The sequence below is a fragment of the Nesoenas mayeri genome (genome assembly GCF_963082525.1).
Source record: "Nesoenas mayeri genome assembly, chromosome: 6".
Taxonomy (NCBI): domain Eukaryota; kingdom Metazoa; phylum Chordata; class Aves; order Columbiformes; family Columbidae; genus Nesoenas; species Nesoenas mayeri.
This window is the reverse complement of record NC_137545.1, coordinates 13967869-14112047: the sequence shown is the minus strand read 5'-3', so window position 1 is coordinate 14112047 and position 144179 is coordinate 13967869. Positions and strand designations below refer to the sequence as shown.

Here is a 144179-nt window from a genome sequence, read left to right as displayed (position 1 = left end):
TTTATTAGGCTGGGTTATAGATGTCTTTGTATGAGTTTGTGTGAACTAGGCAACTTATGAGTTACTGATTGTAGGTAATTCTGCACAGCTTAGTCCTTGGACAGCCCCAAGAGATAACCTACTATTGCTATGCTATTCAGTCTTTCATGGACAAAGTATAAATATATCATTACATTCCCCACCTGAAAAGATTCCAGCTAGAAAACATTTCAATTAAGACAACTTGTTTTGCCAGCATGATGTCACCTCAGAATCCTTGGTTTTCAAAATGTTACAGCCTAAGGTTTTAGATATAGAGAAACCGGGACGAATTCTCCCTGAACTGGGATTGTTTTAGGCTTAGAAAAACAACCCTAAATGATAAATCCATCTATAGATGGAATGAGCATAGGAAGATCATCAGTAACACATAAGTAGTATATTAAGCTTTACCATAGTTATCACCTCTGTGGCTGACATAAGGATGAGGTTGAGAAAACAGGGACCTCCCTGGGATTTCTGTGATAAGCTGGTACCCATACTTTGTCCTCACAGCCTTGCAGGGTCCATGACATGGAGGTTTGCCTTTTAGAGCAATGGTAAGGCTGCTCCAACAGTGCATCTTGTCCTAATCCAAGTGATTAGGACAAGAAACTCTGCTCAACTCCACTTTTGATTTTCCTTTTGTTTCTGTTCTTCTGAAGTTGCGTACAGAAACTGTGTCATTGCTGCGTGGTCATCATCTTACCATGTGAGTCATGGGCACCTCCTCAGCCTGTCTGGAAAGGAGCCAGTATTTCTGCTTTTTCTTCTGTTCTCAAGTCTCTGACATGCTCTTACAATAAATGCCATGTTCATGAGTTGTTATCAAGTCAATCTACTCAGATGCCATGTCAGCATAGTTTCACAGACTCCAGAAAAGTGACTTCTCATTGTCTGGCATGAAAGCACTGTCAATGGAATTACATGGATTTTAAAACAGAATCAGCCTCCAAGAGGAAGCAGTTACAGAAAGCTGTGGGGGCATGAAAATGGATAAAAGTAATAGGAGTTAAATTCACCACATGCCACTTACATGAGTATAATCTGTAACAATCTACTTAAAAAAAAAAAATCAACAAATATAATGAAAAAAGTTACCCTATTCATGCAATTAATCATCAATCCAGAGAGATTGCTTCTTCCCAGGCAAGGGTGTTGGAGCAAAACTACTGAAATCATTCAGCAAACAATTAGATGATCCTATGGGGAATGATGCACTACAAAGGTAATGAGCCATCTAGTCCTTACTTTCATAACAAAATTCTCCTGCTGTTCCTACAGTAAGACTCTGGGGAATGCAATATCCAGCAGGCACACCAAGACTCAAAATATACTCTACAAAAAGCCAGTCAGCCTTTTGATACCACAGGTCCCTAATGTATAAAATACACCATCTGTATTTAGAAACCACACGCTTCACTATGGGCATTATTTAAAGTTCTGTTTGACATTTTAGATACTTAAGTATATACAAAATGCCTCTCTTTACACTGCTGCTCTTCTGAGCTGAAGAAAAGCTGTGATTGAGCTAAAAAAAGAGGAAAAAAAAAGCTTCAGATGGCCAAATAGACCCAATAGCTTAGCCAGCAGCTGGCTGGGAGATGTCTGTGCTTCACCATGGGCACGCTCATCCCTGGCAGAAGGGGCCTGGGAAAGAAGAAAGCATTAGCCTCAAACTCAGGACCCTTGGTGAGAATCTTACCTGACCTGCCTAACAGCTTTGCTATCCTGAATTTGGGAAGTGCTAGAGCCTGGCCAGGTGAAACAACAGAAAGGGGTTAGGTGCCTCCAGGTGATGCTCAAGGAGGGCACAGCCACAGAAGGACAGTTCAGTCTGTTAATACATTCGCTTATTGCTGCTTTGCTTGTTCTTTCCTCAGACAATGCAAATAACAGGTATTAAGACACTTTCTACTAAGTCTGAACGTAAGTTATTTATTCCACCACGGAATTTGTTTTCTGTGTACAGCAGAGGCAAGCCCATATGGTAAATGATTTGTTGTAATAGATGGGAATTTGAAAAACATACCTTCAAAACTTGGGATCTGTTACAAACAGGCATTAGTACCTAAGGGATAAGAAGCACCACAAATGTTAGTGAAGCACATCGAATATGTTACGTAGGGAATAAATCAAAACCTATTGACAGGAATGAATTTTGGATCTGTCTTTGCCTGCGTGGCAACTATGATTAGTTAATCATCACTAAAAGTTTCACAGCTTCAGGATATGGCTTCAGTACTTTGCCTTATTAGTTAGACAATTTTTTTGAGGAAAAGTACGATACTGCATCATTTTTTAAATGACAGTATAGCTACTACAGAAGTCTGCATATATACTCATATTTTAAGTAAATGCAGAGAGGAGTTTGTAAAGATATATTAAGTCACATATATAAAGATAATGCGAGCAAATGAGAGAGTAAAAAGGTCATTTGTAGTTGCTGCTTCATTTAATTTTATGTAAAATAATGATATCTTTTCTGTATCATCTGTCACAAAAGAAAAAAGCAAATAAGTTTATTTCTGAACTAAACATTTTTGATGAGCAAAACAAACATCTGCATTTCACTGATGTTGTGTATAGCTCAGCAGGCTTTGGTTCAGTCTAAACAGAAACAACATTTATTTACTTTCCTGCAGTCAATATCTTGCTGTTGTAATTGTAGCACTGCTAAAGTCATCCTAGTTATGGTAGCAGAAAGCTTGTTCTATGTCTCCAAGTCATTTCAGCATACCATGGATCTGTATTTTTCTCATAATGGTACTGATGCACCTCAGTACCTTTTGCACGGAGGCCATTGACTTGCTTAGAAATTAGCTGTACTAACACTGGTCTGCTGTGTGTGGAAAGGAAGGCAGAAGACTGACTGTCCCTAAGGGAGAAAGAAGAATTCCCAAAGAGGGAAGAACTCCACAGTTCCTGTTACAGATGTTAAAATGTATAATAGCACAACTCACCTGCACTGATTGGATTTTGTATTCTTCAAACGTCTGAGACATGCTCAGCTCTAGTGGAAAGTGGAATTTGGATTTCAGCAGTTTAATAGTCTGACCCAGATTAATTTGTGTGTGTGCATAACCCACTGCCATCAGTTAGCGCACATGGGGACACGAAAATTTATGTAAGACAAAATTGCAAGATTCAAACCTGACATTTGGTTATTTTGCAGCTGTCAATACAAAGTAGGCATTTTGTAGAAGCAGAAATTTTCTTAAAATGAATAAAAACAACCTAGCTTTATCCTAAAAAGATTCATTTATTATTTAGGCATTGCTTTAAAAATGTCTCATGTTTGACACATGATTAGCCGCTGCAAGAAACAAGTTCTCTTACATAAAGATTATTATATGCTATTTGTATTTTTTTATTTTTTAATCTTTAGTTGACAGGAGGCTTCCTGAAAAAATAAGTGGTTTACTACTGTAAGCCAACAGGGAGCCATAGCTCTCATTCACATTATTGTCAAATGCAGTGGAGAAGAAACCCCTCTACAAAGTGACTTCTTTATAGAGAGTTGTGCCAGACTCCTGATTGCAGTACACAGGCTCGCACAGTTATTTATTTTGACCTGCCAAAATTAGATTTGAAATGGCATGGAAGAGCGGCTCAAGGAAATGAAAGTATAATTGTTCTGTCAATTATATTTCTGACTTGGGCAATCACACGCATGTTGTGAAAAGCAAGTTCTTCAGTCCGTTTCATTATTTTTCTGTTTTGTTTTCTTCCCAGGAAGGAATAATGATGTCTCATTTGCATAATCCACTATAAGCAAGAAAACCACATTTTTAATAGGAAACAGTAAATTCTGAATTAGTTCACTTCATGAACACCCACCAGTGGTTGCTACAGGATCAGAGGGAGAAGGTCTTGAGGACTATTTGGCAGAACACTGCATATGAAACGTTTAACCGTCATTCTCCATAGAATTCTACATCTATGACAGTGACATAATGCTCTCAGGATAACCCGACACTTAACATTTTATTTCATAAAAATGATCCATGTATTTTCAATGAATAATGAGGGAAGAGCAAATCTCAAAAAAGAAAAAATTTGAGCACTTATTGAAACATTATTTTGGGTGCTGTTTTCCTCCACTGAAAGTTAGGGTCAAGTAAAGCAATAGCAAACTTTCTTTGAAACAGAATCCCTTCTTTTTTCCAACATTTCCCGTTCCCAGGGAAATGCTGTTTAAAAAAATCTAATTTGATCAACTTGAACTCTTCAAAACAGAAACAACTTGGAAATCTTTTTTCAGCTGTCTCTAACCCCATGCAAATCAGAAGACACAATCAAAATAGTCAACAGCAACTCTCCTATAGAAGAAAAGTACTTTGGTGATGGCTGAACAGCCTGGAATTAGCAGCAGCTAAGGAAAAGCCATGAGCACAATGGAGTTTCATCCTTTCTTGACTTTTCACACAAGAAATACTTCTCTATCAGAGAAATATCTTTTTAAGCAGCAGAAGCCCAGACCCATGAAGATGTATCATCAAGAGGCTGAGTTAAATTATATCAGCAGCACAGAGTGCCACAGTTTATAACATGGGCTTGAACCCATTCCAGTAGATCAGGGAATGAACACTTTACTCCTAGTCATTTCAAGCCTACCATGGCACTGAAAAGTTGGTGGCATTGACACTGGAAGCTGTGCAGAGCTTTGCCTGAATTTCGCCATAAACACAAACATTTGCTCATATTGCCTTTTTATAGTCTAGCCTGCTTATGTTTTCTTACATTAGTTCACATTATTTTTTGCCACTGAAATCAACAAATGTATTTTTGGTGCAACATTTTGGAGGGCTTGCACTTCTAGTCTGGGAAAGAGGGATATTAAACTGCATAAGAAGAAATCAACCTTGCTAATTTAGTTAAGATGGTTGCAGAAAATTATCCTGTGCTTCAGCAAATGCTATTTGCACTTTCAGTTTCCAGTGGTACAGTCCCAGCACACCAGGTATTTATTTCCCACTTGAGAAACTCTGTTTATAATAACCCTAACTGAATTCTAAGTTTGTTACAAGATCCTACGCCTCACTCCAGTCCCACTCTGATCTTCAGTAACTCACTGAGATCACCTTCTTGGATCTCAGAAAAAGGCTTTGTTCTATTACATGGTAATACCTGTTATACTTGATCTGGATGGAGACTTCAGAATCTTTTCTAATAGAAGTGATTAAAAGCTAAACAAAAATATCAAATATTTTCTCCCATTTTCTTTTTTTCCTCTTGCTCTTCAAAGGCATTATCTAAATATACACTAGTTCAGATAGTCTAAAGAAAACCATGATGCAAGGCTATATAGCCCAATGTAGATTCACTGATGAGTTCTTTAGTGAATTATTTTAACTGCAATGAACAAAATTTTAAAGAATTCCTAAAATTAGTAGCAGGAAGATTAAATACATACAATATTGTAAGAACTTCAAGTTCTTAAACTTGGAAGTGCCACTTACTTCTACCTCCATTAGTTGCACATGCCAAGTGCCTCATTTGGATCAACTTCAGCTCTATAATGCATCTGCAACATTAGCTGCCTCAGCCAGACCAATGAACCACTCGGCTTTATTAAGTTTCTTAGCCATTTCCCAAAACTTGCCACTTAGTCTTTTGACAACTGTTCTGATTGCTGTAAAAATAGGTCATGCAATTTGTTAATATGCGACATTTCCTGCTCATTTTCAATTCGGTACTCTTGGGATTTGCAAGTGAGGAGCCTGTGTTACAGGTTAGGAAGCGTTACAACGGTGGAACTCTCCATGCGTGGAGATCATTGTACAAGGCTCGTGAAAATTTCATTAGGCAACACTGTAGGAAGTCGAACTGTAGTTCAGAGTAATTTTAACTGCCAGTTAAAATCTCTTTCCGTTACTATACAAGACTGCCAAAAATTTCTGCTTGTCCATCCCCAAAGAAATTATTCTTACGCTTTCTGGACCAGAGCCAACCATTACGGATCAAAGCCCCAAATCTTCCTTATTCTCTACCTTTCCTCACTGAATAAAGATGAAAAACAGCAGTCTTGTTGTTACTAGTCCAAATTCTTATTTGTTTCAAAATTGTTTTAATGCAGCAGGAGCTTAACGTGAGGCAATAAAATGCCTCTTGGCCACTGGCTTCCATATTTCTTCCTACATTTTGCAGTTCTAATTTGTGTCAAATTTCATAAGCTGGACATCAGATACAACTACACTGTTATTGCCAACCAGGTTTTCTGGGTGAGATGGAGCTCACTTGTAGTTGTTTCTGGCCATTTCCACCTACCATGGAAAATGTACATAAACCTCTCCTTCCTCTTCCTCAAAAAAACCACAGAAAATATCCCTTTTTCATTGTCCTTCATACTCTTACTGATTAGACAGAACTTACTGAGATTTTTCTCTTGTGGTACCTAACATGTTTATGTCCCAAAAAACCTGCAGAAAATAAGAGAGGGGTAGAAATCCAAAGAGGGCAAAGAGAAACATCATTGAAAACATTTTTCCAGCTCACCCGCTCTCATTTAAATTATTTGCCATCTCATTGCTTGAGACAACTTTGCCCACTACATGAAAAATCTCAGGGCTCACTTCGATTTCAGGAGCAACTTTCCTAAAGATTTCTTTTCTTTGCTGCTATTTTAAATCTTAACAAGTAGCTGAACTCTAATGCCTTACTCTCCACTAATATAAAACCCACAATTATCTACCAGTTGGCTTAAGGATTTAAAGTTATTATAAAGGCTTGGCCGTCAACTTTTCATATTACGTTTGGGAATTAAATCCCCCCAAAAATAAAAAATAAGTATAGCCTTATCACCTTGTGCAATAAAGTCAGATGACACAAATTATTTTCTTGCCGTCCTTTTTGCACAAATAAAGAGACTGGAGTTCACAGCTCTGTTTCCCATTCTCCTTTGACACAGGCAGTGCCTGAGACTTACCAGCTGGAAATCAGCCAGAGCTTTGAACTCTTCTTTCTCCTTCTTCCTGCTTCAAAGTCAGCACTTGCTGTTAAAGGTAAGGAATTACAGAAGAGGTTGTTTTCGTCAAAGTCTGAAAAGAGGGGGGGATCTGTGGATTTTTTGTTTGATTTGCTTTTTCTTTTATTGTTTGTTTGGGTGTGGTTTTTTGTTTGTTTGTTTTTACACACAAGAAAATAACTCTTTGTCTCTTGAACTGACATCTCTGAGTATGTGTAGCATCAGATGAGAAAGGGGAGAAGGAGACTGACAAAAATTGAAACGTTTCCAAGAAAATCCAATAAACAGGCATTTGTAATGCAGATATTTCTGAGCAAGCTTGTTGAGCACCATTAAATCCACCTTTATGCTGCAAATTCATGACACCAAAACATCTGAGACATGCCAGCAAACTCAACCACAGAGGAGTTTCTGTCAACATACCCAAGTCTCCGAAAACTAGCCTAGTGACTGTTATTTATCTTTTAGATCTCTGACAGACACGGAACAAAGTTATTTGGTGCAATGTATGCAAATGTGCTATGAAATACTACTGCCTTTCAGATTTCAAAGCACGTATTTTCTTGTGCTGTTTTCTACATAATCTAGCCTCAAATAAAGGCATCAGTAATTTTGACTTGATTACACTATAATTATTCAAATATATTTAATTATATACCCTGGACTAATTTCCATGTCTGTTGTTATCATTAAAAGAGATTGTTATAGATGATGTATCTCACGTATTTCCCCTAATTGAAAAATGCAGTTCTTTAAAAATAATGGTTATGACAACAATAATCCTGTTTAAAGGCTACTTTGGCAATATAGCTGTAATTATTGCAAACATAAACTAATGCAAACCACCATAATTAATATCAAAGCAGAAGGACAAGCCAACAGTTAACTTTGTCCTTTTTGCCTAGTTTCTGTTTCTTCACCATGACCTAATAGACAATGTTGGAACTTCACCAGGGAGGTCACAAAGTAAGCTTATTATTTATAAAACTCTTGTACTGAAGACCCTCCAGCACCAGAATCCCCCCCAGCTGGACCTTCCAGCAGCTGGTGATACCCAGCACAGCCCTGAGTCATGGTGCAGCATCATCTTCTCTATTCAAAGGTAAGCTTTCCCCAGAAATAACCTTTCTTCTTGGGAAATTCTTGCTGGATATAGCAAGTGAGGAGGGGTAGAACAATTCACCGGAAAAAGTGCAGGTAGGACAAATGAAGAAAAGTGTTACATCTTTCCAGATCTCCCCCACTGAAAAGAGAACCAAGAGGGAAAATGTCAGACAAAAAGAGTGCATGGAAAAGATTAAAGAAGCGTGAGAATGGTTAAAAAATGGAGACTGAGACAATAGAAAAAATAGAAGAAAAGGAGACAAGAAAATAAAAGAAGAAAATTAATTGTGAGAAAAAAAACTACGTGCTTTGAAGAGGAAAACCAAAGGACAGTCAGAGACATTAAAGAGTGCAGATGCATGAATTTCACATTTGCCAAACACCAACACAGTTCTGAGGAAGAGGTTCAGGTGCCATGTACAGGAATAAAAGAGAGGATGGAAACACCAAATGAAGTTATGAAAATGAGAAGAAAATACAGTGTGAATAAAGAGTGGCATTAAGATTAAGAGCTCTTCAGGGGAAAGATTGCCTTTTTATTGTGTGCTTTTGTGGGATTTTTAGCATAACTCTTTTCTCCAAGTGCTACTTCAGTACAAATAATTAATAACAATTACAGTCAAAATAATTCATAAGACTAATGACTTTACAAACGATTTTGTGCAGTTCTCAAGGGTAAGTGCTCTTTTACCTCAACTCACTACCCAAAAATCACTAGTAAATCTAGCTGCTTCCCTTGACAGCTCATCTTATCTTTCTCCCTTCCTTATTTCAGCTTGAATTATGGGCCAATTAATATACATTCTACCTTATAAGCGCAGCCAAAGAACCCCCCCTACAGTTAGCTCCATGCTGAAGCTGACTGCATGTTGTGTTGAATGTGTAATGAACACCCTTCTGCTGGCACTCAGCACTGCTTTTTCAAAGCCAAGTATTTTGGAGAGGTAAATAACAAATGCTGGATTTGTCAGATCTCTGGAACATTGGCATTTTACCATGGATATTGCTGTGTCTGATTACCACACTACAGTGTTAATATCTCTTTTTAAATATATGCTCTCAAGAAAATGACTTTCCCCACAATCACACTGGATCATTAACTTACAAAATATGGACCAATTCCAGCAGAGCCTACTCACTCTTCCTTCATACTGATGTTCTTCCATTACATACATTGGGCAGATTTTTTAGCAAGAATAAAATCACAGAGAATGAAAAGCCCGGAGAGTATTACCTGGTCTGGCTGTAGACATAGGCTGTGCTCTGAGCTGTCTGGATGTTAATCCACACCAGTCCCCACACACCCGTGGCTTTTGGCACATGCCAACGGCCCCACCTTCATCAGATGCACCAGTGTCTGCAGGGGTCCACCAAGGTGCACCCAATAGCACTGCATTTCTGGCAGTGAGCTGTCAGACGAACATGCGAATCATCCTACACACCCACTATCCGCTGCATTTGTTTTAGCTGTCCAACAGCACTGTATGTTGTGAGAAAAGGGAGAATTGGATAACTTTAGTGTTGAAAGCCTTTCTTTTACCCTTCTGTGAGCTCACTATACTTTCTTACTGTCTTGATTTCTAAGTGAAAATACAAAACAAAAGAGTATATCATCACTTTCTCTTAGAGCCCTTTTGAAGTAAAATAAATGGACCAGTAAGGATTTCTCGTTCTTTACAGTCATGCCATTACTGTGCATGTGAATGAGTATCTTCCCAAATTTATCCGGATCCCTCTGCGGGGCCACTCTGCCCTCAAGTGTGTCAAGAGCTGCACGCAATTTTGTGTCATCAGCAAACTTGCTAAGCAATTCCTCAAGTCCTGTGTCCAAGTCATTAATAAAGACATTGAAGAGTGCTGGCCCTAAGGTGGATCCCTGCAGAACCCCACTGGTGACTGGTCACCAGCCCGACATAGCTCCATTTACTAGAACACTTTGAGCCTGGCCTGTCAGCCAATTGCTGACCCACTGCATTGTGTGATTATCCAGCTGTGTGCTGGACATCTTGTCCAGGAGGATACTGTGAGAGATGGTATCAAAGGCTTTACTGAAATTCAAAAAGATCACATTAATAGGCTTCCCTTGGTCAACTAGGTGGGTAATGCTGTAAAATGAAATTAAGTTGGTCAGGTAAGACCTTCCCCTCATGAATCTGTGCTGGCTGTGACCAATGACTGCGTTGTCATTCAGATGTTTTTCAACAACTCCCAGAACAATCTTCTCCACGATGTTGCCAGGCACAGAAGTGAGGCTGACAGGCCTGTAGTTGCCAGGGTCATCCCTATAGCCCTTCTTGTAGATCAGGACAACATTTGCCAGCTTCCGGTCTCCCGGGACCTCTCCAGACTCCCAAGAGCATTGAAAAATCATGGAGAGAGGCTTTGCTATGACATCGGCCAGCTCTTTAAGCACCTTTGGGTGAATCCCGTCAGTCCCCATTGACCTGTAGGGATCTAGCTGGAGTAGCAGATCCCATACAAGTTCTGGATTGACTGGAAGTTTATCGTTCTTGCAACCATGGTTTTCCAGCCCAGGGTTATGGGGGGGCGCAAGTCCATCATCAGTGTTGAAGACTGAGGCACAGAAAGCATCAAACATCTCACCTTTTCTATGTCCCTGTTAATAAGGTGACCACACTCATCAATTAACGGGCCAACGTTATTTCTAGCTTGCCTCATGCCATTAATATATTTTTAAAAGCCTTTTTTATTGTCCTTCACAGTATTGGCCAGCTTCAATTCTAGTTGAGCTTTGGCAGCACAAATTTCCTCCCTGTGATGGCAAGCAGCATCTCTGTAGTCCTCCCATGTTGCCTGACCTTGCTTCCACTGACCACGTAACTTCTTTTTTTGCTGTATTTCAAGAAGAAGATCCCTGCTCAACCAAGCTGGCTTTTTACCTTGCCTGCAAGATTCATGGCATTTTGGAATGGCCTGGTCCTGTGCTCTTAGTAGGTGATACTTAAAAAATGACCAATATTGATGGACCAACACTGATTAACACCTTCAAAAGCTTCTTCACAGTGAATCTAAGTATTTCTCTGAGCAGCCTGAAGTCTGCTCTCCTCATATCTAGTGTTAAGGTCTTGCTAGAAGTTTTCCTCACATTATCAAAGATTTTAAGCCTGACTTCTTTGTGGTCTCTGTGGCCAAGGGAGACAGTGGTTGCCACATCTCCCACGAGACCCTCTCTGTTAGTAAGATCATGTGCATGCTGATCATGTGTCAGCACACTTGAATGAGCAAGGTTCCCCTACAATTGCAGTTTTGTTGTAAATCAAATAAATAATAATGCAACGTGAAATTACATTTGCTCTTCATGCTGTCATACGACATCATAAATTCATATGGAATGATTTGTCTAGTCTCAAGCTAAAGGACCTACTCAGCAAGCTGCTCTCCAGTTTTTCTTTCTGTGTTTCTAAATAGTATTCCCTAATACAGTTGGGAGAACTAAAAATGAGCTGGGGTTGAGGGTGGGAAGTGTGTTGCCTAGGAGGCAAAATACCCTCACATGTTCTTAAAAATAAGTGAAAACAACAAATCTGCATCAACTTTCCTTAAATAACATCAGTCACACAATAGCAGGCAGCAGCACTCACAGAGACAGCTGGTCCATATTGAAATAAGGAAGGGAAAGAAAACAGAAATCAGCTTCCTCAAGTACTGATATGGTTCGTTTTGTAAGTTGTGTCTCTAAATAGCTCCTACAATGTGATACACAGTTTGAGACAAACCTATGATAGAAAAACATTTCCAACTTTTCCTACATCAAGAGAAAATATGATTCGTAGCAGCTTCCGGCAGTACTAACATGAGCTAGTACCAGTTATATCCAGCAAGTAATTTATAGCTAAGCTGGACTGACACTTCAAGGAGCACCTTTCAGCAACAGGGAAGAACTGATCGGTTTGAGGAATATTCTTAACACTGGAGCCGCTTCCTCACTCTCAAAACTACCTTCTGATGTAGCTCTCCAGTGCATGATTGATCTGACACCAGGTCTCAACAGTCCTTGACAGCCTCCCACATCTACTGTAGGCAGTAAGAAGCCTGTTGTCTGCTCTTTGGAGGTTCAGCAATTAACAATTCATTTTATCATGCAATATTAACAGCTGTAACAACAAAGCCAACCCCAGCAGCAGCAATATGAATAACAACAAAGGGGGGAAAAAAAATCCAACAAAAAAATCAAAAAACACTACAGAACTTGCAACGCGTGGAAGACAAAAGTAGCTGGTTTCTTCAGAAAAGTGGAAGCTGGTTATTCAGGGATGAAAACAAGGAGAAGCAAGTAGAAAGGCTGAAGCCAGAAGAGCTGCCTCCCCACATCAGTTCTGAGTTGAGAAGATACAACTAACTTGACTTCTTTGAAACCAAACACCAAACCATATTTGTATTCAGGGCAAAACAGGTGCATGTACCAGTCCTGCAGCTCCCTATACACATCACATCAGCGGGCCATGCCTAAGTTGCCACGTACAGAGACCACCACCTTCATCCAGCCCCTGGGGCTGCCTCACTGGCAGTGAGTTTGCCAGAGGGACCTGTTGGGAAAAAAATAAAGTGGGCCAGCTGGCTCACTAGATTAGATCACTTGACACTTAAGGAAAAAAAAAATCACTAGAAAAAAAGGACTGAATGTGCCACACACGGTTACAAAGGCTTCATTTGTCCCCTCGTTTTTATTGCAACTACATTAACAATTTTCTTTCCAAGTCTGGCAAAGGTTTTAATAAGCTATTGACAGGGCAGGATGTTTCTGGTAGTTCTCTCTTCAGGCTGAAATAGCCAGAAGCCTGAACTGGGGAAGAAGTGGCTGATCATCCTCCAATGCAACAAATGGCAGCAACAGGCAAGATCAGCTCCTTAGCAGAACAAAAGACAAATACAAGGGTTTAATTTTTACATATAGATATGCATATAGGATCACTGCCAGTACAGAACTGCCCTTTCTCACAATACAGATGTCTGATTTCCTCAGCCCACCGCAGAGCACTACAGGCATTCTTGCCCTGTTTCACATCCTGAACTCCTACTGGAAATTATTCATGCAGACCAAACACCGAACAAAATGCAAAGTGATCTGCATTGCAGATAAGGGACTTAAAAGACATGTTTGCAAAGGAAAAGTTTAACTGATTGGCTAAATTACTTGACTTAAATACTTGTCTCCAAAGATTATATTATTTAATCCTGTTGATATTTGTGTGGCGATAGCTGGGGTTTACGCTTTAATCGGTCTGCATTAAAGCGAATAAATTGGGTGATAAATCTTTAAAAATCAAGCTGGATCTCCTATCTTACCGATTTTATCATTCCTTTGGGACTCAATGTTATTTCAACTAGATATTTGCCCTTTTCTCTGAATTCTGTATTATACCAAATTCATTACGATGATTGCTATAATCTGTGTAGCCCTAACTGTAAGCCTCCTCAATAAATCTCTTCTGCTTTGTTTCTGCCAGGTTCTGTAACAGCATCAGGACACGCAGGAGAGGACGATTTCAGGAAAGACCCAGCTTGTGCAATCACTTTGCCCATCCCATCCCTGTTCCAGTTCTGGTGGGGTCAAGATTACCACTCCTGGTAAGGGCACCATGAACAATATAAAGGAAAAGGCCCTGACCTGAGGGAGTAACAATCGTCTTTGAAAATCCTACAGAGGCCATTAATAACTTACTTTCTGAGATACATGGAGAATGTCAGTTTCCTGTTGCTTGAGACAGAAAAACAAAAAGTGGGGATTTAGTGAATACAGTAGATATTTCAGTTGGAAGAAATCAGATATATAAAAACCACCGAGTTTCAGAAGGGGAAATTAAAAATATTTCTCATGAAAAATTTAGTTCAGATTTATTTAAGCAATTACCAGGTAATTCAGTTGCCATCAGAAAAGTTATTTAAAATTAGCATTCTAAATCAAATCCTTAAAAAGAGACAGAAGGGGCCCTAGTCCTGTAGCACTGCTGCTTAGCCAAAGCATTCAAAATTCAAATCAGACTACTAAATGCAAAAAGATAAAGAACAATGCACAGTGATAGCTTTTATTTGCTGCTTCCAGTTTTGCTATACAGATATAAAATATGTTTAAAACTCTGGTACTTTATTACCTCTTTAGTTACCTCTCATTTATAGTTAAATCTTGGATACATATTCCTAAGCATAACAGGGCTCTGGTAGAAAGTTGAGCTTGAGTGACAATAACAAGCTTAAAGTTATAAACATAAGATGCTTTACATACAACCAGTGCATAGTGGGAAATAGTGGGCTGTATACACCTCTCTCTCTTCCCTTTGCTGAGCAGATAAATCAGCAGTGCTATTCCTAGACCTTAAATCAAATAGATAAATAATCTGTTTAATTTATTAATACCTGGAGCTTTAAAATGTGAGATTAAAAGACGATTTTACAGAATCACAGAATGTTAGGGATTGGAAGAAACCTCAAAAGATCATCTAGTCCAATCTCCCTGCTGGAGCAGGAGCACTCAGATGAGGTTACACAGGAAGGTGTCCAGGTAGGTTTGAATGTCTCCAGAGTAGGAGACTCCACAACCCCCCTGGGCAGCCTGTTCCAGTGTCTGTCACCCTCACTGGGAAGAAGTTTCTTCTCATATTTAAGCAGAACCTCCCATGTTCCAGTTTGTACTCACTGCCCCTTGTCCTATCACTGGTTGTCATTGAGAAGAGCCTGGCTCCGTCCTCGTAACATTCACCATTTATATATTTATAAACATGAATGAGGTCACCCTTCAGTCTCCTATTCTCCAAGCTAAAGAGCCCCAGCTCCCTCAGCCTTTCCTCATAAGGGAGATGCTCCACTCCATCATCTTTGTTGCCCTGTGCTGGACCCTCTCCAGCAGTTCCCTGTCCTGCTGGAACTGAGGGGCCCAGAACTGGACACAATATTCCAGGTGTGGTCTCACCAGTGCAGAGTAGATGGGGAGGAGAACCTCTCTCAACCTACTAAGGGTTTAGAGAAGTAACTAAGTTGCACAACTCTGCAAAACTCTGACTTGGTTTTACTTTTTATGCCTGATTTAATCAATTGCTGCAGTCACTGTGTGAGAGGAAGATGCTCACCTGTTTCAGCATTGCTAAAGCTCCAGCTATACTCCAGATCTTCCAAGGAATGAGAAACCAGCTGCCTGGAGGAAAGGAGCACTCCTCTCTGTTCATTACAACCACACAGATCAGCCACATGTAGTTACCTTTGACATAAATTCTAGTGTTCCTTCTGGCCTAGAAGACAAAATGGAAGGAAAGAAAATGGCGATTTGTCTTCAAAATGTACTGGCTTAAGAGATTTATCAAATTTTGATTACTGGGACATCAGGTATCGATTCTATAATTATGCAGACAAGACACAATCAATGTACATCAGGATTTGACTCAGTAATATTTACACATTGAGAAATGCATTGGTTGCATTTTTGAAGTATTTTCATCGTTTTCCTAAGAATTCCAGCATTATGGACTACGGCCTCTTGGCCTCAATTGGGGAAGAGCTTATCCTGTGAATCAGGCCCTCAATATATCCAATCAAAAAGCCATTACACTGTATTGCTGCAGCACTCTGCAAATTTGACATTGCCTCCCAGTGAACAACCAGGTTGATTTTATGTTGCAAATTAACCTCCAGCATGGCAAGCGAGAAACTCTCCAGCTCAAAAATTGTCATGGAATTAAAGGCTGAAGAATGGCTCAAACCTCAGTAACATCACATATTCTGTAACAGCCTGCAAGACGTGGCAGATGTACCACTCTGCACCCTCATAATGTCTGCGCCAGTGAGACTTTCCAGATAAGACACATACTCCGTGACTTGTCACTCATAACCAGAGGAGTTCCATCAGTGCTTGCTAAACTAAAAGATTACTGTAAAATGACAAAAGAGCTACATTTCCTCCTACAAGAACTAAACTCGCTGCTTCTTCTATGGTTCCACCCTACAGCAGCCTAAAAAGTATTTGAACTCTGGATGTGAACTTGGATGCCAGCACTCACATTTGTTAAAATAAACACTATGTGGCCTATGGCTGATATACCACTAAAATCCAGTAGGCACAAGAAAGTAGGTAGGTTGCTATTAAATTGAATCCAATTGCATTTCCCTGGGTTTCCCAGAAGTATTTATTTCACATTAGTGCTGCATTAGAGCCCACAAAAGGCAGAGTTATAAACACAATTTTAAGAGATTTAAAATATTTATAGACTGCGGTTTCATGATTACAATAAAACCTATTGCGCTTTTGGGGCAACTCCATTGTTCAGGTCTTCAGCTCTTTGAGGACTTTTCTATTATTAACAGGAGATTGGCAAGTAGTTTAATGGTTCTTTAAAACACTATGAGCAAACTGTTGAAGTGAGCCCATATAACTCTGGAAGGAATTTGTGCATGTTCTTCTAGATAGTTTGACTCCAAAGACTACCTTCTCCTTACTCATCACTTCTGGCTCTATAGCTAAATTTGTGTAGCTTACTCAGAAATGGAGTAAAAGAACATGGAAGAAGCATCTGGCTGCATTCAAGCCTCTGTGGAGCTTTACAGCTTCTCTCAAGTCCTCAGCGCACATTTTACAACATTGCAGCCTCTCAGTTTTGGCAAACTGGTGGGTACATTTTAGAGAATCAGAGAGGGATAACTCACTCATATCATCTTTGCACTGCTCTGTTACTAAGATTTTTCTGTTACTGTGATTTCTGCTAATTGTGACCCCAACATACACACACACACACATATATATATTTGCAGGGAAATTTTGTTTGCTTAGGGGTTTTTGAGTAAAAGTTGTAAAGGGCATGTAATCAACTCCGCTCATAATCAGAAGTGATCTCTCAGGCTATCCCATAGAAAGATGGTCAATAGCATTTTGGCTTTCAATTTCAAGCACCAAATTAACCTTCTGCTTTTGTATGAGAAGGGCAGCATCAAGAACAAATGGGCAGACCATTTATCTAACTGTGCAAAAAGCAGTCTAATTAATTGTAATTAATTGTAATTAAGTGGAAATACTGAGATGTCTTGTCTGGCACTGATTGTTAACATCAGGAAATTACTGTTTGCAGGTAGAAAGTAATAGATTTTAAACTACAAACAGACTACACTAGGAACTGAGTCACCCCCTAGAGACACAGCTTCAAGCAATTCTTGTTTCTTACAGGAGGCAGAGGTGCTAAACCCCACTTTGTCAGGTGCTGTGGTAAACATGGGTGATGAGAACAGCACTTCTCCCTTTACTGGGATTGAGCCAAGTCATGGCTTCCCTAAAAATTTGCTTCTGTTCTCAGAAGTGTTTATAAGGACAGGGGTGGTATTACGGAAACGCATATCAAATTCAATTGATTCTTCAAAAAAAAAAACCACAGAACCTGCATATTTTTTATTTCTAAAATTCAATTTTTTAAAATGTTAGCTTCAGAGCATATAAAATTACTTCATTTAATTTCAAACCAAAGGAAACCTCAAGATCTAAGCATTTCTGCAGCTAAAAAGAAGCCCATTGCACCATCTGCTGGACTCTTTCTAAACCAAGTTCTGAAAGAAGACAACCCTGTCCACAGGTACCGGCTGCTTATTTGATACCCTGATCTCAGGCAGGAGCACTGTGTCAAAATGCAGCACCTGCAAGCTTGTAAAACCACCCTGAGATTCAGCACTTCTACTCTGATATAGAAGCGAAGCTGCAGTTTACCAGCACCAAGGGTGATACTGTGAGCACTTTCTGGTTTGATATGACAACCTGTTAAAAAGAAGGATGAACAAGCTCTCCAAATCACATTCAGCCATGACTCTGCAAAGCAGAAAACTGGCTTGCAGCGGGCTTTTTTGTTGGGATGGGGTTTTTTTAAAGCAATTGTCATACTTCCCACTGCTGCAAACCTTTCTCCATCTCTTTGAGAGGTTTGTACATGCAGCTCATACGAGCTGGCAATGCATCTAGTAGATGGCATATATAAACAATTTTTGCATAGGTTATAAGATCTGGAATTCTTAAAATCTAGGGGTTTAGAAAATAAGTTTCACAAGTTAACTGGCAGATCTAGAAGAATTTATTTAAAGTTCTAGTATGCTTGTGTCACAAAAAATCCTGGGTCCTAAAAAAAAAATTAATAATAATAATCCTCAAGCCCTGCTATTAACTCAAATCCAGGTAGGATCCTAAATGGGCTATGTGGCTACATAACCTGACTCCAGGACTAACATCACTACTTTCATGGAGATTGTTTTGATTTTGCCAGATAAAAATTGACCCCATATTTTGATGTTTGTTTCAACTAGAAAAACCCTACATGGCTCAAAACTCCCAGTCCTGACGCACTAATATACTGCACCAATCCATCCAAATGCTCAAGCATCCTGTTTAAAAAATGACAGGAGGGGAGGAGGAGTATTATATTTTTACATTTACATTTATCTGGCTGTTACATTTTGGCTGGTAGTTCACTTCAGACACAACTTTTCAGCTGACAGAAGCAATGGTCACACTTTGAATTCCATAAAATCGTGCCTATCACCTCCTTGTTCATTTTATGCCTTTTCTGTCCCTGAATGCTTTCTCAGCAAGTCTGAAAAGACATGAAAGAAGTGTAATTACTATATTCACACGTTTTACATTTAAATCTGGAAGCAGGTATTAAAAGTTAACACAATTAATGGGGATGAGGAACAGAAAACTTGCTTAAGAACTCCCAAAGACCACACCACAGAGATTTAATTTCCCTGTAAAGTGGTTTAGGCATCACAGTGATTGATACAACAGATAAAGCAGTGATGGTTGGCATATTTGAAATTTCAATCAACACTTTTTCCTTGCATTTGTCTTTCTTGTCCCTAACACAGTGGTCAGACACTCAAAGTCAGTTTATGCTCAAACACCCTGTTGTTCTCCTTCTAGACTACGGAGAAGCCACACTTTCATCAAAACCACAGGTATAAATCTCAAGAGCTCTGTATACTACTGGCCACATAGATAATTGAACAGTGCTAAGTAATACTTTACACTATTTTTCAGTAACAGTAGTAACGGCAAGGTACATTTCCTTTGCTCTTGGTGAGATGGGCTCTGAATGGGGAGAAGAACATCCTGCCTGGCAACCCCAGGCTATTCTAGAAAATGGCACAGAAAACAATCTTCCAGCCCCAGCCTGTAATTTTATTCACCTACAATTCAGCTGACACCGTTGCCCTGGATTCCTCCTCCTTGTTAGAGATTAAAAAGGCTAAAGTCAGACATGAAATACTATGCTATGTCAAAAATCTGTTTGGGAATTCAAAACCCAGAGACAACTGGACTCAGCAATAGCTCATATGCCCTACTGACACTTTGAAATCCTTTCCTCCCTCCAGTCTCTGCAGTAAAACCAGCTTTAAAGCATTCCTGTATTTTCAATGCCGTTGACTGGTTTCTGCTGAGTGTCTTTGCCCCCTGCTCCCCTCCTCCTTCAGTTGCAGAAAGTTCACAGGCACAGAACGTTAAAGCAAGAAACATCCACGAAAAACCGAAATCCTAGCTCACCCTGCCTCATGCAGATAATGTAGGCATGAAAATCATCCTGAAAATTCAAGTTTCCATAATTTTTCAAGTGCCCCCTTGAGAAACTCCCTAGTAATCAAATTGTTCCTAGATCTGCTGGAGCTTATTAAGAAACACCTCTATAAGCAGAAACAAGACCTCTCTGCTGACTGTTTTACCTCAGTGGAGAATTTGTTGGGTACTAGTCCTAATTGGCTTCTCCATAATCGAGTCCTGACACCGGCTGTGTATGTGGAGAGGCCTCCAGAGGCTGAAAGACTCTACTGCTGTTGCAAACATGAAACGGCTTCCAGGATTTACAAGACTGAGGGCATTCAGATGGGATTTAGACATCCAACCAAAATCATGCTGCAATCAATCAGCAGGCAGTAACTGCAGGACCACTAAGAAATAAACTGGCTAGAAATGTATGAGCAATTAGCATTTCAAGCATCTTTTATTATGACATCCCTTATGTGTATATCAGAGTACATGGGTACAGCTTAGACACCGATATGACCCAGGTAGAAATCATACCTAGACAGAATAAAATACTAAGTAGTTTTGGCTGCTCTGAGCAGACAAAACATTGGTTTGGGTCTGTTAAATAAGTACTTAGCTGAGAGGTTGAAGAACTGGGCTCCCCATTCCTGCTACTGACTTCGTGCCCTAAAACAAAAGTATTAAGTACACAGTGTATTTCATTAGAATAGATATCATCGTGGATAGGGGTGTAAAAATCCCCACTTGACTCTCAGCATGCAGCATTGTTGCTGGAAGACAAATTTCGAGCTAAGGATAATGGGAAAACAGAATTACAGCTCTACCACACATAAGTGCATCCCTAACTGCCCAGGAGAGACTGGAGTACCAAGCACTACCCAGCTATCTGGAAAAAAGAGGTATATCTTTTCCCTCACATTTGCTCTGCCTGCTTGCCAGGAGTTTGCACACAATCTCCACATGGTTTTCCAGACTTCCCAGTCTTCCTATGTTTACATCTATCTATATCTCTTAATCTCAGTGCATTCAGTAAGGTGTTTGGAGTGTGATCAGCACAAACCCAGAGAGGAGCCAGCTCCCAGAAGTCACAAATAATGTGAAGGAGATCCACAGTGGTTAAAGATGAAGGATGAAGTCCACCTACTTAAGACAGAGCTGCATTTAGCTGTAATATTCTATCAGACTTTAATATATACATAATGTACAGATATTACGTATGATACATATATAAAATATCTATATTTTTAAACACAAAACTAGTATTCTTAGCAAGAGAAGAAAAATTGCTAATGAGCCCAATTCTTCCCAAGAAAAAATTATACCCAAAGGCATCCAAAGACCATTGAAAAAATGAAAAATCTCAAAGTGGTTCCAGAAGGAGAGGTACCCAGTGCTTGGTCCCTGTGAAGGAACAAGTGTTGAGCCCATTTCATCTCCAGGGCATATGTGCATTGCCACACTCTTGACACAGAGCCAACAACCAGAGCTGCTGTTTGCACCCTTTCAGTCACGCTTTGGTTGTCTCTAACCTAGGGGAAGCAGAGCCATAAACAGGCTTTTACAATAAATCATCTCCTGTTTTCATGAGGGAATTTCTACACACAAATAGGCTGAAGAATGATGCAGATGGAATATTGTATCGCCAGAGCAATGTAGCTGATGCAACACCATTTTCCACACACCAAATGGTGGGTATATTTTTGCCAACGCACAAACTTTTGGATAACGCGCTTTATTCTGTCTTGTGATATAAAGCCATTTCTAATCACTTGCCCACTAAAGCATGGCAAAACAATCAATGCAATTAAGATTTAATTATTCTGTTAGTGTGAAAAACAGTGTCCCAGACCTTTTTAAAAGAGATTAAGAACACCAAAGATAAAAAGCTACTCAAGAATCCTCTCCCAGAGCACAAAAAATTTCCCTTTTCTCATCCAGCAAACCAAAACCAAATTAAATAAACCAACTGACTGTCTTCCAGAAATGGTTCCCCATACTGCCATTATTTAATCCTCAAGGTGACCCAATTTAGGCTGAGAGTACCAATAGATTACCAGGAGGAAGGCATAAAAATAGCACAGAAATGGTATGTGCTGTCCTCCTGAGACTCACGAACATGAAGAACAAGGACAGAATCTTGCTGTTGGTTCAAGCAAAAAAGAAAATAAATAAATAAAAGAAGGAAAATAGCAGAATCCAACCCCCCTTCCACTCTCCAAAGTATAACCTTCCACCCTCCCAAAAAGCCAGCTCTTGTGGACAGAGAGGCTTCAGTTTCTTTAATAGAAACTCTAGCAGGGTATGAAATTAACCTATAGATTTAAGAAACTGGTATTTTCTATAATTGTGCTGAAGAATGGGAAGGAATTATGAATCATTGCAGAAAATTATTAGCATGGTCTGAATTCTTCATATTTAGATCAGGAAAAAAAAAAATGCCCTGAAGTAATCCCTCCTCCAGAAACCCTTTGTTGAAGCTTACCATTTGTTTCTTTTAGAATATTCAGCCCACTTTGCACATAATGCATTTTAAATAGATATTGGGGGCGGGGGGCACGGTTCAAGCATTTTATATCATCCTAAGGGACACATCAGCAATATTGACAATCACTTGTTGAAAGTCTATTCTCTACCAGAACTACAGATGTCAAGAAGAGGCAACAACAGAGAGGGAGAAGACAGAATAGGAAGCGCCAAAGACTCAGCAGCTGGTAACAGACCCTTTGTACTCCTCAAATGCAAGATGTTTAGGAATCAATGATTTGTTTTTTCTTTCTGCTACACAGCCAAGAAGATAGGTAAGAGCACAAAGGCAATATGATAAAATCTGGTTTTCACTCTCATTTTTCACCAGCAGGAGCTTGGCTCAGCCTCCTGTGCACAAGGAGCTCAAGGAAAGGCATATGATGCTCTTCTTCTCCAACAGTGAGAGTCCATGTCTTAAGCTATTGCTCCCACCAGTCACTTTACACAATGAGCAAAGCAGAATCCAATGATGTCTGTAGTACATTCATGCACATGTAGGGGGGCCTCAGCTCTACATAAGTCCCCCCAGGAAACTCCACAAGGGAAATATATCCAAGCACAACTCTATTTTAAGTAAGTGAGTCTTTTGGCTGTGTAGTAAGACCTTGGGATATTTGTTCCTGTGCAAAAGAACTCTGTGCTGATCATACTCCCAACACCTTACTGAGCACCCTGCTATGCCCCACATCTATCAGCATATCACTGTCAGTGACAGTGCTTCCAGTGCAGAAAAGGTACTGACAGAGGCAAATTTCTGTTTATCTACAGTGCTCTGCCCACTCATCGTTTTAACTTGATTTAAAAAAATACAGAACAAATGAATACTTGCAATAGCTACACCAACAAAATAGGATTTACAAAATACAGAAAAATGTATGTACTTACATGCATATGATTGCACCGGAAAGCACTTTTTTGTGTGTTGAACGTGTTAAAAGATTACAGGCTTGCATTTAGGCGTATTGCAGAACTTGCTAGCCAGCATAATCATTCAAGTAGAAGCTTGGAAGGAAATAGTAGGAATTGCCTACTCTTTGCATTCTTTTTGCAGCATTTTTACAAAACAGAAAACAATCCTTTGAGAACATCCTGAAATCCAAGAATAGACATAGCTTCCCTAGGGATCAAATCAGCCTTTAGATACATACACACTGTTCACTGTGACTGCTTTTCATAAATATCTAGGAGAATAACAGCCCTTAGTGAGGGCTTTTAACCATGTTTAGACCAGATTTTGTAAAATAGAGTGCAAGTTCAGAGTAAAATCTATTTCAAGATCTAATTCTCTGGATAGCAGGTTTGATTCTTGTCTTATTTGCAGCAATAATTCCACAAAAGCCACTTTGCTCCACTGATTTGTAAAACAACTTCAGAGACACCAGAACATGTTTTCAAATGGAGGAATGGAAATCCTGCACACTGCCCTCATGTATGCACTGAGTGGAGGATTTCTCCACTAATTACAGGAAAGCTTGGTAAATCAAAGCAGATGAAGGTTATGCTACTAAGGAAATTATATTTGCTTGAAGCTTTTCATTTGTTTGTGGAATTTCACAGCTATCTAGATACCAGATATTTTTAATACAGATAGATAATGCACATTGAGAGTAGGAAGGATGAGCCTCAAGGATGTGTTCACAGCTGACACACACTGACACTTCCATCCTCCTGGACCTTCTACCCTACTTGCTTAAATTATTAACATCAAACGACAAGAAAGCAGGGCACAAAACAGAACTGTTCTAAATCGGCATTTCTTTAAGAACAACTACTGCTAATGAAGCCTGACCCAAGTGACCACTTAAAATTAAAATCTAAGTTGAGTGTAACAGATCTCTCTCTGCATACTACAGGTAAAATATACGTATGTACCTTTCACTTTTTCATTTATCATTATGTACCCTTTCAGTTTACCATAAAAAAAACACACCATGTATCACCAGCACATTCTCATCAGGAAAATTAAGTATACACTCAGGAGAGAAAAAAAAGAAAGCATGGTCAAACAAGAGACTTCATCAAGGGAAGCTGTGGTGAACATTGTAGGTCAAGTTGGTCCAGCTCTGGCTGCCCATGCTGGGTGCTGCCATGGCAAAGAGGATGTGCAATCCCTTTCACAGGCCACAGCTTTTGCTCATCAATTTGGTGAAGCAGTTCACATTGAGACACAGACTATGAGCTAGATCACGCCTGCTTGGGGGACAGAAACACTTGGCTGGTGGGTAGCAATGTCTCATAATGCTACAGCTGTTCATTCAGTGAGTTTGCGCCCTAAATCTTTACACTGTATTTAAAGAATTAGTCCAGCTTTACCACAGTATTGTCTTAGAGAGGTTAATTAACCTCTTGACATCTTTTTTTTGCCCCCATTTCTTGTCTTCCTCTCAAGCATATTAATCTTTGCCATGGCTGGAGGGATGGTGGAGCCCTCATTCTGTTTTAGTCTATAGCCCCTACTACGACAACAACAAAAAAAATTCTTAACAATCATTATCACAAAAGCAAATATGCAGGCAGCAAAATAAGTTATTATCCCTATATTGGTATATGTTTGTTACAATAGACACAATGAAAAGTATACATATTTGCAATCTAGTTTCCAAGATTGGTACTGAGTAAGAGTCAGTAGCCATTAAGTTCTCTTCACAGACCATCTGTTTAAGTTACCTCCTGGCATCACGGATTTGCACCACAAGAAGCTTCCTGAGAGCAGGAACAGGCTTCTGAGACAGCGTTTGTCTGTTTGGCTTTTTCACCCCTGTTGCAAGAGTTACTAAAAATTTAGAGTTTCATGCCTTCTTAGTCATTGCTGTATTACCCAACAGAAATTTTATCTACTACTTTTACTTGCAGGTATCTTTATAAAAGGGAGGAAACTTGGTCAAAAAAATAGCCTAAGTATGATTTTCTGCTCTTCAACATGCAGCTGAATCCCTGAGTGCAATAAAGAAATATCTAAGAGCTATTCACCCATGAATCCATTATTGCATGAAGTATATATATATATATATATCCAATTCCTCAGCAGTTAGAAAACTTTATATTTTATTTTAACTGTAGGGGCAACAAAATTCAGAACAGCATCCTTAAAATGTCACCATGGGTATTTGTTCTCTGAATCAGGAGCTGGGGGTGGGGGGAATCTATAGTGAACTGCTCATCTTGATCCAGGCAATATCTGCTGTTTCTTTTTCCTTAAACACACAGAAACAAAAATAAATGCACCCACTGGCCAGTAATTTTCCTCTTTTCTAAAGAACTCAGAGTCTATAATAATATGTCACTTTTGGAGAAAAGAGATTTGGGCTGCAGGCTTTTTCAATGCACAGAAAATGACTCTGTTACTTCTGGGATTTTGTTAAGAAGGCAGCCTGCCTCTTTATATCTTCATTGTTTCAAAACACTCAAACAAGCAAACGATTAGCTCTGTGGGCTACTACTGATTACTGTTGCTTTGGAAGGAGTGAAGCATGAGCTCTTCAGCTGGAGAGTGACAGACCTGAAACCTCCGATAAACACCAAAAAGGAAAGGGGAAGACTATTTCACCAACAGGCCTCTCCTGAGGTCTTTCTGCAGAGAACGTCTTTATCTCAAAAAGGCTGACAAACACAAAACCCTGGTGGCAAGTCTCACAGATAAGTATTTCTAACCACAATGAAACTGAACAGCAAAATGCCTTTTTGCATCCACCACCATGCCTGCCTCTCAGCACTTTGTGTGCTAATTTTAACCAGCTAGCAAAGAGGTTTTCAAAGATTATTTTTAAGCTTTTTTTTAAGAGTCCATCACTGCTGTTGGAAAAATTACTCTTACCAGAGTGCTGTGCTGCTTCAGGGCTCCCCTCTCCTGTTTGACAGAGGCCTGGGGCTATAGGCAGAGTGCTCACTGACTGCTGCTCGCTCCAGGACTCCTCGGTGTTACAGTGTGATGGAAGATGCGCGCAGTGCCGTACTCCTCCTGAACACTCTTTGGAAAAGAAGAGTTTCAACGCTGAGATTTTATCCACTGTCTTTCAGCCCAGAGAAGCCCCAGAACAGCAGCAACCTATAGATCCAGTGATGAACAGCATTTTCATGCAATAGCAAGTGTGGAACGCATAGTATAATGCCATGGAGAAGACTAACTTTCTTAGATGAAACTGGTATAGATCCCTGATCTATCTACCTATCTATATATGTGTTAATAAAAGACTGAAAAACCTTCAGTCTGCCCAAGAAACAAGCAACAACCAAGCTCTTATTTATTTACTTTGCCTGGAGAAAAACGTAAGCTATTAAAAGCTGAATTTTGAATTTATGGTTCTTAAGAATTTAGGGATTAAGTTATATTGTGACGAAGAAACTCTTCTCAAAGCTTAAAACTGAGAAGGGGTCCACATTCTGCAGGGTGAGTTTTTGCCAAAATATAATAAAGTCTTAAAATCAGAACACTGGGGTTTGCTGTGGATTAGTACAGCAAAAAATTCTGAAGGAAGGATGCCCACTGCTATCCCTACATGTGCCCAATTTCCCCCCAGTTCCTGTTCAGACCTGTGGGAGAGTATCCATGGAAAAGAATTTACTCAATCTTCACACACTACACGGAGTCCTCACTAAACAAATTAACACCAAAAACCATTTGGCCAGTTCAGCTAATGGGAAAGCTACAGATGTTATAAAGTGAAAAAGAATGAGTCTAGTGCATCTACTTGGTGACAGGTCACAGCAGATTCAATTTCAGTAACAGCAAGAGTATTTTAGATGTAGATTAAGAGGCTTTCATATCCTCTACATTTGCAGCACAGAACACGGGGTGAATTGATTAATCTTCATCAAACAGGAGGTAGTACAGCACACAAAAGAGTAGATACCCTCAATTTAAAAGCTGATTGTTTCTCCTGGCCTTATTATAAACTAGTTACTCCTAACTTGGAAAAATCATGAGATCATTTGATGTCAAACATTAACAAGAATGCGTTATAGTACTCGTCTAGTTAAAAATTTAATTAAGTTTAATTGAAATCTGCCTGTTTTCTGCACCCATGATGCTAAAGAACAAGCATCTTTATGTCTGGTTGCTTTCATAAGATGGACTTTGGAAAGAATGGTGGTAGGATTGCACCTGCCATCACCCTACATAAATTCCAAGTTTGCAGTAGCTGAAGTTGGTTATTCTCCACATACACTTTGTAGTTTCTGTCCAGTTAAAGTTGCATCTTGATTGTGGAAAATATCTATACAGCTTTGCTATTATTGTTAGCCCTTTATCTTCTCTGAGACAACACTGAATTGGTTATATGGACCATATCTTCTACTCTTTACTAACTATTCAAGATAACACTAAATGCACGGATACACTGAGAAGTTCAGTTTTGTTGCTCATATTGCAGCGAAATCAGAAATTTACTCCAATAGTCACATAAGTATGACTGTTTACTTCTATTAGTTTAGTACCTCATAACTCTTGGCATCTATCACCACAGGGTTTTGATCTCAAATATGCGAGTGCTTACAGCTGTTGAGCTCAGATGCTCTATTCTAACTTAATTCTTTTGTGTTCACAGCTCTTCAGGATATAGCATTTATAAAACCAAGCAAACACATTATACATAAAGAACAAGTGAGTTCTGCAGCACACAGCCTAAGCTTTGGTAACAGTCAATATCTCCAGTTCCCTACACACAAAGCACTTATTTCGCTACAGGGTCAAGGAAAAGCATCGTGAACATCATTAGCACAACATTTCTGAAGTTCAAGTATCCTACAGTTGGCAAACACTGCAGCTAAACAGTAATCACAGCACAGGAATCAGTAACATTCACAAGAATTCAGCTAAATCTTTAATTCCTTCTCAAATAAAAGGAGGGAGAAGTCTGATTATTTTAGGATTCTTAGCAAAAGCTGCTGAACTTCTGGAAATTCTCAAGAGGTGATTCAGACACAGAGTTCATGCAGGAGATAAGTTTTGTTAGCACTTTCAGAAGTTGCTCTGAATTTTGCAGAATTAGATCCTAAAGCAGAGTCCTTGGACAAAAGCTAAGGCACTTCTGGCCTCCATTGTAAATTAACCCATATTGTTCACTGACCCCTACAGAGATTCTGTAACCTGTCGTGTTTAGTTTCAATTTCTAGTTTTCACAATTCTACCTACAGCTTTTCTGACAAGCTTGTCCCATTTTCAGGAATCATCTCAGAGGTAAGCCTTATTTAAAGTTAGCAGAATTCCATCCAATGCAATGGAGTTGCCTTGAGTGGCACAGATGAAAATTTTGCAGTTTCATCTGGTCTCCTCTCCTATGATACTTTATACTATATTTATACTACAATATTATACTATTTACTTGAGAATGCCACATGTAAAACAGATAGGTTGTCTTCTACATAGTTTCTTTGATCCTTTTCTACCAAAGCAGAAAATTACCTCCTCTAAGAAAGTGCATTGCTCTTTTTCAAGCCTACAATGCATACAAGTTTGTTTCTTTTACCTGTAATAGGAAGAAACTTACTACGTACATAACCAATTTACTACTGCTAATGAGTGGCATACAGAATAGTGACACAAACTCCAACCCCAGAGTGAATAGCTTCACAAGGTCACCCCCACCAAATGCATCTCAGAATGGAATAAAGATGCCCTGATAGAGGTATTCTGACCAGGAGACAGAATAATGTATTGATTCATGTCAGAAATAACCTTCCCCCCGAAAACATAGTCAAAGTATTAAAACCGCAACTATAAACATCTAAATACAATGGTACTTACAGCTCTGACAACAGCCTCTGCTCACTCAGTTGTATTACTCTCCACTGCAATCTGCACATTCTTTAACACTATTTTCTTTTTATTGTACATTTAATATATTTTTGTACATAAGCCATTTTTAGTCAAGCTGGCAGAAGTGAAATATGAAATAAATTTGTTTTCAAAGCCACTAAGACACCCCAAAAATAGTAGGAAAAAGAGGTGGTAAATGGCAGCCACGTAAGATTTTGCTTCATTAGAAATAAAGAAAAATATTGGCTGTTAATAAAAATTCCAAGTGTATTGATGTTTCACTAAAGCAAAATATTCCACTGGCACAAAAGACTAATTCCGGTCTTAACACACCACATATTCACTGTTTACTATTACCATAGATAAAGGCTAAAATCGGTCCCAAGCTGGTTGTCTTCATATATAATGTATTTATTAAACCTGAGGCAGCTACTTTGGGATGTCAGGGTCCTCTAGAAAACAACAACAACAAAACCAAGTATCCTATTTTGAAACAAAGTTACTCAAAAATCAAGAAGCACAATAAATAACATTCTCCATAGCCCACAATCTCGACCTAAAGACATTAAAATTGGAAATTAAAGACATTTACCTCTTGCATATTTTCCTAAATCAGAGACTTGGCTCATGAAGTATGGATTCTCAGTTTGCCTACAATATATTTTGCATTGTCTGAAAGACCCTGGAAAATGCAATAGTTGTTTCAGAAAAAGCAAACCTAAGAAAGGAAAAGAAGAAATGGGGTAGAATAAAAAATTATGTGACACTGCTCTAATTCTAGGCTACAGGCTACCATAAAGAAGTGCTGAAGGGCAGTATTTTAATCTGGTTAAAAACAATAGCTATAGCTTGCTTTGACCTGTTTCCAGGTTGCTCAGTACAGTCCATTCATTATTCATGAAGTAGGTCACCTTTTCCTCTTGCTTAATAAAGGCTTAGAGGACAATTTATGGACTGCCATGAAAGCTTTACATTGGTAGTGTTTCTAGTTGTATCTAGAAACCTGCAGGAGAGGACCCTTACAGAGCCGTAAGATCTCATGGATTTATGTATCTGGTTGGTAAAATGTTAACATTAAACTATTATTATAGCTAACAGGAATGAAATCACTGAGTTTTGAAAAATAAACCAGAACAAAGAAAAATCAAGCAAAACCCATTGTGCTAGGAAGATATGGTATATGGAAAGAAGTACCACATATATAAAACATTTCGAGTTGTCTCCCCACATAATCCATTATACTACCACTTTAGCTTTCAGGTTTCTTCTTGAAACAGAGATTGGCGTTAGGACTAATCCTTCCACAAGAAACAGGCTCACAAAATAGCAATAATTAATACAAAAAGGGAAAGCATGAAATTAAAATTTGCAGTCACCTCTCATATCTTGACAGCTCACCTATTTTCTAAGTCCTATTTTCCCAGTAAAGGGATTTTTTCCCCCCTTGTCTACACATAAATTATACATATATTATGCACATAATTGTGCACATAAAATATAATTATTAAATAATTTTAATTGCTGTGCTTCAAAAAGACAGCTACACTATTAAGTATGCATGCTCTCCCTCCATGTAAGCAAAGTATTTCTCTGCTCTGGAATTAGCTATGAACAGCTCGAAGTTGTATTGTTGAGTGAGAGAATTGTGAGTGTGAGACGAATAGGTCTGAGGCCAATTTCACCTGCACGCAGCAAACAGGTTTGCATTAAAGTAGATGGATAAAAGTGTCTTCAAGTAATACTTTTTCACACTTAACCTTTTACTACCAAAAATAAATAAATAAATAAATACATTTGCTTCAGTCTGGGAAATACTACTGGGCTCCTTACAGCCATACATACAGAACTGAGAGGTGGCTGCTGTTACAGAGAGAGGGAGAAACACATGCAGAGTAGGTTCTTCCTGAAAAGGCTGCCTGTTAACCTGCTTGGGGTCACAGCTACTCAGTTCATACATGCTTTCAGACTGTGGAAGTATCATTGTCATACAGCATGATTTTCTCTATGTTTCCCAACTAAAACTTCATATCAAATACACTGGAAACAGAACTGTTCACTTTCCCCTGCCCTGTTATACTCAACACTTTTATGATCCTGAATCCACCCTGGATTTAGGTATTCACTAAGTTATTTAGCAAGAACAGTGGCAAATCTCTCAGAGCTTGCAGATCCGATTTCCCCACAGAGCAGAGTCAGCAGTAAAAAGGACTTCAGGGGTCAAACTCTGATCACAAAGGAGCAAGTGTTTTACCAGTGATTAGTTTCACTGGTGGCACTTTCTTGCTCTATCTAAAAAACACTGTAAGAATTGGAGAAAAGCAAATACTCCAGGAAATAAATATTGCTGGAACCACTAGAAATGAAACCCCTTTTTTCCCCTCTTGCCTTTCATTTTACATTCGACACATTTTACTTTTTACAGTGCTACCTCTTTTACCCTATATCATGACTGCTCTTGCCAGATGGTATAACTATAACCACTAGGATTTATGTGGGGCCATAATTTTGCTGGTAAGCAAGAGAAGAAGTTGATCTTCCAAATATAAGTTGAAAAAATATTAACATTTCATTTATCCATAGTGATCTGTTATAGAGCACAAACTATTCTTTGAATTGATTTCAACCTCACAGAATATATTTTAGAGATATCACTATACATTTTAAACACACAAGACTTCTTTAGATATCATTTTCATTACAGCATCACAAATGCTGGGTAATTGTTGACAAGAGCCATTTAAGCTGTCACACATGCTAATAAATAGCCACGTACTCTGTAGGCATTTGGAAAAGAAAAACATAGACAAAAGTGCTTTTAAACTATAGAAGGAGCTGAGCTGCATAAGTGTGAATAGCTTGTTTCCAAGAGCAAGGCAGTGCTAAATTAGAGTACTGCCAGTCCACAAACACAGTGGGACAATTACAGACTGCGGTGAAAGTGAGGAGTTCAAAGTTGGCATCAAGCTCTCAAGGACAACGAGAACTCTGCTGATGCAACTTTCTTAGCTTTAAAGCATATTCTGAAAAAATAACCTACAAGAGTTCTTGAAGCAGCGACTGGTACTGAGAATTCCTATCCATTTTTATTGTCTGTCGCTGCCAAGGAGTGCATCAACTCAAAACAAAAGTGCCACGCAACACGTCCTTCAGCATAAAACCAGCAATTGTTATTAGTAACAAGTACCTTTATTATTCACAGGAATTTTCATTCTGATGCTTTTAAACGGAAGAGGGTTAACTTGCCAAACAGTGTCCTCAGTTTCTTTTTAAAAATTTTTATTCTTAAAGCTCAGAGTGTTTCCAGCTGATGAACACACACTAACAGTTTTCATTTTCAGAAACAACATTAGTTTGCTGCACCATTGGTTGAAATCCAAGCATTTAGTCAAGCTTGTTTCCCTCGCTGCCTGGCTTAGCACATGTAATGAGAATTATGTCTTTCACATTCATGCCAACTCGAATACATTAGATGCAAGAATAACAGAGTCAGCACCACATCAAGATAGACAGCACTGCAGAAAATAATCCAAGGCACTCTCACCCAGGTGGCATTCCAACTCCAAATGTTAAAACTAATGAAACATAAAGAGCTAATGATAGAATAGAGTTTACTTCTACAGTCTAACCTTGCTTAGTTTAAACTGTTGCTGGATTCATTTTAAAAATTATTACCTTGAAAACATACCCTGTTCCATACAGGTTAGGTATTGCCATAATATTGCTTAAGTAGTCTTTGTCACTTCACCCTCAGATTGAAAAACAAACAAACAAACAAACAAAAACCCCAACGAACCAAAACACACACAAAAACCAAACAATACGCAAATCACATCACACCAAAACTAACACCCACACTGGAATTTCAACATAAACTATTATCTTTTTTGCTAATTTTCACTAAACACTGCAATCAAATCTCTCCTTTGTGTACATTATTGCGCAGACATATTTTCAAATCTGAAAACTACAAAATAACTGGTCAATTTTGCATGAGTGCATATAAGCATATACAAGTTTTGCATTGTATTACTAGTAAAATTTAGCACAAATGAAATAGTGAAAAAATACATATTTTCTTGTTATCAAAAATTATATTTCAGTTTAACATCTTTCTGACAGTGATTTTTTTTCTATCCAGCAAGGCATTGATGCATAAGGTAATCTCTAGGCTTCCTGTGAAGCCTATGCTTAAAACAATGCTATTTAAACACATCTTCTAGATGGAACATATCCCTGAATAATTTGCTAAATGGGAATATCCTCCCATGAATTGGAACCCTCATCCTCAAACTGGCTGAACATGAACCTTAACAGTATTATCCAGGACTGTTTTCAGGCTGTTCTATAGTATATGTTCTGGAGTTTGCCATCTCCCCATGGCACCCTTCCTTGTGAATCAAAACAGCCCCAGTGCCACCTTCCTCCCTTTTATTTTTGTAAATGTTTTCTATTTGCTTTGGTTCTTGTGCTTCAAGTTTTCTGAGGCCATAAGCAGGACATAAACACCTATGTTTGGATGAATGACAAGTTTATACTACATTTAGAATCAGAATATTTATACTTTATATATTATAAAAGACATATAAGATTATTTACCTTACCTACATGGTTACTTTTCCACTACACAGGGCAGTAGGCAACTGAGATGAATCAAATCTAGATACCCCACTGCCCACACAGGACTGGGTGCCTCTGTGCCTTGCTCCCCAGCAAGCCCAGTGCCAGGACAACTTTAGTTTCAGCACAACGTGAACATGTGAAGCCAAGTCCCTTCCTGAACTGCATTAACACCATTACACTGGAAGTACTAATCCCAGGTACATAACTGTACCCGCACAAAACCAGCCTGATACTCACAGTATCTGCAAACCAGTTACGCCAGACATGAAATAGCAGAACACAAATCGTGTTTTGAATTATAGGTTTTTTATTTTCTTGAACATAAAAATATTTTGTCATTTAATAATTAATACTTTATTTTTATAAACTCACCTTTTATTTCCAGCTCTAAAACGATGGCCAATTAAGAAATGAGCTGTTCACCTGCATGATGTGATGTGGGACAACCTGACAGGGTAGTTAGGTGAGCACCACTTCATTTTTCTCCAGTAAGGCTGTATCTGATAGGGAAGGATTTACAGGTGGAAACTACAATCAATTATGAATTAATCAAATACTTGACATCTGATTTGGGCCAAAAATCAGATTTCCCATTTTAAAATAACATCATAAATTTTGTATTTTAAACACCAATAATACTGTGAATGTTTCCTTGATATTGCTAATAAAAAAACCCAAGAGTTTGACTAACATTCTAACACCACCAAAACAAACCAACAATTCCTTTCTTTTAAGTCACCCTGACAGACTTTGTAAGCTGACATCAGATATCCTATCTATTGCTCTGCTTTGGGGGTTTTTTAATTTGTTTTGATTTACTGTAACACCTTTACCCAAGGAATGATCCTGTGAAAGTACTCAGGCCACTGAAGAACGAGATTCGGTGTGTCTTCATGGTGCTGCAGAAGCAAAACAAGAGCTTACATTGCCAACACCTGATGAAAGAAAATATAAATCTAAATGACATCACTAAACTGATCACACTATAAAGGGGTAGATGTATACATGGCTTAGATTACTTACCTCCATTTTGTAAAAAGTTAGTGTGTTGAAACACAACAGCAGATATCCTAATTATCACTCCCACACCAATGTCTTCCCATTTTTTTTAAACGCAATGTAAGAGTTTCAGTTTTATTCAATTCTTCATCTCTTCTAAATGATATATAGAGCCTGCAGTCCAAAACTCAATCATATAGAACTGCTATTAATAGGACCTACATCTTTAAGTCAACACAGTACAGTGAATCACACTTTTTTTGCAGTCACTACCAGACACAAAGTGACATTCTTTTATCCATCAAATTTACAGCAGGTAGAAGCAAGACTAATATACCTGACCAGAAAATGTCAAGGTGAAAACGTGCAAGTGTAGGCCCTGAGTTGGCAACACTAGCGCCTCAATAAAATGTAATAATGACACCAACGCTTAAGTTCTACCTCATCCTGGGAATCTTTTGATGAGATCCTTGTTCAAAACCAAGCTGTCCATAGAGAGAGCACATGAAATCTAGCAAAAAAATCTTAGCTGCAGCATCTGCTTTGGAGATCCCAATGAGACACATTTGGATCAATACCTGAGACAGTCTCTTGCACTGCTTCAAAACACCAGGTCATGAGCTCATTACTTTTTGCAATCTTCTCTGCCAACTTCCAAACCCACTTGGCCTCTCCAAAGGTCAAGGCCTGCAAAGTCTGTGAAACACACACACATTGTGCTTTTGTACCAGCTATACAGAAGAGATATTCTTTCCTACTGCCAAGATGCTCATTTTAAGCTTATAATCTTTATCCTTGGGGGGGAAATTAAAAATCTATATATACAGTTACACAGATTATTAAAAACTGAGGAACAGAAAATTTGTGACGTATCACTTCTATTTGTCACTGAAATCTCAATCCACCAAAATATTCCTACCAAACTTCTGCTTTCAAACAATTAATAAACCTCTTATGCAAATATTGGGATATATACCAGTTTTGTAAGGTAGCTTGGGGATTTAAATCTCAAACTGAGAGGGCCTCTGTTGGGAGAAAAAAAAAAAACAAGCCTTGTTTCCCTTCACTTAGAGAAGCTGTATTATATAGCTAATGTTTCAGATACACGAGTATTTTCTCCTCTCTCCTTTGTGTAACACAAGATTTCTTTGTTCTCCTTTATTGAGAGATTTCTATTGTTTCTGCACAAGTAGGACTTAAACTTCATGTACGTAATACTTGTTACTGCTCCGTGACACACCAGCCCCACTTTGCCACTTCTATTTTCTTCTTCACTATTATTCCACAAAACTACCCGCATTGCAGAGGTAACATTTGTGTACAGCTCTTGGCTTTTAGCTGATGAGAGGTGCTACAGCATTTTAAGAAGACAAAGTAAAGCAGCACATGAGGGCATTATTCCTCTAAACACACTCTGCTTCCTGTTTGCAAATACAGAGCAAGCAGAAAAGCAGGGGGGGAAGAGGGGAGCAAGCAATTAAATCTCTGCATGTTTATGCAGCAAAAGGTGCACTAATACAGCCTTCAACAGTTTGCTACCAGAAGCTACCCAACACTGAGTTCGCTTGAAAAACAAATAAAAAGTACTAGTTCCATAGTGACGTTAGCAGGAAGTGAAGAATTCTATTGCAGTGCTAAACCAGACTCTGGTCTATGTGTGTTCTGCCGTTCCAGATCTAACATGTATCCCTGGAATATGTTATTTAACCTTTCAGTTCATCAGTTTCCTTACCTTTAAAATGAAGACCCCCAATTTCCATCAATCTCACATTGCAGGGCAGTACCTACTTCTTCCAAAGCCTCTACGTAGTGCTTACAAAAGGCATTACAACAAAAATGGGGGGGTTAAAACCAGTACAAGAGTACCAGCACCAGAACAAATAGTTCTATATTCCAGAAGGTCCAAGACATCCATGCGGGATTTGAGACATTTAAGTTAGCAGAAGATTTGGGGTATTTCTGCTGAAGATAGGCTTCAGCAATTAAGAGGAGAGATCCCTGGGTTCCAGACAAAGATTCTTCTGCAAGAGCCAGATCCTTTCCTTAAAATAGTGAAACTCTGGAAAGATGTACTTTATGGTAACATAAAATTCTTGTTCATGCTTTATATGATTTGCTATTCTTATACTTTTTATCCCCACATGGAAAAGATCATGCAACTTTTTCCCTGCCTAGAATCTTGGCAGTTAACGTGTGTAAAAAGAATTCACTGGTTTATCATATGAATTTCCAGGTATTAGTGTCTCCTTATATTGAGAAAGGCTTTTCCTGCTGTGCCAGGGTCAGGCTGAGATATAATGCCAAACAGATGTGATCAGCAAACCTTTGAACACCAACAACACAAAAGGAAAAGGCTTCATGTGCCCACTGAAGTACCCTTGAGAACGGGATAAAGGCAGCACAATGCCGGGCTATTTTTTCCACTGTAGAACATGTATTTGTATTCCACAGAAAGCAAAGCTTTTTCTTTTGAACTTGAGCATGCAATAAATTGGGTAGAAAACTGTTGAACAAAAATAATGTACAGGATAGAAAATAGTAATCAAGAGGGAATCATGATCAACCATTCACAATAATAGCATGCAGGTTAATAACAGGTCCTCTTCTATTTTGCAAGCAGCTGTAGGAAAAGGTGTTCATATTTAATCCTAATATATGTGAAACTCCAGATCCCATCTAGGCAAGCACTCTGACCTAGTATCACAGATCAGGTTACTGCTTCAATTTGCTGCAGTCAGCCATATTAATTTCTTTTCCTTTTAAAATGGCTAGTTTTATATTCTCCTTGTATTACAGAACACAAAGGAAGTTTACACCATTATCTCTAAGAGTGCTGGGCTGCTGTTGCGAAAACAAAACAACAAAAACCATTTCACATGAACATTAAGACAACTCAAGAGGTAGCACCAAAAACTTGAGGCCACCTTCCAATAGCTTGTAAGCTGCATACAAGTTTACCCTGCTTCTGCTGAATTTTCTTTGATGTCATTTGTATATTTGTTTGCATAAGGTTATTAAAATAGCAAAATACATCAACAATTCATTTAACACACTGTCAAACTTGCCACCTATTTAAGTCCTGTCATTATATAGCTGAAGATTGCAATTTTAAGATTCCCACTGACTTTAGGAGACAAAAGTTTGAGAAAATACTCTTATGTCCACAAAATATAACATATAATATTGTAAGACATGAGAAAAGAATAATTGTCTCTTAGTGGCTTCAGAGAACAATTACAATATACTCTGTAATTCAAATTTCAAATGCAGTTAACAGTAAATTATCTGGTCAATGATCAGTTCTACTCAAAAAATCAGAGTCTATATACATTACTTGCAATAAACACATTTGGAGATTTGGGTGGTGGTGTTTTGTTTGTTTGGGTTTGGTTTGTTTGTGGTTTTTTGTTTGGTTGTTTTTCGGTTTTGTTTAATAGTAACAGTTTTCTGCTCCTATTGACTAACTTTTGGGGTAGTATTCCTCAGGTTTTAATAATGTATCTTCAAGAACGCCTTCCTGCCATCACACCACATCTTCACTTTTTTCTGCCTTGCATACTTTATGACAAAATAATTAAATTACATCCATAAATTATTGTACAAGTTTACCACAATACAGCATTGATTTTTATATATATAATTAGAGGAAAATCCCATAATCTTATGGTGAGCAGTCATGTTCAGTAACACTATCTCACCTGAAGCTAACACAGTGACTGCCAGATGTTATTTACACTGGTAGTTCAAGTTTAAGCAGTGCTGCTCCAAGGAAGCTTGTAGACCTCTCTTTCTTTAGGAGAGATATAGTGGGTTTCTATCTGAACAACAGCTAGCTTGATCTCATTTCTTTCAGTTCTATAACAAGGCTGGCACATCTTTCTGTGGAACTGACCTCTCCCAATTCACAACACAGAATTTTTGAGAGAGGAGACAGAAAAATGTAACAGAACCTAACACAGAGATTGTAGAATCAAATCCCTACACGAAATTTGTTTCCAGCCCAAAGAGTTCACACAGTATGAGCATGGTTGCTCCCAGTCCATCCTACAGGGACTCAAATGTCAGCAAATCCAGATGGTCAGAGAACGATACCCACAAAAACACTTCTTGTTAAAAAGAAATCCTTCATCCAGCAAATAAAGACCTGCCACAAAACAGCTATTTCACAGGCTTTCTACTTAACACAGTGCAGAGGTGGCAGTTTTTATCATGCTACTTTAATTGCACAAAAAAAAGGGCAGTGGAATACTATCGAGAAAATGCTATTAAACCATATTTGTTTTGCTCTCTTCATGCTGTGACAGGTCTGAAAGCAAATGACCTCATATTTTTCATGCAAGGTGTTAGGGTTCAGAGATAAGAGCACCATTATTATAGTTGCGTGTCAAAGTTAAATTTAAGTCAGTTTTAAACTTTTCAAACATACCTGAAATGGCAGAAGATATCAGAACATCAGTTTCCAATACTTGTATTTTACAGTAGTTCGATGATAAATATTTGTGCAGTAGAGAAGTTTCCCAATCATTTTTTCAGCCTATGCTTCATGCCTTAGACATTGTTATTTGTTTTTCAAGAATTATACTTGACCTGGTCTTTGTGTTAAGGTTGTCACATTAGGTATTCCATTGGTTATATCCTGAGTATCTGGTAAAAGCCCATAACATTTCTCAAGTTTTGTTGTATGCCCATCTAGAGCCAGATGCCACAAAAATCCTCTACACATAAGGAAGCTGTGTAGTTGCTCCTGCATCATATTTTGAGATGCTAGTACAGCTTTAATTCATTCAATTAAACTTGTTTTTGTCTCCTAGGGCACAGAATGCCAGCTGCACCACTGTACTGTGACTAGTGATAAGCTACAATATGTACAAGTGCCATAGCTGTAGTGTCAACAGTTGGACTCAATGATCCTTATAGGTTCCTTTCAGCTCGAGATATTCTATGATTCTATGATATCTTTCAGGACATCTTCCAGTGGCAACTCTATTATAGAGCATGAAAGAAACATTTCAAGACTCAACTAGTAAGATGCTCAGCAAGGACTAAATGAGCAAAGTTGAAAAGATAGTAATTACCATCACTTATTCCATTAAAATACTAATATTGCAGGTAATAACTGTATATCTATCAGGCTAGTTGTCTCCCTAACAAAATAATTAATACATTTTAAATTCTTAATTATGAAAGTGTCTGTGAACATTAATTTTTAGAAAGATGCTTTTAAGTCAAGATGTATATTCATCCTATCTCATTCCTACAATTTACCTTGAGTGAAAGCTGTTTGATTCTTCTCATGCTAAAGAGCCATCACATTTGCTAGAAACTGGAAAGCTGTCAAGTTTAAATAAGCATGTAGGAATAGCAACTAATGTATTTTTAAAAAATAATTCATCTTTAGCAAGAACAAAACCTATACTATTCAACAGATATGTAAGCTCCACTGTTAAGCCAATCATCTGGAAAACATAATGTAATTAATATCAGACAGTTCTCTAGCCTTTTTGTAGAGGTCGACCTTTGTAGGTCGACCTCTGTGTAATTTTTACTTTATGACCTTCAATCTGCAAATGAACATTTTCGTATGTTCACAAGCACAAATCAATTACAAAGAAAGAGAAACTGTGGCACCTAAAAATCAATAGCCCATTATAGTATCCTATGATGGGCAATTGTAACGGTATGTCATCTACTGAAATGTGATACTATATGCTATCATATTGCATGCTTGGAAAGCATCACAAATCTTCACTCAGTTTCACTGAAGCCAGCAGGCATGATCTTATCCATCGGTGCAATCCTACACAGTAAACAAATCGAATTCGCAAGCTTTGAAAAGAGAGCTAAGAGCATCCAGTGAGAAAGCCCAGTACGTCAAAGCACTTGCCAGTTGAGAAAGCATGTTGTGCAACAAGAAAAACTTTACAAAGGCCTTTTTTAAAAAAAAAAAACCAAAAACTAAAAAGAGTAAGTTTCATTAGTTCTACAAGCTCATAGAAACTATGTCTGACTTCTGCTGCAGTCCAGATTGCTGAGTGATTTTTGAGCAGGAGACTGGAAACTGACACTAGTTGAATCAATAATGTATGTTATTAATATACTGAAAGTTCTAAACAGCTTAATAAATTCATTTTACAGTGCTTTGTCATGACAGCCAGTGTAGTCACCATGAATCTTTCAAGCCAGCTATACGTTTAGTTGCCAAGAGGAAACAGGAGTTTTGGCAAAAGAACAACCACCAGTTAGCATACTAGCACTCAATAAAACTCCCCCCAGTCTGGGCTCCAGCACTTTACCTGATAACCAATTCTGGACTATCTTAACATTTCAAAACAAATAGTCTATTATTAATAACTGGATAGTTCACATTACAGAACAATCATCCCAAGATCTCCATAGACAGCCATTTGTCAGGTTATCCTTGCTTCATGTATTCAAGGTTACCTTGTTAACACCAGAGGGTTGGAAAGATCCTTGAAAAAGAAAATGGTGGTTTTTTGAACTTAATTCTGCAACAAGGGACAAATTCTCACAGAACACACAGGGCTCTAAAGGCAGCTAAACAAGATGCTAATCAGATGGCTGACATACACAATAGAAAGGAAGAAAAAGGAAAAAAATCATTGAAAAGTTCTCTGTTTTTCACACTGAAAATTCATCCCTACAACGAAAGATATGTTTGTAAGTCAATTTCTGCAGTACATATACTGAAATCTGATGTGATCAACAATTGGTCAATTTATCCATCTCAAAATGGAGATGAGTGAATATTTGTGAGATTTTAAACAAAGTTTAAGAACTATTTAATTGAAGCAGTACTTAGAAGTCTGAATTACTCATGAATTACTCATCCTTCCTTCTTTTATTACAAAAACACTTCAACTAAGAAACATTTCAGCACTGCTATTTACTCACAGGACTCTTTATGCACCTCCTAACTACAGTATAATGAAGATACCATATTCCATTCAATATCAGTTAAACCTCTCATTAATGTTCTGAAAAACTGCCACATGGTGGAGGCAGATGTCTACAACTTGAAATGAGAGGCAGAGATTATGTACTCTTACATTTGACATTCATTTTATGTTAGTGTACATGTACTACTCAGATGTCACTCACTTTGAAAGTTACCAGAAAGCTAAATTGAGGAGGGCTAAGAGGAAAAAGAAGAAAAAAGAAAGGACAAAAACTACCACATATTCAAGTTATAAATGTCTTTATCAAAAAAAAAAAAAAAAAATTCATTAAAATTTTCGTGAAATTACCACTGAAACAATACTACAAATCCTTCTAGAATTTAAAACTATGCAGATCTATATTCTAGAAGTGAATTAGATCCCTAAGTAATGTGCTTGTGACTGAGGCAGACAACAGAAAATAAGTACTCGTGACAGTAATGCCATAATCCGGTGAAAAACGCAGTCCGCAGTCTTACAAGAAAGCCCATACAACTGAAACCAGAACTCAACTTCATGAGTACGTTATACAACACTAGCTGAAGTCTGTAACTTTGGTTTTAATGCAAATCACATATCTAGCTACAGCTAGAAGAGAATTCACCTTCATTGCAAAGCAGCAGGTACATAGTTGAAGGAATGGGAAGAATTGATTTTTAAATGCAATGCTACCTAACAGTAGCTACCCTTAAGAAGGTTTACTTGACGACTTTTCTAGTGTCTCAGAGATTCTTCACATGTGTACTTCTCAATATCCTCTGCTCTTTCACACACAGCCCTTGTACACTCATATAATTTGTAACAGTATGATCAGGAACACATTGCAAAAAGCTGTGCAGTGGTTTGTGCAGCACGGGACCGTAAAGTTCTCACACTTAGTAAACCAAAATCATTGACACCAGGATTTAAACAGTGCATGACACTAAGACAACATATTAAGTCTTACCAGCAGTCCAACTTAGCACAGTTTTAAATCTGGTAGTTATTGGAGAAATAGGTCAGCCAAACTACTGACCTTAGCTTCAGACTTACTTGATCTGAGTTCAATCTTATTCTTCACCACTTCACTAAACTAAATCCTATACACATCATTACAAGTCTGAAGTGCACCAGAAGTACATTTTGCCAAGCAATTAGAAAAACAATAATTTAGCTGAGCTACCTATTTTGTCCGAATTCATCTGCATGACAAATATTTTTTCACCAAGAAAAAGCCAGATGTATCTGGGAAAGCAGGTTCAGATATTAAATAGGTTTGAGCAGCTCATTTTGATCAAAAGTAAATGGATGAGTAGCAACCAATATTCCAAAAGCATCAGCCAGCAAATACAGTCAAATGCATCTCAAAAATCTCTGAATCTGCCTGCATGTAGGTTACTGCTAAAGCAAACAATGAAGCACAAAGTGCCCTGAGGTAGAAACCAAACTTCCCACTGAGTGCTTCAGGGATTTTAGTCAGGGCTATCTCCAGCTTAATCCTGTAAACTGGATTCCCATTAGCATCTGAGGGACATTAGGCATGCTCCTGGACTAATCTTTCCATCTTATTTCATCAAAGAAGTACAGCTGAAGAACTCTTGAAACCACACTGCAAAGAGAAGCAAATGATGGAAATCTGTATGACTGGATATTCATCTGACAAACATTGACCCAAACTAAAACACTGATGTTGACTTACACTAACACAGCCACAAAAACAAAAAAGTAACAGTTGCATGTAGTTTCCAAAGTACTGGAGAAAAGATTGCACTCTTCCCAGATGAAGGAGACCTTTATCTTGAAGACTATGAACTTACATGACACATCATTACTTGAGAGGGTCATCTCCAAACGAAAACTTAAAAGGGGAAGTATTTTTTTTTTAAGTCATCATTCAGACAATACTTTAGAGAAAATTTCTTAGAAAAGTATTGAAATGAAAGCAGCTCTCATGATGACACATTTTTCTGTTCAACTATTTCAACCCAACATTTTAGAATGCTACAGTTTGTTACCTGTTAAGTGCACACTACTGTAGAATACGCATGGAGATGACATCTATACATTGGCTAGTTTTATACACTAGTTGGTACTATTTCAGTAATAATCAGCAGCATCTCCTCTGCTAATAACCTTTTAATAAACATCAGGCAGCATCATACTTAAGAATATTGTAACCAGTTTTTCCTAACAGAACTCATACTTGTTTAAAAAACAGCCTAAGAAAAACTTAACTTTATTTAGCTTTATTAATAAAACGAAGAGTTAAAATGTTGCTATGACATTTAGAACATGATGCCACAGATAATTATAAAACAGCAATGAATCCTAATAAAATTACAATTATATTTACTAAGAACAGTCCCTGACTCTGAGAGCCAGCTGTGCATAGTGTTCTTCCTGCAAGGAGCCCATCATCTTTCCAGGAAAAAAACAATAATTAAAGGCATCAGTAAATAAAGTCACCATTTTAAACATTTAAACTTATTGGGAAGTAAATCACAGAAAGTAATTACAGAGGGAAAAAAAAAAGTCAGTGCTGTTATTTTTTCTACAATCATGCAATCAGAGCACAAATGGGGGAAAAAAGCACTTATATTTACACTTACTCAGTTTTTAAAAATGTGTGTACATTGCCATTGTTTAAAGTGCAAGCTACATGTCTGCTGAATTAACTGAAGGCATAACAGGTGAGATGGAAGGTAAAACACTGCCACCAGTAGTTATATAACTAACCACGGATGCCAGTAGCATATTTCAAACCCTGGCCAATTTAGAGCATTACTTCCTCTTGTATATTACCAGCCGAACATATATTCCATTGCTTTAGATACAATACTTTCATCTTTCTTAGGAGTTTGTCTGTCAGAAACCACCTAGAAGGCAGGGGGAAATAGAGAAAAATAAAGAGAATCAGTCAACATATAGTTAATTCTTTTTATACTAGCCAGGTTTGTTTGTTTTTTTTTTCCTAAGTGCTAACATATTTTGACAAAATACATTTGAAAGATTTTCAAAACAAGCCCTTAACCCCTGGAAAAGTGACAAGTCATTATTACTTATTACTATTATTTTAGAGACTGAACAGACTGAGTTTGTACTTGAACCATGCCTTTCAAGAAAGAAGATAAAGAGTAAGGTCACATTAATGTGTGTACAGCCTCATACAATTAAGGGGAGATATCACAAAGCAACACATGCTTCTCTTTCCCTTAAAATACCTGATAGTCACTAGTGGAAGCTTTATATGCTGTTACAAGAGGTCTCATTGTAGAAATCCTTGTAGTATTATTTGCAGGTTGTACTGGTGTGCCAGTGGATTTCGTAGGTGGAGTGAAAACTGCAGATATTGAGGATGTAGAGCTTCTTTCAAAGTTTTCCATCACACTCTTAAAAAGAAGGTTAACGTAATGTAAACAAATACCAAAAAGCAGTATTTCAACCTTTATTATCTAGAATTGTTTGATAAAATACGTTCACATCTCCAAGTCAACAAAGACCACAGACAAATTGCTTGTCAGTACAAAGCACTACCAAGCATTTTCCTCACTGTGATCATCTGTGTGGTGGATGATGCCATCGCAAAGCAGTGAAAGCTTTCAATCTGTTCACTGTATGTACTAAATGTCAGCCAAGTTTGAAACAGTAAAGAGAAAGTAAAAAATTTTAAGACTTGCAGCAAACTTCAAGTAGTAACTCTTTTTCAGGCCCAGCTGAACATAAGCAGCATAACATTCTGTTTCTAAATAATTCTAAAATATTCTACCTGATCTATATACAGGAGAGTCTCCAATCTTTTACCAACTTGCAGCATTTTGCTCTAATTCATATATGCCCAGGAGTTTCTCCCAGTCCCCTTGGCAAATGCTGGAAAAGGAGTCAGAAGGCTCCATTTTCGTAAGCTTATGTTTAGAAGGGAATGCACACAGAATAGAAGAAGCAGCAGCAAGTGACTTGATGGGAACAATGAGTTCCTCAAGAACTCAAGAGAAAACAAGACTGGGGAGACTCTATTTGCTGCATTTAGACTCAGTGGAGCACAGCCTAAAGACATCAGAAGTTCAGAGGCACATCTGGCAGGAGATGGCTATCCAAAATTCAGGACAGGATCAGTGTCCAGTGTGGGTGGCAGATGACTCTGCTCAACACAAGGGGAACTGACTGCTACTTTTAAATGAGAAGCCTACACACTGATGTAATATCCATCATATCTAATTTCCAGTTGCAAGAAACAGTGTTACATGCTAACACCAAACCCTGCAATGGATGTCTCCTGAATCTTCTCTTGCCTCTAAAAATATATATTCATGATTTTGGGTTTATTTATTGATATTTGAAAGTGGACACTATTTGGAAAAGACAGACAATTAAAAAGCAACGAAGATCAGATACATAACAATTAAATTTCTTAGACCATTACTTCTGGATTTTCTGCTTACAGGCAATTCAGTCCTTGATACAAACTGGACATCAAAATAGTCAATAAGGCAGGAAGACACTGAAAAGCCATACCAGAAGTCCAAAAGGGAAAGGGGCACTGACATCAATTTCTGAATTTTAATCAGTATAAGAAGTATTTTGAACAGATAAAAATACTCTTTTTTCATGCAATCAGAGCACAAATGGGGGGAAAAAAAGCACTTATATTTACACTTTCTCAGTTTCAAAAAATGTGTGTACCTTGCCATTGTTAAAAGTACAAGCTACATGTCTGCTGAATTAACTGAAGGCATAACAGGTGAGATGGCAGCCTCTAAATGCCACAAATGTCAGTCTAGGAAACTCTTACCTCAATCATCTCTGATGCTATGGTTTCACTTCATATCTTGCACAGTAATATAATCCTGTGCCTTATAACTTCCAAGCAGCACTGAGGCTTCCAACAGCTATCTTTCCCAGTAGGAAATGTTGTCAAGTACTTAAGAAAAACTCATGTACTGTATAATAGACTATTACCTATAAAACTTCCTATGCTTTGCAGTTCAAAAAGAAAAAATTAAAGAGGTCACGGAAAATACAGAGGAAGCCCAAAAGCAGAGTAACTTATATTGAAATAAAAGCAGCTGTTAACTTACTTTATCTATACACGGCTTGACACCAATCATAATAGATTCACCAAAAATTCTTCCATCTTTGCTTAAGGCTTTACGGGCTTGAAGCTTAGACTGGTATCGAATATGCATCCAGTTTCCTGTGTTGGACATCTGTATGAGATTAAGTGACAACTGTGAAATTCAGCCTTTTAAAGAATGTACCCAAAAGTTTTCAGAAGTAAGTCTCAAACTAAGACATACCACGTGCTTTAATATGTTTCCATACTGAGCAAACTGTATAAGAATATATGAAGCAGATGCCTGAGGAAATCTGAAAGGCAGAAAAAAAATACTCAAAAAGTTATAATGAGTAGTTTAAGAATTTCAGTGCTAAAATACAATCCTTTGAAGAGTTTTTAGAAAAACAAAAGAGACCAGTGTGTTAATATCATTTCAGAAGCAGTGACTTGAGGAACATTATCTTCTAGGCATGATTACTTTACCACACACCTCAATGGTAGAACGTTGCCATTCAAATTTGAAAAAACTAACATGCAGCTTAAGTTAAGGTGCTTCACTAAAGTTTGCTGGCTTTAACCACAGATTTATGTCTGCAGAAGCCAGGAATTCCAGAGAACAGCAATGTTTGAACACTTCTTTCCATATGTTCTCAAGACTTCACCCCTGATTTTTTTAATACATTGGAAGTCAACTTACCCAAACACAGTTACCCATGTGTCATCAAGTTGATCTTCTGAAGTTAGGGAATCACCCTGAGTATAAAAAGGATCTAGCTGAGCAGGAGATAGAGTAGTCTTCTTAGGCTGCCCAATACTTGTAGGACTGAACATACTTGAAGCTGATAAAATGAAATGGTATTGTTTAGGAAATTACTTTTGCAAGACAGGTAAGCTTAAGAGTAACTTCACCTGTATATGGAGGAGTTTGATGGAGGTTTATTTAAGGACACAGACAAACAATAAGTCAATCCAAACTTCACATCTGCAAGCACGCTAATAAGTTTCATTACTAGCAATCTAGATTTCTCCTTGGCCTCTAAACACCAGCAGCTTAATACAGATGGCAAATAGGAACAAGACAGCAGAATTAAGCTTAGCAAGAAGCCATCGGTTCATACACAAGATAGGAAATCTTATGAAGATAGAAGGTAACCCATCAATCTCAGCTGCTTCACTCAAGTGCAACCACCTCTGTGCCAAGTTCAACAAATTTCGAATAAGGAATAAGTTTATTGAAATTCAGTCTCAGAGTGGAAAGTATTTCCTATTCCCATCCACATAACTTTTGAAAAGCTTGTAAATGAAGATGCAACTCCTTCACAAATTAGCAAGTAATTGATACAGCTTGACCAGTTATGATTTTTGTGTATTAAGGAAAGCACTAAAAAAGTAGATAATATATTTTGACAGGACATCTACCTGTTCCAGGAGTTGATGGCATAGTTCCAACCAATGGGCTCTGTGTTAGAGAAAAGCTGCCCTGCATTAAAACACAGAAAGTAACAAATCATTCTTACATGTACTCTTCTCAGATCAGAAGAGATGGGGACAGACTTTTTAGCAGGGCTTGTTGTGACAGGACAAGGGGTAATGGTTTCCAACTAAAAGAGGGAAGATTCGGGCGAGACATGAGGAGGAAATGTTTTACAAGTGGTGAAACACCGGCACAGGTTGCCCAGAAAGGTGGTAGATGGAGACACCCAAGGCCAGGCTGGACAGGGCTTTGAGCAACCTGATCTAATGGAAGATGTCCCTGCTCATTGCAGGGCGGTTGGACTAGATGAGCTCTAAATGTCCCTTCCAACCCAAACTGTTCTATGATTCTATGATTTTCAAGTAACTTAAACATCAGGCAAGAATACTAACTGTTTGCCTTGAGTTACTCCTAACTTTAAGAGTAAGAACAGACATTTACATATATATTTAATATCAGACTATTAAATGTTATTAACAAAAAGTTATTTGGTAATGTTTTTACATTCTAGCACATAGCCCAGCTGATAGCCTGGACATCCTGTAGGCCTCAACAACTACATTCTGGAATTTCCAGTTGATTACTAAGCCTTAGAAGAGTGTGCAGTTAACTTTCTTGATCTGGGGCTTAAATGCAAATATCAGAGATAGTATGGGAATGTAGAACAAACTACACATGGGAAGCACCACAAGCAACAAGATTCAGGTACTGTCTACAATGTTTTACAATCTAACAGGAATGAGCTACTGATATACAATTAAGTTTATTTAGTTGAGCTTTAAGTAATAAAATGGAAAAATCTGTTACCTAACATCAATCATACACTTTGTATGAGTACCAAGTACCTTTAGGTATCAATACTCAGAAATATTATAATTTAACTTTTTCAAAATAGGCACCTCACTGTTGCTGTGGTATAGTATTTCACAAATTCATGTGCACGGAATGGATATCACTACCAAAAGTTATCAGGATCTGATTTTCCCTAAAAGATTTCAAAATTATGGGAACATAATCCCCATTTATGTTCTTCATCACTGAATTACTTTCTCTCTCAACTACTTAGTGCAACTGCACTGAAGGAAACGATGCTTCAAAGTTTTAGTTGCTAGTAGTTTTATTTTTAACATAGGATGTCTATATCTGAAACAACTTTAGTGTATTTTTAGCTAGAAGCATGGCATGCTCTTTCAATTAACCCCACCTGCTTGTCCAATTTTTATTAGATATTTTACTCAGCAAAAATTCCTTCTATTTCAGTAAGCGCCCCTACTGCCCACTAGAAGAAATTATAACGCATATCTGGACCCTTCTGGCAATCAGCAGCACAATAAATCTGCAAGGTGAAAAGCTGTAACAAGCCTGCATTTGTCTTGTACAAACTGTAGCAGCAGCACGATTTGCATTTTTCCTTCTCTACAGTATCGAAAACCAGCAACAATAGAAGACAGCTCCATGATGGCAGCTCTCATTTAGAATACACAGGAGCAGGCACACCAACCAAGCAGAGTAAGCAACAGCATGATCTGAAGGTTCATCAGTCACTTTGCCACAGCAGTTTATACAAATGAGTTAATGAATTTACTGAAGCAGTAAGCTACTTCACATTTTCTGCTAAGACAAGGACAGTACCAAAGCGACTTACTGGTCGTCTTGAGGTTAGTGGCGATGATCCAAGTCCAGGACTAGATAATTCATCATATATGCTTCTAACTGGTGGAGCACCACTTTTATCCTTATGCGTAGGGACTACTGGTTGTGGGGGAGATCCTCCTGCAATTAAAAGGAACAAATGAAGAACATGAGGAAACTTGTAATTTCAGTCACTGCTACTTGTTCTTGAAACTTCAACAGTAAATTCAGCCATGAAAGACTGTTGATTGTTTCACTGGAGGTTTGCAAAACCATCAAGCCTAGCAAACTATTCAGGTTTGAATATTCTACATAAGAATATCACATACATATCAGAAGCTGCCTCCTTACACAAGTATCATCTCTGCTTAAGCCACTATATTTGCTACTTTCATGCACTTGTTCCTTTCAAGAAGTTCTGAGTATAGCTATACCTTCCTAAAGCAGGTTAGCGGTGTATTTTAACTGTTTCAGAGACTAACTTTCCTGTAGCAGAGATTCAAAAGCAAGGTTTTAAAGACTTGATACATACTACATGCTAAAGAACCACACCAAAATGCACACAGACATTGCACATTCCCACTGTCCAAATCCCTTTCCTTCCCATATGATTCCATATTAAATAAAAATCTAAGCCCTTGAGAGCAGGGACTGGCTTGCATTTAGACAGGATGAAGTTAAGCCAGTTGCTTTCCCATTCTGTAGACTTTGAGACTTGCAATATAACAGACAAACTGACTGAAAGATCTTGACTTACCATCAAACACTTTGTACAGGTTTACCCCCATCTTCACCCCCCAAAAGCAGTTTGATCCAAGAGTTTTCATTTGCAAAAAATTTGGAAATTAAGCCTTTCCAATGTGCTTTTCAATCCTAAATTCTGAGCTTTAAGACTCGGCTCTGAACTGTTTACCACACCCAAGAAATGTTACAGTGTATTATATAATGTAATCTCCCATCAAGGTTTTCAGTTTAAGTGAGGTACTTAACCATACATTTTGGGACATCTGTGTTAGTATCTTATTGGTTCCTTGTTGCTAGAGTTAATACTTTCAGGTTGTAATAAGACCCTTTAAAAACTCACACGATTATTTTCGATTTCGTAAATATTTTCCTAAGAGACTTGTATTTAAAGAAAAAATCAAAAACAAATGCAAGAAGCAGATCAGCAGACACCAATCCTGCTTGAAAGAAAATAATATCTAAAGTTATCTTGCAGTACTTCTGCCCTCAATTTCTCCTTCAAAATTACTAGCATACTATCGGATATGTAGTTTATTTAGCCAACATTACCCATGACACGAAATAAATCAGTGAAGCTCTAACTACTCACTCATACTTCTAAGAGAATAGGCATATATAACACTACCATCCTAGAAACATGGGTTAGGACTTTTTCTAGTCAGATCTACTAGGTGGTTGGAAAGAAGAGCATTCAAAGCTAGGAAAGGTCACTACTCCAACCCACTTACAATAGATGTCAAGTCAATACAACTACTAGACACTAATTAAGGAGTATTTTTTAGTCTTTCTCCATCCAATTTTTAGAAGGCTGAGTTTTTTAGCATTCATCGCAAAGAAATCAGCAACTTGCACAAGCTGCGTTTAGTTTGCCAGAAGACATCTTTGTTTGAAACAAAGGGAAACATTGATGGTTGTATGTGCCATTGACTTGTAGAAAGCTGTATAAATTGCTTTTATATTAGGAGTGGTTTGTATTACCTTACCCATAAAAGCAACCTTTCCTGGTACCAAAACTGCCATGTTTAATATGTTTATTAAACTTGCCTACTTTGAAAAATTTAACCAAACTCCACTGAATACACTTCAGTTCACTGTTTATTCTTTGAGTTGAGTTCATTCATAGCAAGTTATAAAACTACAGGAATTCAAGTCTGCAACAGTCACGTAGAGCAGTAAGAAAAACAAAAATTCTACTTTCATAATGATTGCTCAGAATTTAACGAATTCTGACCTGCAAGTAGCATAGACCTCATTTCCATGACACCAACTGAAGGGCCGCTTAAAGAACGTGGCTGCGGAGTCACTGGAGCAGGTAAATCACCCATCAAGAATCCAGGAAGAAACTGAGCACTAGCTCCCGGTTTTGGAGATGTTGGGGAGCCAAGTGCCATCGGCTCAACTCCTGTATTAATGAAAACAAAATTTAAAGATGTGGAAGAAGCCAAGTGATCTCACCTTCTCCATTGTTTAGTGCTCTATTAAGGAAATGTAAAGCAATATACAGCAAGGGACTAAGACAGTTTTAATTACTTATTTTCCAAGTAAGCAAAGTTTATCACAACCTTGCATTTTTAGCAAGAACTGCCACACAAAAAAATCATTCTTAAAATATATTGGTTTGGTTAGAGCTGGATTTCAGGCTTCACTGTCAGCTTTAGGTTTGGTGTTGTTCGAAAGGCGTTTCTCACACAAAAGCCAGGAGGTCCCGGCTGGACCCTCCTCCCCGGCCCAGGTCCCGCGGCCCATTTTGGGGAACACGCTCCGGCAGAGCACGGCGGGCTCCCGCCGCTGCAGCGGGGCTCACCGCACCCCGCGGCTCTCCTCGGAGCTCGGGGTGCTCCTGGACAGATCTCACAGCGCGGCGCACCGGCGCAGCCCCCGCTCGGTTTGCCCCCACGCCCCCCTCCGCCCTCCCGCAGAGGAACGTGCTCTTTCGGGCGCGCACTCCCACCGCTCACTTCAAGCCGGCGGCGCCCGGACTCCCCCCTGCCTGGAGCAGGAGACCAGCCCGGGCCCCTTGGCCAGGGCGGAGGGCGCGGGCGGCGGAGGGCGCGGGCAGCGCCGGGGAGACGCGCCGGGCAGCCCTGGCCGGGAAGCGGCCGCCTCTGAGGCGCCTGGCGCCGCCCAACGGCTCCGCACGCGCCCAACCGCCGCACGGGACGGGGCGCGGCGTGGCCCAGCAAAGCCGAAGGGGCGCGACGCCGCAGAAGGGGAGCAGGGGGACGGAGCAGCTCACCTGCGGGCGGCGGCTCCATGGCGAACGCGGCCATGTCGGCCCGGGCGGCGGGAAAAGGCCGGCGGTAGCTACACTGGGCGCTTTCAAACGGGACGGAACTCCCCAACTTCCCGCCGCCGTCACTTCCGACCCGCCCCCCCGCCATCTTGTGAGCCGCCCCAGCGGCGCGGGCTGTGACGTCACAGCAGGGCAGGGCCCGCCCGCCGCGCAGCCGCACTGAATCATTTATCCAAACAATTCCTTTTATTTTATTGTATATTAACATATCAAACCGTTTAGAACTGTCAGGAAGGCCACAAAAACATTATTGAAGTCGTTTAGTTTTTTTAAACATGACACCTGAAGACAGCAATTCCAGCCCGAGATGGGTCGGGAGGGTCAGTTAGTTCCCTGTGGGGTGATACCGGTTCCTCAGTCACCGTGTGGGTACAGTGAGGGGACAGCAGCTGAACGCAAAGGCAGCAGCAGCGAGTCAGAGACAGGGTGTTATAAACACTTTTCTTATCACCATCAAAATGACCTTAAAAACGCCACCGATAGCCTGGCTCCAGCACTTTGAAAATATCATGTTAACGCACTTCAAATCACTACCTGATGAGAAACAGTAGAAAGAAACGAAGCATTAAAGCATTTTAAACCTCTGCTTCCATCAAAAAAACACATTGGTTTTAATTTCCAAAAATATTTAATGGCTGGCTAGCCCACAAAATTCAATAAAATCCTCTGCAGTTGCAATTTAAATTTAAAATCCAATAGAGGTACTTTATTATAGGAACATTTTATTATCTAGATTTTACAACCAACTAGAATGCATAAAGATTCGGTTTACCACTTAAAGTAAAAAGGGCAACTAATCTCAGTTGATTTCCTTTCTCTATTGCCTGCATTCTCTGACGGTTCAATAAAATAAATCATTGGGGTTTTTCTAATATTGCAAGGAAAGTAAAACCTCATCTTTTTATTAATGCTCTAGGAAGAGCTGCTTCTTGGGCAAAATAATCTCTGAAGTCAGTGGAATACCATTTGGCCTTTAGGCTACATGCTGAAAATAAGGAGGTCAAAGCGGGGAGACACAAAAAAATGCGCAGAGAAAGACTTTAAAATGCACATGTGAAAGGGGACTGCAAAAATGACAGTACATCCAACATCTGTTACTGTATAGTTTAAACAGATTGCTTAACTTCTCGCTTTTGATCAGTCATGATCATTTATGCTTCCATTTGCCTTTATATTCTGTGCTTGGTACTTGTGAAGCTGCTCCATGAAGCCAGGATTTGGACAAGCCGCAGGCCTTGCACTTTTCACCAAGGAAAAAGCACTAGCAAAACTCAGTCTTTCTGAATTCATCAGAAAACCAGTGACGACTGCCGCGGCACGGGAGACTCCTGCGTTGCAGTGGACCAGTACCACACCATCCTTCAAGAAACAAACGTAACATTAGTTGGGATATTCATTAAGTAGACAGCCACAAGTAACAGAAACTTTACATAAAGATCTATTAAGAGTTACTAAAAGTTCCTTCCTGAACTCCAAGCAAATATTTCCATATATAAGTAACTCTGAACAGAGATATATAAGCCCCAAATTAAATATTTTTATAACCAAAGCCACTTAAGCAAATGCTTCAAACCTAATTCATACCTTAGAACTAAAACACATTCCTCTGTCCCTTTCCCCAAGACCTGGAAGTAGCCCCCTCATGTAAAAAACAAAATCACAGACATCTGGGATACTAAGTGATCTGATCTAATTGGGTGCCAATTAAAAAATAGATTTTATTTGCAATATAGAAAGGAACTTGGCTGTATCTTGTTACCAGGTTAAAAACATATCAAGGCAGCAAACAGCTAGGCACAGAGGCAGATTTTAGAACACCTTGGCGTTTCAGTCGCACGCTTCTTGTGTGCTCTGCAGTTCTTCAATGAAGATTCTGGGTAGGCAGGACCATGCACAGGAACAGAGAGATCAGAAAAGGTATCGTGTGATTTGCAAAAAATCTCTATCTCCCCATCATACCGCTGGTACAACTGTAGTGGTTGGTATAGCTGGTGCAACAAAGATCCCTTAACTGGGGGACAAAGGTGCAAAATCCAACACTACTGAACCTCCCATAAATTCACAAACATGTCTCCTGGTGGTTAAAGTCAGGCTTATCCTGAATTACATTTAAAATTAATGTTTTCATCCTACTTAAGCATTTCCCATAAAACCTTTGAGGCACCTGAATGACTCTTTAAAGAGACACTGCAAGTTTCATTAAGAAAAAACGGGTCTGAGTTAACACACAGACAAGTAGACAATCTAGTGTAGCCCAGGTGGTGTTTGCTACACCCAGGCCTTGTGATGGTGTCATGTTCGTACTGCAGACTATGACCTGGAAAAGGTTCGGTTGAAATCTGCCAAATGCCACTTCCACAAAAAAAGGCTCTAGCATATTCTGAATAAAGATAGTGAAACACGACACAATGTGCTCAGATATCTGAGGCTAAACGGATATAATAGAATAGTTTGGGTTGGAAGGGACCTTAAAGCTCATCTAGTCAAATCCCTGCCATGAGCAGGGACATCTTCAATTAGATCAGGTTGCTCAGAGCCCTAGCCTGGCCTGTTTCCAGGGATGATGGAGCATCCAGCACCTCTCTGGGCAACCTGTTGCAGTATTTTACCACCCTCATTGTAAAAAATTTCTAGATACAGACAGCTTCCTCTGTCTGACTTTAACAGGCACAAATTACTCCATGGACATTTTACCTACAATGAAAAACAAAAAAACCAACAACCTTGTAACCACCAGGGGTCCTTTCCAGGAACTGAGTGACTTATTATACCTGGGAGTTGCAATTACCTTGTATGTTAATAAACACACAAAGCAGGAAATGGTTCTTGCTCTAAAAACCTTCCAGTTTAAATAAGACAAAGAAGTATGAAATTGACTGTTATTATCCTCATCAAAGAAATGCCAAGCTGAGACTAGAAGAATGGCTTGTTCAACTTAATGGAACAAGATTTCGGCAGAGGTAGGAAGTTAATCTAAGTTCCTGCGTCGCAGCACAAATAATCACAACACTACCTTTTTTTTTTGCAATGGAAATCACATCCCCTCGCATTGTCTACTGCAAATTATAATCTTCATTCCCTTTCTCACATTCACAGGGGCATGCCTCCTGATCACAGAGAGTGCAAAGCACATTTGTACACGTTATTTCAGCTCACTGATAAAGTGGCAGTGGTGACCTGAAAATCCACTACCTCCTTTATAAAAATGACATTACAATTATGAAATCAAAAATATTCTTTATGCCACTGCTAATGACGAAATTGCTGAAGTCTATCCACTGTAGATCTGAAGTACTTTTTACTGATTTAATGAAGTTATTTCAGACATAAGATACCATAATCAAGATCAATATTTAGCAGTGGCACTGAGGGTAAAAAATAAGCATTGATCCTTTTTTCTTTCTTTGTCGAATTTGTGCTTTATTTCCCTCTTTCACATTTCTTTACAGTTTTCTTTTAATTATTTCTGTTGTACATTGCCAAAAATTATATAGTGATAGACACAGAATAGACTTGAAAACTACTGAACATGAATGAACATGAGCAGTAACATTTAGCCAAATTTAACACTAAGAATATTTATCTTTCCTTGCTAAACCCTGTTGTTTCTTTATACAAAGATAAAATTGATATGTCATTCTTAACTAATTTTGTATTGGATATGAACACTGAGTAAAAGCGAGAAGCAGATTTCAGATATGAAATTAACCTCTATTTACCAAGAACTCCTTGCTCTGATCCTGATAACATAACCTTTGCCTACCCAGAAATGGTCCATGCTCTTGCAAGAACTGCTTAAGATTCAAGACCAAATTGTTGTTTTAAAATTTATATACAGATGGAAGCAAAACTTATTAACAGAAAGGGTTATGAGGCATTGGAACACGCTGGCCAGGGCAGTGGTGGAGTCACCATTCCTGGAGGGGTTTAAAAGACATGTAGATGAGGTTCTTAGGGACATGGTTCAGAAGTGGACTTGGCAGTGCTGGGTTCACAGTTGGACTCTATGATCTTAAAGGTCTTTTCTAACCAAAATTAGTCTGTGACTCTATAAAATCACCTTCCACCAAGATAAAAGATAAAAGGTGATCATACAGTGGTTATACACAGTGGGCAAAAAGCCTCACTGAGTAAAGAAATGAAAAAACAGCATAAAACTTTTTATGAAGAGCCATGGTATAGTGTATTTCCTTAGGGATCCACTTTATTTTACAGGGGTGCCAGGGCTTTTTCTTTATGAGGGACAGGGGGAACAATGAGGAGAGATGTTCATAAATGAGCTAAGATTTCCTCCCTGGAAAGACAAGATTTTAGAGGTTTTATAATTAGATATTAAACAGAAAGATAATAATTAAAAAAAATCCCTCATTGATAGCACTATGATCTGACATGAGTCACCTAACATGCCATGGAAAAATCTGCCTGCCAACGTGGACTCTAGAAGAAAAGGTGAGCTCTGATCAGTATCAGAGTTGGTACTATAGTTTCCCCAGACTTGAGCCATTACAGTTTTAGAAGAGTCAGTCCTTTTACAAGCACCCACTGGCAGTGACTTACTGAACAGTGCAGGCTTTACTTCCATTCTCTAACTCAAGTGCTCTCATTCTCCTTCATTAAGTTAACCATGTTCTAGTTATAAATTCTCATGTATTATGCTCTCTCACCAATGAACATCTCTCCCTCCCCCACATTAGGAGATGAATCAGGAGTATCTCTTCATGATTACTTAAACAGAAAAGCACTTCATGATACAATTTATTATAAGCTCTTTTAACACTCTTTTGACAAAGCAAATAAAGTGATTCAAACCATCCAGCGATCTGTCTCTGCATAACTATCATCACATGCTTCAAGTGCTGATCCCAGAGAACATCTATTCCATCAATTACCCGCTCTTTTACTCAACTCTCCCATTAAAAATACCTTAATATTGCTCTAAGTTTGCAAGAAAACTCCTTAGCTTACAAAATAGTAACTGGAATATAAACACCAGCAGCAGAAAGCAACACTGCAGTTATGAATGGCAAGTCTTATTTAGAAAGGAAGTGGAAACCGTAACTAGAAACCTTGAAAAGGTCATTAAGTGAGAATGCATATCACATAGCTCGTAAATGATAAATGAGAGAAGGAAAGAACATTGTGTGACACAAAGAAAGCTGGGGCAAGATTATCTTATTTTATCCCAGTCTATGTAAATAATGAATATGGTAGATATGGCGGAATAACGTAAAGTTTGTTTGTCAAGTCATAGAGTTGATCCCAAAGCAATGTTTGTCAGTAAGCCTGAATTTAACAAACAGGAGTCAGGGATGGTCCTGGCTACAAACAGGTCTGCCAAGCAACCCCTGGAGTCCGTTCACCCTGTTTCCTATGTGATGTATCTTTCAGGATTTTGTTAGCAGCTAAAAATCACTGGTTGGCTCAAATACTACTAAAACATTCTCTGACACTCTTGGTATGTAACTGCGTGTGGATTCACAGCTCAATGGGTTGCATCTTCAGTGGATGATAAAGCACAGGGATGGCAGATGGCTGCTGAGAAACCACACAGGTCTAAAAAAGCCCTGTTAGGCTTGATTCTCATGCAAAGCAACATCCCTCATGGATAAATTGTAGAAAGTAAAAAAGTTTCTACTTTTCCCTCTTTCATATGTAGTGACTTGGGACTTACAATGATATTTCATTATCTAAAGTCAGGCACTGTTCCAAGCTTCAGTGAAGATGCATTGCTCTAAAACATACGATAGAGTCATTCTAAAAAAAACCAATACTGGAGGGAATGAGGATTAACAGTCATGCCATGTCTCTAGGAATGCTTAGAAATAGCTTGAATTATCTATTCAAAATCAAAATGGGCAACGGCAAAACTATTCTTTTGGTACCATACTTTCTTTTGAAACTAGAAACTAAGCTACTTTCCATTTTAAATAGGCTAATAAATAATCTAAACAGAATAACTAGTAGCATTAATTATTGATCTACTGTACCTGGATCTTGGCTTCCTCAATAAACTCAAAACATTCTGGGAAATAGGAGGTAATATCAGTTTCTGGGAGGTCCAGAATGGAAATAGTCTTGTATATAAAGTCATCAAGGAAGGCATTTTGGACTCCATATGCCACATTTAGAATATGAGTGACCTAAGTCAAAAAAAAAAAAGAAAAGGAAAAATGGCATGTTCTGAAGACAGGAAGCAAAATCAGCAATAGCAAATGTGGATTACTCATTAAATGTACACAGATTGTAACTTACAGAACTGTATTGTCTGGTTTTCCATGGGTATACTGTCTATGATAGTTTGCTTTTCTCCAAGCAAAATTCTACTGACCGTTAAAGTATATTATGCTACAATTCAGGGTTTTTTGAGAGGAAATGAAAAGATCTGTGCTCAATTAAACACATACTAAAGTATGGTATTCAACAGAAAAGGGAGCTGTCGGTGCACAAATGGAAAACAAAAGAGAAAGCAATAGGAATAAGAGCACAGACCACCCAACAATCCCCAAAATTTCAAGCCTGCCCTAACCCATCCTCTTACTATTCCTCCTGCTACGTGACCAGTACCATCTACTGGAGCAGAAGGATTTCAGAGTAAACTCTACTTGCACTTGGCAGACAAGACCACCTCTGGCCTCCCACCACCTTTGCTCTGCTCAGGCTACGGCCAGGATGTGCGTTATTTTAACTTACAGTGAAGTGACATTTAGATGGCACCATGTGTCAGACTGGTGCACGCCCTGTCCCGCAGAAGCACCACTGTCCAAAGGCCTTAACACCCCATTACTGTAACAGCGAAGAGTAAAAAGACCAAAGTTGGGGACAGACTTAGAGCTGCTGTGTTGTTTTTCTTGTTCCATCAATACCCATAAGGCAAGGAGGTCTGATGCTGCTTAGTGTCTGAAGCTGAAATGCATCTGGCAACTCAGGGATCTATTCCAGAAAACAGCTCTGAACAACCATTACTCTTGCAGCCAAGTATTTTGTTTTCTTATGAAGCTCGCAGGCATCCAATCCATCTGCAGATGGAGCAGCTACATGCTCTACTGGTAGCAGCCTTTCAAAAGTGCCAATTAATATATTTTTTTAAACTTATTTGAGAACATTTTAGACTTTTTAACATACAAACCAAACCCACAAACAAGCACTATGCGAGATTTATTTATTTTTTTAAAAAATTTCCTTTTTAATTACCTTGTACTTTTTCAGCGTTTCCAGGTCGTGAGCAGCATCCTGCGACCCTGAGGAGGAGAAAGGGAGCCGGTTGCCGCGCTGAACCCCTCCCCGGCCAGCGCTGCCGGCTCCGCCGCTCGCTTAGCGGGACGAACCGCGGCCTTTCGGGCAGCAGCAACGCGCCCCGGTCCCCGGCGAGGCGGGACAAGGCGCGCAGCCACCGCCGGGGCCCGCTGCCGCCTCCCGGCCCTACTCACCCAGCAGCAGCCAGGGCTTCACGACGCCGACCTGCAGGTCGGCACTCAGGTCCTGCACGAAACCGCCCCCGGGTGCCGCCGCCGCCTCCTCCTCCACCTGCAGGCAGGCGCCGCGCCACGTCTCGATGATCCTCCTGCCGCTCAGTGTTGTCACGCGGGTGCGCTGCTTCCGTAGGTTGGCTTTGGAGAAGCTGCGGATCTCCTGGGCGAGGGAGTGCATGGCCCGGGCACCGCTGCGGGCACCGGGCACGGCCGCGGGCACCACCCGGGCACCACCCGGGCACCGGGCACTACCCCGGGCACGGCCGCCCGCCCCGCCTTCGTCCTGCCGCTGCGCCTCGCCATTGGCCGAACGCGGGCGGCCCCCATTGGCTGCCGGCCCCCCGGGGGCGGTGCCTCGGCGCGCAGTGGCGGGGGCGCGGGATAAAGGTTCCCGCGCCCTATTTGTTCACCTGGAACTCCGGGGGGTTATTAATTCTTTGTTTGTTTTGGTCTGCTAGTAAAGAATGCAGCAAGTGTAACTAAAGCAGCTTTTCAAATGTAAATGCCTCTTTCTGAAATAAGTACTGCTCTTTCAAAAAAACAAATGGTGCAGTATTTCCTGTCTGACTGCAACTGGGATTTATTTTGTGGGAAGCATGGGAAAAATATTTTAGGCAGCTAAATGGAACATATTAAAATTAAATAGCTTGCTTTTGGGAGGGTTTGTTGAGGTTTGTTTTCTTCTGTTGGTTGGTTGGTTGTTGGTTGGTTTTGTTGTTGTTTTTTGTTTGTTTTCCCAGAGTCATAGGTTTGGTGACCAAAAGCTAACCAAAATCAGCCTCTCCTGTTTACCAAAGAGGCAAAACAGAAAGCAAAGGAAGGCAAGGTGAGACCAGTTTTTTCCTTATTCCCAAACCACTCAATGCTGACTTTTTTGTGTTCTCTATAGAGTGTAGTGTTACACAGCTAGTACCGAAGTGTGTGAAATTCTTGTTTGTGAATTTAAATGGTAATACTGTTAACTTAAATTGTGCCAGAAATACACTACAGTTTTTAAACAATCCTTCATGCCTGTTTATAGAATAAGGATGTATTACTACAGTACTTCCCCTCTGATGTTGTAATATTTCTCGAACCTGTGCTGGCAGGATATGGTGACTCTGAAAAGATCTTTCTAATAATTCCCTAGAATGCAGTACAGAATGAGGGTGATTTAGTTCCACATAAAGAGGTCTATGAGTGCCTTGTCAATTCAAGAGGCAGAGAACAGTGTTGGGAACATCAAGAGCCTAAATTATTTCTAGGAATGCCAGAGGCAAACTTCTGTCAGGAATTAGAAATAAAACAAACTCTGTTTCTCACACTGTCTGGAAAAGCAAGAGGGTAAACCAAGTGATGAAATTAAGGAAGATGCTTAGGACAGGAGCAGAACAGATATCTTGGCTAGATTGGAGATGAAGGTAGCAAAGGTGTTAAACAGAAGGCTCCAAGGCAAAACATAATTATCAGTGATCACTTTCTGCAAAAATAATTAAATTATAAGTGCAAGTAGGAGGTTTTGTAACATTCAGCATGGTAGATATGTATTCAGTGGCCTCTCTGAAAGTGGACAGTGGCTCACAGCATTTAACTTAATAATGAGGTAGAAGTTGATTGATTTACTTTTGCTGAGGTCTAATCAATAATTTTGATGCAACTGATCAGAAAAAAGCAACGGAGAGCTTTAGGTCTGTGCGCTAAGCCAGCTATTGCATAGTACTTCATGGATGTTTTTCAAGCTGCCCTGGCTTGCTAAAGCTGCCCCTGAGCAAGACCCAGAGCAGTGGGCTATCCCACGAGAATGCAGAAAGCTTCATGCATCAAGAACTTGGCCAGGCCTGAGCAAAGTTTGCTTACAGGCCAGGCCCAGAAGCTGCTGTTATGGTAGCAAGGCTCTAGGACGTGCTTTATAACCAACTTCTGACCCTTGCAAGTGTTTGCAAGACTAAGCTGTGACAGATCTGTAAGACACTTGCAATTAAATTTAATAATACAGCTACATGTTGTTCCGTAACCTCTGAAGAAAAGTCTGCAATATGTGTGGACACAGAAAGGCAGCTGATTCCAAACTAATAGATTCATTTTCTGTCAGGAATGCTTATCATTGTTATAACTACGGTAAACACCAGGGGGCACTACTAGACATAAAATCTACTGCTCTCTCTCTGAAATCCAAATATTCTGCATATGTGTACATGCAGAATTAGTATATTATTATTTAATTACCGTGTCCATATCATAAATGTATATGTAGCCTAAATATTCACAGATGCTGTTTTCTGTGATGCAGACATTTACTTACTTCTGTCAAGTTGTTCATGCCTTCTATCACAAGACAGAAGATAATTGTGAGATTAGAGGTTAACGTTTGGATGTCAGTTCAGAGATGAACACTTCCTCTTGCATGCTTTAGTGAGGGTAGAAGACTTCTCTAAAGATGTGCCAGGAGCTGGATGCTGTCTCCACTTCATTGGTTGAACACATTCATGGTATTGCTGGATCTTCAGGTTTTGAATAAGCTACCTACCAATGCAAATGCATTAATTTCGCAGTTCTTCTGTTTTGTCTGTCAAGAAATTCAGCAGAACCTGTTCTAGTGGGTATAAACCAAGAAATATGTAACATCAGCGCTAATTATTACAGAAAACAACTTGTACACATTCAGGAAGCTCATATGAAAATACGTCACCCTCTGTTATGTTTGTTTCCTTCCACTATTCATTTTGATCTCGGTACTGCCCATACTCACCCATGCAGAAGAGCCAGCTTCTATTGGAGGAAAGATAACCAGACATTCCAGATAGCTAACTTTGAGAAACCAGCCTTGTGCTCCGAAAAATGCATAGATTAGAGGGTTGAATTTGATTCTAAAATGCATAAAAAATTGTCAGTTGATTGCTTATGCCAGTAACTTAACTGAAGTGAAGAATCAAAGCCTACTTTGTATGCCAATAACATTATATTTGAAACTGAAGTGACCAGATAACTTTGAGGAGTAAAATGGAGCAAAAATCAAAATATTTTTAGCTAATATCTAAATAACAATACAGACTGCAGCAGAGGCTAGTGAGTTCATTAGCTGAAAATAACTGAGAAGTTGAAAGTAACTGTGTGCACCAGTTTGTCACAGGATGACTGTGAATCATCAGTGTATTGTGGTGATGAGAAAAGCTAGCGTGACCATCAAGAGGTATTTAAAAGTAGAGAGATGGAAATAATAATGCTACTGTATAAAATTCTCATGCATTGTGCTATTTAAGTGTATTCAAGAAAGAGGATCTCTTAGTTGAAACAAGTGCAAAGAATAATTTAAAGCTTAAATTGCATTATAATATGTATTAGACACTAAACAAAGCACTGAGTGGCACTTGGACCCCTCAGGGCAGTCAGCTCCTGCCCATACTGACTTCAGTGGGAGTAGCCCTCTGGCATTGTAACTATTCCACCAACATTTGTGCCAATGCACATACAAGCATTTTTAGCAATGCCTTGTCTGCCTCAGACACCGTGGAATGGTGTGGAGGCCCTTACCTGATGCAGAGTCTCAGTTTCAGCTTTGCAATGTTGTCAAGATGTGATGCCTACTCCTGCTGTCGTTCTTGTTTCTGAAGACATGAGCAGCTTGGAGACACAAGCTCAGGATCATTCACACCCCAAGCAACAGGGCAAGATGTCACATGGGAGGATGGCTGGAGCATGACATGCTACAGGGGGAAGAAAAAACAACAACAAAAACAATTTCCTTCAGAGGCATTTGTTTTGGTGTGTGTCTGTGCTCCATGACATTTCCCTTATGTAGACAGGTTTTGGCTGAGAGACAACCAAACATTTGTTCTCATCCATTTGTTCTCTGTCCTTTAGACTTACCCACATCTGATATGTGTGGAAAGAATATTCTGGAAGAAAGTTAGAGTCCCAGCAAAGTGCAGGTGAGGTTGATGGAGAATGACTTGTCCTATTCTCCACCTTGGTTGTGTACCTTGGTCCCATTTCCTGTATGAGGATGCAGATACTACCCATTGTGTCCTGGTATCCAGTAACATGCCTGAAAAGTCGGTTTTAAGTGGGATCTTGACTGGGAAGTGAAACGTATGACCTTAAAAAGCTGCCAAAGTGTAGACAAAATCTTGAAATGTAATTTTATGGGGAAGAATGAATTTTTAGCAAGGCCTCCTCTGGAACTGGATGTAGTGAGGAGTAAAAAGTCCACAAGGTTCTCAGTTTTGTGTACTGAGATCACTGTGTCACTGGGGTGAGCCATATAGGCCTAAGTAACTGTTAGGTTACTGATTATTGCAGGGGTTTTGTTTGTTCGTTTCTTTTAGGATGGCAGGAGGAAGGGGTGAAGGCTGGGGTAGATTGTTAAGTATATGGCATTTTAAAAGTGTTGCTACAGTAGTTGATTCAAATGGGAAAAGTGATGGGAAGCAGGACCAAAGGCTGAGTAGTTATCAAAACAAAAGGTTGACAGGGCATTCCTGCACATATTGCTGCCGTTACGTGAACTAAGTCCTGGATGTGAGCCAAGCTTCAGTGTAAAGTGTTTGTTTCGGGATTTCTGGTTCTGCCAGTTCATAATGCATTGGCAGCGGCAGACCCGGTCAGCTAAACAATGTGCAGTTACTTGTGCATGGGAATAAGAGGAGGCCAGAGGCCTTTCGTGCTTTGGTTCTACGTAATTGTGGTGCTCATTTACTGTTGCAGAGGGTTCCCCATCGTAAAGCATAGTATATATCCTAAGCACACATTTACATAACCTCTCTTCCTATACTCCTTTAACATATTACACAAATCAAAAGATCTATTAAAGCTATGTTTCAGATGTATGCTACATCATTCTCAACCAGCTTTACCTAGGCAATGTTTCTTCAGGTGGGAGCAGAGGACGCCTGTCGGTCGAGCGCAGCAACAGAGCCATTTCCTCAACTCTGAGTGGGCAGCCTGGGTGACCGAGTTGGTGATGTGACTCTGACAGCATGCATGTGAAAGCCCAGTCCATGCTGCAGAAGACTGTGAACAATCCGAGGCCCAGCGATTGCGCAATGATATTGGTAAGTCTGTGAACCTCCTCCAAACACCTATCTTCTGTCCCTGGCCTGAAGTGTAGGCAGGTTCTCATTTATTTATTCATTTCAAGCAGCATTGTTTGCTGGTTTTTATAAAGCTAGCCTGAGCCAGTGGTGTTTCCACTGGCATATCGCCTCATATTGCTGCAAGGGAGTTTCCCCGGAAGCAAAGCCATGCCCACAACTCAGGACATTCCTCTCTGCTCTCACCACACTTTGTGAGTAATCCATGCAAATGAACAGGCTGATTCACTGATCTAAAGATGTATATTTTTATAGTGTGTCACGGATTATGCTGAATAATGAGCACTGAGGAACAGGGTAGAAAGCAAAGCTGAAACGTTTAATAGCCATAGGGAGTATCCCTGGGAACCCGTTGGTGTGAGGAAGGTCTGGCACAACTCGTATCTGTGCTGCATAAGTAGGGTCTGAATTCCAATCCCATCTTCACTCAGGTTTCTTTTCTCCAAGAGTTCTTTGACTCGCATCAATGCAGTCATGCATGAGGGAAGGTCAAGATACAATGTTCATATGTTCACAAACCTTGGTGTAAAACCAGGTACGTCAGCTCAGTAGTAGAGACACAGGCAAAGTAATCAGGGGAAGGGACAGTCTGTAAAGAGATTGCAGAAATCTATGCATAGAAAACACCTTCCATGAAGGCCAGCTGCTCTGTGAAGGAGTTAACTATACAGCTTGCACAGGCAGTCAGTCACCAAAGCAGCTGTTCTCCACCATTTCTGTGTTATTTCATTCTAAGAATGCCTTCACTTCAGAAAAGCTGACTTAAGAGAAGTTAACTTTGCAGTAAGGCCTGAAAAGAACTTAAAAGGATCAGGACCTTCAAAAAGATAAAAGAAAATCCGAGCTTTTCAAGAGAAATAATGTTAACATAAGTGACCTTCTGTAATGTTTTCAAGTCCTTTGCAGCTTGAAGTATGGTTTTCTTTCTCCGTTTTAGGGGGCAGGGGTGAAGTAAAAGGTAACATGATTTTTCAATGGCTGACCATTATGACTACTCATTATTTGGTTTCTTAGCAGAACACTCAAAGGGGCAATTTCCATTCTGCACTTTAGCTTCTAGCAGCATACGTCTGCATAACTGCAATTAATCTGTCTCCCAGCCTTCCTGTTTCTCTACATGTTTATTTCAGTGGTCGTTCAAAGACCTGAGAGCTACTTTAGAACAAAAATCCCCACGAGTTTCTCTTGCAGCAAAGACAAAGCCTACAGCCTGGAAAGTTAAAATTAAATAAGGTAAAACCAAAGTTTCTTTCAGAGTTCTTGTAGCATCTTATGTGTAGCTTTTGCTTATGTGCAACTTCCACAGGCATAATAAAATATTAATGTTACCATTTGTACCAGGATGCATAGCAAGTTTTTCTAGCTTTGCAGAGTTCAAGAATGAAACCATGATAGCTTCTAGTCAAGATCATAAACCAAAGGCAGTAGGATAATTATTTTGTAGGTTAGCCTAGTTGGACAGTAGGACCTATTCTTAACATTTATCATGGAGAGATGCCTTCTCTAAGTAGGGTTTACGGTGAAGTGGAACATGCATAAGCACAGCATCTCACTTTGTGCAAAAAGAAATAATTGGATAATATGGTTCCTCTGCATGCCCTTTTCTTGCCTTAGCATATTGCTAATATTGCATTGCGCTTGCATGCTTGTGTGTGGGAAGAAGTTCCCTGCAGGCAGGGAAGGAAAATGAAGCTCTCTGTGCCCTATCTCATCCCACATCTATTGCCTGATCCAGCCAGCCCAGAGCTTCCTGATAACTCCCATCCCACAAACAAGGAGGGATCTGATTTTTCCTTTCCCTCTCTAAATACAAATATATTCAGGCAGGAGCTGGCCTCTGTTATTTCTCCAAATTCCTATATGCAAGACACAGTTAAGCTAAGTCAGCCTTTGCTACAGAAACCTAAAGGTTTGCTTGGGTCCAGAAGGCAATGGACACATGCGTAGAAGAAAAGTAGATCAACAGCTATTAAATGCATGACAGTGTCTCTGGCTCATACGGTTCTTATGGTTTTATTTTCTTTCTGGTCAAGTGAATAATAAAAATGAGTAAGCTTGGCATTATAAAGATTCAAAAATTCCATAAGATCACTTCATATTTTAATTACATTAATTACATAATTACATAAAATCCCAGATGCTATAACTGTGAACAGTAAGAGCATACATATTGCAGGTGACAGAGTAAAGCCTTGACTAGTCAATAGTGTTGATGGGATAAAAACTACCATCATAACAAAGTTTGTAATGTGATATTGCATGTGTCAGCAACAAAAGCAATACTGCTGGGATTTATTTTTGCTGTGAGGACTGAGATAGATGCATTTATCAATATTTAGGGGATAGCTGAAAATATTTGAAAATCACAGCTTCAAAAACAAGAAGAAAACCGATAACTTAGAGGAAACACATCTCTAGAAAAAGAAGTGATGTCCTGGAATACACACACACACTCAAAAAAAATTTAATAATTTTTGGTATACTGCAGAATTGGAGAACATGTAGTTCATTTAGACTTAGACTAATGGTAGAAAATCACAAATTTGGATATCAAAATGAATACATGATGTATTAATTTGACATAAATAATTTACTACCTTGATTAGGAGGATTTCTTGCCTTTGGGACTATCTTGTCAAAACAAGTCACGACCTGCATTTCCCTTTCTTCCTTTTTCGCCCCCACATGTCTTAACCTCACTTTCAAAATCACCAAGAGCTTACTGAATAACACTGTCCTTGAATGTGAAAGATTTCCAACCAAGGTTGATTGTCAGGACAAATGTCCTACCAAAAAGGCTGGTTAGTATTTAGAGTAGCAGTCGATGACTTTTTGTGAGTAGCACTGAGAGTTCTTGGCTTCCCCTTTATTTTAAAACTTCACAGTTTTTCTTAAGATAGAATAGCTGCTTTCTGTCCAATGCTGAACAATGATCTTCATTAATTCAGGCACATGAAATCTCTGCTAATGGCACCACTTCTTACTGGAGCGTAATTCCGCAAGTTGAACAAGAGGTTATCTCTGACATGAGCACTATCTATGAAGGAAAAAGATTTTCCTGGATTAGAGATGATTACTTTTTGTGAGTAGCACATGCTGGATGATTAACAATTTCCTTAGCAATGTCTCAAAATTTTGCAGGAAAAACAAAACCAAAACCCAACAGCCCTGGAAGATATACATAATGAGGTATAAGCCAAGCTTTTTTCAAACACATTAAAAGGTATTTAGGGGAACATGCTTAAAAAAAATATATATATCCAAACACTTCAACAACGAAAAAACTGAAAATTTTATCGCCAAAGAAGAAATGTATGTGAAAAGCCTTAAATGCAGTAGAACTAATCAATGTCAGGAAATCCACTAAGAAAAATTGGTGTAAATCTTATAATTAATGATTTTATCACCTTTTAGACATCCCTAGAATTGTGTTTGTGTTACTTCACATTCTGCTTTATAACTCTAAGAAGTATTACTTACATTGAAAAAACATTTTAAAATACCCAAAACATTAGATGTTCAATGAATCTATGAAAGGAAATTTTTTGGTATCTAGTTCTCTGCCTCAGTGAAGGCAAACATACAGTTTCCCTAGAGAACAAATCATCAGGAAATAAGTGCTTCCAAAATACTTATGCTCCCTGTAGTAAAATTACCATGCCTGGTTTTCCCTATACACAAAATTTTCTGTATCTTATTTCAAAGAAGAGCTCAACAAACCAGGCTATTTGAAGGGCAAATGCTAAGACGCAGAGTAATCCCATCTGTTTCTTCAACTGGTGTAAATTTGAAGTGATGACACTTGTTGTTATTGTTGTTGTTGTAGCAAACTTAATAACCACTGAACTTTAGTTCTGAGCTACAGCTGTTTGAAGTATGAGCACTCCTCAGTGTTCACAGTCTTATCCTGTCCTGCCACCCTTCTCCACACAGAGATTCACACTGCATACTGGAGCTAGCCTTTTGTCGTATCTATCACAGTATTGTTTCCATTTCTGGTTTAAGTGTATATTTCTATGCTGTGTGAAGCAACTGTTAAGGGTTTTTTTTTTATACCCTCAAGTGATTCATATTTCTTTGTCAAAGGGAGAAAACATTACAGATGGAAATGTGATGGATAACTGTAGTAGTTTTTCAAATTTTTTTTCCCTGTTTGACCATAGCACACGGGTGTGACAATTTGGGTGATACTTCTGTTGTCCTTCTCCACTAGCTTGCTCTTCTTCACTCACATTTTATCTATAAAAATCTACAGTTGGACTGTTCTGTCTTCAAACTTTTGAAGGGAATATTTTAGCTTGATTTCTACTATAATCTGTATTCAAGATTCCCACTGACCAGTAAATGTTATTCGTAGAAACAGTGGGGGTTCTTTGGGTGTTCCTTGGCTAAAATTTTCCTCCCCTAAATGCAGGGTAAGTTTAGGGCAGAGTGCTTCTTTCTTAGTCTTTGCTGGGTGGACCATGACAGCCACTGTATTTAAAGAGGTACATGCTATTCCCCTGGATTCTCACAAGAGAACTGGAGAAGAAGGGAGGAGGCAAATAAGCCTCTACTAAGTTATTTTTGCACATGGGTAACTGTGGCCACATGTTAGTCCCTGGTGCTATCCCATTTATCTAGGATAGAAATGTAACAGAGCCTGAAGAAATAGGTCAGAGCACATCCACTTGTATGCGGCTGCCAAAGAAGGCTCTGTAGGTAGATGAAGACACTGAAAAATGTGGGACCAGCAGAAGCCCCCCCAGTTTTTCTGTGTGCATGAACTCTTGTTGGATCCTGTTTGACTGGCATCTGTATTCCAGCATCCACACACAACTTTCCAAACATATCCTGGTTTCAAAGAGGACAGAGGTGATTCTTTGCAAACTGATCACTTGTGATTTATTCTGGTCAGTGGGCAGTTAGCAGAGGTTAACTCATCTTTATGATAAAGATTTGCAGGCCCATCAGGCATTCTGTCTCCAGTGGACTCACAGACATCTCAGAGATCACTATTGGTTCTTCTTGACTCTTGCCCATAAGGAAACTGAAAATCAAATGTCCTTCCTAATCAAGATGGGCTCCTAATCCACTGCCCTTGCTGATTTTGGTATTTACCAGGGCATTTTTAAAGCTGGTGATGTAACCCCTGCTTAGAAATCTAACTTAACGCATACACCCCTATCAGTTGAGTGACTTAATTTAGTTGAGTGACTCATTCTGACAGCTCTCCTGGGCTTTGTTTGATAGCCAGCAAGAAAAGTCTTTAATCTATTTGCTCAATGGTTTCTGCAAGAGTTATTATAGCTGTAACCCTAACTCTGAAATTATACAATTGGATCTAACCTACCATCTTGCTTCCACCTCTGTTCCGAAAGTAATCAGTGCTTCAGGCACAAACAAGCCAAATCTTAGCGCACCAACACTTTCTATGCTCATTTTGTTTAGAGATACTGATAACTCACATGTAACCCATTTTCTTCCTGCTGTCACAAACTTCCGTAGCCACCAGGCTGATGTTTAATTTGCCAGCTGAGCATCACTGGTTAGTCGTGGGCCTGGGACACGCTGAGAAAGCCACCTCTCAAATGCTGATAACAACCTGCTTCACTCCTGACTAAGGCTCATTCGCATAGTCTTGGACTAGAAGCTCTGGAGCAGCCTCATCATACTTGTCCTTCCAGTATGAGCAGAAGTGCTCACGCATTCCCAAACCAGCAGGTTTCTGCAGCGTGTGAGAGAACAGCTGCTATAGAATTCATCTGCTTCAAACTGGCTTTGCACACCCCTTTCATGTCTTCTCTATCCAATGTTCATGTTCTTATTTTTTTTTTAAGTTCAAAGGCCTCATATATCTGAGCAGCTGCTGTATGTCATATACAGTGTCAGCTAGAAGGACTTGGACACATGCACAAAATTGAACAGAGAGCTGGCACACATAGGAGTTTGCATGTTAAAGAGAGAATAAATTAAAATAATGCTCAAATACCCTTAAAGACAGGGAGGGAGAAAAAAAAAAAGATAACATGGGAAGCTGCAGGCATGTTGGCTCCATGATAGATTAAATAATGATAAAGGTTTGGATTCACCAAGAAAATTGTAGATTAAAATACAATGAATCCATCAGCTTAGTTTAGTGAGGATGACAGGACTTTTGAACATGTTACTCCTTCTGATAAGATCAGAAGTCTGTCCAATAAAGGCAACTGTATTTGTTCAATGCTATTTATTATTTTTGTAGGTGATCTCAACAATAGTATAGCCTTTGCATGGTAAAGTTTTCAGCTTGTGTGACATTACATGCCAGTTTAACAGTGTAATAAATATTCATGTATTATCAACAAATAAATACTATGGCATGACCCAAATAATTGGGAATATGAGGATCACCATTTAAAAATTCTGGTTGGTTCAGGTAACTGTTTGGCTTTCTGTTTTGAATTGGTTTTACCTAAAAAGGAAATACTGAACAAAATGAGCCTGTAAATATTGCTTCTTGGTTCTGTCGGCCAAATGGACAGAAGTCATGCAGTGGACCATATGTAGCAAAGATCTTGGTGGCAATACAGTCTTCTCTGTGGTATTAAATTGTCCAGTACATGTTTTAAAGTAACAATGCTAGAAAAGTGTACATACTGTTTATATGCTTCACCAAACACCAGGTGGAGTTGACACATATGGAGCTACCTGGTGATTATTCTTTTGAAGCTTCTCAAACAACACTTTCATTACTAAAAGCCCCATAGTGAATACCACAATTAAACCTTGAACTGAACTAAAATTTGGCTTTAAAAGGACCAGAGCTGAGCTCAAGACATATCTAAAGGGCTGCTTGAAACTTGCTCTAAACTCGTACCTTTGGAATAAATATAGAAAGCTGTTTAAATGTTAATCATTAATAAATCATCAAGCAAATAGTAGTTGTGTGTTTTTAAAATAATTGTTAGCCTTCTTCCTTTCATTTAGTTTTGCCACACCTGTAAGAGCTATGGTGTTACTGACAAAGCTTGTATTTCCACTTTATTGTTATGCTTGCTGCTAGACTGGTGAACCCAGATTGTACAATGCATTTTTATAACCCAATATGTAATAAATCTTCCTGTCAAAAACCTATACATATTCCTGAAGTTTCTACATAAAATTCCAACAAAGGCAGTATGACAACATGGGCTTTACCCTGCCACCATTAAAAGCAATGACAAAACTGTTTACTCCTTAGGTACATTCATTCACATTAACCAGGTTTGATCTCGGTGACATCTGCTTTCTGTTATTGTGATATCTTCATTCACATACAGTAAAGGTGTCCACATTGGTTTTTTTTTTTTTCATTGTGGTTTTTATGAAACCTAACTTTTTGCCTATACCCTGTCTTCCTTAGATGTGTGCATTTTCTCCTTCTAATAAGCAATAAGTGTTTAAAAGCAAGAGGAAAAAATGCGTACTTTGTAGTTCCAAGCTTGACACCAGTCCTAACGCTCCCATTAGCAAGATGCTGCCAATTATGTGATCAGCTGCATTTTGTGTCTGCTCGGGCACTAACATCTCCTGTCGCTGAGTTTTGAACTCTCCTTTCAAGCCTTTCTCTGAGTTGAGACATGGTACACCTTCTTTTCCTAATTGTGTCTTGGCACTTCGCTATTACTTTTGCTGAAAAACCCTCCTTTTGCAGGGGATGGTACGGGATACCATGTACTTTAAAACCTCTGGTCTTCTTTGTCAGGTTCTACTTAGAGAGGAGATTATTCTTCGTTCCAATGTATCTGCTTGCATGCTAGAAGAATATTGTTAAAAGTCTGTGACTAACCACATTAAAGTGATATTTCAGATAATATTCCGTTTAGTATTGGGTCTGTATGGCTGCGTGGTAGTAAAAATTCCTTCTATCAGAAATTCTTGTTTACTGATATTACAGAATCCTAGAATCATTTCAGTTGGAAGAGATCCTCAGGATCATTGAGTCCAACTGTAACCTGACTCTAGCACTAAACCATGTCCCCAAGAACCTCATCTAAATGCCTTCTAAACACCTCCACAGATGGCGACTCCACCATTTCCCTGGGCAGCCTGTTCCAATGCCTGAAACCCTTTCCATTAATAATTTTTTCCTAATATCCAATCTAAACCTCCTCTGGTGCAACTTGAGGCCATTTCCTCTTGTCCTATCACTTGCTACTTGGCAGAAGAGACCAGCCCCCTCCATGCTACAACCTCCTTTCAGGTAGCTGTAGACAGCAATAAGGTCTCCCCTCAGCCTCCTTTTCTCCAGGCTGAACCCCCCCAGATCCCTCAGCTGCTCCTCATCAGACTTGTGCTCCAGGCCCCTCACCAGCTTCGTTGCCTGCTCTGCACTCTCTCCAGTATTTCAATGTCCTTCTTACGATGAGGGGCCCAAAACTGAACACAGGATTCAAGGTGCAGCCTCACAAGTGGTGAGTACAGTGGCACGATCACTCCTCTAGTCCTGCTGGCCACACTATTCTTGATACAAGCCAGGATGATGCTGGTCTTTTTGGCCACCTGGGCACGCTGCTGGCTCATTATTTCCCTATTCCAATATTCGGCATGCTTCCAAGAAATGCGGCTAACTCAGTACCATTCACATTAAATATATATATATATATATAGCAACCAGAGATCCTTCTTGTAAAAGGATCTTGTAAACAGGCTCACAAATAGTGTGGGAGTTTCAAACGAGGCTGCTCTGTCCTCACCACACAGGAGAGTTGGTCATTTTTCCCTTCTCTGCCTCAACCTGTTGCCTGTGCAGTGTGGAGAGCGACTGTGAAAACGACATTAATAGTTATAGAGAGCCAGAAAGTTCTCCACTGAGCTCTATAGGTGCAAACTCTATCAAAACCAAGTGACTTTGATTCCTTTGTAATCCGTAGTTTCTTGTATTAATTCCAGAGTAAGAAAGATTGGGATATTAGACCGTAGATGATACAATATGACACACAAAAATACCCAATGAACTGTCACGATGTTGGTATCATTCCACTTGCTTGGCTATATATAAATTACAAATTCTGTGATTGTTAATGTTTGAAACTTCCAGAAGACTCAATATGTCTGAAAAATAATTTAATATGGAATTAAAAATTGGCAGTTGTTGTTTTAGGTATAGATGAGAAACAAAAAAATTGCTCTCAGCAATAATATTTGCTCTTATTTTGCAGTGCAATCAAATGGGAACCATCTTCGTTGCAACTAGAAATACTATATTTGACTTTAAAAAAATACAATGAAGATGTTTTGTGTAAAAATATTACTATAAATATTATCAATTAAATACTTTGAAATTACATCGCATTTTATGCTTTACAAATTTTAATACTGATTTGAATGTTTCTGATGTTTTCCATAGACTCCGGCAGTGAAAGGTCAGGTCGAATCTAATTACTCATTACAACATTGTTGCTAGGTATTCCCTCCTCTTGGACACAAATCTGAGGCAGAAAATCATCTGATAAAGGCCAAAGAATGAGTCAATAGCAGACTTAAGATTGGAACTCTAAGTTCTTGCTTCCTGATTTCATTCTGAATCATAAATTGTCTTGTAGCTGCTAAAGGGAAGAAGGAGGTCAGTAACAATTTAGTTACATTTAGGCTTCTCACATTCATTTTCTAAAATCTCACATTCATGCTTTCTAAAATCTATTAGTTTAAAACCGCTAAAAGAGTGAGGTTGTCTGATTCAGCTTTCTAATGCAAAAATGCAAACTGAAAATTAAATGGAAATGTTAATATAAAAATAAAAGCACAGATGGTGGTGCCATTATAAAAAATGAGATTAGAAGGTTAATTCTTAAGCCTGTCTCCTGCTAACTGGTCTCGGGAGCCCTGCAGCCCGGCTGGTTGTGCTGGATGATCAGCGGTGCAGCCGGCCCAGTAACAGGTTGCAGGAAGGGACAGCTCTGGTGGAAGCCCCACGCTGACATTCATGGTGTGGAAATCTCACTATTCCTTAAAAATACATGCTTTTAATTCCTGTGCTTTTGAGAAGGAAAACAAAACAAAACAAAACAGTGATGTGACTCAAGTCAAATGGTATTTCTCTGAATTTGCTGTACATGGGTGTGCAGCTCAGGGGATGGCAAGAGCCTCACAGGTGTCAGCGTGTCCCTGAGTCCCTCATGGCCCTGCCCTGTGGGTGTCCCTGGGTTCCTTCTGCCTCCCGGGTCCCATCCAGGTGCGGTCCTGAGATGCCCTCAGAAAATCACAGACCCTGGCAACGATAATTGTATCAATATACACCATGCAATGCTTTTCTGAGCTTCAGTTCCTGATTTCCGTCACGTAAAATTTAAAACAATAAAAAACAAAACGCTTTTTTTATAAACCTTGAACAAAAATGAATATTCTTCCTGGTTTTGAAGCACACCTTGGGATTTTACCTTAAATACGGCCTGACGGATCTGCTGTTCAGCACAGCAGCAAAATAAACCGCCCAGGGAGACCGGACCCCAACCCTGCGCTCCCCCGCCGCGGTTTCCGCCCCAGCGCCGCCCCCCTCCCGCGGGGCCGCACCGGGCGGGCAGCGGGGGCTCGGCCCCGGCCGCCCCCAGCCCGGCCGCGCCACCGCCCGCCCGCAGGGGGCGGCCGAGAGCGGCGCCACGTGACGCGCGCCGTGGCCACGCCCCGCGGAGGCAGCAGCGCCGCGGCGGGCGGCGGGGGGACAGCGCAGCGCAGCGCAGCGCAGCGCCGGGCCGGCGGCCGCACCACGGCGGGGCCCGGGCCGCGGAGGGCAGCGGGGCAAGATGTCGCGGTCGGTGCTGCAGCCGAGCCAGCAGAAGCTGGCGGAGAAGCTCACCATCCTGAACGACCGGGGCATCGGCATGCTCACCCGGCTCTACAACATCAAGAAGGTGCGGGGGCCCCGGAGGGGAGGTGGGGGGGAGGAACCGCCCCGGCGCGACCGCCGCGCTGCCGCCCCACCGGGCCCCGGCCGGTCCGGCGCTGCGCCTCACGGCTTGCGGCTCAGCCGGCCGCGCTGCGGCCTAGCTGCGGGGCCCGAGAGGCAGGGCGGGGAGGCGGCGGGAGCTGCGCCGCCGCCGCGGTCGGGCGCTCCGGCCCGGCCCGGCGCTGCGTTGCCTGCGGGCCCGCCGGCGGCGGGGGGTGACGGGGCTTCCCGGGCGGCCATCGCCTCGCTACCTGGCGGGCGGGAGGCCAGTTCTGCGCGGCGCCCGCAGGCCCGGCGCCCCCCGCCGCGGGGCCTAGGCCCGGAGCCGCTCCCGCCCCGCCGCGCGTGAGTCACGGGAGCCGGGAGTGGGCTGCTCGGCACGGGCTTTCCCACGCCGAGTTGCGAAACCCGTCGCTACCGAAGGGAATGGTTTGGGGTAAAATTAGTAAGTTTTAATTTCGCTAAGTTCGAGGCGCGCCGTTGCTTAGCAGCTCCCGGCGGGAGCTGGAGCAGATGCGCGAAGCTGCCGTGGGTGCTGGAGCTGGTCCCGCCTTCCCGAAATCCATCCATCGGTGTTTGCCCGGGTGAGGCGGTGCGGGCGGCTGCAGGTCTGGAAAGGATGGGTTACACCTCCGTGCTTAGTTCCTTTCTCCTCTGGAGGAAATCCTGGTGCTTTCCGATGCATTAGAGCGTGGTTCATGGCCATCCCCTGCGCCCGGTGCTTCGTGTATTTTTATCAGTTTAATTTTCCTGACCAGCAGTGCATCATCTGAATGTGTGCGGCTGCTCAGTCCACTTCTAGTAATGAATATTAGTTCGGATTTTATTGCTTTCCCTTGAACACAATTACTTCGGAGAAAGATTTTCCTTGTTTCACATAAACTGTTAGTTATTCCGTTCGAGCAAGGGGCATCCTTTTGCAGGCCTAGTGTGTTAAAATTTCTGTGCCATTCATATGCTGGGTTCATTTGGCCTGCACTGCAGCAGTAGCAGAGGGAGTGTGAGGTTTTTAGGTGCTTACTTGATGGCTTTGACTTCCGAACTCAGGTTTCTGTCAGGAGTGCTCCTGCCACACAGATCTGAGCTAAAGGAGGAGTTTTGTCAGTTTGTTTTGCTCATATGAGAGGCTTGTACTCCAGGAATAGTAAGGGCTGCTTGGCTATACCAAGGGAAATATTGATTTTAATTAAGATGATGTTTCCAGGAATATAGTAATAAAAAAAACCCGAAGTATTCAGAAGTCAGTGTTGATCCAAAGCAATGTCAGTAGTTGATGTGCGCTTGAATGTTTGCAAGTCTTTGCTGACATAAATAAAGCATTTAAAATTATTCCAAATTTGTATATTTCCAAAATAGAAGGGAGGTTCGTTTTAGTCTGCAGTTTCCTATGTTGGAAAACTGCATCAACTTAATAATTGTAACAATATATTCACACTTCTAACATAAAACAGGAGTTCCCTGTTTATGGGGAAGAGCATTGAAGTGAGGAAGTAATTTGTGTGTGTGCTTATTATGCTGTGAGAGAAATACACCAGGTGAAAAACAGGCCAAAGGAATTTCTCCTGAGCATAGCCCTGCTTTGGAGCAAAAAGGCAGGAGAAGTTAAACCTTGTCCTGACATAGAGCTGTGCCTTAACCAGTGTGAGTGTGGACTCTGTTTCCATTACCAGTGCTCTGATTTGGAGCCACTTACTCATGTTAAGTAACCCAGCGCCTACAGACACATTTCTGCTGGTGTGTTTAGGTGGCAGAGTCCGGAGCATGTGTGCCGGTGGGGTGGTAGCTTCTGCTGTTACTCGTATTAGTGACGTGAGTGGATAGGTTCTCTGTAGGGGAGCACTAGAGGTGACACCAGTTTTTCCTGCAAATGCCATGAACCGAGTCCAAAATTGTGTAGGTCCTACATACAGAGAGAGAGCAGACATGACCAAGCAGCTTGATTATTGTGTGATGTATAGTTTTGCAAATCTGTGTCCATCCCAGATGCAATTCTGTGTACTCATATAGGGATTTGTGATTCAAATAGTTGTTGTTTTAAGCTTCAGTGAGTACCGTTTGTCAGTAGTAACTGGCTAGCTCTGATGGTGAGCCCCAGAAGTCTCGGGACTGATTACTGTGTTTTATTGTGGACCTCTTTTCAGCCCAGCTGCAGCATAGCTGGCTGCCTGGAATGCTTCATTTTTCTTTATTTCTATTTATTCTTTATTTTTCGCTCTCTGAAAACAGTAAATTCCAAACCTGCTGTTTAAGATTCTCATAGCTTCCTCCTTTGAAGATGATATCGAAACTCAAGTTACTAAAGATAAGCACACAATATGTGGTATTGCGGTTAAAGGAAATGGTTAAGACTTTTTTTAATAAGAGGAAGTGAGAGGTGAAGTGTTTGTAGCTGCCTTACAGATTGCTGTAGATGCTGTCTAGGGAGCAGAGATTTTAAAGGATCAAGAATTCTCTTGACTGTTAGAAAGAAAGCAGGAAAATTTTACTTCCCGAAAAAATACAGTTGTTAAAAGCAGTTAGAAAATTGATAAACACACTTCATCTTCCTATATAAATGTCAGTTTTGATGTCATTGTGCTTATAGCTGTTAATTATTCATAATGTCCTGTTTAGTGACTTTCTGTGGTATTCTCTTCTGAAATAGTTTAAAATTTGTTGTTTTTAAGGTAGAGTATCCGTATGGGTTTTTTTGCCTCAGAGTGACATGGAAAATATGAAAAGTGGAGTTACTAAGGCCATAGTGTATCATGAGACAAAACTCTCATTTTATCTGTGTGGAGGTGGGGTTTTTTGTTGCTGTTGTTATTTTGGAGGATGACCCTTCGCTTGCTGCTTTCAGCTGGCTTTTGTACTGGGACCAGGATTAATTCTGAACTTGGAAAGCTTACTGTTGCGGTTTCTTTCCTAGTTTGTTCCTTCTACTTTTTAAGAAGTTATCCTCAGTTATCCAGGTTAGCAATTGTATTATTGCTTTCCATGTACCTTTCTTGTTATGTGCCCACAACTAAACCTCCATAAATCAGAGGCAGCAGCACTTTTCATGCCATCCTGGCTCAGGTGAAGCTTGGATTTTGTGGTACCTTTCAGAGCAGGCCAAGTCTGTGTTGGCAAGTTTTGTGTAAGGCTGCTGGTACTGACAACGGTGTTGTTCAAGAGTGATGGCAGAGAAATCTTGTTATCTGTGGGCCCATCTTTTGTTTGTTTATGAAGCCCTTGGATACTGGGAAGTATTCGTAATAAGAGATTTCATCTTAAAATACATGAAGTGTAGATTTAGCCAGAGCAAATCAACAGAGTGTAATTTTTGAAGAATGGTGAAGCAGGGCTATTGTCAACAGAAATGCTAAGGGTAAAAGTTAAGATTTTGAATTATTTAGAGTATATGTTACTCAAACATGATGAGTCTGTTGTTTAGCATTAATTGCTTTGCTAGCAATGTTCTGTTCTTCACACTACAGGTTTTATGTTTGTGTGCAAAATTTTTTCTTAAAATGTCATTAACAAAAAAGTTCTTTTGACTTTCACAACTGATGATTCCATAGCATCTGAAAAATGAGAATGTTAAACCAATTCTTAGATATGAACTGCATAACCAAACTGAAGTAGTAGATAAGGAACAGAATAAATATTTGCAGGGGCTTTAGCTGACTTTATCTTTACCATTCCAAAGTAAAAATGTGGTTCCAGTCCTATTGTGAGCACCACACAGCTTAGTATGAAGCCAGATTTAAAATAATTTAGCAAGTGATTAAATGCCAGTTAGTTCTTTAAGGATACAAAGGCAGAAATATTGGATTTTTATCTGTATTGAGGATGTTCCTTGTAAGCCTGTTTAAAGACTGAGTACTTTTTGTTTTGCCTATTATCTTCTACAGCAGGTAAAGTACTTATTATTTTCCAAAGTGCAAGAGGAGGCGTATTCTGTGAGGGAGAGAGGAGGGCTGCATCAAGTCTCCTGTGGTAAAATGATGCCAAGTTGACCAGATCAGCCAAGGCTGAATAGAGCTCAGATCTTCCTTCGCCAGCCTTTTATGCTGTTTGTGAGATTGGGGTGAAGAAAAAGATCCCAAAAGTTCCAAAACTGAACTGGAGAGGACTTGACAATGTCTAAATATCGTGGGGGACAGTTGTAAATTGTCTGACTAGAACCGGTTGATAAAGTGTCCTGTTTTGCTCAGGCGCTAGGGCAGTGCCTCAGGAAAAAGTAGGAGAGATTTTGGGTGGCTGGCAGAACATGGAGAAGTTTCCAATCTGCAGACTGCTGAATTTTGGAAGAGCATAGGATTAGATCACCCTTTCGACACTGAGCTCACTGTTGGGGTGCAGAGCTTTGAACTGAGAGGAAAAGCTCACAAATAAAATCTAGTTTTGAGTTGTAAGGTTGATATTGGAAAGAACAGATAATGTCTTGAGGCCATCAGGAAGTGGCTTAGGGTGGGGTGGTATTGCTTCCAGGGATTGATAGATATCAGCAGTTCTGTAAAGGTTAAGATGATAGTTTATGTTTGTCTATTTGTGTCTGTGGTCTTGGAGGAATGACTCAGAATACTGTCCTGCTGATAGGAGGAGGAGGAAGAAGCCCAGAACAAACTCACAGGCAGTGCTGGAAATAAAAAACAAATAAATAAATTCATTTGCTCAGAAAGCAAACACAAACTGATGATACCATGTCACATTAGTTTTTTAAACTCAGAATATAAAAATATCCTATGATATCTTTTAAAATATACAGAAAGCTAGGTGGATTTATCCTTTTGCATCAAGTGTAGATGCCCAGAATTGCCTTGCATTGTTCCTTTATTTACAAAATGAATTACGTGCCCCTCCATTTACTGTTCGTTTGTCCTGCCGCGTGTTGACACAAAACCAAATACAGTTTTAGTTGGAAGATATTTTTGAGATTGTGTGCCTCTGCATACAGAGATGCAGCTAAGAAGTCTTAACAGTTCCTGTTCTAGATTCAGAATAGACTGGACATTTCTGTTGCCTTGCTTTCCTTTATTAAGATGTTACTTTATAAATCACAGTTTGAGAAAGTTTTGTGGCAGTGTAAATTCTCTTTGTTTGTTGTGGGGATTTTTTTAGATTTGTGTTTGGTTTGGTTTTGGTTTGTTGTTCTGTGTTTTGTTTTGTTTGTTTGTTTTCTTTGGGTTTCACCTGCCCTGTATTTGGTTGCTAGAACCAAGTGCTTACTCAAACAAGTGTTACCAAGCATATTTCTTTCGTGGACGAGCTGACAGGTCACTCTAGTATGAACAACTTGGTGGATATTTTACACTTAGACCTTAGCAAGGCTACTGGTGTGACCTCATCTGATTGTTCTCACAAACAATCTAAGGAAGTACAGTCTGGATGAAATCGTAACGATGAAAGCAGATGGATAACCGTATTAGGGAACAGTTACGAAGGTCTCATTGTCAGACTGTGGTTCAGCAGGGTCTTCTTGGGCTGTGTCTTAACCTCTGGTTCCAGTCGCTCTTTATATTAATAACCTAAACGATGACTATGGTGTGCTTAATAAATTTGTAGCTAGGAAACTGGGAGAAGCAATGGAAGTAATGAAGAACCTAACTGGAATTCAGTTTGAGCTTAACAAATTGTAGGTATGGCCTAACGAACTTGGAAGTGGCTGAGAAAAGTATGATTGTGCTTAGTGAAATTTAAAATGGTAATGAAAAGTAATGAGATAGCAAATCTGCGGAAAATAGCCAGGAAAAATTAGGCACCTGCCAGCAGAAATGTGAGCCAGCTAAGTTTTGCTGCAAAAAAATCAGGGATGACGTGAGGTTCTATAAATGTGTAAGCAAGATAGAAAGAAAATAATCCTTTTGCTCTGCATGGCATGCTTTCAGACTCATCTGAAATGTATCTGATTTGACATACTTTTCAAGAAAGATGTGGACAAAATGGAGAAAGTCCAGAGTAGAATAAGAAGACCACTGATGCAGGAAATTTCACCCATTAAGAAAATGGGAAGAATTTTTTAAAGTAAATTAATAAGAGATACAGATTTTTAAGTATTTAGAACTGCTGTGGAGAGAAGGGGAATAGTTTGTGCAGTTTAGTATGGCCACAGAGATGAAAAAGTGATGCGTTAAATTGTAGAGAGAAAAGTTCAGTTTAGATCTTAGAACTTTCTAATTAAAAAGATTGTTAAATATTGGAAAATACTGTGAGAACGGTTTTGAATGTAGCCTGTTGGAGACCTGTAAGTAAAGATTTAGCACATGTCTCCCAGGAGCAACAGAGATACAGTTCATCTTGCTTTGGAACAGGAAGGTCATTTCTAGCCTTTTCTTCTCATTTCACATGAGTTTACGTTGTAGTGGGTTGGATCTCTGAGTAGAGATACACTAGGATTTAAAATTAAGTACGTACTTTAGGATTCAAGACACACCAAAAAATGAATAATGGTGAAGTAGATGTCTTGCTTAGCTGCAGCAAACATTGGACTGTCTTTTAATATCTTTAATTGTAATTTTAATTAATATTAAAGTGCATTATCTTTCAAAAATTTGAACTTCTGTGCATGAAAAATGCAATAGCTGTTAAATTTATAATAATTTTGAGCCATATTTTGGATATGTTCGAGGCCTTTAGACACTGTCCAGGAATTGGTACACTGGAGACTTTCTTCTGATTCTGGATCCTGGTTAAGTCATGGGAACAATAAAGTTCTGGTTGAATCTACTAGCCTAGTTTATGTATCAAAATAGGTGTTTATCTTTTGTACAAGTATCATTTATGTAACTGTAAACATCAATAATGTAATTTAGCCGATAGGACGGTTAAGCCATCAAAAGTATTTAAACTGTAATAATTTGTCCATGTGTGACCAGCTAATTCTTGCATCTGCTTGCTTTGCTGTTAAGAGGGACAAAGCTTCATTCACAAAGCCTGTCTGGGGTCAGCCTGTTTAATAATAATCTTAGGCTTCCATAAAACCTAAAATACAGCAAAGCGGTTCTAGTAGGCTTCATCAGAGGTATTAAGGCAGATGTAGTATGAACTGTTTCCTCACGTATTCACCATTCAAAGAAGCTCTTTATTGACTATTCACCTCTCTCCTTCTCAGTTTTGCATTTTCGAAATTAGAGCTTGTCAGATGGTAATCTCATTATTTTAAATGCATGACAGAAAGAATAAATGATGTGTTTTATCCTACAGAAATCTAGAGTTGATGATGAACCTATCTCTTTGAATGTTTCTTTGCCATGTATTATTTAGTATAATTTATAGGATGCATAGCTGCAAACCAGGCATTCAAACTTAGATACATTTTAGGGTGAAGTCTTTAATGCCAGCAGCTATTCCAAGGGAAGCAGAACAGTTTTAGTGTGCATGCCTTTCTTGCATGTCAAGAGAGTGTGCTGTAGTAAACCTTAAATGGTACATACAAGAGCTGTTCCCATTTTTTTAATGTGAGAAATCTTAGTGTACTTCCATTTACTAATGAAAGTTACTGACTCAGGGGATGGCATATTTTTTTGCTGTTATTGAAATTCCTTCAGTTTGCTGGTTATATTCATAGAGATTTTTTAGTGCGTGTTCATTTGTAAGTGACAGATTATTTCAGTGATTGTTGCCACAGTCCAGTGGAACTGTGCTCAGCAGTGTTTTATCTCAAGTCTGCAGTAACAGTAAATCAAGATCTCTTGAAGTAGTAAGAACATGTTAAATTGCTGCAAAATATGACTAACTTTATGATCATCTGCTGATGTAGGTTTGGGGACTGAACATAGGAAATTCTTGATTTAAATGGCCCTGTTTCTCCTTTATTGGGAAACAGCCTTGCTAATCATTTGAAATAGGTTGGGCTTAGCAGCAGCAACAACAACAAAAAGTGTTTCCGTAATACAGTAACATATTTGGACTTTTAAAAATCATCCTACACCATGTAACTCAGGTAATACTTCCCAGTATTGTTACTCCATGACACCTGGCAGGTTTATCTAAAAGGCAGGAGTGAAGTTTAGGAGTTCTAAATGCAAGTTTGCACCCTGTTCACTGTGCCATGGCACTGACTTTTGGCAAGGATTTTACCTGAACATAAACTTCCCATTTTTCATGTCCCATCAGTTGGATATATGTAGCAAATTTGTTGATTTTGTTGTTGTTTGTTTGGTGGTTTGCATTTTGTTTTGTTCTCCAACATCCTCTGCCCTCAAGTAGGAAGTAGAATGTTGGGCTTTGATTTTTGTGGTGATAGCTGTAACTGCACTGGGGCAAAAGGGCTCTTGGCCATATCTCTTAACGTTGGTGTATGCTGCACCAAGGACAGTTGTACCAGATTCTGTGTTCTTTAGAGGCCCCTTATTTTAAATGTAGACCTTAAGGACGTTTTTATTGTTGGTTGTTTTCTTGTTGGCCACTTCTGAATGATTATGACCTAAAAAGTCAAACTAGGTAGTATTCTTCCGTTTCAAAATGAAAATAGTATAGAAGAGCCTCATAGCATCAAGTGAAGAATAGAGTCTGTATTTTGTTTCATAATAATAATGACCTAGTTATCTAGATTATTAGGTTAGGTAGGAAAACACTGCATTAATTCAAAACGTATGGCATCATGTGCATGTAGTCTAGTCTCTGAAGTTTGGCCTATACATATGATAGCAAATGAGAATTCTGAATAATGAATCTCTTAGCTATAGAAGTCATATTCTTGTTAAGAGTTGGATGCATGGAATGAGATCAGGAAAATATGTTCACTTAGTTAACTGAGAGCTGGGAGCTTACCACAACATGGACCATTCTAAACTGCTGTGGAAAATGCTGTGTAACTTGATAGAAATCCAGTGCCCGAGCTTTTTTTTTTTTAGGTTACTTGGATTAGTCTCTGATGGTAGCTTTGCATCATCTTTTTCAGCATAACTGCTTGGCAACTGTTTAGTAATGTACAAAGGGATTTAGAGATGACTGCTGGGAGATTCTTTCAGTATAGTATTTCGGGGCCAAAGCAGCTGGAATCCTATAGCTTCTCAGAGCTGTATTCCATGAATGCTGCTCTAATAAGAACATTTTTAATTCAGATTTCTTTTTAATGCTCAAAAAACATAGCCATTCTGTTTTTCCTTAAAAAAAAATAAATGAAGAAAGGTTATTGCAGCCCACTTAGGGGAGAAAGTGACATCTGAGGCTGACTGAGAAAGAGCTACTTCTCAAAATTCTATTTGAATGCTAGAGAGCTGTATATGGCAAAGTGGTATTTTTATGTTGTACCACCATGTTCCTGCCTATTACAGTGCTGACAAGGGGTTTTATATTGACTAATACAATGATTAAAAGCAAAAGCTGCTTTTCTTATCTATATTCTAAGGCCATTGCCCTCAATGCCTTTGTTCTTTCTACAGTGCAAAATTGTGGCTATGTGTCTTACCGCTTGTGTGAAAGTGCTGGGATTGGGGTTCGTATCTTCATTCTTTTATGCTTCCTAGACTAAATTGTAGTGAGCTTGAGCTTCATAGGTCTATTTGCCATTTTAGGGGAGGCTTAGCTTATGTAGACTGTTTTACCCGAATGCAGGCAACAGCATGAATGAAAACTGTATTGATGCAACAACAGATAGTAACCAAATAATATCAGTTCTTAGAAAGGAGCTGCGGGATGTGGGAGAGGGAAGGAAAAGGCATTGACCGCCTTGTTCTGTGGTGTCTGGCCTCATCAGTCCACATACATAGGCTGGTCCAACTTGTTAGAAGCTGGAATTTTGAAATGTATGAAGGAGACATTTAACCTTTTATATCTTGCAGCAATTTCCTTTCTTATAGATGGATCCATCTTGTGTAGTTTACTAGTAGGAAGAATTAAAGTTGCTTTACGTGCACTGTTAGTAAATAAACAATTGGAAGGAGCAAGGCTTTCTTGCATACTCAGATCTGTTGAGGGGATTGCCAGTTAGACTGAGGATAATATTAATCATCTTTGGAATTAGAGTTCCTGAAGCTACATGAGGATGTGCATGGTAGTGTTTTCAGACATGTGTTTCCATGTAAGTGATCTGGGGGGAGGGGGCTTGGGTAGAACATAATTTTTACTAACCGTTTTGGAGAGCTGATTTACACGAGGAAAAACATGTTGCTAGGAAAAATAAGGAGTGTAATGTGGAAGTAGTGTTTGGATTCAAACCGAAACATTTAGGAAGTCAACAGTGGCGGGTCTCTTGTCTCCTGTATAAGAGCAACCATATTGGAATTTAACAGGCCACAAATATGTGTTGTCTATGAAGCTGTTTTCCGAGTTTGCGATCCTTCTTTTAGTAGAGAAAATTATATAACTTGTGGCAAGGACAGCAAATTGAAATAATCTGACAAATCTGTGACATCTGGTTAAAGACTTCATAAATTTGAAGCTTGCATCATTTAATTTTTGGACACCTATTTACGGTATAATTTTTACTTTTGAAATTGTATAAAGACTTTAAAGTGTGTTCAGAATAGATCTTCTGTGGCACAAGTTTGCTGCTGGAAGAATATTGAAGCAACTATTTAATATCTAAGTGATACTGTGGATGTTGCTGCATTTATTTTCACTGTAAATTCGTCTTGCAGTATTATAGATATGATATTTTAATAAAATTAAGTATTTTTGTGGAAAAATTAGCAAATGTGAGAGTGTTGGTGTTAGGGTAGTACATTAGCATACATCATGATGGTCATGTACTGCTGGTAGGAGTTTTAGAAACTTAAAATAATGACTCTTTTTTTTTTTTTTTCTTGGCTACCGTTTCTTTTTCAGGTATGTAAAACTTCACTGAGTTTCTCTCCTTTTTTCCCCTGTAGTTGCATGTGATATTTGTTAACTCCTTTTTTTCCTCTCCCTATCTAAACTTAGTTTGGAAATACTATTAGAAGTTACATGTCTCTCTATATATGCAGCACTTTGCACAATAGTGAAATCCTAATGAGTATGTGTAAAGTTGTGTTTGACTACTAGAGTAATCGCCATCCAGTAGAAAGTATGCTGCCTATAGTAACAGATGGTCATAATGTTCTCTTGGATGTAGGTAATAGTGTGTTAGTTCACTTAAATGTAACGTGTTTTAGAATTTAAGAGTAATTTGTTTATATGTAATTTTTCTCTCTTTTTATTACACTGCTTTCCCAGCAAGGACAAGTTTGGAAGGTTTGCAAAGCTTTTCACCTTCCCTTTGCCCGCTTGCCCGCTTTCAGAATCGGTCTCATACTCCATGACTTCTGTCTCTGCAGTCCACAACTCGGTCATAGAAATCAATGTGGAGAAGTTTTGAAATGAGCTGTCATTTGAGTTCACTATGTTGCGTAGAAACGCCTAGCATGTGATTTAGTTTTGCATGAGACACGAAACTCCTTTGCAAATCCCTATGAGGACTGTAAAACTAAATAAATATTTGAGAGAAAATACAATTTGAGCACAAATTTTGTCATGTAAGTAACCCTGCTTTTAGTGTGTTGCTCTAAACTAAATGGTGTAGCATGGCTCACTAGTCAGAGTAGCGGAGGAGGAGTCGTGTGTCTGACAGCATGCTCTGGAGCTGGCAAAAGTAGGTGCTTCGTCAGTCCTTTATCCACAGAAGCTGTTCTGAGATGTCTACGTAAGATATTTAAATAGAGACCTAACAGTTGCGACCTCTCTGCAAATTAAAATTTAATGAAATTTCTTGATTGCTGCTTTTAAAGCACAGCCTATGCTGTTATAGGAGTAAAGAAAAGGGACAGAACTTGAGTTCTTAATCTAGGGAAGTAGGATACTTCACGCAAGTACTGGTGGTTTTATTGTGGCATGGAAAATTGTCTTGCAGTTAAGTTTGAAGAAAAATTAAATGCAGGTTGGTGGTGGGGCTTTTAGTTTTGTTTAATAAAGGATAGTTTAATCAACTAATGTGCTCAGCACTGTCCTCCACAGATGATGACATGATTGAATTTTCTAACAGTTTATTAACTTCAGATGATACAACACTACCTCAAACCAGGAATAGCATTAAAAAGAAACCATTCTTTTTCCTCCTTCTTTTAGGATTGAGTTTTTTCCCTCACTGCTGTTCTGCACTAACTGCTTTGATACTTCCATGCATCTTTTTCAGTAGAAGAGCATCTCTGTACTGTTTCCCATTGCATATTTCAGCTGTGACAGTCCCTGCACTTTGCCTTTCATTTTATCACCTGCTCACTAAAAACAAACAAACAAAGAAAGAATCTTTCTATAAAATTGTGTCGTCAGATTTGCAACTGTCGCTTAGCTTTAGACGGATGATTGTATGTTTACTTCATTTTTTATTGTATTTTTTTATAGGCATGCGGTGACCCCAAAGCCAAACCATCCTATCTTATTGACAAAAACCTGGAATCTGCTGTCAAATTCATAGTCAGGAAGTTTCCAGCAGTAGAAACACGCAACAACAATGTAAGTAACTAAATGGCTAAATAAGTATTTTTCTTAATACCCTTCAGCACTTGTTGCTCAAATCCGTAAGGTTCTGTATGTTCTTGTAAAGCATCTGATGCTGACAGTTACGATTGGAATACAGTTGTTAATTCAAGTGTCTGACAGTGTACTTTAGAAAGAATTATCTCCAAAGAGAGAATATTGTACTGTAATTCTGGATTGGTTTTGTTACGGTAGGACACTTTCTGGTTTTCTTTTTCTCTCTTTTGTTCAGTTTCAAAGAATTGCCAATGGGAAACAATCGTTGAAAAAATCATGCCTTACTTTGATAACAGAAATTCTTGTGACCAGGCTGATTGCAGAAGATGGAAGTTGCATAACTATTTCTGATGAGACCTAACCAGCAGTTGGTTAAAAGGCACCTGACTGTAAAGCAGGCGAGTGTGTTTGTACTTTCCAGGTGCCTGTACCTTCCAGGCGGCTTTACCAATGGGGTCAATCCCTGTGGAAATAAAAAATGTTTTAGTACATAAGGAGAAACCTTGTGAAATACAAAAATACATAAATATAATTGTTTCCTCTTCAGATGCAGTGACTTCAGTTGTAGTAGCAAATTATTTTTCATCCTTCTGAGTGATCCAGTATTGCTGAATTTGACTTTGTAGCCTTTTAGAGATAATTAAGATTATTAGATTACAGGTAGGCTTTTTGGCAGGTGATGGACACTTGTTTCTCTTTTTCAATTCGAAAGTCAAGGGAGAAATTTTTGTTTTACCTGCTTATATTTCTTTCCAAAGGTAGAAAATGGAGGTAGGTGTTGGGTTTGCATGTTCCCTGCATGCAACTACTTGCATGTGTGCTTGAGAGGTTTAGGCTTGCTTTAAGCATTCAGGTTTCTGCAGAATGCTGATGGTAACATTAGTGGGAATAATTAGTTTACAGAGCCTTCTAGAATCCTTATGTGATGTCTCCAGTAAGACCAATGAAAGAAAATGAGAAAAAACTTTCCCCTATGGAGGAAACTATTTCAGTAACGATGCTTCCTCATGTTAAAATTTGGTCGTGTTTTGTAGTGTTTATTATTGCTCATCTTTGTATTGAATTTGATTGTGGTAGTAACAAATATGACAAATTCTTTATCAAAGTTATGTAACAACAGTAAACCTGTTAAACCATGTTTGCTCAATGCTTCATTTTTCTCTAAATTTCAGTGGCAGATCTACTGTTAAAAGTGATAGATTCTGTATATAGAATTTATTTAATGCAATTGCATTTATGCTTGATATGTCTTCCAGTTGTTGACTATGAATTTGGAGCTTGACTAATGATAGATCTTTAAGGATACTGTGAGATTTATGGAAAGAGATCAAAGCTAGCTTGATATGTTTTGACAATCACAGTTTCTAAAGTGGGACATGCTCATAATGTTTTGTCATTGCCTTGTGTTTATTTACCATGAGCCACGCCGGACTGTGTTTATTAAGCACAGTTATCAAAAGCCCTACCACCTCCATGTATGAGCACAGTTTAAAGTAGGGATTTGGAGTTGTAGCAGTAGGCAGCTGGGGTTTCCTTCCTTGTGGTTAGAGCTGACGGCAGTTTGCTTGTCTTCGTTGTTTACAGAAGTTTTCTTCTAAAGTGTTGTATCTCCCAAAACAAACCTTTACCCATAGCAGGTACCTAATGAGACAAAAGCCACGTGATGTGCAGAGAACGTTCTGGTTTGATGTAAGGTGGTGTTTTTTTTAATTTTTGTAAACTTTAGCTTCAAAAAGCCATAACCATGTAGGTTCTGGTCAGCAGTGTGTTCCTCTCCTTGCTCTTCCTTTGCCTCCCTCCCCGCTGGCCACCAACCAGCTCACCATGTACTGGGAGTGTCCACCAGTGAGTTCTTCCAGTAGGGAAGTGGAAGTGGGTGGTCAGAGATTTGAAAGAGCAAGAAGCTTCTTGGAACAAGGACACATCAGTTAATGAAATATTACAAAGGATTCTTGCGGGGGAAACAGTGGAGAAGTCATAACCTGTACTTCCTCCTTGCAGTGAAAATCCAGGACAGCCTTTCGGGGGGCGCTGTGGATTTGGTGTGTTCAACTGCAGCAGCTGCTGTAGCTTAGCACTGTGCAGTTGTTACAGTAGCACCTGTTGACATGTCAGTAGGTGATGTTGCTGAAGCAGCTTGCGTTTGGTGAGAGAAGCAGCAGTGCCTGCTTTTGAGTTTTTCTTTTTTTTTAACCTATTGTTAGCTGCTAGTTTGTTTTTCTCGGGTGCCATCATTTACAGTGCTCTGTATCTCAGAGGTGAACAACATGTTTTATTGAAGAGTATGAGCAGTCTCTGCTGTAATCAGAAAGGTGTCCGATCTTGAAAAGCCTGCACTTTTAGAACTTTTGAAACAAGTGATTCTGTTAGGTTTACTATTGATAGCTTTTACATCTTTATTCACAAAAATGCAGCTCCTGGTTTTGTTTTTCCTTCAGTGTTTGGCATGCTGAGTCAGTCAGAGTAGAGCTACGTCTGACAACAGCCCATTTTCAATATTGTAGCAAGAGTGAAAGTTTATGAACAGTTCAAACAAAAATGAAATGCCCAATGAATCCTTGCTGGCCAGGCTGAAAAATAAAATGAGTAGTTCATCTTCCAAGTATCGATTATAGATAATTCTGGACCTTCTCAGTTCATAACTCACTCTCTCCTGTCATCCAAGGGCAGTCACTGTGATCTCTTACACTTGCCTTTTCCAGTCACCATTGTGAGCCATATAACCTTGAAAATGTGCAGTTCAAAGACTGAGCTCTTAGATCAACCGTTAATTATGTTGGTCAGCAATGCAGTGTTGCTTAATAGTGTACACAACACCTGCAAAGGAGGGAATATATGTAAACAAAAAATGTGATGGATTGACCAAGTGAGAAACAAACATTTTAGACTCCTATTTGAAAAGGAAACTATATAATAATAAAGTGTTTATCTTCTGTGTTTTGGAAACCTTAGTATTTATATTTATTTTAAATTGACTAAAGCTTTGCGTTGAAAAACCCTTCTAAATTGGATAGGGCTTCCAAAAAGCCTTTTAGCACCATCATTCTCAGTCAGAACAGTGATCTGATTGTGCTAGTGTTGACTCAGGGTAACATATATTTTCACCAAATTTCTTGCCTAGTTTCAGACAAAACATTCTGAATTAAGGGATGCAGAAGCAGCCTGATTTTTCTGAAGGTTTTTTTGAACCTCATCCTCTTACAAGGTGTACAGGCAGGGTTCTCACCACAGAGAAATTGAATGAGAATATACTGAACTCCAAAAAAATAGTAGGACCTAAATATTATTACTCTTTTCTCAGTCCTAATATTTAATGCCATTGTAAAACCAGAATAAAATATTTCATTATGGGGAACTGGAGGTGCTAGGAGAAAAGATGTAGATTTTTCTGTAGATTGTGGAGAGCATCTGAAAAATCTGCTGCCTGCGCAGGTAAAGCTCTGTGTCCCTGTGTCCCTGTGTGATGGAGTTGGCTCCTCTCTGCTTTCCAAAACACCACATATGGGACGTAGTGAGAATATCTGCCTTCTTTCTTGAGCATATGTTTTTCTTTTACTCAGATTGCTCCTGAGCAATTTCTCTGTAGAAAAACTTCCTGTATTTTTAAATGCCTACCAGGGAAGCTGAGGCTTAGTCATTGCTTAGCAGTAAGCAGAACAGTGAAACATTACTCAGAAGCTGGTAAGTGTATGGTTAGTGGGAGAAACATCCATGTTTTCCACATATTGCTAGTCTTTATTTTTTAGTAGCTGTCTTCCAAGTATTGTTTATATCAATTCCATTGTGTTTTGTATTGACTACACATTTAATTTCTTAGGAGATAATATTTTAGAGGTTATTTCCCTGATTAAATTGTAATAATTTTTTGCATTATTATATCAGCAGGGACTGGAAACAAGATCATATGAGAGTAGGGTGCAAGCAGTGTGAGCATTTCCAGCGCTGCTTGGATAAGGATCTGTAGATATGAATTAGTTCACTGCACATTGTATTTAATTTTACTTCGTGGCTGCGATGGCTTTTTCCCTTTAGATGCCAGTGTGTATGTTTGCTCGGCTTACTGTGGCTTTCACAGTTTCACTTCATAGTGAGCTGGTTGCATAGCAAATTAGCTGGGTGGTGGGAGGGGTGGTGTGGGCACAGCGTGGCTGGACTTCCTTGGCCAGAGCTTATTAGAAGACATTAATGCATGCTTTTGTTAAGCGCTTTCTTCTATAATTATTGATATATGCACTTTATAACCAATCCTGAATTTTAAGTTGTGATAGGTACTTGCAATAATTAGACTTTTTCAAAATACTTCACAAAATACAAATAATAATTTGCTTTCTGAAGGGGTACTACTGTGCCAAAAGCAAAATGTCTTGTTTCCAATCAAGCTTTTAATATTGTGTTTTGCACAGTGCTAGTGAAGATAATTTAGAAATTCTCTTCTGAGGAAAAATCCAGGTCTCAGGCATGCTGCCTTATGTATTGGTAATTCTTTTTCTCTAAAAATCTTTTGGGGAAACAATAAGGTAAAAAACACCTACGGCAGCTGATTTCTTAAGATTAACTTAAGGAACGTAACTTAACTCATGAAATTCAGTAAACCTTTTTCCCCAGCTTTCTGGAGTTCTAGACCTCTTTTCTGGGAGACTCAATTTTTCATACACTTTATTGCTTAGTTAAGCAATAAAAACCCAGCTCCCTGTATTTCAGCAGAAAACTAACTGGGTTCCTGGCCACGAAGACTAAAATCTTTTTGAGGTAAGAGGATGCTGTGCTTTGCTTGCACAGCTGCCTGTTCAGCTCTACTTGCCGTTGCTCAAGGAACTTACAGTGCCGAAGGGACTGCCAGTGAGATTGGTTTTCCAGAACTCACTGAGGCAGTAATTTAGTTTATTTAGTATTTAGTAATTTAGTTACCCTGCATGAGTAAGCCACATGACAAGTAACTAGTCTCTGATCAGCTTTGTACGAGCACTTAAGGGGTTTTTTTAATGCGTGAGAATGGGATATACTAATGATAGTTTATTTCAGAAGAAACTGCAAAATATCTGCAACAAATAACAATTTTATTTAAATTGTTACTAAAAATCATTCAGAATGAAAATTGCTCTGCTGGTGTCTTGCTCTGATACAACCATACCTACTAGTTTGTGCACAGTAGCATGTCTGGTGTTTTCAGTTGTTACCTGCATAAGACTGACTTTGCAGCTTAAGATAACTTATGCTATAATGTAATCAGACAATAGCACATAAATTTTTACAGCCTAACAGTCATTTGAAAGTAAGCATTTTTAATATTTCTATAGCAATTCCAAAAGGAACTTGAAATCTTGGATTGTCTTTAAAACATTTCACCAAACAGAACTGTCATAATTTAAATTATGTTTTCTCAAAATCGTAGTACCATCAGCTGCGATGTTTATACTCATGGCTTAACCCTTGGTTGTGCATGAATTTGAGATGGAGTAACATCCAACTACAATTTCATTTTTGTTATTATTTGTAGTAAATCATTGTATTATACTGCTATAAGTCAATTCAGCCCATGAGTCACTTTCTAAGGTAAACCAAACTAGTCATGTGCTCACTCTTATTGCTTAATAGCATATGCAATACCTGCAGAGAGGTGAGTGTGTGTCATACTTAACCTGTTTGCTTTGTTCATTAAAACTGAAATCCTCTTTCAATATGATGATTGACAACTTCAGAGCTTGGCAATTTAAAACAAACAGAGAAAAAAACCAACCTCAAAACAAAAAGAGAAGGAAGAACCTCCACTTGTTAATACCTAAACCATACTTTAGTTACACACTGTTAACGAAGCGACATGTCAAAATTAGTTTTCATGCATGTTAAATGAATAGTTCTTTCATGCTCTCATGACACTAAGCAAGCAGCTAGAGATGTATGTCCAAAACATTTTATCTATAGAACAGCACAAGCTTTTAGTCTGTAAATTGTTGCCACAGAGGTGTCAAGACCTGTGTTGAAGGCTCGGGTGATGTGGTAATATATAGTGAGTTTAATGTAGGAATTACCGTATGAATTTATGTGAAAGAAAGTGAGAGAATGGGGAAACTGTTCTTACGACTGACAGGAGGGTCAGTTTTTAAAGAGAAGCCTCACTGCTCCAAGAGTGGATTGTCTGCCAGTGTTAATAATCTGGTCAGCCCTGGGGATGCTAACAGCTGCTGAGGGGCGTGGGTGGCCATTTCCTTTTCAAAAGGGTAAACTTAGTGCTGGAAACTTAGAAACAAACAAAAAATAGATCTTGCAGTAGAAATACATTAGTTAGTAAACATGTCCATTGCATCTTTTTATATGCAGCATGTCATTTCAGAGGCTGTTAGAAATTGGAAATAAGAAAACCAAGGACACATCCATCATTCTACAGTTAGTTTACAGAATTCAGAACTGGTTTTCTTCATTTGTTTAGTTCTTTCTCTCTCTCTATCTCTCTCTCCCCACCGTTCTGCTATGGATTTTGTAGACACAGAACTTTGTTCACATGAATTGAGTTTTTAAAATCTTCATCTACAGACTCTACAGGTGCCAAGTGTAGTGAGTATAATAAATGACAGTAAGAATACTGACAGTGGTTATTTACCCCTATCCTCAGAATTTTAACAGTCAGAATTTGTAATAAGCTTTTTGGGGCTTATATTGCATCTAGTAAGATTAAATTGATGGTGTTTTCTCTGAGGATATTGTAATATCTGTTGTGTTGGTTTGTGGAAAACAAATACAAGTGTTAAATGATGATGCTTGCAGGAAAAATATCACACTGACAGAAGGAGAAAATTCCCTTGCCTACTGGCTGTTCCTGGATCATGAAATAAGACATTTATTTGCATGCTATTGCTACCAGTGAAACAAATACGATGATATAGAGAACTACAGTTATCCTCTGGTTTTCCTCACATAAATCTGCCCGAACGCCTCTTCTGGTGTCTTGTATTTTTCCTGTGCCTTCACATTAAATTTGTATTTATTCATACTGTTAAAAAGGTAGTGTCTGTGTCATTTTTCTCTTGTCTCTGAGCATTGTGTTCGTGTAAGCTTCTAGTGAGGCTCTCTTGCACTTTCTGGTTTGTGTCTCATTTCCTTTAATGTACTTTCTCTGTGTACATCATCAGTTGTGTAAAGATTTTTGAGGGTTTAATATGAGGAAGGAAAGGCACAAGACAACTTGGTAAAGGTCAATTCCTTCTCTTGTAGATCACATACTTGACAAAGTGTCAGCTTCACTCTCTGGAATTTAGAATCCTAATTTATAAATAATATTCAAATATGTTTGGAGACGTCGTATTTTTTAATAGACAAAATAAATTACTTTGGAATTTATTTTTTTAAATCTTTCAATATTATGCTAAAATTTGTGCAGCTTTTCATATGTCTTAAATTCAACTCACTTTGTTCAGCCAAAATACTGTTGTTCTCTGATATAATCTGTACTTCAAGTTCTTTAAGAATAAATAAAACACATCTAACCAATCAACCAGGCATGGTTAGCTATAGTGAAAATAATCTTTTGATGCTAGTAATATTTTAAGAGTTATTTCTTCATCTTATCCTATTATAAAACTTCAACTATTGGAAACAAAAATGTTTGCAATTAAATGAGAATTACAGGCCAATGAAGATAGCCTCAAACCAAATCCAAAATGATACAGCACCAGCTATTTCTAAACAGCTGTTAGGAAATTAGTAATGGAAAGTTTTGTTGCAGTGGGTGTGGAAGGCGTTACACCCGCATTCCTGAGTGATAAAAATGCAAACAAATATCCACGACCCTCCGTGCTGTAAGCTGCACTTTACATCGCCGTTCTGTCAGTGCTGGATGAAGTGAACTGTTTGCACCAAACTGATTTAACTGGGATTGCACTTGATATATAGTTTTACTTTTATACTAATATTTTAAATAAAAGTTTACTAGCACCCTTGACAGTCAGAGTCAGACGAATGATCACTTTAACTCTGTGCAGAAATTTTAACATCATTTAAGTATAAATGTTTCTGGGAACACAAGTAGCTAGTTAACAATGAAGAGCAGTGATTCCTTAATTCTTGGTTGAGTATGATGAATACATCCTTATATTCTCTTACTTGATGTACAGCTTGATAGAATTACTTAAATAAATAAATATTTCTCTTGCAGGTATAGTTTCCAGCACTCTCTCCCTTTTTGCCATATCTCCCCACTTCATGTATTGTGGTTTTGAAATTGTGGTGTCCCTCAGAAGTGGACACTAGTGCCATTTTTTAATACTAAACGTAGATGTTGCATACAACAAGCTATAATCTTGGTCTCCCATAACATTGCACCTTGCTCAGTACGAATCAGTACCATGGTAGGAAGATGCTGATAGCTGACCCGAAGGTTTGTTTGCTGGAGCTCCAGCCTCTGCTGGACCGTGCTGGGGCCTTTGTTCACTCAGCACAAGGCAGCTCTGGTTCAAGGGGCACACTGGGAAAGGTAATAGCAAGTTCATACTGAGGATCAAAATACGATTTGTAGGACTTGCATTTGGAAACAGATTTTGTACAGCAGCAGTTTAAATGGAAATAACCTATCTTTTAGTGTGTGAGATTATCGGATGTTACAGAATAAACACATGTACATACACCCATTTTTCATTTAAGTCCCAGCTGATGACTATGTGAAAGAAACTTAAATAGGGCACGCATTCAAAGTTGTACCTTCAAAGTTAAAGAGTTTAAGAGTAGGCAGGAGTATTTTATAATGTAGCCATTCCAATTTGTTCATATCTCTGTATATGCCTATCTTCTTTGGCTATAATGGAAGTATTATGGCGTAAGGCTTCTAAAAATCATAGGCGCCTCTAAAAATTCAGAGGAAAGAAGCAAATATTGTCTTATATATGATAAAGTGGTCCAGGCAGTCTGTTTTTTGCATTTAGTGGACTTTTAGTGGTTTCCATAAAACTGAGAGGACAGAGCACAGGTTTATAAAGAGGGGGAGATGAACTGTGTTCAGGTCTAACATCTCCCGTGAAAATGAGCTAACCAATTTGAAACAATTGTATTTAATCTTTCTTATAATTGATTGCTCTTGCTGAGAAGAAAACCCTATTTAGCTTCATCAGTCTTTAATTTAAAATCTTGCAGCTTTTTGGAGGGCACTTTTTCATACTGAGTGTTATGATTGTTTTAACTCATTTCAGTTCCTATATTAGGAAAGAGACTTAATTAGTTGCTGGATATTGCAAGTTAAATAATTGGATTTTTGCCATGCTGTGAGACTGTAATATATAGATAAACAGAATGGTTGTTCAGTAACAGCCACCTTTTTGTGTGTTCTAAATTGTAATTGTTTAAATGATCTGTCTGATTTCTCCAGAAAATTTTGAAAAATATGGAAATTAAGTGGTATTTCATTGGATTTATTTTTTTTAAAACAGACATATGAAGTATTTTATGCCTTTTTATTCGCATTTGCCTCTTCCATTTTATCCACCAGTGTCTAATGTGTTTTGCTTCTTTTTTGTTTCCTTATTTTGTTGCTTTTGTTTGAATGTATTATTGTCTTTATATGGAACTGGTCAAAGAACCGTTACTGTATTTTATGTTTGTATCTACATTTTATTTTGCATGCTTAACGTGGCTTTGCCTGGATATTCTTTTTGGTAAGTTCAGAATTTAAAAGCATAATGTTTTTCTGTAGTAAAGTTTGTAACCTGCCACCTTCTTTTCTCCCACTTCAAGTAACGTCATTATTTTTTTGTCATACTGATTTGTGGTCATGTACTGTTTGCTTTTGCTAATTATACGTAACACTTTTCCTAACTACCCATTTTCATCTCTAGCTGAGTAAACAATATGACTTTGGTACTAATGTGTACTAATTTGACTTTTATCTTCCAAGTATAGTCAGCAGCTGTTAAAATGGTCTGTTTTGAGAACTCTGTGTTGTGTTTGAGACACACAGAACCTCAGTCTTAGAAAATCATGTTAAGGCTTCTTTGCATAGCCTGGTGGTTACTCTGCGCTTCACAGGTTTTGTTTTTCAGCAGTCTTCTCAAGAGCTTCTAAGAACAGTGTGAATGTTTATGCTCTCTTTTAGCAACAGCTTGCTCAGCTCCAGAAAGAAAAGTCAGAGATTCTGAAGAACCTGGCGTTATACTACTTCACGTTTGTTGATGTCATGGAATTTAAGGTAAGGTATTGCAAATATGTCAGTTGTTTTGTTACATCAAGTTTCTGTCTTTATTAAATAGAACTATATAGCTGAACTTGTAGCTCTGTTATTTTAAAAAAAAGAAATCAGCATAATCCCCATCACTAAGCAGGGCTCATTTGGAGAGCTTTAAACTAGACTCGAAGGGGGATGAGGTTGTAGCTGGGCTTGCATCAGTAGGGCATCACTCCAGAGTTCATGAAGGCTGGGAGGCCTGCCATACCCCTGGGGTGAAATCGGTGTGCTCAGCTCGCTCTCTGAAATGCCTGTACACCAATACGTGCAGCATGGGGAATAAGCAGGAGGAGTTAGAAACCTGTGTTAGGGCAGGAGATTATGACCTAGTGGCAATTACAGAAACATGGTGGGGCAGCTCACATGACTGGAATGTGGTCATGGATGGCTATGTCCTTTTCAGGAAAGACAGGCCAGCCAGGCATGGTGGTGGAGTTGCTCTTTATGTGAGAGAGCAACTACAATGTATTGAGTATTGTTCAGGCATGGATGAGGAGCGAGTTGAGAGTCTGTGGGTGAAAGTTAAGGGGCAGGCTGGCAGGGGTGATACTGTTGTGGGCGTCTATTATAGGCCACCAGATCAGGGTGAGGAAGTTGATGAGGCCTTCTACAGACAGCTGAGAGTGGCCACACAATCACAGGGCCCTGGCTGTGGTGGGGGATTTTAATTTCCCTGATTGTTGAAAGCACTACTCAGCCAGCCAGCCACAGTCTAGGAGGTTCCTCCAGTGCCTTGACAATAACTTTCTGATGCAAAGGGTGGAGGAGCCAACTAGAAGAGGTGCACTGCTGGACTTCATCCTCACTAACAAGGAGGGTCTGGTTGAAGCAGTAAAAGTTGAGGGCTGCCTTGGTTGCAGCGACCATGAGATGGTGGAGTTCAGGATCTCATGTGGCAGGAGCAGGATAGTAAGCAGAATTGCAACCCTGGATTTCAGCAGGGCAAACTTCGGTGTTTTCAGACAGTTACTAGGGGAAATCCCATGGGCAAGGCTGCTTGAAGGTAAAGGGGCCCAAGATAGTTGGTTAGTGTTCAGGGACTGTTTCTACTGGGCACCAGATCAGAGCATCCCAACACATAGGAAGTCAAGGAAGGGAGCCAGGAGACCTGCATGGTTAAACAGGGAACTGCTGGGTATGCTCAAGTGGAAGAGAAGAGTTTATAGATCATGGAAGGAGGGGCTGGCCACTTGGGGAGAACATCAGGCTGTTGTCAGAGGGTGTAGGGAGGCAACTAGGAAAGCTAAGGCCTCGTTAGAATTAAACCTGGTGAGAGGGGTCAAGGACAACAGGAAGAGCTTTTTCCAATACATGGCAGATAAAACGCAATGTAGGCCCACTGATGAATGAGGTGGGTGCCCTGGTGACAGAAGATACAGAGAAGGCAGAGTTACAGAATGCGTTCTTTGTCTCTGTCTACTCTGCCAGAGGCTGTCCTGAGGAGCCCCGTGCCGCTGAGGCCCCAGAGGAAGGCAGGACAAGGGGGGAGTTTGCCTTGGTTGATGAGGACTGGGTTAGGGAGCAGTTAGGCAATCTGGACATCCATCCATAAATCCATGGGTCCGGATGGGATGCACCCGTGGGTGCTGAGGTCATTGCTGGACCGCTCTCCATCATCTTTGCCAAGTCTTGGGAAACGGTAGAGGTCCCTGAAGACTGGAGGAAAGCAAATGTCACTCCAGTCTTCAAAAAGGGCATGAGGGAGGACTCGGGTAACTATAGACCAGTCAGCCTCACCTCCATCCCTGGGAAACTGATGAAACAACTTATCCTTGGTGCCATCTGAAGGCATATCAGGGATAAGAGGGTCATTAGGGGCAGTCAGCATGGCTTCACCAAGGGGAAGTCATGCTTGACCAACCTCATTGACTTCTATGAGGACATAACAAGATGGATGGATGATGGCAGAGTGGTGGATGTGATCTACCTTGACTTGAGTAAGGCATTTGACACAGTCTCCCACAGCATCCTCACAGCTAAACTGAGGGAGTGCGGTCTGGATGACCGGGTAGTGAGGTAGACTGGGAACTGGCTGAAGGGAAGAAGCCAGAGAGTTGTGGTCAATGGGGCAGAGTCCAGTTGGAGGCCTGTATCTAGTGCAGTGCCTTAAGGGTCAGTACTGGGGCCTGTATTATTCAGTATATTCATAAGTGATTTGGACAAGGGAATAGAGTGATGTTTGCTGATGACACGAAGTTGGGAGGAGTGGCTGACACACCAGAAGGCTGTGCTGCCATCCAGCGAGACCTGGACAGGCTGGAGAGTTGGGCAGGGAAAAATTTAATGAAATATAACAAGGGAAGGTGTAGAGTCTTGCATCTGGGCAGGAACAACCCCAGGTTCCAGTATAAGCTGGGGAGTGACCTATTAGAGAGCAGTGTAGGGGAAAGGGACCTGGGGGTCCTGGTGGACAGCAGGATGATCATGAGCCAGCACTGTGCCCTTGTGGCCAAGAGGGCCAATGGCATCGTGGGGTGTAGTAGAAGGGGGGTGGTTAGTAGGTTGAGAGAGGTCCTCCTTCCCCTCTACTCTGCCCTGCTGAGACCACGCCTGGAATATTGTGTCCAGTTCTGGGCGCCTCAGTTCCAGAAGGACAGGGAACTGCTGGAGAGGGTCCAGCGCAGGGCAATGAAGATGATTAAGGGAGTGGAAAGGCTGAGGGAGCTGGGTCTCTTTAGTCTGGAGAAGAGGAGGCTGAGGGGTGACCTCATTCATGTTTACAGATATATAAAGGGTGAGTGTCATGAGGATGGAGCCAGGCTCTTCTCGGTGACAACCAATGATAGGACAAGGGGTAATGGGTTCAAACTGGAACACAAAAGGTTCCACTTGAATTTGAGAAGAAACTTCTTCACAGTGAGAGTGACAGACTCTCCTACTCTGGAGACATTCAAACCCGCCTGGACGCCTTCCTGTGTAACCTCATCTGGATGTTCCTGCTCCGACGGGGGGATTGGACTAGATGATCTTTTGAGGTCCCTTCCAATCCCTAATGTTTTGTGATTCTGTGATAGTAAAACAATTTACTTCCATCTTTTGAAACTGAAATTATTCCTTTATTTTTCAAGGACCATGTTTGTGAGCTGCTGAACACTATTGATGTTTGCCAAGTCTTCTTTGATATTGTAAGTTTTGTAGGTTAAACTTTCAAATGCCATGTAAAAACGTTTCCAATAGGAGTCATGTGTGGAAAATTAGAAGAACTTGTTTATGTTAGCCAAAGAAACATGACATCTCTAGTTATAAATGCAAGAGAAATAAAAATGTGATCTTTAGATCCCTAACTTGTAGAAATAGCTGGAAATCAGAAGAGACCATTTTAAACAGGCTACTTATGGACAGCAGTAACAGTGTTGTGTGTTATCAAACATACAAATTGTTCTGTAATTTTTACTTTATTGTATTTGTATCTTAGAGGTTTACTGTCATCTACATGCTTAAGCCATGTAGACTCACAAAACAGGCATATAACTGTTGTCCACCAAAGAGATCTGTGATAAGGTCCACCACCAAAAAAAAAACCCGAACCTTAAAACAAATCATCAAACAGCTTTTCATTTTCTTCTCAGCTTTCTTTTCTGATGTTCATAATGTCACCTTGCTAGTTTTAGTCAGTAGTCTAAATTTTGGCTGACTTAATTTCATGCTACGAAAGAGGAGCAGGTATATATCCTATGGAATGATCTTACCAGGCCAGCGGGGTATGTGTCAGCTTTTTATATGACAGAGTCTTACTAAATTATAGTTCTCAGGCAAGGCACTTGCTGATTGCTTAGTAACATCCAAGAAAAGCTTTCTTATCCGTCAGCTCATCTGTAACACCAGAGCCTGGAAAGATTTATTTGCATGCTTGCTTTCAGAAATGTAAACAGGTCTGGGGATTTGAGTGCATAAATTAACATTATACATGTCTGTATGCAAACAGAAAAAAAGCTGATCGGGGCAGTCCGTTGTATTTTTAAAAAGCTGAAAATTGATGGAAAGGTGAAGAAAATGTTTTATGCTTGTTTTTGAAAGTTTTAGAATGATAATGGACTGTATTTTGTCTCTAGACTGTAAACTTCGATTTAACAAAGAACTACCTAGATTTGATTATAACCTACACAACTCTAATGATATTGCTGTCTCGAATTGAAGAAAGGAAGGCTATCATTGGATTGTATAACTATGCCCATGAAATGACACATGGAGCAAGGTAAAAATCCGTTGTGTTAATGATGTGTACAATAATAATAGTAACAACTCCACCTGAGTGAATTGTTTGTTGTTGTTTTTAGTGACAGAGAATATCCACGCCTTGGCCAGATGATTGTGGATTATGAAAATCCTTTAAAGAAAATGATGGAGGAATTTGTACCTCACAGTAAAGTATGTAACTACTTTTCACAGGCACTCAGTAACCTTACTTGACAGAAACAGAGATGAAAAAGTAAATATCCAAGAGTTTGTTTTGTCAAAGACCATTAGGTATAAATTTTATAGGTGATTTTACTTATAAGGGACGCCTGGGGCTGGGGATTGATATCCTATTAAATAACATACAGGAATTAAATAAATACAGGAATGCTAAGACTCATCGGTAAGGTTCCATCTCATTCACTATGGATTAGAAATGGATTAAGAATCAGTTATTGTTCATCTGAGAATAGCTACATCTGTGGTTTGGTTTGTAGTTTGAAATGTAGGAGATGGCTCATGTTTCTCTGAAACCAGTTTTTTGCTGGTTTACCATCCTAGATGAATGTGTTTTTTTATTTTGTAACCTGAAAGTTTTTGCCTTGCGTTGTCTTTAAACTGGGGATCTTGGAGATCACCACTGCCTCTTTAATAATATATCCTGTACTCAAAAGCTGACATTGTATACACTGCTCGGTTGACTTGGCAAAGTTAAATGAGCTCACTTCCTTAAGTGTTTTCTGTACAAACGTTTTCAGGCTTGCATTCTTACACAGCTGGTTGTGCTACAGTTCTGTGATGATTTATCTAGGCTGTGTTTTCGTATGTTGATATCTTGGAAAAGTGACAGAAGCCTCACCGAAGTCAATGTATATCCTGTTACTCACTTCCCTGTTTGTCCAGCAGCCTTGCAACTCTGTTGGAGGAAACTAGGTTGGTTTGATCAGTGCTTGACCAACCTATTTATAAAGGTGTTATTTTATAGGTGCTTGCAAAATGATTGCCTAACAACATTTTGGAATCTTTTGCAGGAGTTAAACACTAAGTTACTGCGTAAAGTTTTAAAGGTTTGGTGTTTTTTTCCTATTTCACAATCTACGTACTGGTTCTGTGTTCCTTCTCTAGTCCTCTTGAGATTTTTCTTAAGTTCCATAAACTTTTTAAGATAGTCACTAGAAGTTCAGAGAGTTTTCCAACTACTTCTCTAAGTGCTCTGAAGCAGAATAGCTTTGAATACTTCTCATTTGTCTAAATAATCTGTGATCTTATTTTTTTATACTTTCCTCTACACAGTTCCTGTCTTGTTAAGGCTTATTTAGCTAAGGATCTCATTTGCAATTAAACTTTTCTTGTCCACATTTTAGCGGAGATGCTTCACTTTTCAGTGTTATCTTTGTGCTCTTATATTTCATAGTGGACCAATCCTTTCGCTTGAAGAGTTTTGTAAAGCCATTTTTCAGGTTGAGGGCTTTTTTTCCTCTTTATCCTGTGTAGAGGTATAAATTGGGGTCAGGGATCCCTTCAGGCACTATGCTATAGAAACACAGACTTAGGTTGCGCTCTCCAGAACTGCACATTTAAGTTGTCCTTCCATCATCTCACTACTTAGCAGTAAACTGACAGTTGTTTAGTCCTTTAAATTAGCTTCAGCAATGACTTTTTTCTTTTTTGTTTCCTGAGTGACCTTCTCTACTGGTGCAATGCTTAGACATGGCTCCCTGTGCAAGCACCAATACTGATGCAAAAGACAGGGAAAAGACATGGATCCACAGTTAAATAAGCTTAGTCTGCTATGAGGATGTTCCTGCAGACAGTATCTGCTCAAAAAAATTAAAATTTGCTAGCGAAGAGGAAGGACATACTAAATGAAGTCACAGAGAAAGGAATAACGCAATAATTGGGATGCTTGAATAAATAATGAAAAGCTGTCAGTTGTACATGAGAGGTTTCTTGTCTCCTGTTGATTTTTTTTTTCATGTCCTCCAATTCTGAACTTGGAATTTTATAGCTCTAATTAAAAAAAATCAAAGCCTCCTGCTTACCTGCATCCTTCCCTTAGCCTGAAATAGTCTTTTATATGTGAAGTAAACTAGATGCAATGGATTTTAACTTCAAATTTAATTTCAGAACTAGTTCAGTAAGATGTTTTTTATTATTGTCTGTAATAACGCTGGGAAGGGAACACACAGTTCACAAAATGAGGTGAATAACTTGAACATTTATCCAAGACGGAGCCTTGAGGGCATCTTTAAACTAATCATTGGTCTTTTATGTATTTATTTTGTTTTTTCCCCAGTCCCTTTCAGATGCTCTGATTTCACTCCAGATGGTCTATCCTCGACGAAATCTCTCAGCTGACCAGTGGAGAAACGCACAACTACTGAGCCTCATCAGTGCCCCCAGCACAATGCTGAACCCTGCACAGTCAGACACAGTACGGCCTTTTAATTTGCATTATATGATAAAGTCAAGCAGGGTTTTACAGAAAATAACATGGGGGTGTTTAATTTTCTGTTTGATTACCTTTATGTGGCTTTTAATGAGAGAAGTAAATAGGCTGGCTTAGAGAGTGAAATACTTTAGTACAGGGGAAAAGTTTTCTCGCATTAATTAAAGTTTCCGTTGTGTTAGTTCATGCTTTCACCTCCAGTATTTGATAATTGAAAGATGAAGGGAAGCAGTGCTAGTTCTGCAGTGTAGAAGGAAGGAATCCTGGATACTGCCTTGGATGCTTGTGGGCCAACAAACTGAAAATCAGAACTGATTTACCTTGAAAATTTTTACTGTTTGCGTTTCCTGCCTCAGTTTTGAAATGAAAGGTCATCTTTCTGGAAATATTCAAGTATGAACAGCTGTCAGGTTATGATTAGTATACATCAAAAGCCCTTTGTTCTTAAATGTTCTTAAATACAATGTGTGTTGAAACTTTTGCCAGAATTTGTTCACCATTTTGTTCATGGTATTGGAGGATATAGAAGAGCATTTAATATTCAGACTCGCCATTTCTAAAGAGATAAAACAATACCCTGTTAGTAATCAGCATCAGCCTTTCCTGATTCATCAGCATTTAAGGCTTTATTTTTTTCTAAAAAGCACTTCCCATAAAATGTATTGTCTTTTATATCATTACGTGGCTACAAATTAATATTTTTTTCAACAGATGCCATGTGAATACCTCTCTCTGGATGCAATGGAAAAATGGATCATTTGTGAGTAAAATATTCTGAAACAGCTCATGGTTGTATTAAAAACAGTTAGTTTACATATAAAAGACTCCTTGCTTTTCTGTAATGTACAAAAGCTGTTGCATTCAAATTAGATTGTAGAGAACTTGATTAGATCTCATTTGTATGTATCATACTTTTACATGCAGTGAAGGTAGAATTCAGGATATGGTTCTGAAATAAAATTTGTCATCAGGTTATTCCAAACTTTGACTAAAAGTGAGGGCTTTAGTCATTCTGATGAAAATAGCTGAGTAGTATCAGCATTAAGTTATTAATGCTACAAAACCCTTGCAAAAAAGACCTCTCTTCTAGAACAGTGTGGGGTATTTCTCTATTAATATTTAAAACAATGTTATCCATTAAACACTTTATCAATGAACTGTTTAAGAGGAAATGTGTAATAATCTCACTGTTCTCTTATTGTCTCTGTGCATCGGGTTTGTGACATCAATCCATGTGGACTTTTGAAGTTGGATTTATTTTGTGCCATGGAATCCTAAATAGCGATGCTACAGCTTTGAACCTTTGGAAACTTGCACTTCAAAGCAGCTCTTGCTTGGCTCTGTTTCGAGATGAAGTATTCCATATTCACAAAGCTGCAGAAGACCTGTTTGTAAACATACGAGGGTAAGTTTTTGTTCTCTCTTTCTCCTTTCAGAACCTCTGTTTAAAAATTAGTTTATTGAAAAACTGTTTTGAAAATGTTACTTCATATAAATTCTGCTTGAGGATAGTCAGAATACAAACGTTTTTGCTTAGTATCTTGACTGTTTCTTTAATACATAACTTCCAAAAGCCTGATTTCATAACCATTGTGCCTATTTTAATCTCGGTTCTGAAAAAGTCTGGTGAATCAGTCTCTGAAATGGCAAAAGTTAAAATTAATGATCCCGCCCACAAATCTTAATCTAGGGAAGAGAAATGATGTCAGGAATGCAGAGTTTGCTTGAAAAAGTTGCAAGTATGTGCTACTGTTTCTGCAGCATATCAGATGAAAGCTCAGGCAGTGACCAAGTTGAGGTCTTTACCTGCCGATACCAGGACCTCATTTTCGTTTGGGTATCCAGTTTTAACGTTTAGCTCCGAGCAGGGAAATAAATCTTATGTGAGCTTTTTGCTGTGTCCTCCTTGCGGCGCCATTGCAGCTCCTCACAAAGTTGCAGTTTTTTCTAAATTCTGCTGCTGGTACTTACTACTGTATGGGATTGGTTTTCATTTGCAGGTACAACAAGCGTATTAATGACATCAGAGAATGCAAAGAAGCCGCTGTTTCCCATGCGTAAGTGTCTTACAAAGTTTTCCTGACAGATTTTAGTGTTGCTTTTCTTAGTGAAGTTATACAGAATGTTTGTACAGGATTTGTTGAATGCAGAATTAATTGTGCATTTTCAAATGAGATCGTGTACTGACTGTTCTTTTAAATCTGGATTTGCTTAATGGTTTGTAATTGTTGATTTACCTTCCCAAGTTTTAGATTATTTTGCAAGTTTTCAGGACAGAAGCATTTAGTTTATGTAGTCTCCAGTTTTTGTCTAATTACTTAATGTGAATGCAAACTAAATAGAAATATTTTAGTGGAGTCAAATGCTCATCACAGACCAGGGGCAGAGAACTTGTTTTTTAAATTTAACCATACTTCAGGAATATTCAGCATTGGTGATGGGGATGCCTATTTTAATTGAACCATATCCTTTAAAATACTGAACTTTTGAAGTTGTATGATATGAGCTGCCTATGCTTGGGCTCAGATGTTTGGAAACTTCAAGAATTCTGTGGTTGGCACAGCGGATGATGATTTGCTTTGTTCTTTCGATGCAGCGGTTCAATGCACAGGGAGAGACGCAAGTTTTTACGTTCCGCACTCAAAGAACTGGCCACTGTCCTGTCTGATCAGCCCGGCCTGTTAGGTCCCAAGGTAATTATGGCTCTTATGTTTTGCGGTTATGCTATCTTAATTTTGTTTCTCAGTGATAATATGTTATTTACTAAAACCACACTTGACTCCAAGAGAAAACCTATTTAGGTTTTAAGATTCTTTGGTTTTACAAACTAGTTGCCTTTTAGTGTGCACAAGGTGTCCAACTGTTGTATGTATCTATAAACTTGTGAACAACTTTTCTTTTACAGGCACTTTTTGTATTTATGGCATTATCCTTTGCTCGTGATGAAATTATTTGGCTTCTTCGTCATGCAGATAATATGCCGAAGAAGAGCGCAGATGATTTCATAGATAAGTATGTTAACAATTTTTAGTGTGATACCTTAAATATTTATGAGAAATTCACAGATGAAATGCATTTGAAGGCAAGGGAATCTTGGGAAAGGGTGGCTCTATGGAAGAATTGGAACTGCTCAGAAAATCTTTACCTGGGAATCCCAAAAAGTGAAGCATATAGGTGGAAGTTTGTTTTCTCTAGAAAGCGTATTTATAAAATAAAAATATTTTATAAAAGCTTTATGCATTTTATTTTTCCTTTGATGAAGCAAAGCAAAAAAAAAACCCACTTTATCCTTTATCGTCAGTGTTACTGATTTGCATTGAACAAAGCTGGTGGGGAAAAGGAAACTGTCAAAAAGCTTGATTTGTAGAATATTTCCTGTGTTGTAGCAACACTGACTTTTAAATCAGATAAGATTTATTTATATACCAGAGCATTATTGTCATAATAAAGAGTAGTTAAAAATGAGAAATGGGTTTAAGAGATTTGTGAATATGGATAGGCAGAAGAGCACTAGTTGTGTTTGAGTTCTGAAGATTACTGAACACAAGATTGAACTGAAAGTCTGTGTATTTACTGCAGGAGTTTAAACAAGAATTGACAATCACAAGGTCCCACATCCTCTCTGAAACAACTTGTGCAAGTATTTAGCCATCCTCATGGTTTTTTAAAAAACCCAACCAAACAAACCAAAACCAGCCCAACAGAAAAGCGGTGATTACAATCGTATTTTTCAGATTTAGCAGCTTTACAGAGTTGTGTGGATGTGGTTTGGTTGGTTTTGTTTCTTTGTTTCCTTTTCATTTTTTTCTTCAAATTGAGCATTATAGAAGGGCTTCTTCTAAAAATAAATAGATAGTTGTACAAACCTTTGAGGATTATCATGAAGGCATCCTAGTAATTTATCTCTTGTTGAGTGGATTTTGCTTTAAAGAGATGACCTGTGTAAACTCCTCTTAAAACGTGAACAAGTATTTTCATACAAAAATTGCCTATAAGTAATACTTTTAAAAGCAAGGTGTAGGAGGAAATCCCCTTGAGAAGCATTCCACCAGTAGAAGATATTTTCAATATTTTTGGATGTTTTCTGTTTTCTAAGCTTTTCCTTGTTGTCTTACCTAGACACATAGCCGAGCTAATATTCTACATGGAGGAGCTCAGAGCACATGTGCGAAAATACGGGCCTGTGATGCAGAGATACTATGTGCAGTATCTCTCCGGCTTCGATGCAGTCGTCTTGAATGAGCTTGTTCAGGTATGTCAAGCCTGTGCTTTTGGCTTCTCACATGCAAACTTTAAAAAGGGCTTTTTATCCAAAATGTCTGTGAAATGTGTCCTGGTTTGTGGATTTTGAAAAACATATGGAATAAGACGAATTAACTTAACTTGCTATTTAATTCTAGGATTTAGAGTTGTACTTTAGGGTTTTATATGAATACTTAAACGTTATTAAGCAGTGTTATGCTTAGGGACAATGAAAGGAGCACTGCCACTGAAGGACTGGTGGAGAAACTTTTCTTTATTTAGCCTGACCAAGACATTATGGGCTTTCTGAACTGTTTTGGTTTCATTCCCTGGTGACCACTAGATGGAGCCCACATTTTGTGAGTAGGTCAGGTCTGTGAACCTGATGAGTCTGTACAGCAAGCTTTCAAAAATTAATTTCATACTTCAAGCACTACACCGGTTACCAGGAGGTGGAGCTTACATACTCTTTATTTAAATGAATTCTTAAATAGTTTAAATACCAGTTTGTATCACTGTTTATTAGATGTAACTGGATCCTTGAGTTTGCATTCAATACCACAGTAATTGTACTTAGGGCTTTTTTGCTTATAGCTCTATGTATTTACATGTTAACAGATTTTATTTTTTAGAGTGACAGAATTAAGGTTTTTTTACATTTGTCATCAATTCCTGGGAAACTATTTCCTAGATTTAGTGAGTTACTTCTAAATGCTGTACAAGTGGCACAAGTGTACTCTGCTTAAATAGGAGAAACCTTAGGATCAAAATGAAATGAGGAAAAAAATAATTGGCTTGAGTTTTAGTTGTAATTAATTCATAACAGGTAGCAAGCACAAGACTAGACAAATGATTGAGTGATAATTTGGATTTTTTTCAGCTTAAAATGTCAGTCACAGCTGGAATTCTGAGAAACTTCTGTATTGTATTGTTTAATAGAAATATGATTTTATCATTTGCTGAAACTGCTTTTTCATGCACTGTCTCCTTTTGTAAAATTTGAGAATGTTATAGCCCATCTTTCAGGTGGTACCAATCATAGAAGTCAATGTTAGTGGAAAACTCTTGAGAATGGGTTTTATGGGAAGCAAAGTGATTGTCGAAGGTTAAGATTGCGGGGTGACAATAAAACCCTGGCAGATGTATTGTTAACCTCCTCTCCCCTCCCACTTCCACCTTTTTGCCCCTCCCTCTCCACCTTCCCACTTAGGACAGGCGATCAGGAGGGAAAGAAGGACAGAGAGTAGAGAGTTGGAAAAATTAAAAATGTTTTATTAATACTACTAATAAGAATAGAGAATATAATACAAAATATACAAAACCAATCTTCTAAAGTCTGAGCAACTGCAGAACCTGCACCCAAAGTCCTGGATTGGACTCTGCAGCCAACCGGAGCTGGATTCAGTCTCTCCCTAGGCCTCAGTTCGCAGGGACGACCAGCAAGGTCCTCTCCTAATGTCAGCGATGAGGAAAAAGGGACAACATCCTCCTGATCTCCCACTTTTATATGAAGTATTCTCGTGAATGGAATGTTATACACCGTTGGTCAGTTTCTTGGTCACCTGTTTCTGGTTGGCCCTCTCCCGAGATGTCCATCCATGCTTATCAATAAGTTTGCCTTCCATTGCTGTGTTTACCAAAACATGTATCTGGTTCTCCAGGAAAATGCAGCTAATATGAAAGCTTTAGCAGACAGGCAAATTCACTAAAAGAGAAACTTGGTTTTTAACAAAACCAGGCCAGTGATGCTGATGTTGTCTCTGTTACATCCTGCCATGGCCAAATTTTCTTTGCAGACAGGTCAGGTGCCTGTAGAGGTCAGGAAAATGTTTGCTATCTGATATATAACAGGGTAATATTTGGTGTCTGTCTTGTAAATGCCTACATTCTGAATACTGGTGGGCCCATTTCTTGCCAGATTTCTGTGTTTTAAGAAGGTGTTGGTTTGGAAGCAAGCTTTTCTAGGTACCTGTCATCAACCAATGAATTAAAAAGTGAAAGCTTTTAAATAGTGCTATTTGAAATATTCCATCAATTAAGTTATCTTGTGTAAATTTTTGTACCTTTGAGAGCACAGCTGATAAATTGGGCATGGGTATTGTCATTATTTCATAAAGCAAGTTTGAAATAATAATAGCAGCAACATTTATTTTAGAATCTTTCAGTGTGCCCCGAGGATGAATCAATCATCATGTCCTCTTTCGTAAACACAATGACTTCACTAAGCGTGAAACAAGGTAAGTTTAAATGAACTTGGGAAAATAGTAACAGAATGGCAGATTCCTCTGGAAAGCTTCATCAATTTGTGCTTCATGCAATCAATTGAAACAGATGGCTTGTGTAAACTGAACTTATTCCCTTGTTTCTCTTTCGTTACGGTATCGGCTTCTTGTTGTGTGTCCTTTTTCCAGGGCAGCTCTATACAGATACAGCTTTTGAAGAATGCTATTGGGAAGTAATCCTACTGTTTAATTTAGAAAGCATGTTACACAGGCTTTCATCTAGATATTTAAGTTCCTATTAGCGTGTCTGTGCTGGATCGAAATTTTTGGGTAAAAGCATCAGGTTCAGTACCCAAGTAATTCTTGAGTACTTTGGAGTTTTTTAGGATGTCTGATGTAGTATAGCTGGATTTGTAGTTGTTTTCCTAAAGGTTTTATGTTGTATATTGTTTCCTTATGCAGTTGAAGATGGAGAGGTATTTGACTTCAGAGGAATGAGATTAGATTGGTTTAGATTGCAGGTAAGTCTTTGTAAATATGTGTGGCGCTTTACTAACTTAAAACCAAATGTTTCATAAATTAGTTCTCTCATAGATTACTCTCACACTGCAAGTAGATGACAGGCTATCTAACAATAACTTGCTCTTTTAAAATAGAAAAAATACTTAAGCAGATAATTTGCTACATTTTCGTGTAACTTTGCATTGCATACTTTATGCAAATCATTCTTTGGGGTGTTTATAACAGTTCAGAAATAGAATGTGTTGAGGATGAACGGTTTGGCGGCTGTGCAGCGTACGGAGTGATTCAGCCTGCCCAGCCCAGGGGAGGCAGAGACTGTTCAGTGGGAAAATAACATTCCGTGAGAAAATCACTCCTGTGCATTGCAGCAACAGTGTCTTCCATTGACTTAATAAAGAGGGGAGTACTGTTTAGACTGCAGATCAGTTGCCTCAAGATTAGATAGACATGTTATTTTTATATTTTCAAGTTACACCTGCTTTTTCTTGCCTTGCAAAACCTGATTGTTAAAGTGGGGTCTCGCAAGTGCATGCTTGTGTTTTGTCAGTGCATTTGTTCTACACTTTTTCTGTGAATTGGTGTCACGTTCAAATGACATTTGGAGACTTCACTGAGAGGCAATTTGCTTTCTTAAGCTATAGTGGAAAGATAAAGCCGTCTATTCATGGTTTTTAACTACATGGGTATCCTATACATAGCATAATCAGTATTTAACTTTTGTATTGGGCAATAGCAATGGAATTTGGAAAAAAAAAAACAGCTGTAAGTATAACAAAGTTTTTCTTGTGTCTTTCCAGGCCTACACCAGTGTTTCTAAGGCTTCACTTGGTCTTGCAGACCATAGAGAACTAGGAAAAATGATGAACACAATCATTTTCCACACAAAAATGGTAGATTCTTTGGTGGAGATGTTGGTTGAAACCTCCGATCTTTCTATATTTTGGTATGTTACTAACCTGACTGTAGAAGCTTTTTATTGTTTATTGTTTGGTTTGTTCTTGCAAGTGTCATTTTTAAATAACAAATTTAGTAGAAAGATAAGCCAGCGGGAGAATCAATTAGAATTTCTGGTTTCTATCAGTTTGATAAAGGTATTTCTGAGGATGTCAGAGATTCTTCAAGCAGTCACGTAATTTATCTGACGTCATTTGCAGATTCTTCCTCAATAGATTTTTGCAAAACGTGCAAATTTTTGCAGTGCTGAAGTGGCAAACATCAGAATAATAAGATTATTATGATAATAATAGAGAGATGCAAATAAAATGCATAAGTGGTGAATGCAGAAAACAAACTTACTTGAAAGTATGATGCGGTTTTTGATAAGTTATAACTATAAATCTTACAATAATAGCATGTTTGATTTGTGTGAAGTAGACTTTATTTGCAGCAAAGTTATGTATGTATTCCATTTAAATGTCTCTTTCTGATCAGTTTTTATAGTCGTGCTTTTGAGAAGATGTTTCAGCAGTGTTTGGAGCTTCCCTCTCAGTCAAGATACTCAATTGCATTCCCACTGCTTTGTACTCATTTTATGAGCTGTACCCATGAACTGTGCCCAGAAGAGGTAATTTTTAAACGTATTGTCTTAGTTATTTTCATTTCTCATTTAAAGTAGAGAGGTCTAGAGCTGAGCACTGCAAGATTGTGTTCGTGGTGGCAATGTAAAATTTGAGGGAGGAGAGTGGTAAAAGTTGAAATAAAACAAGTAGATAGCTTCTTGTGTGATTCTTCACCTGTAGAGCTCAAAATCCTTTTCTGAAGTGAGTAAGCAGTATTATCTTTGCTTTAAAGAGAGATTAAACTAAGGTACAAATGTTAGATGACTTTTCTGGGGGTCATTCAGGCTTAGATGCTACTAATCTCATATGCCTATAAAAACTTGCAAGCAACAGTTTTTCTTTCAAATGGTTTATAAAGTCATAGTTAGAAAAAGGAAATAGGAAATTGGGAGTTCTGTATGGCTTGTTATTAATAGTGTTTCTTCAGTAAGATTAAAAGAAAAAATCCTAAATGATATACAGTATAATGCAAGCATTTGTTTTGGTAAGCATGGGGTAATGCAAGCTCTCTTTGATTAGAATTAGAAATGAAAAATGCAGAGTGTTGCTTAAAGAAACAGAGTCTTTGTTAAGGGAAGTAGTTTGATTCTGAGGAAATTCTTTCTATTTCTGTTGCAATGAAATAGATCCTTCACTACATTTCCTGTTTGTCCATTGACTTTGGAATTACTCCGGGGGTTAACTTGGCCAGTTTTGTGTAGTGCTCATAAAAGTGTGTTTTCATTCTCAGCAGCACTCATCTGAAACAATTAGATGAATAAGACCTCTTGTAATATGTGCGATGTAGGCTTTTTTGTACTTAAACTTTAAAATCCTCATCTGCTAACATCTCAATATATGTCTAGATCATTATTTTCCCAGTATACTGTGCTTTAAAAAGCTGCGAACTGTATTTATACTAGACAACCACTAAAATGTTTCTAGGAAAGCTCCCTTCCAGAACAAGAGATGTCTTTCAGAACAATTATAGAAACAGTAAGGAATTGGTAGCGAGAGTTCACTGTATACTAGTTACTGTGAATTCAGCTGCAGCAAGCACATTCTGCCACAGCCAGAGAGCGTTGAATTCAATATCTGAATTGTGTAACTTGGTAACTATTATCATTTTGGAAAAATAATCTTCACTGCACTGTGTACAATGCGTGGTAGTGTGGCTGTTGGAAAGTAAACATCAGTGGTGAAAGACAGATTCGAGTGAGACAGTCTGTGCTTGTGCGGATCCAGTGACAAAGGGACTGAGTCCAGAAATTAATGCAGCAGGCCTTCATTATTGACTTTTCCAGTGCTGTGAAGAGCATTCTGCTTTCTCTGTAGCTTGAGTTGCATGCTCTTTTGCTCTAGATTTAGTACTGGTACAAATAAATGAAGAAGAGATTCACAGAAACCTTAAGTACTGGACATGATAATGTAGATAAAATTCCATGTCAGTGGCTTTGAAGATTTCATGGTTCAAGTTGCTTCTAAAAATAAAAAAACCTGGACCTGAGATTATTGAGGACTACTTAATTTAGTATTTCTCATACCCTATTTATATGATGCAGTGGACTGTTATCTGCAGTATGGTGTGTCTTGTGTGAGTATTGTAGGACTAATGGGAAACTGAAAATCACACTCCCTTTGTTTTCTTCTTTAACAGCGACATCATATTGGAGATCGTAGTCTTTCCTTGTGTAACATGTTCTTGGATGAAATGGCTAAGCAAGCTCGAAACCTTATCACAGACATTTGCACGGAACAGTGTACACTGAGTGATCAGGTGAGTGTGGTTGTGTCTATTTTAATTCTCCTTTGAGATTTTTCTCTGTTCAACTTTCTGAATTTTATGGTTCTATTTCCTGTTTGCCTCTTTTTCCCCCCCACACCCTGTTTTGGGGAAGATTTTTCTGTTTGTAAAATGGAAGGTGACTTGAGGAAGACTTTTTAATATTTGCGTTTTGTAGTTAGTAGTCAAAAGAACATGTTACTTGTGTGAAGTCTGCATGGGGACCATAAGCTTAGTTTGTATGTCATGGCTGCTAAAAAGTTGGATTTTAATTTGGATGGGCTGTTTCTTTTCATTTACTAGTTGCTGCCAAAGCATTGTGCCAAAACCATCAGTCAAGCAGTGAACAAAAAGTCAAAAAAACAGACTGGAAAGAAAGGAGAACCTGAAAGGGAGAAACCAGGAGTAGAAAGCATGAGGAAAAACAGATTGGTTGTGACAAAGTAAGCCGCCTCTTCTCTTCCTTTCACCTTGAATCCTAAGTCAAAACATGTGTGTTTGACATATTGAATGCTTCTTGCTTAATTTACTCAAGTAAGTTTGACTGTAAATACAGCTTTGTAGTTTGTGAGCGTATGATGCTTCTGTAGTTTGTATGGAGAGTGAATTCTGTTATGAACAGTTACCGGAATGTGTATCTCTTGAATTTATCCCTTTGGCTGTTTCCTTTCCTGAGCAGAAAGGATTGCCGTACTGTAGGTAGGTTTGCTGTATAGTCATATTAAATTGTTACAGAAGTGCGATTCCAAGGAGTGGGTGAATTCTGCCATGCTTTCATGTTAATTGGCCAAAGTACAGGCTGGGCTGGGAGTTCTTGCTGCCAAAAGGCTCCTTGCTGCCTTCAGCCCCTGGGATGCAGTTGAGGCTGCAGTACCAGCTGGGGAAGGTTTCCTTGTTAGTTACTATAGAAAAAATGAAAGGGTCAGCAAATCAATTAAAAACAGCACCACCACAAAAAAACTAACACACCAGACCTGAAAGAGCTAAGAGAGGAAGGTTAATAAATACAGTTTAAGTGTAAAACATGATAGGGAAGGAAAAGGTAGAAGATAATTTTTAGGAGAGATTGGAGGACAAGATGGTAGAGTTATAAAAGTATGAAGAGGAAGGAAGCTAAGAAGAGGAAATAATAAATGTTTAGTGTTGTGGCTGGGAGTGCATAAACACTCATTGCTGAAAGGGAAGTGGTTTTGCTACAGTTGCAACAGCAGACATCAGAGACAAGATTAGGGAAGTTGAGGGAAAAGAACTTACTTGTCGCTCAAGTTTCCCTCCCCCAATATTTTAGTTTTTTAGTATCACTAGTGTTGCTTTTTAGTATCGGTTACTTGTGTTGCTTAGTTCAGTTAGGGAAGAACCACCTTAACAGAGTCTTCTTTTTGAAGGGAAAAATAAAATATATATACACATAAAAATATGCATATCTCTCGCATCACTGTGTGTGATGCAGATCAGTGTACAGTTGTAGGAAGTGTTCTTACCCAAAATACTTTTTTTAAAATAAGCTAGAACAGTATCTCAAAGCAGAAAAAAGATAATGAAAGGAAGAGTTAGAGCTGCACTTGCTCTTGAGATGTCTTCCTTTCAGCATGTGCTTTCCATGATAATACGTACTTATGGTACATTAAATAATTTTCTTGATTTCTTGTTGCCTGTTCTTAAAGCTTGGACAAACTGCACACTGCACTTTCTGAGCTCTGCTTCTCAATCAATTATGTACCGAACATGGTGGTTTGGGAACACACGTTTACCCCAAGAGAATATTTAACGTCTCACCTGGAAATCCGCTTTACCAAGTAAGAAATGTTGTAAAGATAAATGTATTCATATACCACATAAGTCTTTGTTATTTGACATTGGAAGTATTGTATACTTAATACAGAAAACTAGTTTTTAGAAGGATGGATTGCGAAACTGAAAAGACAGTTGAGTTATATGTGCAGACACACACAGTTGTTAGTTTCTCTTTAAAACAAAATATATTGGAAATTAATATCACCTGTACAATAGCCTGATTCTGCATTCCTAGTCCTGTGTATTTTGTAGGAGTTGGTGATGCCTGTTTTTACATATGTATAAAGACTGTCTTCCCGCCATTCTTTTGCACAGTGCTGGATTGTTTCAAGTGTTTGAGTTTACTGGCTTGCTGAAAGGAAAATCTAAAAATTGGAACTCAAGACCTGACAAAGCCAACTGAGAAGATATTTTAATTTTTTTCTTAGAATAAAAAGTATTGCTGCTTGATATTCCTGTCTCTTCCTACCTTGATCTTCCCATTGTTGTTTACAGAAATAGGCAGCTTCTGGGGAGGACTTAATATTTAAAGAGCCAGCTATCCTGATTGTATTTTGTGCTAAAGATTGCTAATTATATATTCCATACAAGGTATAAAGACTTAATAAAGCTGCTACTCATCAAGATATAATATTAGGTCTCTGGAGTCTCCCATCTTTCAAATAAGATCAGGTGGCATAAAAGTAAAGATAACTTCATGGCTTTATAAGAAGTCAGCTGTAATCTTCAGGTTTATGAACCTAGACCAGTGCAGGTCATATTTGCTTTTTCTTAATTTGGGGGAGTGGGGGTTGGCTTGTGCATTGGGACTGAAGCCGCAGGCAGGTGGCCTTCAGAGTCTGCTTTCCTTTTTCTTGCCTTGTGAAAGAAACAAGACTAGTTAGCTAAAGAGAATAAATGTTCAATTTAGAATTATTTTTCAGATATTTAAGTGAATACAATTGTCTTTGACATCTAGAACTATTTTTAAAAGTGCTGGTGTAGTCTGTACGTTGACTAGAGTTTTATATTACATTTGCAGATTGGAGAAGTATTTGAATAAAAGCTTTGAATCTAAAATGATTTTTATAGATGCATCTTTGTTTAATTTTACTAACAAATGAAATTTATTTGTTTCCATTTTTTTTTTCTAAAAGGTCAATTGTTGGAATGACTATGTATAATCAAGCAACACAAGAAATTGCAAAGCCTTCAGAGCTGTTAACCAGTGTAAGAGCCTATATGACAGTCCTCCAGTCAATAGAAAATTATGTACAGATCGACATTACACGAGTATTTAACAATGTTCTGCTTCAGCAAACCCAGCATTTAGATAGTCATGGTGAGCCAACCATTACCAGTCTGTACACAAATTGGTAAGTAATTGTATGAACAGTGAACACTTGTTACAAGTTTTTAATATTATTTTTATTTAATTAAAAATCTAGAATTGGAGAAGTGGAGTTGTTTGAAATTTTCTTGAGTTTCAGAAGTTCACTTCTCCCAATACATGTTAAAAGCACTTTAAAGTTTGCCTTTTGAGAAATTCTCTTTATAGGGGAAATGTAGAGTTAAGATATGGATATCAGTTGAACTATGAAATTAGAACTTTAGCCTATAGGCTTTGCTGTCCCTTGTCATACAAGTATACTTGCATCTGTATGGAGTATCTGTGAACATGTATATTTTAATGTAAAACCTTTTCCCTTTCTGATAAGGTATTTGGAAACTTTGCTACGACAAGTCAGTAATGGTCACATAGCCTATTTTCCAGCCATGAAGGCATTTGTGAATTTGCCTACAGAAAATGAATTGACATTTAATGCAGAGGAATACTCTGACATATCAGGTAAACCTTGATATTTCTACTGAATGTTTGTGAGGGACAGGAGTAACAGCAACTCTTAGAGCATTTTATTATAGACAGCATTTGTTAACCTTCAGTGGTATTTTAAGTACTTTTTATTCATGCTGCCTCTGTGTCTTGAGAGTTCACTTTTCCTGTTTTTGGTCACGATAGGGTGACCAACAGAACTGCTGCAGTTCTGTTGCAATAAAACACTATTGCTAGATACATAGTGGGCATCAAATAACTGAAGAAGGAATGTTTGAGGTAGAGCAGTTTGTTTTCTTTCTCAGAAATGAGAGCCCTTTCCGAACTTCTGGGACCATACGGCATGAAGTTCCTAAGTGAAAGTCTGATGTGGCACATTTCTTCACAGGTTGCTGAGCTCAAGGTAACCTTGGGAAACTGGTGGATGGGAAGGCGGGTGGTTTTCTGTCTGATAGCTGTGCTTCTGCATGCCGTCTTTTTGAAATGACTGCATCAAACACACTGATAAAGCTGTGAATTTCACTCTTATTTTGTAGTACATTTGCATATGTGGTACGTGTGTATCCCACAAGCTTCAGCAGCTGAATGGGCAGGACTTTACTCAGGCTCTGTTGGTTTCTATATTGGATACCCTCAGTTAGGAGTCAAGTATCTTTTTATCATCAGTGGGAAAAGAAATGTTTTTCAAGATCTCCAGGTGCTTGAGAAGTGCTTACCCAAGTCTGTTGACTCTCAAAACTTAGCATGAAATCTCAAATGTATCTCAGTCATTTACAAGGACCTACTTTCTTTACCATGTGTGTTAGCATCTGTTGTTCAGTTTACATGGATGGGAGACTTTGGACTTTTTTTGTTAGTTTTCCTTTGTTAGTTTTAGACACACCTTTCCCTCTGGCTTAACAGTATCCATTTATTATAAATGTCTGTATTCTGATAAAAAAAATGGAGACCTACAGCAACACAAACTATAAAGTTGGTGCCATGAAAAAGAATTGGAAATATGGGTATGTCAAGGAAACTAGTTGCATGTATATTCAAAGCAAGGAACAATGACAGGGAAAGCACTTGGTGCCTATGTAATTAACTTTATGGAAAAAGAGGTTTTAATAACTTTAATAATGTGTACTACTTTACCAGGATAGTCATACTATTAAAATACCACTAATGGGCATATATTTGCTTTTCATATGACTTACTCTTTTAATGTCGTTTCCAAATTTAATTCTAAGTTGTTATTACATCTTATAATCTTCAGTTTGTTTAACCACTAATTACAATAAGGACTTTTTGGTAACTATTCAGGCATACTGTGTTTTTAGAAATGCACATGAATACTTCCGCAATCTAAGGAACTTCCATTTTTTTTATTTCAACGACAATTTATTAGCATACAAAGCCTTTAAAAGTGTGTCTTTTTAATATAAACCATGTTACACTTTCAAAGATCATGTTCACTCTGTAAACATTGTGGATTTCAGTGCTGCAGACTAGCTAGGATATATTATATGATGCCCAAAAAGATCGGAAACCTTTTATTCAATGTGACAGCTCAAGGAGAGGGGCTGCTCGTGCTTCTCCAGCTGCCACAGCAGCCCTGGCCTCAGTGACAAGTCAGGCAGGATCATGGATTCCTTTTGTCCTTTCGAATTTCTGAGTTTTAGGCGGAGATTTTCCAGGTGAGAACACAATGATTTTAAGGATAAATTCTTTATCTCCTGGCTAGGCACAAAGTGACATCTGTCATGTTGCAAGTCAAACACAGAGCCGTTGGGCAGATGTTTATTTGTTGCTGCTGTATTTGTCCACTTAGCGCGGAGTTGCCATACTTCCTCAAAATCAGCATGATTGATATTGTAGCTCTGTGTATTCTTTTAAAAAAGCAACTTTAAATTGTCTCTGAGATTTGTTGTTTTGTGGTACTGCAGAGGATAAGCAGAACGTAATGTAGATCCACATGCACATGACCACATACTTGGAAGAAAAAAATCAAGTAATAAAATGTTCATCTCTCTGGCTGACGTGCAGTTGGCTTAGCAAGAGAGCACTGAGAAACATCTGTGTTTGGAGGAAGGAAGCAACAGGAGGATGGAATGGGGAATTTATTAAGAGTAGGGTTCAACATGCTTGCTTCGCTTCCCGCAGTGGGACCAGGTGTTGGGTTTATATCTGAAGCTTTAGACTGGGACAAGGAGGGGAAGTTTGCCTCATTTCTGTAACTATTTGAACTGTATTCCAGCCAGTTCCTTTTGAATCTTAAACCAACATGCTGGTTATTTTTTTGTAAAGTTGAAAGCTTGACTCAATAACAATGTGCGTGGGCTATTGCCTTCAATCTTGTATTCTGGAGAGCTTTGAGGGATTGAAATTTAAATGTCACACATCTGCCAAGTTCTGATATATCAGTTGGTTTTAAATTGCCCATCTCAGTTTCAGTGCAAACCAGTCTTGCTTTGGCTTTCAGCATAGAAATGCGTCTTATATGTCCCTGTGCACACATTCTTGGAAGTGGTTAGTTTGTTACTTCTTGTATGGCTTATTTCTTTCCTTGCTTCTCACTGAAGATAAGAAGAATGTAAGTGGGAGGACTGGGTGGATTATGGATAAGACTGGAGGTTATGGAACAGCACAACCATGGCACAGTGTAATTGAACCTGAGAGGTCTGAGCTGTTGAGCAGATCTGCTTTGCACAGGCTACATGACTAGGAGGTGGGAGTAAACACAGACCACCGTTCATTTCATAGCAGCATCATAGTTTAAATTGTGTTCTTTTTTTCTGCTATTGTGGTCACAGGAATATTTACTCCAAAATTTAATTTCTCTCCTTGCCAGTTGACATGTTTTGCCCTGTTTTCAGTGTGGGTTGAAGTGAAATAAAACTATTAAAGCAATTAGTAGAACTGTCAAAAGTCAAATGTTCTTGAATCCTTAGCAGTAGGTTCTTGCAGGTATATCTCTTCTTACATTCCATTTGATATATCTTAAATTATGTTCCAGTCTTATAGTGGCCTACATGTTTGATGAACAGTGATTCTTACTGCTCCCTCCTCATTGCTCCTTTTCTGTGTGCTGCCTTCAAATTAAGGTGGATTGGAATAAATACACTTGAAAAATAAAACTATTAATAATCGCTTTGGAAGACCACCCTCAGTCCAGAATATCTTGTTTTATTTATCCATCTTTTAGTTCCTCTCTGTCCTAATAATGTTTAATATCAAAGCATGATGTCTTTAAAAGAAGGCACTTTCTTCATTTGATGTTCAGAAGCACGCAAGAGACCTAAATTTTCTTAGCTGCTGGTTGTCCTCTACATAAAGAGAGATAATAAAATTTTCCTTTTCTGAATCAGAGCACTTGGGATACAAACTGTAAAAATGAAATACCTATTTCTTGCTTGAAAAGCATTTAAAAATACCACTTGGCACAATGTGAGTTCCTCAGCTAGCAAGAAACCCATTTAGGATCTGACATTTTACAGTTGTGATTATGCAATCTCTATAATTTAAATCTGCTACGTATTTCGGGAATGATTGCAGGGAAGCTATTACATGAGAGCTGTTACAAATTAGAAACAGAGATATATTTTCTTTTCCTTTGGTCAAACTGACTGAAAAATATTGAACTTGAGTTTAACTGCTTCAGGCTAAGGTGTTGGAACTTTAATGGATGTCTTTGTTTTTATTCTATATTGTAATGAAGAAAATTTCAAGTAAACTGCACCGAGGTTTAACAATCTAACTCTTACACTCTTCATTCCTTTTCTAAATTTTACCAACATAAAATATCTAAGCTTTACAGTGTACCTGGCGAGAGGAGCAACACAAAATAATGGATTACTTAGTGAATCTTCATTTATATTGATACATGTATCCTTTTCTTACAAAAAGCTGAATAGCGTGAGGAGCTATTGTTTGGGTTTGATGCTGGGACAGGAATTAGCAGGGCTCATTTGGAGAGCTTTAAACTAGACTCGAAGGGGGATGGGGTTGTAGCCTGGCTTGCATCAGTAGGGCATCACTCCAGAGTTCATGAAGGCTGGGAGGCCTCCCATACCCCTGGGGTGAAATCGGTGTGCTCAGCTCGCTCTCTGAAATGCCTGTACACCAGTGCGGGCAGCATGGAGAATAAGCAGGAGGAGTTAGAAACCTGTGTTAGGGCAGGAGATTATGACCTAGTGGCCATTACAGAGACATGGTGGGGCAGCTCACATGACTGGAATGTGGTCATGGATGGCCATATCCTTTTCAGGAAAGACAGGCCAGCCAGGCATGGTGGTGGAGTTGCTCTTTATGTGAGAGAGCAACTACAATGTATTGAGTATTGTCCAGGCACGGATGAGGAGCGAGTTAAGAGTCCAGTGCACAGACACTGGAACAGGCTGCCCAGAGAGGTTGTGGAGTCTCCTACTCTGGAGACATTCAAAACCTGCCTGGACACCTTCCTGTGTAACCTCATCTGGGTGCTCCTGCTCCGGCAGGGGGATTGGACTGGATGATCTTTTGAGGTCCCTTCCAATCACAGTATCACAGTATCACAGTATGTTTGGGATCCAATCCCTGACATTCTGTGATTGTGTGGTTTGCTGAGTTTCCTTCCCTTGTTTTAAGAAGCTGCACACATGGCTGAATATAAAAATCATGTTCCAAGGGGTGTCTGATCCTCTGCTTTTTGATTCAGAGCTTATTTTTGTGTAGGGTAGTGCCTGATAATAATACTGATATTGTAGTGCCATTAAGAACACAGTGGGTACATCTGTATTCCATGAGTTTCATTTCCTCTGCCAGAGTGAAATATCCCAAAGCATGCATTTGTCCTTTAACATACTGAAATCTATAGCTGACCTGAATCCTTGCTTCTTTTTAGAAACTTGTGGTGGAGAACGTTGAAGTTCTGACACAAATGAGGACCAGCTTCGACAAGCCAGACCAGATGGCAGCACTCTTTAAAAGATTATCATGTGAGTAACTAGCAAGGTCCTACTAAACATATAGAATTGGTTTTTAATCTCTATCTTTAAAATAGGAAAAATTAATTTCTCTGTATTAAGTATACAGAAGTAGCAAAATGTATGTGAGCTTGTGTAAACTGATGCATCATTTCAAATGTTTCCAGACTTCTCATGTACAGATAGAATGAGATTTTGGTGTTACTTAGTGCACTTTAGTAGTGATGAGCTTTAAGCATCTTTTTCTCTTCAGGGATGACAGCACATAGCTGTAACAACACTAAACTGCAAACTGGGTATGTAACCATAGAAGAGAAAACGTAGGCTTTTTTGACACACGTTTCTGATTTGGTTCCATCACAATGTAAATTATTGTGTTCTTTGGAAGAATATTTAGATATAATTAACATGAGGGTTTATTTTTAACAAAAATAAATATTAGAAAGAGATACTTTTGGCCTCAAGAAAACACAGAACTATGGGTAGCATCCAGTATTGTGAGCTGTGTGTAACAGGGTCGTTCCATGAAGTGGTAAACAGGATACATCTTCTACTGAAAATCCCATTGTCAGCTTAGATATAAAAGCTGACTTAAGCACTGCTTATTTTGGCTCTTTTAAGGAATGCCATTGTTTCAGTACCTTGTTTTTCAGTATTTTGTTAAATGTTTTACTTGTCTTTTTTGAAGAGCTGAGCTTGTAAACATCAACAGGTTCTTGTTCACTGTTGTTCTACTTTCTCTTCAGCTGTTGACAGTGTTTTGAAGAGAATGACGATTATTGGTGTTATCTTGTCTTTTCGGTCATTGGCACAGGAAGCACTTAGAGATGTAAGAAATAACTTAATATCTTCTGAATTATTCTCGTTGTATTTAATTTAATGGAATGAAAAGGTATTTGAAGCTTCACTATTTAGAAATGCTACCTCTTAAAAGGTTGTGGGTAAAATGGCAACATTCAGTCATAACTGAACTTTTAATTGCAAGCTGGGGGTGGGGGAAATCTACTTTTTAAGTACTGTTCAGAGAAATGTTATGTTAAAACATACGGGTTTTAGTTTGAGCGTGCCTCTCAATGTTTTCTGTGTTTAGTACATTTTAAAAGCTTTCATTTCACTTTGTTTGCTAACAATTTGATTTTGCGTTTATTAGGCTTTAATGTCTTAAATCTACGAACAAATTCATATGCGTAAAATAAAAAATCATTTAAATAATAAGTCCACTAAAACAATGGCAGTGTCTAATTGATCATTAACATGGGAAGTTATTTTTTTTCATTTTGTATGTGTTTGTGTCTCTTAGGTCTTATCCTACCACATTCCTTTCCTTGTAAGTTCCATCGAGGACTTCAAAGATCACATTCCAAGAGAGACTGACATGAAGGTAATGTTTGGCCCAAAGGCTGATGTAGCTTACTGAAAATATGTAAGGGGCAAGACTTTCATGCTTAGTGGGAATAATACAGAAACAAAGAACACCTCTTTTTTTTCTCCAAAGAGTGAAGTAGTTGTGCATCTGCAGCCTCCTGATGTTCGGGAAGGGGGGTAGAAGAAAAAGGAAAACAAAACAAAACAACAACAAAGACAAACCAAAAAACCCCACCCCATATCACATCTAATAGGATAAGCACCTGTAATTGCATTTGAGAACTTTTATGGAAAGAGTTAAGAACAAAATTTATCGAGTATTAAAACATGACTAAGTGATAAAGGGAAGAATACTAAGATGCTTTGCGATGTGAGCACATAACTAGTAAAATTAAATGTTTCTAGAACTCTGTGTACATGGTTGGAGCTCTGATTAACATGTAATAGCTACAAGGCTGATTTTGACCTTAAATTGGAAATTATTGTGAACACACCATTCAGAAGCCTAAATAAGGTGCCTTGCTTCTGAATGGTATTAATTTCTATCTAAAAGCCGTTGTCAGTACATCTTATGGCTTCTGGACTCATATGCACAGTAGCTGCAGCTGAGCTGGTTTTCATAATCAATTTTTGCAGCTTGGAGGCTATGAAGGTTTGCAAGCTTCTTAATGGTGTTGTGGCATTTGATTTGCAGAAAATGTGTAGTGGGCTATACATTGTGCAACTCTTGATTCACTTTTACGGAAACAGTATTTAGAAATATCCTCCTGCGCAATGTATCATTTTTGAGGGCCGGAATATGTTGTTATTCCTGAACTTGAAGTTTACATTGTACCATTTACCCTTGAGGAAAGAAACTTAAGATCTGTTGTGTACAAAGATTCACTAAATTAAAAATCAATCTTCTTTGTAAAAGTACATTACAGTTTAGCAGTCTGTCTGAAAATGAGTCAGAGGTTGTGTGAAGAATATGATAAGTTACTGGAATTTCACACGTATGCTGTTTCACTCCAAGATACAATCACATGCCCTCTGAAACTTGCAATACTGATAAACCAGCCAGCAATGTTCGATGTCCCGGAAAACATTGAAGTTCATATCACGGTAGAGGAATTCTGTGGAAATGCTACGGAAAATAAACTTGAAGGATACTCAATAAAGGTTGTATCAAAATGATGCAATTTGTCTTTCCACTTCTCAAGAAAATTTCTAAAATTCTTACCTATAGTTAGAGACAATCATTGATCACATCATGTTCCATTATTGAACTTGTGGAATCAGCATGCAGAAGAAATGAGAAGGGAAGCACACTGCCTGCTTGCCTGATCTTTTCAGAAAGCATCTTATAGCCTCTGGTATCAAAGTGGTACTGAAAAACAGGGCAGGATAGAGGCTGAAACAGTAATCATCGAAGACAGTATTTTACCATCAATATTTTTAAGCTGATGATAACAAATAATTTTTAATATCTCAGTGGATTTCTGAAGACATCATTGAACTGATGTGTGTCAGCAGACAGGAGGAAGCAGAGTATTTGCTACTTCTCTGTTGAGAGTTACTGGAGTAATTCTGGAGGTTACTGGATCAATTCTGGAGGTTACTGGAGTAATTTGCAGTCACTGGAATAACTGGTGTCGTGGTCTAACCCAAGCTAGCACTACAACCATGACAGCCACTCACTCTCCCCCTCCCCTCCTTCCCCCTTCCCCGGCGGGAGAAAATTGAAAGGGAAGGGAGAAACTTGGATTGAGATAAACACAGTTTAATAAAATAACAAAATACTAATACACTACTAGTAAATATATACATAAAATAGAAATAAAAGATACTCAATGCAATTCCTCATGAACTCCATCCACACTAAGCAGCCAGTCCCAGGAAGCAGCACCCTGGTCCCGAACAGCTGATCCCAAAGAGAGAAAAGAGAGGAAAAAGGCAGAAAAGCCCAGAGGCGTCTGCAAAATGGCAAAAGGCCCAATTAAATGTACTGAACAAAACTCCCCTGGCTCTAACAAAAAGAGCAAAGAAAAATTACACAAGAGTGAATAATGCCTGAGAGAGAGACTGGAAGATCCTGACTCTCCTTAAATATGAAGCGTGACGCTAATGGGATTAAATACTCTCATTGTTCAGTCTGGCTGTCAGTCAAGCTCTACCCCATCTCTGCCCTCCTTCCTCGCTGCCTCACACCTGTGGACAGAGTACGCAGAATGTCCTTGGCTCTCAGACCAGAGCAATTGAAAACATTGACTCTAGGCTGGGGTGTTCTCTCTTGTTCTCAAACTAAGTCCAAGTAATGACCGTGCTAGCTATGAAAAAGAAAGGTTTCTAACTGCATGAAGAAAATGAACTCATTTTCAGTCATACTAGCACAATTGTAAAGCAAATAAAAAGCTATTTATTGTTCAATAAAACCATGCTGAGGACTGTTCTTGGGCTTATGCCATATAGCACCACCTAGTTGCCTTGGCTTCACATAATATTTTGCAGCTGGTCTTCTCTGGGTGTGCTGTAGTTCTGCTGTGATTCCTAAATATACCTGTTGTGTGGGTTTTTTTAAACTAGTTCTAAGTGTCTGCAATAAATTGTAAGCGCTGTGGTACAGCTGAACATGCTGGTGTTTGCGTGACACCAACCAGAGATGTCCCAACACGTGGTGTGGCGTGATGGCCTGTAGGCTTGTTTAAGAGTACACAGCTTGCCTGGATAATGTTGGAGGACTGTGCATGGACAAGGAGTCAAACCTGTGTAGTCTTGTCCATAGTGCCTTCTGGGAATACTGGGAACTCTGACATGTGCTGCCCCACAGCTAAGCCAGAGCTTTGTCTTGAAAGCAGCTTGTTGGAAGGGCCAGAGCTGTGCTGTGAGCTCACTAACAATTAAGCCCTGGGGACAACCAGCAGCTCATTGTCTGAGCTTTCTCCTGGCCTTGTCACATGCAGCAGTGCAATTGGAAGCAAAAAAGGCTTCTTTGGGGACAATAAGGCAGACTTTTTTTTTTCTTAAATGAAGCCATGTTGACAGACAGATATTTACAAGGCTTTGTACAATGAGTTGGGACTGTTGCCCCACTGGGCATATTTTAGGATATAACAACATAGTAATTTCCTCTGTACTGAATATACCAAGCAAAGCATAAATAGCATTAAAGCTGTTGATGAAATAAATACTTGTTATGAAATGTTATTTTTATTTTAGTATCTCTGAAACTTATGATTTGGCGTTACTGACGAAGTGGGGATTTGTTCTCATTTTTGGTGATTTTTTTATATTAAATTGTTGGGAAGTCTATACAGGCTTTTAGAAACAGACTTGCATTTATTCCACTGGTTACTCCTTAATCAGTTTGTTGTGAACCAGCTCCCATCAGATGCTCTGTGATTCTTTTAATGCAGGACTGTAGTTGATCTAATATCGTGTGTCCTGCTGACAGTATAGCACTCTGCAAACTACTTTCTATATGTTTCATATCAGCACTTGCCCTCGGTTAGCCAGGCTGGAGCACAAGAACAAGGATAGTCTGCACAATATCCCCTACATGCAGCTGACCCACTGTACGTGAGAATTTGCGGGCAAAGTGTAAAACTTCTTGAATATTGATGGCAGTAAGACACATTGCTAGCATTTCCCGTCGTCCTTTGTGTTTGGTATAAACCTGTTGTTGTAGAGATTCATCTGAACTTGAGCTTCAGATACGTTATCCAAAATGTAAACTGGGGAAAGAGTGAAGAACTGTGGTGAACATTTTTTAATGGCAACAAAAGATACTGCCTGGAAAATGGAATACATTTCAAGGTGTTCTTAGTTCCTCTGTGTATCTGGGCCACCTAGAGCCTAATTCTTGACACTTGGAATCACTGGATGCTGAATCTGTACCACATTTGAATATTTTAAGATTTATGCCTTATTCTAATATTTCACAAGATTGTGAATTTTGGCTTTTGTATAAAAAACCCTATGTTGCAGATGTTAGCTCATACTGTAGATCTGGTAGAGAAAATCTGTTAGTTTCTTTTGAACAGTGAAGAAAGATGTGGAAATGGCTAATTGGATGTTGGGATGTTTGCTTTGGAGGTAATGTAGAAAAGTGTACAAGCTTTGTTTGGCTTGACAAAAGGAAATTACAATCTAGCACATAAAGTACTGACCCAGCTGTTAAGTGTAGGCTAGAAACAAACAAAAATCCAGAGTCTCTTCATATTCTTTTAGCCAAGTTTGAAATTCCTTAGTGCCTCAAACTCTAATAAGAACACTTTGAACATGGCAGCAAAACTGTGCTTCATCGTGTACACGAAAAGCATTCAGTGTTCTTTTTTTGTAATTATCTTCCTTCTGGTCCTCAGGTGGCAATGAATGTATATGAACTGTCATCAGCTGCTGGATTGCCATGTGAGATTGATCCTGCCTTGGTCGTAGCACTGTCTTCCCAAAAATCAGGTAAGAAGTTACAAATTAAAAGCAGTAAATGTAAAAAAAACCACAACAAAACAATCTGGTGGGAGGAGGGAGCCAAAAAATAGATGCACCCAGGCAGGGAACTTTTTAAAGTGCTGAGAGGAAGATTTATATTTTCGGTCCTTTGTATTCCTTTGATGAACTCCATAAATGGCATAAGAAGATAAATTATTTGTGCCTGCTGTCTACTGATGTGTTAGCTTGAGAATCTTTTCAACCACATGTGAATTGACTTGTTGGCCTGGAAAAGAATAATGAGTAGATGTTGAAGGACTTTAACAACTAGTGGTGAAAACTGCAGTAATTTAAGGAAAATGAACATAGGACTCTGTTGTGAACAACTGCGGACACGGTGAGTTGTGTTGTACAGATCTCTAACAAATCTGTGTCATGGAGCTGAAATGCACTTCATGAATTTTACAGCATTGTGTTACCTGTGTGTTATACAAGTGTAAACATGGAGCCGACAAGGTAAAATAAACATGTTAATGTTCTAACATACATGGTACTTCCTCTTATTTGCTTTGAGCACCATGGTCTAAGCTTTTCAGTTTGGTTTACTCTGGCAGGTTCAAAGGCATGAATTAAGACTTCTAAGTACTTTTATGACGGTCTAGAGCTTTTCTCCCTGTCTTCCTAACTGAGCACTTTATTGCCTTCTTTTCCCCCTTTATGTAACAGATAGTTCTTATCAGATCATGAATATTTTAAATGCTGCCTAAGTTGTTTTTTCTTGCTTTAATAGTAGTTATTTTGGGAGGGGAAAATGCAGGTAATTTCAAGGGGGCATTTTAATATTTAAGCGTAAGTGTCGAGCACGATTTCTTTGTGTACCTTAAAAAAAGTGTATTTGTTTTGTAGAAATTATATGTATAATATACGTAAGTATATCTGTGGAAGATAGCTAGTATCTGAAATGACATTTTAAAATGGATTCTTTTCTTTGTGGAGCAGCTGTGAAATGTTTAAGCTGAGTGCACAAGACAGAATTTCTGTATTTTTTCATGGTTGGTTAGGATCTTGTATTTTGGTTCTTACCTTTGCAATTTGAAGTATTTTGCTTTTAGTGATTCAGTTTGTACAGACAGAAGTACTGTATTTCACCAACTCTTGACTTTTTAAAACTAGTCTTATGCTTATGTGTGGTGATGCTGCTGTTTGTGAAAACACAAGGTTTTAGTGTGAATTGGGGTGGGTGCACATCACCTTCTGCTCACTTACCGAAGGGAGAGCACAAGAGACGAGATGTTTTACGTTCTGAACTACCTGCGGTTGAAAGGAAATACTTTAATTCTTTAATTAAAGAACTTTATTGTTTTTGTTTGTAGAAAACATTAGTCCAGAAGAAGAATATAAAATCGCTTGCCTTCTCATGGTGTTCGTGGCAGTCTCCTTGCCGACTTTGGCTAGTAACGTGATGTCTCAGTACAGCCCCGCCATCGAAGGTAACATCAGCTCAATATTTGTTGTGAGAGCTTTCTTCATAATAGTCCTGGTAGTTTCTTGAATATTTTTGGTTTACATATTTACTTATATTTTGTAGTGAACAAAATTTAAAAATCAGTTTGCTCTAATACAGGAGAGTTCTTCTGAAAGTTACTTTAAAAAGCATTTACTTAAGTCTTGTTTGAGATAACTTTCTATGAAAAATAAGTCTTCCGCTTGAGATTTTAAAAACAGTTCCGATACTGTAGGGGGCAGTCTCGTCCTAATATGTAGAATTGCCAGAGCATACATTCTACAGTGATTAGTGTGAGACTTACTCTGTAATAGTATAGATGTTTTAGTAATCTTTACATTGGCTTCGGGCCAGTCATACAAGGTGTCTTTTCTATATTTAATATGCTGTTTATATTACTAAGCATAAAATTTTGAAAAAATAATCTGGAAGGTGTAAGCTGTGAACAGCATTATATCCTATGCAGTAGTTCAGCTTTTTTTACTTAAAAAGCTTTGCCTCAAGGAAATTCTTTGCATGTAATCCACAAAAACGAAAGAGTTCTCTTTCAGACAAAATTAAGTTGAAGAAAAAAAGACGGACAAAACTGTTCCAACACACACAAAAGTCACCTTTCAGCTGTTCAGGCTATTTCCTTTGTGATGTGTAGCATGGCTCACATAAAAGACCATGTTTATTCTGCATCCATTTACTGGGTACAACATGTTTTTTCTGGTCTTTGTTTTAAAAGCAGCATTATTTTTAATCTTGTCAAAATTAAACTCACAAAGAATGCCTAAACTGATTTAGGAAAATTTGAAGTACTAAGAAAAGACCAAAAATTCTTAAAGCTGTCTTTATCACTTAGTGTAGTATGCAGATCACATTTTTTCAGACACCCATGATTGTTTAAGTTGGGTTAATTAACCTTCTTTTTGTTCAGTTTTGAGAAGTCAGGGATTTGTTAACTCTAGTTTTCATTTTAAACAGATAGTGTAGCCTTTTGCCGATTGTGGAAAAGTTGGATAAATCTCTGATGCAATGAGTAACGAATTCTGAAGTTAACAACTTTTTCTGATTGATAGGGAGAAAACCCTGTAACACACAGAGTTGTTTCATGTTGTCTGCACTCCTAGTATTTCTGTGGCTTTTTGTGAACTTTTTCAAAGCATGGTGGATGACTGAAAATCTCAGAATACAGACAAGAGCAGGGAATATCAAATGTGATTGGTGAAGGGCACAGACAAGAAATTGCTTGTTAAAGGAGAATCAGGTTGGTTCTCATAACTTGCTCCAAATGAACTTGCTTAGGTGTGTTTGAGACCACATCTCTTAAATGTTGCTTGTTCACATTTCCATAAAACACATACTGTAGAAGCACTTTGTGCTCCCACTTTCTCCTTCAGAAGCATCTTACCTACTGTAGAGTCTCAACACTTATACTACTTGCCAGGGGGACAGCACTAAAAGTTTTTAAAGGTGATCATATTTTCACATTCACCCCCCCTGCACATTTATTTCTAAAGATACGAGTCAGATTCTCCAGCAGGTTGGAGCTCCCGCAGGTTTGCCGTCCTTGAGCTCCCCTCTCTTCCTAAGACCCTCTAAGCCCTCAGGTCCTGAGCAGGCTGAGATAAGTTTTTATCTTCTGCCTGTTTTATATCATGTAGCTTAAATGTTCCAGTTTCTGTAATTTCATTTACATTCAATAACTCTTGACGTGAAGCTGCGTTTCAAAGTGGCTTCTTAAAGTAAGTACAGTTAATAAGATCTCATAAAACTGTGACTGGAGAGCAGTTACATCTAGAACTCAAATAAGCCCATATTGGGAGTAGCTACTGATTTTTATGAGATGCGGCCTCTGCCTTATGTAATTCTTTACTAAGTGGGCTCTTTTTTATTGAGAGGAAAGGAGCCTCGCAAAAGGAATACCTAAAATATGTTCACTCTACAAAAATAACTGAACAAACAGAATAGGCCTTGTCAGTCCTACCTTCCTTGCATAATATTACTTTTTCTTGTGTTCTGCCCTTATTGGAGACCATCTGGCTTTAGACACTAAATATAGAAGCTATTTCTAGAATGAGAACTTAATAAATGCTGCTTTTTATGAAGTAAATTCCCTAGACAAATCCCGACTTTATCCATCAACAAGTCAGAGATTTGAAGGAGTTTCAGCTTTCTAATCTGGCAAGATGTACCTCCCAAACACAGAGAGTTCTTGGCCAGCTTTAGCAAAGTCTGTGTTCTCTCTGCCTACTTCAGGATCAAGCTGGTTTCTTCCACTAGCTCTGGATAAAGTGTCGGACTCTAACAGACCTTTACTTTTGTTCCCAGTAAGAAATTTGAACTGCTAGTCAAATATCAGGCTAGAGGACAAATTTGTCATCTGGGGGCTGGAATAGAACACGTCTGTGAGAGACATAGCTTTTTCTAAATACTTGAAACCTGTTGCAGCTTGGAAGACAACAGTTCTCAGTTGAATTCCCTTGCTGATGCTTTTTCTACAGTCTCTGAGTCATAGAAATGAAGTCATTTCAAAAAATCAAGCCTCTTCAAAAATAAATATAAATTTTCATCAGCAGAATTAAGCAGAACAGATGTTCTTGACTGATGTTCAAGGAAAGGGGTGATATCTTTTTTTTTTTTTGGACTCGCATATTCATGCAGCAATATTTAATTAAAAATAGATGATGGAGTAGGAGTATCAGCTCTGGGGGGGGCTGCTGATGGAGAATTGGGTGATAAAATTACAGATACGTCATTTTAAGTAACAATACTGATATGCGTAGGGGAAAAAACAATCTCACATGAAATGATGGGGTCTAGCTGACCTCACTATTCAACCATGATCTTGGAGTTACGATAAATGACAGAATGCAAAAATGAGCTCAGTGCTCAGCAATGGTCCAAAAAAAATGGAAGAATCAGCAGCGTTTGGATGCTTGAATACTTGTCAGCTCCTTCAGAGACCTCTTCCTTTTCATATGCTAGCACTTCCCCAGGATATTAGCCCAGGTGTCTGTTAGTTTTGTTTGAAAGTGGTAGATTTAATTTGCTTAGAAGATGTATCAGTCTTACTGAGGAGCAGTCCTGCTCTCTTTGAAAACCTGTGTCATTTAATCACCCTTAATCTGAAGCCTGGGTGCATTTTAGGCAAGATGTTATGTATGGCAATTAGCAATTCGACAGTTTTGTTCTTGAGTTCCTGCAGATCTCTTGGGTGCTGTTGTCTGGGCATGACGACTTGTTTGTTTACATAGAGGGGAGAAAAAACAGCCAATTAGCTTGAAAAAATTCTGCTTGCATGTGTCTTTTCAGCCTGGTCAAGTGGGAATACTCTCAAGTGTTGGAGAAAGCCAGTAAGCTTCCAGTATATTATTTTTCCTTGTTTCTAAAAGCCACAGGGATCTTTGTCAGGTCATTGTGACCTCTACAGCGTTCAGAAGGGAGATCTGTACTTCTGCTGGCTTTCCTCATACCAAATTCAGTGTGGAAAAAATAACTTTGCTCCTGTTGTGTAAGCTGATAAAAGTCGATCTTTCGTTGTGACAAGTTCACTCTTTGGTGATGTTTTCCAAAGAATCCTGTAATTTTCAAACATGATGCCGAGGTAATTTGTATATGTTTTTGTTTAGGGCATTGCAACAACATTCATTGCTTGGCAAAAGCTATCAACCAGATTGCTGCAGCTTTATTTACCATCCACAAGGGAAGCATTGAAGACCGTCTCAAAGAATTTTTGGCCGTATGTATTAACTTCATTTCTAGAGCTGGCCCCTCAATCCATTAGATACATTGTCCAGCTTGCGCAGTGCTGTCATGAAGTTATCAATGTGTTTGTCATTGCAAGTGTTACCTTTACAGCAACAACCAGCCATGAGTAATCTTAATCGTAAGGGCATACTATAAAGATTTAGATTACTGAGTATTGATTAACAAACATTTATTCCAGTAGCAATATTGCTTCATAATGCTTTTAATGTTACTTATTTTCCTGTAGCTACAGATTGCACAGAAACTCAAGTTATTGTATAACTTGTTGATTTTTTATTAGGAGAAAATCAGGTGAATATTATTGAAGTCTAGCAATAGGCAAATATTCATATCTTAACAAGAAAAATATATTGACTTCAGGAAGTATTTTCAAATTCATGTGGAAAATGTAATATTAATTTGGGATGCAATGCAATTGATTTCCTTTAACTCTGCTGTTGGTACACAAGAGAGAAAAGCATATTGTTAATATAAGTCTAGATTAAATTTAGTAGTAATCCTTTAGCAGTAGTCAGCTGTGTGTGATGTTGGAAAGTAACAGCAGCAAATCAGTACAAGTGTCATAATTTTATTTCGGTATAATCTAAGCACGTACCATCTCTTACATTGTGTGACCCATGACTAGAAGAAGACGTGCAATGCATATAAAATCAAGATTCTGTCTAGCAGACGTGTTGGACTATTTAGTTCATGTTACTTTTCAAAGAAGGTAACTCCAGGGTGGCTTTTGCATTGTATATTTGCCATGCCTGCCCTTCTTAAACAGAAACTGTCTGATAGTGGCCTGTTGCAGGGACAGTTGGGCAGAGGAATTTTTATCCTTCAGAGCTGGTTGGAGATCAAAGCTGCTGAAATCCTCAGTGATGCTTAGGAAAAAAGCAAAAGCCCTTAGGTGGTGGTGATGCATTTTAAATACATTTTGGTGTCTTGCCTGAGTAGAAATAGAATTTTTAAAGTGGCTCTTAATTAGCTGATGCTTGAAGGGAAGCTGAGGGCTAAAACTGCAGCGTCACTTCCATTTTTAAAAATTACTACTGATTTTGAGTCATCCTGGAGTTTTGCTGTTTGGCCTTAATATATGAAAAAAATCTCTCTTCCCCCCTTATTTCAGGTGCCTTACACATTTACGGATGTGGGGTAATGGTAACTTTCTGTAACTAGAAGTCCACAGAAACTTTTTTTTCTATTTCTGGAAGTTCATTGCATTTAGTAAAACAGAAAAAACCTGTGGCCATTGACCTTGTCTAATGCAACTGCTGGCTGTAACAGATGAAAGAGAAATGGTTGTGTCAAGTTGCATACATTTGACAAGTGAAGCAAACCAGTATAGTTTCATGTGATAAAAGCACTTTTGGTATGAGGTTTGCATTTTTTTCAGTGTTTACAAACTGGTTTCAGGCCATGGCTTTTACTGCACAGACCATGACTTGATGGGTCAGATATTTTGATAAGCTTTCTTTTCTAACACCTTTTATATATCACTTACTGTTAGTCTGAAAGAAAAACATTTCTCTTAAGAAGAAAATGTACTGCTGGGGGTGATCTGCTTTTCTGTCAAAGTTAATTAAATACAGAAAAGTCTTAACTAGATTATTGAATACTGCTGAGTGTGTACTCAGATTCTTTTGAAGTATGTGTATTCATTTTGTATTACAAATTGATTAATGACAGAATTTGTTAAGAGGACTATTGATTTAGATTTTTAAAGGTAATATTTTAAGTTAAAATCCATTTCTGGTAAACATGTGGTTTAGGCACATTGCCATTGCTTGGTGTGAGGGCGTAAATGCTGATTATACATCTCAAAGTTGAAAGGAGGTTTTTCACATTTCTGTGAGGCGTGAAAACGTGGATTATCAATGCATCTGCAAAGGAAGTTTTCTACTGTATTCTGTCATCCTGAGCTTGTAAATACATAAATACATGTTAGAAGTTTCTAGGATATCTTCTTAAACTAGTATTGTAGTGTTGCTCATGGTCTGGTAAAATATTATTCATTTACATTTAGGATGACATTTCTTCAGTTCAAAATATAGCTTAGGAAGTAAAACTTTTTTTCTTTACCTCGAAACAATTAAAACTTCAGTCACTTTAAATCTTACACAAGCGCAATAAGTTCATATGTGTATTTATTGGGAAGGACAGAGGGAGTGAGATATTGATCCCATGAGGGTTCTGTCATTAATTTTAGTACTGACTTTATAGTGGTCAGCCAATGGTTACAATGATTATTGATTCTTTGCAATGAATTAATTCATGTTTTCTATAAAATAGCACATCTTCCTTATTAAACACTGATAGAAATGAACAAAAATGGCTCACTGAGACTAAAGCCCTGTACTGGTCCCTGGGCTCAGGATTACTTACTTTCCTTTGGAGTTTGTTAGTACAGCACAATGTCCCTCATCTGGGATATTGGTTCCTTTAAAAAGGTTTTGTGTCTGTGTAACAAAATAGCAGAAGCTGATCAGTGCATTGTTTTATTTATTGCTTTTAAATACACATGTAGCTTGCATCATCTAGTCTACTGAAGATTGGCCAGGAGACGGACAAAACTACTACAAGGAACAGAGAATCTGTGTACCTACTACTAGACATGGTAAGTGTTTGTCTGTTTTATTTGTGTTGTTAACTTAAGGAATAGGCTCCACATTGCATCGTGCAACAGGGGGGTTTTGGATGTCACGTTGGGTGTTGTGGCTCCTGATCTAGTGGAAATCATTTTTTATGTTGTTCTTCCTGGCATTCTAATGTAAGGAATTAATGTCTTTCATTCCCCCAACACATTCACACATTTTTACCATCATCCTTTGTTGCCTAGAACATTGTATCACATTGTTCACATAATTTTCATTGTTCACTTAGTACATGCAAACAAAATGAAATTTCCCATTAAAGAAACAATGTTCAGAGTGTGTGGGAGAAAAAATCCTCTCTGCTCTGAGGTTTTCCTTTCAGTATTCTGTATCTTTTGGAAATGGTTGGAGTGCTGTATGGCTGTGGATACAGGAAAGCTAAACGACTAGCTCCGAAAAGTGATGAGTTTATAGTAGCGTGTTTCTCCCCAACATTTAAACTTTGTATTATTTCCTTTTGCCACGTAATATGTGAGTGGTGTTTTGGTGCAGACCCAGAAGTATCTCTGTGAAATAGATTAGCATTAGCAGGCAGTTGGTGCTGTTTCTGGTGTGGTTTTCTGCGAAATCTGGTGTTTCTGGTATTTTTCAGATTGTGCAGGAGTCTCCGTTCCTGACAATGGATCTCTTGGAGTCTTGTTTCCCGTATGTCTTGCTGAGAAACGCATACCATGCTGTCTACAAACAAAGCGTCACATCCTCTGCCTGAGTATCTACTTACTGGAGATAAGACATAGCACGCATCTATGTGGCCTCAGTTTTATCTGTAAACTGTGGAGCTATTTTACTTTATGACCTGATGAACAGTTTTGTGAATTATAAACTTTTCCCATAAAGTTGTATTTCTGATCAGTGGTTTCTTAATATGGTTGTACTACAATATAAGCTTGGTTGATTTTAGGTTGCACATTCATGGAAAATCTTTTTTTCTCATGACTTCCTTTTCTTTTTCTTTTTCTTTTTCTTTTTTTTTTTTTTTTTACTTTAGAGCATCAGTTATGTTTAAAAAATACTACTTCTGCTCTATGTTTTTTGATATTGATCATGCAAAACAAATTGCTTATTTCCCAGAAGAAAAATGTATTTAGTGATTATTTTAGATAGTGTAGCTTTCATCTGTGTGTAAATTATTTCATATAGGGAGAGTTATAATCTTGTACCTATTGTTCTTATTGAAAACAAATATTGGATGTGCATTTCTGTGAAGTAATTACAGCATTTCTAGTTTTATTTTGAAATATTCACCGATCTACGTACTATGACACTATCTAACATTAAAAATGTTATAGGACTGCTTATCTTCCTGACAGCGATCCTCTCCCGATATTCTTAAACAACAGCAAGTGGTGTTGTTTGTATAAAGCATAGTGGAAATTTTTTTTAAACTAACTTCTGTGGTGCCCTGTTGGCATTAACACTACCATTGTACCCTGCTGTATAATAAACATTCTTACACATTTATCACATGTTGATAAAATGTTAGCCCTTAACCACTTTTTATATGTTTTAAATTTTTGAAATTCAAGTGTACCTTCCATAACATACAATAAACACTAGACTGTATTATCTGTAGGTGAATTATTTTTAATATAAATGTTACCCTAGTATTTTAAGCTTAACTGTGCTGTTGTGCATTGATTTACATCTCACAGTTCATTAAATATCAATCCTTAGAGCTTTTATGTGAAAACTTCTTTTAATCCTTCACCTTTTGGCTTCTGCAATAGTGTATCTTGTACAAAGTTGGAAGAAGGAATTAAAAACAATGTAAAAAGTGTCAATTTAGTGCCATTATCCTTTAAATCTTAATTTTACATAATAAAGCGAGAAAAGCATTTATATACTACGTAGCGATACCAGTTGTACTCATAGAAATAAGTGTATTGTTAAAGTATAAAACTTGAAATAATCATAAAACAGGAGCGTGTTGCTAAACCCGTAACATCAGACATTACTGAGACAGATGTATAATAGACCTTTTTTAAATCAATCGTGCAAATTGGCGTGCATTGGCTCATTTAGCCTGAAAGCTGACCAGATGGTTGTGTTCTTTAATCCGCAGCTTATAAAAGCAATGTGTTTCTCAACAGGCTCTGGATGTTGTATAGAGCCCCTGTTCCTGATGCGATTTCTGTGCATGCTGGTAACTTTTTCTATTCTCAAAGAGCTGTTGTGTGCTCAGTTACAATAGCTTCCTCTGTCCAGAGGAAAAAAGGACTGGAATAAAATTGTCCTAAGGAAGTAAGACAGTACATCTGTATTTTTCCTAATTATGCATTTTATGTTATAACCATGGAACTGTTTTTAAATTGATAATTTAGTACCATAACGATTAAGTTTGTTCATAAAGAAGTTAGGTCGAATGCAAGACTTGAGTTCTATGCTGTAATATTTATAATCTAATGCGTTAAAATGTCTTGATTTCAATGAAGATTTTGATTGTAATGTAGCCTTTTGTGGAAAAACAATGCCTGCTTTCAAGACTGACTCTTGAAAAACTCAAACTTAAGAAATAACCTATTTTGTGTCTTTAATCTTTTTAAGTACAAAGCAGTTGTCTTCGCTTGTTTACCTCAGATCCCTGCCAGCTTTCTACTGTCTGAGGGGTTACAGAACTAGGCCTAGAAAACAGGTAATCTGACAAACAGCTATCTCTGCAAGAAGCTACTTCTGACACAGTCAGATTAGGTTCAGTCGTGAACCTTTCAGAGCTGCCTGGCACACAGACACCTGAGACGTTGTGCCCTATAGCTGCCCTTCCTGCAAGAGCTCAGAGCGAGCTCAGAACCAAGCTGAGAAATGGGGAAACTGGGGAGGAATTGTGTGGACTCATCCATGTATTAGTTGGATTTTCGAGGGGTTTTGGATGGGAGAGGGAGAGTGTCCTTGATTTCTTCTAGCTGTATTTCCATTATTTCTGGTTTTAACTGAGCTCCCACAAAGCTATTTAGGGTTTAGCCTGCTTGTGGAAGGCAGAGCATGTCAAATCATTGTCCTCGAGGCAACCTGTGTCCACTTACTACACAAATCAAAATAAGCCTGTTGAGCAAAGCTTGTTGGGGGAGAAAGGTAGAGAAGGAATTCTTCCTCTGGAGCTGGCAACACCATGTCCACAACTTAGTAAGTTCAGCTGTTGATACTGTCTATTGAGTCATCTCAGGTGGCTTTTTGTGCATTTCCAGAAGTGTGTGTAATTCGTGGAGCATGAAGCACAGATGGCTGAGCTGATCCCATGTGGAGCCAGTTTGGATCAAATGTCTAATTCACGGGGGAGGGCTCTGCCTCCTGAGAGAGAGAGAGAAAGTGTGGAAGAGAAATGTCCTGTTGCTGCCCAGAAAACTAGGGGTTTTTTTAATTTAAAAATTGTGTCCATCGGGACAAAAGATTACCATTGAAAATAATGGCTACTGTTAAACCTTTGGGTTTTTTGCTCTAGCAATTTATTTGGTAACCAAACCGACACTTAGAGTATACAAGTTTTGATGCCCTGGAGAACGGTGTTCTCCCCAGAAAATGTTGAAATGAGGCCGATGATTTGAGGAAAGATATGAGCCTTCTTCAGCAGGTCACCGTGGGCTTGTATGACTTCTCAGCTTATTCTTTCCAGATTCAAGAGTTCTCAACCAGAAGTAAATATGCCTTGCCTCTGAAATGTATTTTTGCCAAGTTTCCCTGGTCCTGGGACTCAGCATTGTGATTCGTACAAAAGAGTGAACTCTCAGTTACTCACCAGTAACTCTTATAAATTCTGTAAGTACAGGTATGTCTGAATTAATGCTGTAATGTTTTTAGGTAAATTGCTCTGTCAAGCTTGAACCAAACTCAAAGCCAGGTTTATAGCTGTAGCCACTTATCCTGTTGAATCAATAAGAGTTTTTTAGACCTAGGCTTCAGATTGTTTGCATCTTTTAACTCCATAATACCTTTTGGATAGTATAGAAGTAGTTTATCATAGTTGTATTCACTACTAAACTTGGCTGATAAATTAAGGACTGAATGAATCCAGGGAAACTGCTTTCATTTCAGCCCTTGTGGTTAGCGCTGGAATACTGGCACGGCTGGCTGCGTAAAGCAAGGAAATTTAAATGACAGCTACAGACGTTTGATGTGGTTTCATGGATGAGGACCACTGTTTCCAGAGTTGTCAAATAACCAGTTTCCAAAAATACTAAAGTTCTGCCTGTTGTTTTTTCTTTAGGTACAATTGTTTGGGTAATTGTTATGGTAAAAGTAAATCTTCTCCTAAGATGACAGAAGGTTTTTACCTGAATTTGCCACTGCTTGTGTGCTTTTGCTATTTGTTGTGTTGTGAAGTCTGTAAATATTTGTACTAACACATAACAAAATCAAAACGACCCCCTGACCAGTGTCCAAAACCATATCTAATTTGCTATTAGTCATGCTGTTTCTAGTACTACTAGGTCAAAACGACCTGCTCACTGCTTATAGTGTCATTGTCTTAGGCAATTCAGTAACAGAAAATGTTGGTATTAAAGTCAGAATCAAAAGTCTATGCTGGGTTTAGTGTAAAGCAAGGGGATTGAAGTAGTTTCTTGTGTAGACTTTCAGGCTGTTGCCTTGTTCATGACAATAGTAATCCAATCTAATAGTAATCTATTTCTCACAAATAATTACGGTAAATAATTAAAAAATAATACTGCCACCAGCATGAGTACAGATACGAGCTGCAAAGCTGTTACAGCCAAATGTTTCAAACCCTCATGCCAGTAAATCCAGTTAGTTATCCACTAACAACATAATTTCCTATCTTGTCAGTACTCCAGGTTGTAACTGGAAGATGGAGAAGGCATTATCACAGATTACCTGCAACCTCTTCTGCTCTTGCCCTCCCTACCCTTGTCATTAACCTTTGAGTTTGTGCGGCCAGTGCAGAGAACAGTAGAGTTGAGATGGAAAGAGCAGTATTATTTTTGAATACAAATTAAGTGGCAATCTGTTTAATAATAGCAAGGATGCATTAGCAACAATTAAACCATTCCTTGCATAGGCATGCAAAGGAAAGAGAAGTAAAACTAAGAATACACTGTAAATTAATATTAGGATAACTATGATGATACAAAATAAAGGAGTGAAAAGGGGGTAAGAGGGAAGTAGAAAATGGTGATCACAGTGTGCTCAGAGAAGCTGGGAAAAGACGTTGCTCAGTGACTCCGAGTCCGTTTTGTAGCTCTGAAGTCTGACTTGGCACTTCATGAATTAAATAGAGATTGTAGCTCATGGCCTTCAGAAATGCATTTAAAAATTTCAACTGAGATATCAGCTGTTTTCCGTTCTGCATATGAAGCAAACTTATCCAGCTTTCAGATCCTTTGTAAATCAAGGATGCTTGAAAGTGTTAAACTTCGAGGCATCATTAGTATGGGCATGTGTTTGTGAAGACTGAGTCTGAAGAACCAGATAGGAACATCTCTCGTGCCTCTTACAGTGAAACACTAAGGATGGTCCATACTGTTTGGATTTTGTTCCATTTGTTCTTCGAAGTGGAATGTGTCAGGAATTATGTTTAACATTACAATGAGATCAGGAAAGTGACAGCGTTCATCTCGGCAGTTTATTAAATTGGATAAAAACAAAGGGCTGAAAAGCAGCTGAGAAAATGTGCTGAGCCTGTGATGCTTGCTTTAGAGGCAGCTTTATTAGGGAAATAATTGCACATTTCATAATGATTTTTGTTTGAATGCCACGAAAATATGTGAACTTTTATCTAATAAAAGCTCAGTGAAACTATAGCGAGAGGGCAGTAATAATGCATCTGAACTTTATCATATAGTAGTGCTAATTGTTTGCTGGCTAACCTATGGTGGTACAGGCGCCAGTTGAAGGTGATCACAGTCGTTTGCTAAGGGGTGTGTGGAATGAGAGTTCGCTTGGTTTTAAATATGTTTCTTCAGCTGGTGGAAATGGACACCGTACGTGGATTTTGTTGGCTGAGCTGACGCTTAGCATACTTGCGACAGGTATCAAATGCCTTTTCAGAAGGATCTTGGAGCATTTCAAACCAACATCACCTTGGAGCTTCCCAAAATCCCAGTTACTGGCAGATGATCCAAGCAGCAAAACCAGAGAAGTCGCATATCAACACTGTAATTCTGCAGGTAGGTGATGGGGATGGAGAACGGTGAGTAAGGACACAGCCCCTGGCATAACACTGAGGTGTCTGGACCTCAACTTCTAGGTCCCTGTGCCATTAAGCACTCAGTGAACCTGCTGTGAAAGGAGAGAGTGGGATTAAAGCCAGTGATAACCACTGAGGACCATTTTAAAACCACCGCATACGCTGCTTGAATCCAATGGGACGGGGCTGTGAGAGTGCGGGTGGTTTGCAAAAAGCTTTGGAGC

General features: G+C 38.8%; 3 protein-coding genes across 5 annotated transcripts; 1 reads left to right on the top strand and 2 right to left on the bottom strand.

Moving 5' to 3' along the window:
- Nucleotides 1-43783: 43783 nt before the first annotated feature.
- NUP35 (nucleoporin 35) lies at nt 43784-52715 on the bottom strand. The gene is made up of 9 exons (XM_080347234.1): nt 52584-52715; nt 51579-51749; nt 49617-49744; nt 47917-47977; nt 47195-47336; nt 46739-46808; nt 46520-46648; nt 44666-44833; nt 43784-44320 (listed from the first exon to the last, which is right to left on the bottom strand). Exons 1-9 carry the CDS (start codon nt 52615-52617, stop codon nt 44243-44245), a joined length of 981 nt encoding a protein of 326 aa, XP_080203360.1. The 5' UTR covers nt 52618-52715; the 3' UTR covers nt 43784-44242.
- Nucleotides 52716-52954: 239 nt separating this feature from the next.
- DUSP19 (dual specificity phosphatase 19) lies at nt 52955-60352 on the bottom strand. The gene is made up of 4 exons (XM_080347187.1): nt 60068-60352; nt 59832-59878; nt 58628-58780; nt 52955-53999 (listed from the first exon to the last, which is right to left on the bottom strand). The coding sequence occupies exons 1-4, from the start codon at nt 60285-60287 to the stop codon at nt 53778-53780; spliced, it is 642 nt and encodes a 213-aa protein (XP_080203313.1). The 5' UTR covers nt 60288-60352; the 3' UTR covers nt 52955-53777.
- Nucleotides 60353-75832: 15480 nt separating this feature from the next.
- On the top strand, nt 75833-140314 carry NCKAP1 (NCK associated protein 1). 3 transcript variants are annotated; one of them, XM_080346380.1, is made up of 31 exons: nt 75833-76028; nt 88331-88441; nt 98544-98630; nt 101735-101791; nt 102719-102861; nt 102944-103034; nt 105139-105276; nt 106003-106051; nt 106540-106696; nt 107292-107348; nt 107888-107984; nt 108197-108303; nt 109411-109543; nt 111689-111770; nt 112218-112276; nt 113075-113220; nt 113709-113841; nt 115473-115592; nt 115902-116041; nt 117263-117394; nt 118529-118747; nt 119090-119220; nt 119511-119608; nt 124067-124160; nt 124895-124977; nt 125449-125529; nt 129857-129950; nt 131297-131413; nt 135045-135154; nt 137693-137782; nt 138412-140314. In XM_080346380.1, the coding sequence occupies exons 1-31, from the start codon at nt 75921-75923 to the stop codon at nt 138526-138528; spliced, it is 3381 nt and encodes a 1126-aa protein (XP_080202506.1). In that variant the 5' UTR covers nt 75833-75920; the 3' UTR covers nt 138529-140314. The 3 variants fall into 3 exon arrangements, 2 of the variants coding, with proteins under 2 accessions (XP_080202506.1, XP_080202505.1); XM_080346379.1 differs by having other exon boundaries at nt 98538-98630; XR_013922254.1 differs by lacking the exons at nt 124895-124977; nt 135045-135154; nt 137693-137782; nt 138412-140314 and having other exon boundaries at nt 98538-98630; nt 131297-131340.
- The last annotated feature ends 3865 nt before the right edge of the window (nt 140315-144179 follow it).

Bases quoted from the DNA above. Each gene is read 5' to 3' on its own strand.
- NUP35 (XM_080347234.1), bottom strand. From the start codon at position 52,617: ATGGCCGCGTTCGCCATGGAGCCGCCGCCCGCAG. The intron at 51,750-52,583 runs GTGAGCTGCTCC...TCATTAATACAG, and splicing joins CATGGAGCCGCCGCCCGCAG to GAGTTGAGCCGATGGCACTT. The intron at 46,809-47,194 runs GTAAGTTGACTT...TCTGCCTTTCAG, and splicing joins ACATGGGTAACTGTGTTTGG to ATTTCCTCAGGCATCTGCTT.
- DUSP19 (XM_080347187.1), bottom strand. From the start codon at position 60,287: ATGCACTCCCTCGCCCAGGAGATCCGCAGCTTCTCCAAAGCCAACCTA. The intron at 58,781-59,831 runs GTAATTAAAAAG...TTTTTGACTTAG, and splicing joins AAACGCTGAAAAAGTACAAG to GTCACTCATATTCTAAATGT. The intron at 54,000-58,627 runs GTACAGTAGATC...TGTTTCTTGAAG, and splicing joins TTGAGGAAGCCAAGATCCAG to GATGGTGTGGTACTGGTCCA.
- NCKAP1 (XM_080346379.1), top strand. From the start codon at position 75,921: ATGTCGCGGTCGGTGCTGCAGCCGAGCCAGCAGAAGCTGGCGGAGAAG. The intron at 117,395-118,528 runs GTAAGAAATGTT...TTTTTCTAAAAG, and splicing joins CTGGAAATCCGCTTTACCAA to GTCAATTGTTGGAATGACTA. The intron at 118,748-119,089 runs GTAAGTAATTGT...CTTTCTGATAAG, and splicing joins ACCAGTCTGTACACAAATTG to GTATTTGGAAACTTTGCTAC.